The sequence below is a fragment of the Chrysoperla carnea genome, chromosome 5 (assembly GCF_905475395.1).
Source record: "Chrysoperla carnea chromosome 5, inChrCarn1.1, whole genome shotgun sequence".
In the NCBI taxonomy this organism is placed as follows: Eukaryota; Metazoa; Arthropoda; class Insecta; order Neuroptera; family Chrysopidae; genus Chrysoperla; species Chrysoperla carnea.
Genome location: NC_058341.1, coordinates 27,020,380 through 27,161,073, shown reverse-complemented (window position 1 = coordinate 27,161,073; position 140,694 = coordinate 27,020,380). Strand labels below are relative to the sequence as shown.

The following is a 140,694-nucleotide window of genomic DNA, read 5'->3' as shown; positions in this document are numbered from 1 at the left end:
TTTTTGTAGATTTAAAATAAACAGCATGTAATATTTTCTGGTTTCCCTGTATTTTTAATCTTATTAAGAAAACTATACAATTAAATTCGTACATTTTACATATTATGCATAATAAGTGTTATTATTGTTTAAAATGTTGGAAATTACTTTTACTGAATTACTGTAATAAGTATACTTAAGAATATTGCCACAAGATTTAACAAGTATAAATAATTGTTAATAAAATTCTAAACATTTAACTTTTAATGATACAAGATGGAACAAAACAATATTTAGATTTTCGAGTCATGAAAATCGGGTTGGGAATTTTTTTATATTTCAGTATTCGAATCAGCGATCTCAAAAACCACCAAGAAATAGTTTTGAATACATTTTAAAGAAAATTCACAGCTAAGTCACTACAAAAATAATTTTTTAAATTAAGTCATTACAAAAAAAATGATAATAAATTATGAAGTTTTCTTTCTCCTAAGGTTGTCAATGCAAAAACGCCATTTTGATTCGTCTTAATTGCACATTTTCAGAAGTTTCATCGATTTTTGTGTTAAATTGTGTATGCTGGCAGTATGACCGTTTGAAAAACCGAATGAAACAGCATAATTAAACGGCAAAATTCAGCTCCTGTAAACTAATTAAATGTTAAAAAACCCTCTACACGGTAAGAAATGTATGCGTTTCCTACAGTGCCGGCCGGTATAGTATATAGACTACAATATCTATGCCAGTATAAGTAATATTACAGTATTGTCTTATCGCCAACCAGTATGGACCTGACGCCCATACTGCATTGACTCATCTGCCGTAACTAATGCTAATGTTACCATTCCCTTAATGGTCAAATCAGTATGGCGTTCACATCAATACTGACATAGTGATATCCACAAAAAATTTCTTACCAAGTACCTAAATAAACGAGGATTGAAGTAGAAAAATCATACTTAAAATATACCAAGTAGCACTCTTTCGACCATCATGTACTCGTATTTCGTAGACGAGTACAAAAAATACGATACATAACTGTACATGTTAGTATCATCATAGAAGATACCAACATAGAATGTTTTCTATATCTTTCTATAATACCAATATGCATGCATACATGGTTATAGTTTAATCCAACCTCGAACTACTAATTATCCTTAATAGTTTAAATTAACTTAAGCCTAAATACTAACAGTTAGTTATGACTCAAGTTTACTCAAGACTCGATTAAGTGCAATAAGCCAACGAATATTGTTATCTATTATTGTATAATTGGTATAACTATTTTCATTGAACTGTATTTTTATTGAAATAATTATAATTGAAAATTGGAGTAGATATGGTGTGATTTTATAAATTCTTTCTGTTGTGTAATCAAAAGTTCGTAATTTTTTTAAATGTCCGTTTTGGTGGCTGATTAATCCAATTTGTTTAATCCAAGGTTTTCTTTATGAAATTAATATATTGCCCTTCTTCTATAATGATTTCTGCTTCTGATCGTTTACATAATCGAGTTTTTAACATTCATTAGTTTTTATTTTTCCAAGGCTTTGTCACAAGATGGGGTAATATGATCTTTGTCGTTTCGTCTTGATTTGAGATCAAACATCGATAATTTTGCTAGCCTCGTCTCTAAATCTGATTTCTTGAAGCAACACTAAAATTTATAAAGGATTTTACAAGCTTGGTGCACTGTATTCTTTCTCTTAGAAAATCCTGGGATGTATTAGTATCCATAACCTTTTTTTTCACATTTCCAGACTTTATTGGCGAAGTTCAAGAGTTTGTGAACTCTCGAACTTCACTATATGAACTTGTGTAGACTTTTGTGATTTTGGGGAATTTATTTGTGGGGATTGTTTTATGATTTTGAAGAGAATTTTAAATTTCTGTATATCAACACAAAGGATTGAGTGATTAGAAATATATGTTTGACCAACAACCCAATTTAAAATCCATAAAAATATAGTTAAAGTTGGCCTATACATAAATTCCCTTTCACGAGGATAGTAAATAAATACTAGAAAACATAAATCTAGCTACCCTATATACGTTCTTTCTATGCATATGTGAAAATTAAAATTTATTAATAAGTTCAGTGGATCGTTTATATTTTAAAGCCAACATATTATACATGAGTACATACCGAAGTTCAAACACTGAAATATGATTATTGCTCGGTGCGGCAACCAAAAGTATACTTATTGCTATTCCTGTTATATTTATAGTAACAGTTGATTTCACACGAATAGGAAAAATGAAACACCACCTAAAAGATAATAACTAATTAAACGACACAAAAAAAATTTTTTTTTAACATTATTCTACCTTGAAATTTGACTCAAACTTTGATAGTAGAAGATTGCGATTTTCAATAATTTTCCTAAAGTTGTCAGTAACATAATTTCTTGTTTGTTGATTGAACAGTTTGAGAGACAACTGAGTATGCGAAGTGAGTCAAATTGTTCAAAAACTGTTATTATATTTTCATCCAAACTTTCTCTAAATATATGTAATCAACTATATTTGTTAATAAAAAACGACTTGTGATGAGTAAAAGCAAGTTGAGAGGCAAACCATCCTGCATGCTATTTTATCATTACTTGGTGGTGTTCAGTGTTGTCAACTTAGTAGATTTACCACTAAAACGAGTGGTTTTTTTTCTACTATTTTTCTACCTTTAGTGGGAAAATAATTTAAATAATTTAATATTTTAATATCATTTCTGGCAATATTATTGCTCTCTAGTTGTTTTTTAGTGGTTTTCTATCGCCTGTTTAGTGGGCCTTAGAGTTGAAAGTTGGCAACACTGGTGGTGTTACTAAAGCGATATAATGGCATCACTGGCGTCTACAAGATTTAAGAATTTACAATTTAGAAAAACCATTTTCAATTGTAAAAAAATTACAAAGCATACAACCTCTCTATTCGATCCGGTATAGAAATTTCTATAGCTCTGAACACGAACATCCCTTGGCTAATGTTTGTCAAATTAAAATGCTGGTTTTGGCGTAAACTATCACTGTCATTATGGACTATGTGTTTAGATAAGTAATTCTTTTAATGGAACATGAAATTAGGAAATTCGCTGCAGTAAAATATGATTTCTTACTTGATAATTTTGTATTTTATATGTGTCTTGTAAGTATTCAAATTACATCCTGCATCTTTAACAAAAATATGCTAATTTTTTCATTCTTAAGGCATTTCATAAATCCTAGTAGCTCGTTTGGTTTAAGCGTAACCAATTCTGTTCGCGGTATGCCTAAGGTAGCGAGTTCGATTCCTGCAGTCACAACAAAAATTAATTTAATTAGCAGTTGTGATGGGCTGGTGTATTGGATGGTATATGAAAGAAGGAAGTTCACTCTCAGCCTCTCAAAGTAATTGAGGAACTTATAAATGAAATTATAAGCTGAAAAGGTGGTATTGGCTCTATAGCCTAAGTGTGTTCTTTGTGGACAGTCAATATAACCTAACCTTACCCAAGACATTTTGAAAGTTTAATAATTCGAGGAAATTATTCCTATGTACTTCAAAGAGCCCATTATCACTGGATAATTTTCTACATACGTAATATATCATCGCATACTTGCTATATATAATATAATAGTTATTACCACTATAAACGAAGACGGTTTAATGTTTCTCACACCATATTTTCAATTCTCACACCTTACACTTATATCATCTCTCTCTTCATTCCTCATACAATATATAATTTGAAAGTCTGGTGGTGGTAGTTTAAATGCTTTACCACACATATGAAACGACATCGAACGGGCATGAGCATGTTACTAAAGCACCTTTAAAGCTTATATTAATAATATACTAACTCCCATAGATAAATCCATCTAATATATCGATAATAGTTTTAGTAACGCTCGTTATCCTTCGTTGATAGTGCTAACTACATGAGTATGTTGTGATAGATAGATAGGCAAAGCTTTTTCTTCTCTAAATTATTACACGTTTTATTGGGTTGGTGGTAACAATTTAAACCAATTTGACATTATGTAATTCATCAGTTCTCTAATGGACCACACATATAATAGTTATATAATGTTCTTTTGATTATTTACCCATATAAAAGGGTTTTATTTATTCGCAAAAAGCATCATTATTAATTGTATTTTGAAGACATTAATGTTTTTTGCATACCTTTATTTATTTGCACACAAAATAAATGGATATACCTACCAGTCCTTAAAAATGAAATATTGATTCAAGAAAATTATTGATTACATTATCCATATTGTTAACAAATATCTAATGTAATTTTAACCATTTTATTTTACATATATATATCTTCGAAACATCTTTTTAATTACGTATGTTGTATAAACATATTTTGAGACTAAATGTAATTTACATAACAGTCAACAAGTTGAAAATGGTGTAAAAAAAGATAATGCTCTCATAATACAAGTGAAATTTACAAAAATTAAAAAAACCCCGACAAATTTTTCGGGTACCCTAAACTCACACTTGAGACATGTCTATGAAGAAGCTTATTTTTTTCGCACTAAACTTTATGAATAGTGCCTATACATACCTGACTAGCTGATACCCGCCCGCTTTGCTGGGCAATTTCTCCCTTTAAAACAAAGACTTATCACGTTATAGCCCTGACTTATCCTCCCTTTTGTTCACAATTTTATACATTCTAACTTTTTTCAAAATGAAGTTTTTGAAGAAACTCTGCATCCAATCATAAAATTAACCTTATTTTTATACTTTTTGGATCAAAATTACCCCATACACCGAGTTTCATCAAATTCCAAAACAAAATTTTTTTTTGCGATTTTCTTGATTTTTTTAAAGGGGTACCCCTTAAAAAATTGCAAAAAATCGAGAAATTTATTGTATTTCCAATTTCGACAAAACTCGCTATATAAGGTAATTTTGACCCAAAAGTACAAAAATCGGGTGCATGACTGGTCGAAGAGTTTTTGAGATACTGACTAAAATCGATCCAAATATTGCGATATCATTTTTAACAGGCTTCTAGACCCAGTGGTTTCAGCTGTGTGTTGATCGATCAGTCAGCTTCCATTCTTATATATATAGAAACCTCCTCTTAAAGATTGTTTAAAAAATTTTTTTATAAATATATTCTTGTCTTTTTCCTATTTTGATTCTGGTATTTTTTTAAAAATTAAGGCAAAAAAAGTAGGCAAATTTTAAGAATCATTTGACATTAACTTGTGTTTGCATAAAGCATCTAACATAATAAACTAGAACATAAATTAAAACATTTTAAAAAGATAAAAAACTACAGTAAGTTTAATTTTTTTACCAGTTGGAGATAAAGTAACAACAGACAAACATTTCAATTAAAGGTTCTCTGCATAGCATTTATTCCTTAATGAAAACATTTAATTTGATTATAGCGCATAATGTACTATTTTATTACAACCAACTTGCAAAAATATGAACTATAATATACTTTTTTTATCCTGTATTATAAAGTCACTCTGTATTATAAAGTGCATTATATTGAATATCCGGTTTCAGAAATCTTTTATCGAGCATGTATTGATGGCGGCGAAATTGCCATTAGCACATGTAACACAGTGCCGTCCGTAGTGATAGTGGAAAGATGGTTAGGAGAACCAGCCTTTCAAATGTTGAAATATTTACCAAAAATAAATCCATTCGTGTTTTTGTTTCTAAATCTTATTTTTAAGACAATAGTTTTTAAAATATCTTTCGTTGCGTATTTCGCTGTTCAACCCGGCATAAAAAATATTCTGTTAACGTGACGTATATTCTTTATCTTTTATCGTTTCTGTTTTTTTTTTTTTTTTTTTTTTTTTTTTTAACATCATTGAATAGTTTTAAATACCATTACCAAGTGATCAACTATCCCGATGAATGTGCGTTGGTCCATAGAGGAAAAATCCGTTTGGTTAATATAGCTTTTATTTTGGAAATTTCTACTTTATACGTTCTATCTTTTAAACTAATTCACATATAAAAACCAATCGATCCGTTAAAGCATGCACAAATAGTAAATTATCTAAAAATATATATATTTATTAAAAAAACAGTGATGCAGCACAAAATGGTTAAATCTATTACTTTAATTAAAAAAAAAAGTAAAGTTATATAATATAATAGCTCACCATAAATAAATAGCTCCATTATCGACTATTAAATTTTATTAATCATATCTTATATAGTAGGGGAGAGAGTAGTTTCAGAGATCAAAATTAAAATTTTCATTCATGTGCTTTTAAAAGCTATTTTTTAAAGTATTACAATAAAAATTGCCTCTATTTATATAATTATCGATAAAACGTGCGATCCATGGAATGAGATGTGTGATATATGACACAATATCATAATGTACAATACATCATGCTTTATTGTACCAAGAATCACCGCCGGTGATTGTATCTGAAGGTGATATCTTCAAGATATAAACTTAAGAGTTCAATAAATGAAACTCATCATAATCTATATAATGGAGGCATCTATTCCGTGGGTGACTAGCTAAATCTACTACTGGTATTTTTATTGACTCTGATTGGAATGGGTGAGGCCTATTTTGCGCACTACCCTATCCTATTTTTGGCTGCTAATCTATAACAAAAGATAAAATAATTCAAAAATTTTGTATATGCCAATCACATCTTATTCCATGCATCCTCGGTACAGCACGTTGCTTTGTTCGAGGTACATGACAGTTCGATTGTTTAAGCTTTAGCAACATAATAATGGACTTGAAAAAAGGTCAATATTAAAAGAAAAATTTTTTACTTTGAACAAATTTTATTTCTACTATACTTGAACACAAATGCACATTAATATTCATTATACCATTTGCTAACTTTCTATTGTAACCAAAAAATTTTTTTAATATAGTTGCTATCTCAATGTTAGCAATGTGGTCGAAAAACTAGAGAATGAATCAAAGTATTGTATCCAAGTCACTACATCTTACCCTATATGTTATTAGGGATAGTTCCATAAATTTGTCTTAATGAATAATTTATTCCAGAAAATAAATTTCGTATTACTTATATAATAAATAAATATATAAAAATATAAAAACAAATTACTCATAAATATAACTTAAATACAATTTTCTTTTCATGGATTACATTGAAAAGGAACAGAAAATGTATGAAAGTATGAGAAAGAAAGGAATTTATATTAAAAACATTTCTTATTTTTATTAATAAAAGTGATCCCATATTATGATTATGATTATTATTATTATAAATGCAGATCTAACGTCTCCCTAATCAGACTCCTGAATATACATGAAAATCATAGATCTTATAAGAAATAGATAAGTTTAAATAATTATTTTAAATTAAATGAAAAGGCATGACGTATGATTTTAACATATAAATAATTACTATGGAAATGAATGGTCAAATAAAGCTGGCTCAAATCATTTTGAAAAGTGAAATGGTATAATAATTAGGTAATACAAGGTCAAAACAATAATTCAAAAGAACAAACTCAACTCAAATATTTCAATTTCAATTAAAATATTTCCAAAAATTCGTCCCAAAAAATGATAGCTCTCTAAGTATCCTTTTTATCTCATCTGATGTCCTTGACCATCACTTTAACATTGATTTAAGAATTTGAGAAGGAGTGCTAAAGGGTCGAGCCGACTTCATCGAGAATATTTTATAGCTAAATTTCCAAAAGTCGGTTACAAGGAATAAATTTGTCGGAGGTTTTTTAAACTTTGTAAATTTCACTTGTAGTTCAATTAAAATAAACATACACAATTCTACAATTAACTAATTATAGTTTCCATTCTATTCATAATAATTCAATAAAAATATATATGCATTCTCTGTAATAAATACGAGTGTTACGGTGCAGTGGCGTAGAAAATTGGTTATCGTTGATGCGGTAACAATGTCGTAAACATGTTAGTTAAAAGTATCACACAAATACATTGTAATATGTCGTCTCCATATTATACAGTTCATAGGACCTACTCTGTCTAATCGAGACATATAGTGAGTTGGTATGATCTTGGTGGAGTCTGCCTACAACAAACTATACTTAAACTGCTCAACAATTCCTTGTTCCATCTCAACGACGATAATATTTTATTAGTTATCAAAGTTAAAAACATCCATAATAGATAATAATGTTTTCATAAATAATTGAGATCTTAAGAAGTGAGACGAAAAGTTACTGTATAGTTGATCACACTACATTAAACTCATATTCACATCAATACAGATTGATCCAAAAGAAGCGTATCCCATTCCTTTATTGGTTAGTTAACCACCAAACTAAAAAAAAAGGGTGTTATAAGTTTGACCGATACGTGTGTGTCTGTCTGTGGCATCGTAGCGCCTGAACGGATGGACCGATTTTAATTGCTTTGGTTTGATTTAAAAGGTAATTAAGTAATTCAAAAGAACAAAGTAAACTCAAATATTTCAATTTCAATTAAAATATTTCCAAAAATTTGTCCAAAATGATAGTTCTCTAAGTATCCTTTTCATCTCATCTAATGTCCTTGACTATCACTTTGATATTAATTTAAGAAGGAGTGTTATAAGTTTAAAGTGTTTATCTGCACGTCTGTGTGTTTCTCAGTGGTATCGTAGCCCCTAAACGATCGAACCGACTTGATTAAGAACATTTTATAGCTAAGTTTCCAAAAATCAGTTTACAAGGAATAAATCGCATTTTCCGGGATCATTTCAATTTGTAAATTTCACTCGTTTTGTAAGCAAGTAGAAGCTAAAATGAAATTAGGTTTCTTGTTTCACTCAAAACTTCTCAAATTGAAAATTCTGATAGTTTTTGAAGAGGAAACTTCAAAGCACAAAGTTTTAAAAATGCAAATTTTTGAGACATGTATTAATGTGTATTTTTTCATTTTTATATCTGTCTGGCATCGTAGCTCTTAAATGGAGGAACCAATTCTGATTGTTTTTGTTTGACAGGTAATTTGATCGAGAATGTTCTTAGATATGTTTAAATTTCGAGTTTATAAATTCAAATTTCACATCCTTCAAATTTACAACCTTTCCATCCAGATTTCCAAAAATCTTAGTCGAATGAACTCCTCATTGGCGAATTTCGTTAACAAACTCTTATCTCTTTTAAACACATTTTCTGAGATATTCTGTATACCTACCTAATAAAAAAACCGTAAGGAATATTAGTTAGGTAGGTATATATACTAAATTTATTGGCACACGACGATATGCCAGAATGCTGGTGTGGTAAGGATTATGTTTGTTTGTGCTTGCTTATGCTACTCCATCCTGTTCAATGTGCTATTATTAGATATTATTATTATTATTATTATTAGTGGTAGCGGTAGCGGTAGTAATAAGTTCTAACTTTTTTAAAGATCATTTAATATGTCAGAAATTTATTATAACTATTAAAAATATTAAATTTATTACCACATTTTTATACTGAATATTATAGATATTATTATTATGTTCATATTATCCTACTTTGTAATTTTTATATAATAAGTATTTTATATCATGCAAGTCTACGTAATATGATGATATCGTCTTGACCTCATGACGGTCATCTGTGCAAGTTACTAATTTTATTACTTACGGTGTTATTCCTTCTCCAAACGATGCAAACGATCTACACAAAATTTACTTTAAGCTATTTAGACCTTGGGCACCACGGTTTCTTTAAAATGATGAATACATACTTGAATCTTCGTGAGTGGCTTCCTTTTGACGAGTCTACCAAACTTTCCAAAAAGCTACGTTTTGAAAACGTAGGAGAGAATTTGTAGGACACTATAACCACTTGATAACAAATAATTATCAAACAACTTAGCAAAAGTGAACCATGTACGTATTCACAAACAATCACGCAAATTTTCTGCTGCGTTTTTTCAGAAGGATAACTCAAATATGACTTAATCATGCTCATCGTTTATATTTTTAGTTCAAAATTTGTTGTATCTGATAAAGGAGTTTGATACATTTTTTATTTTTTACAAAAAATAAGTAAATTTGCCTAAAGGTTCACTACCTCTTAGTTTATTCGCTGTACATACACAAAAACAAAAAATGAAAAAATTATTAGTAGTTTCGAAGTTGATTTTTGATCGCTTTGATCCTTTTTAACAAAAACCTGAACAAAATTTTCATTCTTATTTTCATAGAAACATGATTTAAGCTCATTTGGTGCACCGTCTCTGACTTCAATTTCTTCAACAGATTCCGGTTTTTGTAATTTTTTTTTAGAAAAAATGATTTCAAAAAAATGTTTTTTCAAAAGAAAAACATTTTTGGCAAAAATTTTCTTCTTTATTTATATTTTTATAATAGATTCAGTACGTTTCACGGTAATAAGAACGTAAATAGCACGACATTGGAGCTTCACTTTTCATAAATGACTACAAAAGAGGGGGAATTGCATATTACATTTATTTGCTACAATGTATTCGATAAAATTTTTATTTTTATATTTTCACTCACACTTTGTGCATTTCAACAGCCTTTTCAAACTTTCATAACGATTACAGTCATTTCGCATCATCGATAGCTGTAATAAAATAATTTTTTATACCTAAATACATTAAAAATATTCTGTATACTTATTTTAAATCTTATTTCTCAACAATCCGTAGGCTATAGGCAACCATGAACTACCAGATTTTCTTTTTTCATTCGATAAAACCTTTCTGAACAATTAACAGCCCAGCTATAAGCAGCTTTTTGACTATTTTCCAAATACAGCTACAAAACTTTGAGCTCTAAACGTCTATGGGATCTTCAACCTGCAGTTTTCAGTCGATCCGGTATTGAAAGTGAAATAACTCCACGGTTTCATCTGCAATACGTTATCGTCCGTCTTTCACAGTACAACCAATCTACTTAAACATTATACTGTGATACATATGAAGTTCTAGAATATAGGTTACCTTTGTAAACGAAAAACCTCCGAATGACATTACATTTATTGCAATTGTTTCTACATTTGATTACCTAGAGATTTTTAGCTTTCTGATTCATGGTAATAATTGATTCAATTATCTTATAAGAAAAGAAAATTTGAGACAATCAAATTAAAGGTATAGTGCAATATCTCTTTGCTTTACTCCTAAAAATAACTCATAAATCGAGCTAATTCAAATTAAAATACTATTTCAACTGAACCACTTTTTTTGTGAATTGATCACTGGTAGAAAAATTGCCCTAACTAAGCGTAGGAACAATAAATACATTTAGTGATGGTATGAGGCATAGACACCAAGAGCCAACCTTTATAATTTTGATCATATAATGGACTTGCAATTTGACTTGTAAACTAATGCACAATATTACCTTACTATGTGCTCATGTATTTATTTGCCCTCCCACCATATTTATCTAGAATTGTAAACCATATTTATCTAGTATTGAGGTAATATATATTATTATTCATGTATTGCGAATAGATATTTACTAGAGCTTAACGAAGGCCTCAGACAAGCGTGTGTGCTTGCGAGTGGGTTTAACGGAATCAGCGGGTGGGTTAACCCATAGAATAGCTATTAATGAATTGGAACTGAAGGTTAATAAAGATTAATAATCGCTGATCAATAGTTAAAATTAAATAAATTGTAAGTAAAAGGAAGTTCACCGAGTTCTTTCGTTATTTATAAAAATTTTCCGAATTCAGCATTAAAAAACTTTCCATTCTAATATCTAACAAAAAATAAGTTTTAGGATGTATATAAATGTAAATTTTTATCCCTTGTTTGTACAATCTCCCTAACTTCCAACGCAAGATGAAAATCTACCAGGTCTAGCGCCTAGCTCTTGGTGTAATAGATGATATGCTTACTATAGGTACTATATATTTTATGCACTAGTTATACATAACGACTACAAAATACGTACACAACACAACATTATTTTATTTATTATATTATGATCAATAAAAAGTACTTTTATTTTATAAATGTTATGAGTGAGAGTAATAGTACTCTCGTACTACACAACTACAGTTGAATAGTTATATAATTTCAGTTGTTGGAAATAATATACGCCATTTATATATCATCCATAAATGTTGGATCATTAAAATTTTGTTACCACTCATGATGTATGAATGTATGCATGATGTATGTGTGTGTGTGTATCTGTATGTATGTTCCTACTTGTTATCTAAATATTATTTTATACAAACAAGATAAGAAGGGTCCATTCATTTATAATATTCATTTATGTACAGATTGGTGTATAAAATAAATCATACATATCGCGATCCAAGATCCAATAACTAACAAACGTCAGTGGATATGATCCCCAGAGTCTACCCTAATCCCTTTCCGATAAAGCAAATTATTGTATTCAGTGATAAATTTATCTATCACATAAATAAATAATGTAAGTTCTGAGCCGGAAGGTTTACAGTGTTTTAACAAATTACTCTCTAATAGATACCTCATATGGGGACTTATTTTGGATGGTACAAATCAAAAATATCACGTTTCGTTTTTAATTCTATCCATGACTAGTGAAAAATAACATTCACAAATAGAAATAGCGACTTCAAGGCAATGGCAGGCTCTTTTAAAAATCTAGTTCAGGGAAACAGACAACACTTACTTCATACTAACACTGACTGACTTCAACACTAACAGAGAAATTCTTAATTTTAGAAAAACTGATAACAATGCATTCAGCTGATATGAAACTAGTAATTACATGGTATGTCATCGAATGTTTTTACTGCTGGAGCCTTCAGCAGTGGAGCTCACTGCACTCGCATATAGATCTAATAATTAACCTATTCACAATACCTGAATAATAATAAATAATATCTCAATACTATTCAATAGCTGTTCACAATTCTAGATAAATATGGTGGGAGCGCAATAAAATACATTTGAATAAGAAGATGTGATGTAATATATTATTTATATGTGTTTCTTCCATATATTTCATGGGTTTTAGTTTTTTGATGCGGAACCATCAAAAACATTTTGTAGTGGACCGAATTGTGAATCTAAACCATCCTCGCATATATTTGAGCACACACAAAAAATTTTAACAAAATCAAAAAGTTATCAGCGTGCCAAAAGAAGTTTTCACTTCAAAAATTAAAATCGAGGGACACGTGAAGCCGGAATATGATACGCAATCTCGGAGACTTACGAAATGCAATCTTCCGGGAGGAAATAGTATATCAGATAATAAATGGCCGGTTTTTTTCGAGTCAATTGAGAGGAAATGAATGAAAATGACCTTCATTTACATTGGGACGGCTGTTGTCAATTAGCTTAAGCAAGTTAAATCTATCACTCACTCGGCCATACAACATACTTGTACTGGAAAGCAAAATTTACTTCTAAATTATTTCATCATTCTCATTTAATTTGTAAAACCTTAAACTGCAAAGATATTTTTGGGCAGAGAAGAATTCGGGAATGATAAGTTTCTATATTCAAATCAACAAATTAACGATTGTGTAAGCCATACAGTATATTACAAAATATATATCTGGTAAATGTACACACAGACGCATAACGCGATGAAAATACGATCGTAAATGGTAAAATATTCATGAATATATAAACAAATTTTACCATACAAAAATATTATCGTACCGATAAATAATGAAATTTCATTTTATTTATTATATCGTATAAGAACGATATATTATAAATAAATATATAGAATGTCAATTAAAAATAGTTTGTAAAATATTAATTGATCTTGGTCAATGAATGATAAAATTGATCTCTACTTGCTCAATCATATTGTACTTTTTGCCAACAGAAAATTTTTGATGCCGCATTGTTTAACTTTCTCCCTGTGCTTGTCTGTAAACTCTCTAGCGGTCGCAATTTAAGTCCGTTTTGAATAAAATTTGGTATCAAGAAGGTTTCTGGTACTTGATAGGTCAAGTTCATTAATAAGAAAAATCGACAGATAGAGAAGAGGTGGGTGGTCACTCTTGTAATGTTTGCTCTAGACGCATAGTTTTCTAAATAAAAATTATTGGATAACTATAGATGCAGTATTCGATTTTAAGGAAAATGTGTTATTTTTTTCAATCTTTCAGCGAATTCGTCTAGCTAACGCAGCTCCTGCGCTACAAATTTTTTTGGGTTGTATATCGTCATCGCGGCTCTCAACTTTTGAGCGAAATAACATAGTTGGTATAGAATGTGCACCTCTTTAGTGATGCAATAAAAACTTAACACCCTATATGCGTTCTATCTAATAGTTTTAAGCATTGCATTTAGTTGGTGAAATAAATATTATATATATGTAGTGGAAAAACTACTGGAAAAATGGGTATTAAATTGTATAATTTTTATATATTCTTTATTCTAGAAAAAATATAGACGTTTTGAATAATTTTAATAATTTTGACTTTTTATTATCAAAGACAGAAATAATAAATTTACATTGCTTAAAATTGGCATTTGGTGAAATATTATTACATATATACATAAATCGGGCGTATGTTTACGTGCAAAATTTATGCAGGCATTAGATTCTGAGGTATCGCAATGTTTGGTTCGATTTTAGTTCATATCTCAAAAACTATTCGACCAGACATCAAATGCATCCGATTTTTGTACTTTTTGGATCAAAATTACCTTATATACTGAGATTTGGGTGGATGGGGTAATTTAATGATTGGACTTATAGAAAGTTACAATGTCAGCGAGATGTGCAAAACTGCATTTTCAAAAAAGTTAGACCCACCAAAAAATTAAAATCCATAAAATTGTGAACAAAAGGGAGGATAAATGAGGGTTATGACGTGATATTCTTTGTTTTTAAAGGAGAAATTGCCCAGCAAATTTGGCGGGTATCTGCTGCTTTATTATAAGAATGTAGAAAATAGACAAGAATTCTTGCTTTATATTTCAACCATAAAAATATGAGTAGACTAGAAATTGATTTCGCGTCGGATTTACTTTTATCTGTATATTCTGAACTGCGCCGCGCATTTACTTTCTCGTACCGTATATTTATGCCATATACGCTAATTTCTAGTTATTTGTTTGTTCAGATTGAACAGGAAAGGGAATGGAATTAAAAATTCACTTGCTAAATTTGAACCGGAAAGACATACAAACTTATAAACACTACAAATTATACAAAATCTTATAATACCACAAAATTTATTCTCTAAATTAAAACAACATGGTTTTTGTAGTATATTTTATTAACAAAACCTCCTTGCATCACAAATATTGATTAATGATAAAATATCACCCCTTATTTTTCTTGTTTTTATTTAATAATTCAAATCACTACCAGTTATAGGAGTAAATGAAAATCCTCTTAAAACAATTACTATAATGATAATAACGACCTTTAAAATACACTTAAACTTTTCACATAAACAAATAAAGTTTTAAAAAATAAAATAAAATAAATATAAAAATCCGTTAAATTTAATCTGAAAAGTAAAACATTAACTTTATTATTGTGTATAGAGAGAATAGAGGAGAGAAATAGTTAAGTTCAATGTTACGTATAAAATATTATAATACAAAAACAGAACCAAACATAACCCAAACCAAACCCAAACAACACACAAACCGCATATTTTAAATATAAAATCTTATTTTAAGCAACTTATATATTTTATGATGAATAACAAAAGGAAACAAGAAACACAAATTTCCACTGTTGAACATATAGAAAGGGTGGGTCATGAAAAACGTTTCATCGGGAAAACTATTTGAGCAAGACAATTTTCCTAGGATTATATGACGACAGTTTACCAACTAGAAGGCAAGCAACCGAAAGAATGGCTAATACATAAGTTTATATTTGTTCTTAATTAAATAGAAACTATCAATTTTAACGTTCTATCTCAATGATTAATTATTTCATGGATATTTTGTTACGCAGTTTTTATTGTAAAATACCATAGAGGTAACGTTTGAAAAGACGATCAGTTTTGTACCTTGAATCAAACAACGCACTGTACCATTAATACTTGATAACAGGTACGCAATTTTACTGAATATTTTCTCCAGTGTTATATTTTATCATGAATAGGTAAAAGTCGAACAGATGGAAAAGCCTATAAAAATATCAGGTGAAGCTTTTACTTCAGAGAAAGTGGCCGTATATACAATATCACACGCATCAAACTATGCTGTTACCTAAAGTCAACTATAAAGATAACACATTGAAGAAAGTGGCTTCAGGAAGAATCGAGGAGGATGATTTGGGGGGAAATCTTCAACCAAATGTTCTGTCGTTGCACAAGTTGGTTTCGTGAAACTTCAAGCTATTATGAATGCTTTTAGTTTGAGCTTTTCATAGTATACTTGTACCACGTGTTCAGGCATTTACTTACCAAGACATCTGCTACCTTATTTCACCTCAACTCCTGTATTCAAAGAAATATATCTTAAGCAACTCTTTATAAAGCCCATCCAATATCCGTATGTACTTACTAGAATACTTAGGTATATATCAGGCTCTCCCCTAACTTACCCTTTTAGTTATTATTATATACAACAAGAAAATTGGGGGAGACAAAAAAATACACATAACTATACACAACAATGACACAAAGTGGTTCAAATTTTTGTTCGTTATTTCATCAAAATCGAATTCATCGTAACAAGTGAAATTTACAAAATTAAAAAAATCCCCGACAAATGCGATTTATTCCTTGTAAACCGATTTTTGGAAACTTAGCTATAAAATGTTCTTAATCAAGTCGGTTCGATCGTTTAGGGGCAACGATACCACTGAGAAACACACAGACGCGCAGATAAACACTTTAAACTTATAACACTCCTTCTTAAATTAATATCAAAGTGATGGTCAAGGGCATCAGATGAGATGAAAAGGATACTTAGTGAGCTATTATTTTTTGAGACCAATTTTTTTAAATATTTTAATTGGAATTGAAATGTTTGAGTTGACTTGAATTATTGTTTTGAATTTCCTTATTATTTTACCATTTCACTTTTCGAAATGAATTGAGGCAGCTTTATTTGACCATTCATTTTCATCATTTTCATGGTTATTATTTATATGTTAAAATTATATGTAAAGTCTTTTCCAAACTGAATCGATTTAGAAAATCATCGCCAATTTTTTAGTTTGTTTGGGTACGGAACTCTAAGCTCGAAATTAAAACATAGCTAAGAACACCCTCCGATAAATTACCTTTCAAATAAAACCAGAAAAATTAAAATCGGTTCATCCTTTTAGGCGTTACGATGCCATAGACAGACACACACACAAAGCGGTCAAATTTATAACACCCCTATTTTTATTTCCAGATGAAATAAAGAATAAAATGTACAATGTCTCAATGACGATTACTAATCAGCAACAGATTTTACTAGATTCCACGTTTTTACCACCCATACTGTTTTTATCCTTCAATAGCTGAAGTCATGCTACCTATTTAACCTACCACCATCTATAAAGAAGGGATGATAATATTCATATATACTGAGACTTACACACATATTTATAACAAGATGCATCAAAATAAAGATGATGCCATTTTCTTTTTATACGTATCGTTACATATAAATATGCACACATGTATTGTATTTTGATATTTTTTTCGGGTTATGTTCCATTCCAAACCATTGACATTGCATTATAAGATGTTATTTTCCAACCCTCTCTAATGTTCGATGAAAAATAAAAATCCGATAAGTTCATGTTCTTATGTCTCTATAGATATGTTTGGGAAGATCACAACGTCATTAGATTATCATTCTGTTGTTATTTTTGCTTATCCATAGAAACAGAAATTTGGTGAAGGGATCTTTCAAAAAATAAAAAATAAATAAAATCTATAAAATATGTTGTTGTTTGTATGATATAAATATGGAAATCATAATATTTATTATACTGCCTATCTTTATTGTTTTTTACTTTAAATATAAATCGCATATTTCCCAGAATATATTGACTAATTCACTGCATCGAAGCGGGATATGCAGAATATTTACACTTACGGGTGTGTTACATAGCATTTGATAATCCCTAAAACAGGATTTATGTTGTTCTGGATATATCAGTCCAGGATCCACATCTCTAGCGACCCCTATTTTTCGAATGTGCTAAAATTTGGTATCCAGAGCTAAATACTAGGTGCATCGTTTTCAAACGAAAAAACCATGGTATGTAGGATGAGGTGTACCAAAGGGGAGCGTCAACTTCCCCGACTTTTCACACTTTCACCACCCTTCCAAACTAATCAGTTGGTTGGAAATTTGTATGTGAGTTAAGTGTCAAAGAAGTACATTTCGTGGGTAACAGCTCTCTAGCAACTCACCTCAATTCAGTTCTCCTTCCTGTGCATATATGTACTTATTTTATGTTTTCGAAAGCATGGAAATATAAAAATTCCTGTTTTAGTTAAAAGCATCTAAAATTAAGAAACATATTGAACAAATGCTTTAAGTGATAAAATTCTGCTGCTCCGGGATCTTTTCTTATCTCTTGTAATTATTTTAAGCCAATTGCATTGTAAATAGTCCATAGGAAAATGCGTTTTTGTAGTGTCGAAAATGAATTAGGTAAAGTTTGGCCAATTGGCGTACGGTTAGAAGCAAAAAATTAGTTAATTGTCTATTATATGACTAAATACCCTGTGTATACAGATTACAGACTATAAATAAGAGAATGTATTCAATATTTTTTAATAGACGAAAAATGTATACGTATAATGTTTTCAGTTCAGTTTTTGTGGGGCTTTTAAGTAAATAACTGTTACTATGTACAAAATTCAATTTTGTACTGAAAATTAATGTAGTGGTCATATTTCTATACAACATACAACAAATATTTTTCACTTAAATGATTTCGACGACTATCCTCAGAAAAGCCCTAAAATTGTTGAAGCTGTCCGTCATTCATTCAAATTAAAGCAAACAAAATCCTATTTTTGGATGTGTAACATTATTATTTATGAATAGCTATGAAATCCAATTTATTTATAAAAAAAACTTTAATACAAAAACAAAAACTTTTTAAAATTACTTTTATTCGGATATTTATTTAAGCCAATGACTTTGGTTTTTAAAATTACTGTAATCATATATTTTCGATCATCCGATTTTAGATATCCTCCAACCAAAAATTTCATTACATACTTGGTAACATTACTGAATATTGGCAGACATTATTTCGAAGTCGTATTGTTAGTACGATATCAATTGGTCTATCTTCTTTTCGCCACACTAAGTTCGTTTACATGAAACCTTAATAAATCGAAAGTTCAATTGCTAAGCAGAGTTAATCCTCTTCAAGGATAATGAGATTTGTTTTTTCTACGGATACGATGATGATCTTTCTCGAGCTGATGGGCAAATTTGGAAAGAATATACACAATTTTTATAAATAGTTATTGAAAGATTTATAAAAAGCGTTTCAAACCACATATTTTATCATAATGTATACATAACAAACATTTCAATAAGAAAAACTTTATTTGAAACTATTTTTTAAAAAGAATAAGCTTGATTTGCGCCGGCCCTACAAGATCAATTATTATTCTTGATTAAAACTGTCACTTAGGCTTTTGGCATTAAAAATTTTCAATCTTGTTTTTCCAATAGGAAGTTATTTGGGAATTTCGGCCATCAAAAAAACTTACAATTTTCAACTGATTTTCTTTTCTTAATAACAATATCTGAAATTGCACATATGTGGGAAAATAAAAACACATACCACACTTTTCAATGCTTCTAAAAATAAAGAGTAACAAAAAATAAAATAATATTTTTACTCACTTTCAGTTTTTCGTCTACCACTTAACTTTTTGTTTTTCCAATTTTTTTATATTAAATTTTGGAAAAAAAAAACAATTTTTTTGTTCAATTATTAAATTGAAAAGTTTTTTGTACCTACCTCTTCATTCAGGTAAAGTATAGTAGAAGATATTTACCCAAACTATTCTTACGCAAACAAACAAAGTAAAAACAAAAGAGCAAAACCAAATAAAGAAGAAAGATAAACATTATATAGAAAAACTTTTATTAGTAAAAAAACAAACTAATTTGCATATAAAAAGAAACTAAATAATAATATCAAAATATGTTCACATATATTTATTCAATTTGAAAATGTTGATAAAATATTGTTTTGATGCACTCATACTGTCTCCGTATACAGATGTAGTAAAATAACCTGTAAATGGACTTTATAATCGAAAGTCAAAAAACTGCTCTGGGATCGTTGTATTGAGAAAGTTTGAGATACAAACTGAATCGAAGATAGTTTTGAAGACCATTATGGAATCTACAATTAATTCATCTTCAGTTATGGAGTAGATGATTTTGATTCAAAGATTTCTTTTAATATCTTAGAAAATAATATTTTAACAGCAAAGTTCCAAAAACTCTCAAAAATAAAATCTCTTTGAGCCTCGAAACTTTCCATTCTTCCCATAAATTTTTCCCCTCTTCCCGATTTTTAGAGGCTCTCGTCCAAAATTTACCCCCTTTTTTGTCTCCCTTGTTTCCTTTTTTTATTGAACGGGATCTATTGTGATATTGTACGTGTCTATCTTTCATCACGCATTCTATATATGTGACCTGCCCAATTCCATTTTAGTTTTTTAGCCACCTTTTCCATATCCTTTAATTTGGTTTGTTTTCGGATATGTGTATTTCTAATCCTATATAGGCAATCGTTCTTCATAATAAATTTTAGGGCCCAGTATTTATTCCAAGTTAGTGCGATCCTTCTGTTTAATTCCTTCTGATTTTTATTCTTGATAGATAATTACAGTCCCAATTAAACAAAGTCTTCAACCCACTCTAAACTTTTTCCGTCCAGATCAGATCATCCTTAATCCATTTGTCATTTTTCTGGTTTTGGAAAGTTTTATGTATAGCTTTGCCTTTGCGCCTTCTCGTTTTATATCCTCAATCATTGTTTTGAGTTGTGGCATCGTTTGCTATTAGGATTGTATCATTGGCGAATCTTCATATATACAATGTAATCGAATAAATTGGGAGACAAGGGATCCTCTTGTCGAAAGTGTGTATATACGGAAGTGCAAATGAAAAATACAAACAACATATGAAAATGTTCTGTCTAACTTTTTTCATATATTTAAACAGTTTATTTTGTATGTCGTTTGGACACAGTCAAATGTCATTTTACACACGGATCGTGACCATAACATAATTTAGTGAAACGATAAGCCAACTAAACCCAACCCAAGAACATAGAACGTCCATTGTATCCCATCATGCATACATGCACCATACCAAAAACAGATATATATTTTTAGAAGACACAAACTCAGACTGTCGCAACTCGAACCACCGAACGAACGCCCTTTCCTTTTACTCTTTCTTAAGGTTTCTGAATAAAATATTATACTTCTTTTCTACATATGGAAAACATTACTGTTTATACATCACGTTACTACATACATATAGTAGGTATATATATTGTATAGCCGGAGACAGGATATCCGGTCGATTGGGCTTTATTCCACGACAAGTTTGTGAAATTGACAAAGTTTTATTTTTCCACTAATACTAAAAATGTTTGTTACAATGAATAAGCAGAAAAAGACAAAATCAAATGAAAAACTTAGGTAATTTTCAATTTGCGTAAATTGAACCAAAAAACTATCTACAGATAATGTATCTTTATTTTGATAGTTTTATCGTAAATAACAATGAGGCTGTGTAGAGATTACTCAATATAACTTTTACATTGAGTTTAACAATATGTTATTTACACATTTGGAGAAAAAAATATACAAGATGATTTTTTTTTTACTCTTCAAAATATTTGTTGGGGATACGTGTATTATGATTAAAACAAAAAGAAATACATTTGAATAGTAACGACTGGCAACCGGAAACGTACTAGAAAGGAGTAAAATTTACAAAAGTTAATAAAATTTATAAGAGTTTCTCGTAGAAAATGCAATTCAAGAGTTACAACTGATAGACTAGGTAATTGGGATGATGACTGATATGGAATTTTCTACATTACATAAAAATATAAAAGAATATTTTTTTAATAATTTTTATAACAAACGTATTAAAAAGTGCTTGACGAAATATTTGGTAAATATGGGTTATTTCTTCAAATTAAACCTTCGCATAAAATTATTTTTATGATGTAATTCGGACAATAATCCATTATATTTTCACGACCATAATTCGTGCAATTTTAATAGAAAATGAGTTTTGAATATTAATTAATATCATATATTGACAGTGTCATAAAATTTTATTGTAAACTAGCTAAAAAATTTACATATAATTTTTACTACAACCATTTGATATGAAATACCTCTATATATAGAGAATATAATAAATTTTCATAGAGGTTTTGTCCACGACTAAAATCAATATCGAATTTTTCAAGTCCCAGTATTTACCTTTTATTAATAATTTAGACTTGTATTTGTCTAAGTAGCATAAACTTACTACCTCAACAAAATCAAACAATTTGTTTCATTGTATGAATAAAAAAAAATTGGTAGCGCAGAGCTGCGTTAGCTAAGCGAATTACCTCAGAGTTTGAAAACATAACACAGTTTTCTTAAAATTGCGACCGCTAGAGAGTTTACAGACACATAAACTTCTATTAATAAATAAATTTCTATTAGGTTGATCGATGAACATTTAAAGAATTTTTTTCAAAATTCCATAAGCAGTACAAAAGCAATTGCTCCATTTCCTTTAGAAATTCGCTAATATCGGTTTTGGTTGTGGCGGGAAGAAAAATTTTATTCTTACTGGTAATTTTTGATCTAGATAGGTAATAATTTCTCTTTCAGAACAGACAATTTGAATTAATATAATTTAGTTAAGTCACAATTACGGGGCGACACTAATTATACCATGTAGTTATGTAATATATATCAGTGTATGTTAAATTTAGTCCCAAGTTTGTTACGCTTAAAAATATTGATGCTTCGAATAAAACTTTTGGTATAGCTGTCATAAAATCACCTAATTTGTTAATTTCCAGTTGTCCGTCTGTCTGTCCGTCCGTCGTCACGATAACTGAAAAACGAAAAGAAGTTGAAATTTTTATAGCGTGCTCAGGACATGGGTTAACATAAATGAGCAACATGGTTCAATTGGAACTTCCGGGTTCGTACTACCCATCTAGTAAACCGTTAGAGATAGATACAAAATGTAAAAAATGTACTTTATAAAAATACACAACTTTTATTTGTAACATCTTTTCGTAAACATCACTGTTTACCCGTGAGGGCACAAATTAGGCGTAAATTTTATAGCATATATTAAATGGAATATCAGTTAAAAATGTGTGACATATATTTATGTGCTATGTGACAGAGTAATCAACACTGTCTATACATGGTATTTCAACAATTAACCCAGTCAATTGTTTGTTTTTACTTGTTTTTAGTCTAAGCTATGCTTCACGAATACTGATGGTAAAATCAAGCAGCATTTTCTAGTAAACATAGATTACTGTTTGGTGGCTTCAACACCAGATTTTATTTTTCATGATATATGATATACATTTATGATATAACAAATAATATATTTAACAACGTATGAAAAATAAAAATATTTCTATTGTATGACGGCAATAAACACTTTTGAAAATAAAAACTTTGGTAAACAAGTTTATCAAAACTTATTGAATTGTAAAACACTAAAACTAAAATTTTTTTGCTGTGCAATATCCTGTTCAAAACAAAATATATGTAGCAAACACTAAACTTAATTGAATGAATTTAACAACAATACATATATTGTCATCCTGAAACATCCTTTAACAATAATAAACTTTCTTCAGAAAAAAAAAACTATAATATAACAATAACAAGCCATACTTATGTATGACTCTAAGAATTAAGGCCAATAGCTTTCAAACTACATTATTCTCCGTAATGGACAAATGGAGTTTACTAGAGCATATCAGGTGATTTGCTTTAATTTTGAGAGAAATAATTCGTAAAAGGCCTTGTGTTTCATCAAAAGGCATGAAAATTACTTGAGCAATTTTTTGTAAATATAACAAAGAAATAAAAATTTAACAAACCGCCTATACAAAATCAGTATACAGATTGTTTGTGGTATCATAGCTCCTAAACGGACGAAATGGTTTTGTTTTTTTTTGTTTTTGTTTGAAAGGCAACTTAGAGTTCTTAGCTCTTATTCAAAAAAAATTTGCTCATACGTAAGACGATCATAACCTCTTTTCTAGTTGTTGTTGGGTGCGAAACCCTTAACTCGAATTTAAAACATAGCTATAAACACTTTTGATCAAATTACTTTTCAAACAAACAAAAAATTAAAATTCGTTCACCCTTTTAGAAGCTACGATGCCACAGACAGGCACACAAAAACACAGATACACTGATACATCTTAGTTCCATTTTCTTTCGGGTTGCAAGCTATAATTTTCTAACAGAAACCTAAAAAAAGGAATACGTATTAAAATGTATTATATGAATTCCTGTTTCGAAAGTTATAAACAAGAAATTCAAAACAAAATTTTTTATGATTAATATATTTATGTTTATTGGATTCTTGTTATCTTATTCTGTTTTTTATTGCCCATTTATTTTTGTTTTTAGATGGTCCATCACCCCTAGTAATAATTTTAAGACTTTCTTACAAATGACTTTCACTTAATATTTTTTTTCTCCGAATCCTCACCGTCAACAATCAAAAATCAAATTATAAAACAAATAAATCAAAGTTATCTCGATATGACAATTTTATAACAAGAACTATTTAGGAAAAAAAATTGAACTTTGACAAATAGTTTTTGCTCAGTATTGGATTAAGCTTTGTCGGAATAAAATTTACTTTTACGTACTTGTAATATTGGTTCTAGTTGATATAATAGTCAATAATACATAATAATCCCTTTAAAATAGTAGTCTACCAGTTGCAAAATAATAATTCCTTGCTAACTGATTTTCTTGAAGTAAATACTGAGATTATTGACTTATTATTATAAAATATTTAGTTCTTTCTATAAGAATAGTAAATGCGATTTTTCTAGTAATTAAATAAGCTTAAAAAATGATTTTCAAGAAGATCATAATCATTAAGAAAAAATTATAGATTGATGAATCTTTTCCAAGGCTTCTATACTTTTAAGAAAACGTTTAAATACCTCCAAATTTTTTAAAGAGTTAAAAAAATTCTTAGGAAATCTTGTGGAAATATATTTTTATCAATGAACATTCGAAAAACAGTTTCCTACACCAAACGGTCCATTGACGTGATAAACCAAACAGAAGCTAACACATCTGTTGTCTGAGTACATCTTCTAAGTTCTAATAGTTTATCCTAATCAAACGAAAATTACTTTACTTTAAGATTATATTCTATTGAGACGGCAAACACAAGCGCTCGATTGTCGTAATCCATCCGTAGCAATTTTAATCGTTGTCTTTGACATAACGGTGAGCATGGCTTCCTTGGTTCTCGCGTACAGTCTGCGTCAATATAATGTAGTTTTAATTCACGTCTGTGAACTATGACGTAAAGTTCTTTATGTATCGATTGAATATTAAAATACATTTTATTTAAATGTTTGATTTTTCAAAAAAGTAAATAATAAATTGTATTTGAAAATAAGGGGTGGCTGAATAGATTTATATACAGTCACTCGTCTTAGTTGTCCGTATGGTCATAACAAGCATTATTTTTTATCTACCGGAAAATCATATTTCAACTTTATCGCCTTGTCAATGCATACACATACAAACTTTCTTCTCAATAAAATATCACTATATAAAGTCTTTAAAGGGTCAAATATGTTGTTTTGAATGTTATTTCTATATGCTTGCTACCCTTCTTACAAAGTCAAAGTCACCCTTCATTTAATATATTAAAATTCTGTTTAACTTTTTTTGTAGTATAGTAAATGTCTTTTGTTTAAAAATATAAATAAAACATAAAAGATTAAGTACTTCCCTATTTGTACAAAGAAAATATTAATTTTTGAATATATCAATGGAGGAAAATTCAATTTGTTATACACCTACCATATTGAATGCATTAACAAATAAGTCTGTGGTAGCTGTGACGCTTGCTGGTCAGATCAAAAGCTTTGACAGCATTTCGACTTTTCTTTTTTTGTAATTTCTATTTTGTAATTTTAAAGACGAAAATTTCAAAAGCGTGTGTTCTAAAATAATTAAATACTTAGGCTAGGTTAGAGTGGCTGTCATGGGGTGGGACACACTTCGACCATAGAGTCCGCTGTCATACCGAAAAATGATTAGCCCATCCCCGGCCACTACTCTATGAACCATTTGGAGCTGTTTAAGAAAAGCAGATGACCTTTGACGACGACGAACTTTAGGTCGGAGAGGTCGTCAAAGAGAGGCTGGCTCAAATAAGTCCATCTCCTCATGACAAGAGCTGGGCATTCCTCCTCACTGTGACAGCTCAACCAGTGTCCTGTAATTGCAGCAACAGAGTTCCTTGGAAGTGATGTAATATCTTCAGAACGCCTACGATTGTACTCAGACCATATCTGTCTTGTAGTACCACAAGTACGTTCCTCCCTCCATCTAAGATTGGCCTTTTTTAAGATATCCTCTTTGAGGAGCAACTTGCAGTTCGCAAATGGAACTATCCCGGATATTTATTGATATTTGTGTCCGGCAGCATTATGCTTCACTAATCTCTTGAATTTTATTTTATATTTTACATTTTTCAACTATGCTGTCTCCCCCTGCAAATACTTCAGAAATACCAAATTTTGTGCATAAATTTGTAGCACTAAAAATTTAATATTTTGACACGTACAAATATGCCATGATATTTGGTAGTTCAACTGCCGGGATGAATGAAATAATTTCCTATCAGATTGAACAAGTAAAAGATGAAAAAATTAATAAGGATTGTTTAAATTGTTTACAAAGTGGAAACCTGAAATAATGATAATTGAATTTCTTAAGTTTAAAGCCGCAATTTAATACAACTTTGTAATTATCGTATACTGGTTCTTGTTTCAGCTAACGTATTTGTAAGACTTATTTTTTTTAGTTCAAATATTTTTGGATCATTCCAGTGGAGCTATCAAGTTTTAGTTTGATACTTAGCTAAAAAATTCTCGATAGCTTACAAAGTTCATTTCACGCGGCTCCAAAAATTTGTGGACCAACCCCCTCCCCACCATTATATTCATATTGAAATATATTGGTTTTTTTGTTATATTATCGAACTTTCAATATAACAAGGTGTTCGTTAGCCAAAACTCAAAAAATTGAAATTCTTTATTTGTCGGTCAATAAACTTTCTGTTTTATTGAAGGCCCGGTAAAATAATTGAATAATTCAATCTCATTTTCCGAGTCCTTAGTTTAAAAAATTATCTTTTCAAATGACTGAAACATGTTTACTGTTTTGTGGCTCAAAAACGAAATGGGAGTTTGGAAGCACCCTTAAAGATAATGAAAAATAAAATGAAAGAAATAGAAACATCAAAGATGATTATTGACTTACAATTTATAACGTGCCACCTGTTTTTTTAATAAAATTTAAAAGATATGTCTCTGAATACTTAAATTAAAAATATTGAAATGTTAGACAAAGATTAAAGCAGCCCATACAATTATGCTTCCTTACGTCATTATAATATCCATGTTATAAATAAGGATAAAATATAATAAATTTTAAACATTAGTCGAGCTATTAAGGATAAAATCAGCTTATATTTTATTATACTACACAAAATAAGAAAGTTCATTTAAAATCAAAATTTATTACAAATATAAAATATACTCAACGCAAAAAAATTTTAACCAAGATAGTTCAGTGACATCTAGATAAAGTAAATATACAGACAAATCGGTTATAAGGATGAAAATGAAAGGTCCCGATCGATTCCCAATGGAACAGTAAGCATATATACCCAAGTATCGGCTATAACAACATCTGCTATATCGACCAAAGCATAAGTATACAACTTTACAAACTTTATTTTGAGCCGTAGTATTTTTATTTTGGGCCTTATTAACTCATATATGCACTATAGCTATCAATTGTTATTGGGATTAGTCAGCAATAGCAACCAACAAGTGTCATACGCCTAGGTGTTGTGTAAGCTACGTTTTTTTAAAGCTATCGTAAAAATCATTTTGAACTTTTTAGCCCATATGTTAATAAAACCTATTTTTATGTGTTTTTATACCATGTATATATGTAATATACAAGGTAAACTAAGTTTAGTCCTAAGTTTGCAACGCTTAAAAATATTGATGCAGCCAACAAAATTTTGGTATAAGTGTTTATAAAATAACCTAATTAGTCCATTTTCGGTTGTCTGTCCGCCCGTCAGTCTCTCAAAAATGAAAAAAGATATCAAGCTGAAATTTTTACAGCGTACTCAGGACGTGAAAAGGAGTTTGTAATTGTTCGGTCAATTGTGTCTTGGGTCTGTAGGACCCATCTTGTAAGCTGTTGGAGATAGAACTGTTGTTCCTTATAGAAAAATGTTCCTTATAAAAAATTAAACAACTATTGTTTGAAACATTTTTTCGTAAACATCACTGTTTACCTGTGAGAGTGCAAACTAGGCGCACATTGTATAGCATGTATTATATGGGAATATCTTTAATTAATTAACAGTGTATGGATGTTACATGAATATTTCTCACCAGAGTTTTAATAACATAATTGATAAATTGAATAACAGATGGAATAAAAAAAAATTTTTTTTGCATTATAAACGATATTCTTATATACAAATATTTCATTTCATATTCAGAAAAATATTTCGTCTAGAATATTTCGACTTTTGTCTGTCGCATTTCACCTCTAACAATAGTAAAAGTGATACTAATAGTGTTATAAGTAAGTATGAGCCAGCCACCACACGGAATATCTCATACAAAACAGATGTATGTATATTGTATGTGTGTATCTGTATCTGTACTTGGAAACTCATATTTCATTTCACTTTCATTTCTGTAACTTTCACGTGAAACTAATATGTTATTCTGTTCTGTTCTGTTCTATGTTGTCTTTTTTCAGCTCACACCAATTGCCGCTCTTTCTTAAAAGAAATCATGGGGTTCCGTTTCATAGGTTTCAAGGTAGTGTTTAGCATAGAAAATCAATTAGACTAGTACCTTAAACTAGGAAAAAAGCGAAGAAGATTAGACTAGGAAAAAAGAGAAGAATGTGTGTATTGCTGTAATACATATTCTGACTCTAAAGCTCTCCCGGAGATTCAATATTAACAACTTAATTACCGCAACGTAAGATTGTGCCTCGGGAGGAGTTGTAGTCGTTTTTTTTTTTTTGAAAAGTTCATACTGTACACCAGTCATTTCGCTGACAACTCCATTTTGATAACTGAAAAATGAATCATTTGAGATAAGGAATGTATTATTCTAAACCACGTTGTATTTGGGCAGTTTAAATTTCTGAAAGTCAAACATCTCAACGATCACAAACCTCAAAATTTCTTAGTGATATTTGACCTAAAAATAGATAACGGTTTTTTATGTTACTATCAATGAACAAAAGTATGCTATGTGCATATGAGCGAACATATACCTAGACAATACATATTCATATTTTAAAACGCTGTATATATCTTCTAAACTTCGAAATATTTCGAAAATTATTATTTTTATTATTATTAGTTTATTATTATTATTATTTATATTATTTATTATTATTATTATTTTTTTCTAATTTCAAGCTAAGCGGAAACTTTTGAAGTATAAGAAAAAAAAAACAATCATATACATTACAGTAGTCGAAATTTTATGGATTTTAATTAATAAGTATTTTTTTCCTATTGCCGATAGTTTGTTGAAAAATAATGATTATGGAAAAATCAGTTTAACGTTCAAATTATAATTTTAAATCAGCTTACTGCAAAGCTACTGTAGGAAAAAATAAATAAAAACTTCAGAATCAACTTTCGGGTTACTCTAAACTTTTTAAATTTATTTTTTATTAAACACCTGGTTTTCAGAGAGAGTTTTCTACATGTCTTGATCGAATATCCTTCATCATTTTTCTTTTCAATATTTTATAAAAGTATTTTTGTTCAAATAAACACTTTTGTATTCAAATCAAATAACGTATTTAGTTTATTTTTCGTGCCTTTGGGTTGGAATTAAAAAGTTTTAAAATCTTTTAAAATTTATAATTTGGTATAAGAAATAAGCAGAGATAGTTCCCCTAAGATCTAATAAAAAATTTTAGCCTCGGAATTCAGCAAAAAAAGATAAAATTCGAAAATAAGATAAACTTATCTAGAATTTGTAACGTCATGTGGAAGACAGAGACGGATCCAAATTAACTTTTTTTTGAAATATTATAGGTAAAACTATCCTTAAGTAGTAACTGAGAAAACAAACACTGAACTCTCTCATGAAAGTTTCATTCAAATCTCGAGAATAATGGCACAGTTTGTACAAAAAAATGTAATAATGGCATTTTTCCTCAAAAAGAAGGTAAACAAAACTTAAAATATCCTGAACCAACTCGTGAAAGTCTCATCGAAGCTTAATTAGCCGTTTCTCAAATAAGGACAAAAATACAGACAGTCACTTTTATTTTATTAAAAAACAAGAATATTTTTGCTCTAGTATTGCAACCAATAGTACTTTTATGTTGCTGACGCGTAGGGAAGTAAACAATTTCATTTTTGGGATACTAGTTTTGAATTCTCCAAGATCTTTGTGGAATTTCCTATTAGGATGCAAGGACTTTATGAACGAATTGTAGTCGTATATTAAGCACAAAAATAATATACACACCTCTTCACAAATAAAAGGAGAATAAAAAAAGGCATTATAAAATTGGTAACAGATCGTTATAAAATGTAAGATATACTGTCTACACAGCGTTAAAATATTATTCATCTTATATTATTGCATACACAATTTCGTTCTCCACTTTTGCCGTATGGGCTGTGTAATAAATTCACTCTGTCTTTTTTTACCATGTCCAAGCAATATATCATACATATCAATTTCCATTTATACATAAAATTCTTAGTTTTATTTCTCTCTGTTTAGTCTGGTCACAAATGTTCTAGCGAATTTCAATTGTATTACTTTCTTTCAAAATTTACTTTTTAGAAGAAAGTACCAATCACTTGAAAAAACTGACTACTTTTTTTCTTTAATATACCTGTTAAAAACGTACTCAAAGATGCCTTACAATAAATTTCGAGGGAATGAAACAACCCGAAGCTAAACTCTTAACATCTCGACAAAACTATCTCCAAATATCGACTCAAAATATTTCACATCGTGCGCGAGCATAGGAAATACTTATACATTTAACCAAAGTCAAATTGAAAAACAATACTCGCATATACATCTTTAACGAGCTCTACCTAAATGCCAAAACAGTTCTTGTTGATTATGATGAAATAAGGTATGAGCAAAATCAAGTTTTGCGAATTTCGGCGACATAACCAATTTCTATTTATTTAATAAACTCCCATACATTTCAACTCCGACAGGTTTTCGAAAAATCGTACATCGTACTCATTGGGTACCTTCTAAGGAACATTTTTTTCAGGCTAAATCTTTCTATTTTAATCGATAGTTTTGTAAGATGAATAAACGTATTGCCAAAAACAATGGGACAAGCTATTTTTCGATTCTACTCAAGCTTCTCCACATACATATAAAAAGTTGCATAATCCTAAAAATACAAAAAATTATTTTGTATAAAGTTTTACTTTTGAAGTTTATTATACAGGACTATGAATTATGTACTTTTTAATGTATTAAAACATACGATATATGAGTAAATGGAAATTCATAGTTTACAGTAGGGGTAGGAAGAGTTAGATGATATTATTTTAGACAACCTTAAGGCTTCGTATAAGGGTTTTAAGACTACTACTTCCTTTAATTCAATACTTTTAAGTATATAAAGCAATTTATACGGATGATTTTTTATTCGGCATTATCATCATACATATCATATCTTGTTCCAATGAAAAAGTTTGTATTGTGATAAAACCAAGATTTATATGTGTTTTTGAATATATCCCCGCTGATTATTACCCGATTTCAATGATTCTGTTTTTATATGCTTTATTTCGAAAATAATCCAATTTTAATTTCAAAGAAAATATACCACTACTTTAAGAAACCAATTACAATTTTCTTCTGATAGGTGGATTTCTATAGAAAATCCGTTTTCGTAAGAAACACAGCAAAATTAGTCAAATTAAAAACCAAATTTTGATTAATTTTCTCTTGAAAACTTTTGGTATTTTTAACACGCTTTTAGTAGCGTCATAGGTATACTAGTATGTTAGTATGTAACGTAAACTTTGAACATGATTTTGACCCCTACAAAACGTCGGATTAACTCGAAATTTGACAAAAACAGACGAAAATATAAGTTTATTTGATTATCCTGATGAGGATTTTTAGGATTAAAGGTTTCCATATCTGAAACTATATACATTTATTTGCACTCCCACCATATTTTAAGAACACAAAATAAATAATAGTTTAAAGTACTAAAAAACACGCTTTTGTAACAAGCTGAACTTGGAAGATCAAAAGTCATTTTATCGTAAAAATCGTGGGTTGCTTTTTTAGATATTTTAAAATGATTTTACTTTCTATCTATAAAATATTAATAATAGAAATTTAGCACCCCACGCTTTAAAGAAATTATTTGCTACCCTTTAGTTCAGATCATACTTTAAAATCATCTGTATAAAGAAATAATTTGCGAATATGTAGAATGCATTTCAATTAAATTCTACACAGTCAAAATATTCCACCATCTGCTATAAATATTATATTCTATATCGGTTTCTACAGTCGTAACTTTACTAAACAGATCGTTAGTTTTATTTTTTTTCTTAGACATATTATTAATAAATTTATTTTATTTATTTACTACCATAAGTTTTTAATATTTTACAGCTTTACAGGACATTTTGTTTTCCAAAAATGTTTATTAATGATATTAATATTTTATTTTGACCGAGAGAAATCTTTGTAACCAACACATTGCAGTCTTGAATTATTATTACCGATCGAACATCGGTAATAATAAAACATTGTTCGATACTGGTCGTTGGTTGAAATAGGCCACCATGCTAACACCGTTGTATGGACTCAATGAGTTTGGGGTCCATATTCTGAAGCGTCATCGATTATTGTGTGTAAAAATTTTGCTGTTAAGTACTTAAATGTATCTTATCCATAAGATTCAAGCGAACCAAAGTTTGAAGAACCAAATGAAAAAAATGCAAATAACATTAATTATCATCTTAATTCAAATAAATGAACACACATTTCAGAGCTGGCATCTCGAATAAATTTTAATCATACGCTTTCCTTAGTTGACTTCATTGGTCTTGTTCTTGGAAAACTGTTTAGAAAAAAAATAAACAAACAAGCAAATGAACATGACAATAAATCTTTAAGAACAGTTAATTTTAAAACACAATTTATGTAAGGAAATCAAACCAAAAAAAAAGGAAGAAAAAAATTTTATTCGAAAGCTTTTCGAATGAAAAACAATACTCTTTTATATACTTATAAATATAAAAACATTAACACACAGGGTCGGACGATACATTCGATGGTTCGACAATGCAACTACTGCTATTATTACTGCAGTAATATGTATGTTATAAGAGGCGGAAAACCTCAAATAGATAAATGACGTTCTTGGCGTTCTGAGACCGGATGTCCGAAACTACCATAGTGTATATATGGTGGTTTTCGTATTATATAAATGTATAATGTATATATTACAAAGAAAACCAAGGGGATGAAATAACCAACGCCTGATCACTCATTCACCACTGTATCTTACTTTGCATTAGAGACAGTAGCCAATCATAACACTATTTTTAGGCGCTTAGTTTTCGAAATAAAAAATCTTGGAAAACTAAAAATGTACTATTCTATTTTAAGAAAAATGTGATATTTTTTCTATCTCTGAGGGAATGCGCTTAGCTTACGCTGCTCCTGCATTACGATTTAAAAAAAATAGTGTATTCCTATATATTATAAATGTGAAAGTAATGTTTTTTTGTTACGCTTTCACGGAAAAACTAATGAATGGATTTGAATGAAACTGAACAATAATGTAGCTCAATCTGACTAAATTCAATCTGACATTTTACTACTCCAACTATAGTCATCATTTTGAACCATAATTTAAGGATTTCACTGGACTTAAAAGTAAAAACCACCGCTTTATAGCCTCCGCCTCTCTTGATCTCACTTATCCTCCTTACTACACAGCTAAAATATATATATATATATATATATATATATATATATATATATATATATATATATATATATATATATTATTATATTATTAATCGCTGATTCGCTATATCATAAACTAAACATAAAATTTTCATGATAATCAAGCTAACAAATCAATATTTTTTAACATCAGCTATATGGATTTGTTACCCATGAAACTTAAGTTGTTCTGCACTTATCGACTGTTATGTAAAATGTTACTCAATTGGATACCCACTAAAATAGTAGAATAGCATAAAATTTAAAAAAATATGGCGCCCAATACATTTTTATATCTTGTAAAACATTTCTTAGTATTCAAACATCAAACGTTTACACAATATACTCAAATAAATAAAACTTATTGTTAGGATTAATGATATAGCAATATTGTTGTATATTCATTCCATTATAATAATTATTATTATGTACAAGGAGTATTCGAGGAAATCAATTTCTTCGAAATATGTAGAAAATGGTTTAAAACTTACAGAAAATATAACAAATACGTACTTCGTGATAAATAGGGACTACAAGTTTCTATGGTTTTATTATCTAGAAGTGGAAAGCTCCACGCAAAGCTGATCTTACTCTTTATTATCACAGGAATAACTTTCATTGATGTTGTAATTTAAACGTGGAAGACTTCGCGCAAGAAAGATCTTACTCTTTGTTATTCTAGGAATATTTTTAAATTCATGTTTATAACAAATTTGTTCTTTATTTCGTTTACTTTAACTCATACTTGTGACAGATATCGTGAGTCAAGCATTTACACCTCTGTCTTTCTTTCCAACCGTTCTATGTATCTTAGCTTCTCTTTTTCCAGCGTTCACCGAACAAATTCAGTACTAGCTTTGATTGATAAAAGGTAATCCATTTTTTTGAACATTTTTGGAATTAATCACCCGAGTTCTTATTTGGAAACAGTAAAGCTTGGAAATTTAAACCAAAGTTTTAAGTTAGAAGGCTTTTCTTTATAAAATAATTAACTGAATTTTGGAATTATCTTTTCAAAAATCTCATCAATTCGATGGAAATTGACTTCACAAAATCACTACCAAATTATACAATCAAAGAATCTGCCTATTCTATGCCTATATCTTAAAACTTTTCAGTCCATTATAATAACAAGAGTACATTAAACATTTTATATTTAAAAAAATAATCATAATTTTATTGTGGTTTTAGAACAATTCGGTAAAAATTTTCAGTATTGTACTCTAAAAGATAAAATATCTGAAACTTATAATAAACAATACGATCAGCCTAAGGTAAACATGCTAAATACGTAATTGCATTTTCATACATTAGGAAAATTGAAAAACCACAAAATACTTAATTATTTATTTATTAATGTACAAATAATTATTCTATGTAAAGAGCCTTCTAACAATGATAATATAATCTCACATTCTACATGTCCATATAATCTAAATGCTATCTATTTTGTGTAATGTTTATTTAGTAGAATGTAAATGTTGTATAAGGATTTTATAACCAAATTATATATGAAAAGAGCAGATATAAGTATCTCCACATATTGTTCACATTCTAATAGACATTGTTGTTTTCAACTCAAAAATCGAAAAATACATCATAATAATACTGTGCCCAAAAAATAAGGTGACATTTGAACTTAAACTGCGCGTGTTGAAGAATCTGGAAAATTATTTTAGGTTGGTAGTACTGTCAGTGACATCTATGCTAAATTTCATGTGAAAATATTCATTAGTGTATGAGATGCGCTGCGTTTTGTGAGCTGCTAAAAGTGAACTTTTGGTTTTTTGCGATGTCGAAATTTGTTGAGCAAAGAATTTGCATTAAATTTTGTTTGCGGAATCAATTTTCTGCTGTGGATACGTTGAAGATGGTGCAGAAAGTCTTTGGTGATGAGGCTATGTCTAAAAAAAATGTTTACAAGTGGTATAGTGACTTCCAAGCCGGTCATGAACAAGTAAAAGACGAAGAGCGACGTGGGTGACCATCAACCTCAACCGACGAAGCTCACGTCCAACAAATCGAAGATTTATTAACTAAAAAATTATAAGTCTAGTCTCTAATGCTTTCATCTACCAAAGCTTGTACATATTTGTTTTAACAATAGAAGATATTACTAGTTGTTTTAACAAATTATTATTGGTGAAAATGTAAAACCACATTGCAATGGTTATTTTCTTCTTCATTAATGTCTGTTGTTTGTATCACATTTTACTTCATGTATACCTACAAAATTACAATGAAACACAAAGTATTTTACTGTTTTATAGGTCAACTAACTTCAGTCAAATAGAACTTTTTAGAATGAATGAATCGTGTGTATTGAATTGTTTTCAATTATTTTGTGATTATGATTTAACTGGAAGAAAACATAAAGTTAAACTAAATGTTTTGTAAAACATTTAATCTTTTGTAATTGACCTTCAAACTTAAGCCATTACACACCTGATGAATATGTAATAAAAATTCTTCACCTTTTTCGGCTTTCAAGATAGAAATACCGTGGGACCGAAAAAGTGCTTTGTAAAATGATTAATATATCTTAAAACTTCGTGAAAGGCTTCCTCTTGAGGAGTCAACCAAATTTCTCTCTTAAACTTTTTCGAAAGTTCTGCGTTCTCTAATGAGCATGATAACTTCATATTTAAGCTACGGGTTTGAAAAAATTCAGCAGGGAAGTTGTCAGACACTATAACGACTGGATAACATAAATAATTATTAAACAATAAAATATTTAGTCCGACAAAAATACTGCACCGATGAGCTTGTCTACGACCTCGAACATATCGTACTTAAGTATTTTTGCCTTCCAATACATACATAGTTCATTTTTGTTGAATTGTTTAATAATTATTAATGTTTTCAAGTGGGCATTATGTCCGACAAATTCACTGCTACGTTTTTCACACTGATAGCTTAAGTAAGACTTTTTCGTGCTCATTTGAGAACGCAGCACTTTCAAAAAAGGCCTTGAGGAGAAGTTTTGTAAACTCGCCTTAAGCAAGCCACTAACGAAGTTTCAAGTATGTATTAATCATTTTATAAAGCACCCTTTCTGTTCCGTGGTCTAACACTTTTATGAGAAAAAGTGAATGTGCTACTTTTGTTTTAAAACTTTCTTCTCTGGCCAAAATACGAATGACAAATGCTTATTGTCTGCAGCAATATGATAATTGATAACTACATACGTCTGCAATTTCTATTTAAGAAAATTTAATATTATATTTTTCATATCGTAAACTTTTTTTAAAAACAAGACAAAAACGCTTCTAGATTTTTGTGACAGTTGGATAGATTAAATGATATGTTTGTTTCTTCATCGTTATTTCTTTTAAAGTATCACCAAAGAAGCAAGCAAGTAACAACAGTAGCACAAGCATTTGTGATTATTTTGATGGGGTTGGTTATTGTACCCGTGATAAGTATACTCCTGCGGTTATATACAAGTAATACTTCTTATACAAATATACTGCACTGATATTATAGTCATAAAGTCAGCGTATTTCTGGGGTGTACAGTCCATATGGGTGGCATATTTGAACTCTTCTTCTCGTTAGAGAAACGATATTTAGATGACGATTAGGGTAGTATGAGCACCAACGCAGTTTTAGATTTAGAGTTAAAATTATTTGTATTTCACAACACAATTTCTTATTTTCACAATTTTTAATGCATTAAGTTTAATTAATTAGTGTTTTTCAATAATTTTAATTTGACATTTTCTATAACATTAACATGTAAAGAATTTCAAATTAGTCATAACAGCCCTCTTTATCGCCAAAATTTTTCACTTTCCTTACCATGACTACGTACACAACGAATAATACACAAATTTAAAGAATTCAAAAAATGTACACTGGCTGTAGAAGTATTACAATTGGTATATTTCGTGTCTGGTTTTATACACAAAATGATTGAAACATTTTTAACAAGATTCTGACATTTTTGTTTTGCATTACCACCCAACACTCGTCTAGAGAACACTTTGACATTTTTCTTTTCAGGTACTTTTTTTCATTTTAATTTTTTTTTTTAATTTTTAATTTTATTCCTCTTTTGTACAGATGTTTCATTTACCATTTTCTGCTTAAATTAATAATTTATTTATATTTTTGTCTAACATTTGCAGATTAACCCTGCATGTCTTAAAGTGCTTTGGTAAAAATGGTAGAAATTTGATTTCAAAGTCTCATCAGTGCAAAATTCAATTTTTTTCGACCACAGTTTGTATTTCATTTACAAATTTTGACCCCTATTTTCAAAGTCAAATCATCGAATCAGAATAACATTTCGGTAAATGACCAACCTAACAAATTTTCTCAGCAAATACAGGAACTTTTTTTTTTAATTTGTAAGTACAATAGTACTTTGGTATGGTACCAAGAAGAAGCAGTTTTTCCCTCAATACGATAGAAAAATTTAAAAAATTTACCTTACTTGTTCAACTACAAAATCATCGTGTTGTTAAAATTAATCAATATATAAGACTAATTTTCAAAGAAATTTTGATGGCTGATCAAATTTCTCTCCTACTAACTTTGCAAAAATTAGAATAGAAACAGTGAGATAAGTGAGAGCAAGGGAGGTGAAAGCTATAAAGCTATGGGGTGGTCTTTATCAGTCTTTACTTTTAAACTCAGCGAAGTAGGTGAGTATCAAGCTAGTATATAATATTAGAGAAATTTGATGTTTATACCAGATGCCTTATACCAAACAAACTTTATTCATTTTCGAATGCATATTGATATTTTTCGAACCAATACAGATATATAATCTTTGTCAATTTTATGTTGTAAAGTTACCTTTACTGTTTACATAAAAAATATCGTGAATTACTTATTATACGAATTTCACGCTAGAGCTTTCCTTCATCCGAATGAAATTGAAAATTATTAACTTAAATTTAATTTACATTATTTTTCTGAAAGTCACCTGAGAATTTGTTTTTGCAAACTTTATACCTTGCTTCAGAATAATAATCAATTACTCTATATATGAAGGTAGTATGAGTGTTTCCTAGATGGATTACTTTCATTCTTTTTATGGTTTATTTAAAAATATCAACAGAGATTTTTATTTTGCGATGTTTTTGTGATATATCTACAGCTACTCCAATAACTAAACCAAACCTTCAATTATTAAATTCTCGAATCAAGACTGATAAACCAAGTCTCGGTAACCTAATGGTGACTCAGACCCGATTCCAGCTAATTCTATATGGGAAAATAATCCTTTCAATACACAATTGAAAAAAGTTTTTTAAATTAAATAAAATGGTAAATTAAATCGACATTGACGTCAACACATCGTTATAAAACGCCACCGCATGGAGAAATGATAAATTAACATACAACAATAATAAATAGTTTGTTTCTAAACTTGCTATGTTTCTAAACTATATTCTAACGTAACTTTCCATAGAAACAAGCTTATAAATGTGAATTTAGCGTGATTTCGATTGGTTCACACCCTCAACTGGTGTAAATGCGTCAAATATTTGAATACAAGTCGTTTTTTTTATTCAAAAATATGACTATTATGTATTAATAATTAAAAAAAAATGAAATAATTAATTTTTTTTTTTAAATTACTTAAATATACTTTAGATGAATTATTCTTTCATTTATATATGAATTAGTGGATGCAAGTTCTCTATTGTGTAACTTAAACTATTAAGAATACAGATACTTATAACAAAAGAATTGAATTTTTGTGTCAGTTTCTCCAAATCTAGTAGATAAATGACCTTATTAAACGTAAGTCGCATGAGTGTTTCGTATAAAATTTATTATTTATATACTTGTATGCGCTTAAAAAGAAAATGAGATGTATATATTGTTTACAATACACAGTTGCTTCGTTGAATATTATATTATACTTTCTGCATATTACAGAGAAATGTTTCCCCTAAATATTATTATCTGTATGTAAGAAAACTGCATTGCATATATATTCACCAATATACAAGTGATAAATAAATTATGATTAAGGAAAATTGAATGAAAGTTGACTATTTTTTATGTCTAATAAAAGCATTAAAAAATATAAGAAGAACAAGCCGTTCATGTGAGTGCGACCTTCACGGTTCACACCATCAACTTCCCAGATAATGAAAATCACTTTCTATAACTGCCTTAAATACTGCAGCAAAGGTTAATTTTTATAATACATAATAACAATAATAAGACCATTTATATCCCAAATGATGGGCAAAGGCCTCTCTCATGGATTTCCATAACTCTCTATCTCTGGCCATTCGCATTCATTTCTCCCAAAGTTTTTAAATTCATCTCTCCATCTCCTTATTTTGCGACCCCTTTTACGCTTGGAATATGTGGTACTCATGTGCTATACACCTGTGTTCCAGCATGGCCAACTCTACCAAATGTTAGGCAGATCTACCAACTTTGAGTATCTTTTTCGAATCTACTACCTCGCAAGGAAAATCTACCAAGTTTTTAAAGAACTAGCAGATACCCGCCCGCTTTGCTGTCAATTTCTCCTTTAAAAACAAAGACCATCACGTTATAGACCTCACTTATCCTCCCTTTTGTTCACAATTTTATGGATTTTAATGATGGGGAACTCTAACTTTTTTGAAATGGAAGTTTTGCCCATGATACTCGCTGACATTGTAACTTTCTATAGGTCCAATTATTCGATGAAACTCAGTATATAAGGTAATTTTGACCCAAAAGGTACAAAAACCGGATACATTTGATGACTGATGGAATAGTTTTTGAAATACGGACTGAAATCGATCCAAATATTGCGATACCTCGAAAACTCGCAATCCAATCATTAAATTAATTCATAAAATTTAATATCCGTAAATATTTTCGTAAATTTAGTTTTACAGAAAAATAGTTCGAGAGACAAATTGATTTTATTGTTTAGTTAAATGATTACAATTTTTAGTTTCTTAATCCGTTATCGGTAGCGCGCTATCACATTTCACTGAGAAATCATGAACGATAAAATGCGTTCGAACGACGGAACGACACAACCAGATATCAATCTTAACGTGGTAATAGCACATTGTCATGACTAACATAATGTTGAAAAAATCAATTTGAATTTTCGGACACATAACAAGAGCTTTCCTATAAGAACTTAAAAAAATATGTTGAATACATCTTTTACCTACCGAGTAGCTAAAGCAAGCTTCTCTTTGTAAAATTAATGGTCCCTAAAGAAATATATGATAATAAAAAAATTATTACAATATATAAATATATAAAAGAATTCGTTGAAAGGAAAAAATATTTTTAAGAAATATTTTTATTTTGTTTGTTTTAATAATTGATTTTGTTGGCGCATTACAATTTTTCCGTATTACAAGTAGTATAACGGCTATTTATTTCATGGTGAACTGTTATTACTTTTGACTTTCTGTCCAAATATCAAACTGAAACAAGAGCAGTTCCCATTTCACATTCATAAAAAACTGTAATCCCAATTCTACAGCTTAGGTAAAACAGCTTTTTTCCACATTACGTATCCAAAACTTGCTTAATTTTGTGAGAAATTCTGGTCTTCGATAAAGATTTTTAACATAAACACCCCACAACTTTAAAAAATTAAATTATTTACTGATATATAAGCAGATATACGTAGAAATTTTTTACCTCGGAGAGCAAAAAGCTGAACGTTTAACTTTCCAATTTCACATTCTGTATAGCGTTGAAAAAAAACAAATTTTTCCATTTCTTTACCTTTACATCATTGGACAGATTTCTAGGATATTTTATTTAGGATTATTCAAAGACTACTTCTCAAGATATTCCGCTGTTTATTCAATCTATATTATACCAACCTGTGTACCAAGAACCAATTCGTAGAGAATATCTCGACCAATGATATCTTAAAATTCAGTGTTCTTGAAACGATCGACGTGATAATTTTAAAAATGCCACATTGTTTAACTAGTAGAGTTAACTTTGTAAAGTTATTGTATAATTGCATAATATAGTTCTCTTTTATTTACGGTATATCAAAAGACTACGACGTCAAAATTAAATTTCACCTGTTTTAATATTCAACAATAGTGGTAAATTTAACATGCTTAGTTTCTTTTCTTAATAGAAAATGCTTTTAAAACAAAGCATATATTCCTTATGTTATTATAAAGCATGTTCTTACTCAATGTAATATATTACAATAAGGGTCGCTTCATATTTTTAATTTCTTATAGCAGGTTATTATGTTCAACATGTAAATTGAAATGAAAAATTAGTGTAAATATGTATTTTTGGGCGTTTTTGTCCGACCAAATGATGGAGCCAAGTGTTAATCACATAACGATCAATAAGATCCTTGAAAAAAGCAACGAATTTACCAGATTCTAAAAGTTTAAATAAATATTAATTAATATAATTTATTTTCACTGCCGTGCAAATTCAAAAGGCTAAATTTAACCGTTTTCCAAATTTCTTAAGCATTACCAAACCTGTCTAACAAGTGAAATTTACCAAAAACCCCCGACAAAATTTTTCGAGTACGAAGTCCTAAATTTGCACTTGAAATATATATATAAGAACACTCTCCATAAAATAACCTTTTTCCTTATAGTATTTTGAAGATCGTCGCCACTTTTTTAGTTTTTTTGCGTACGGAATCATACACTTGCACTTAAAACATAATTAATAACACTCTCCGTCAAATTACCTTTTAAATAAAACCAAAAAAAAATCGGTTCATCCGTTTAGGCGCTACGATGCCACAGACAGACATACACACACACAGACATCCACACATAGCGTTCAAACTTAAAACACCCCTTTTTTTTTAGTTCGTGGGTTAAAAAATACACCTTTTTAAAGTACTGGAAAAATAAAAAACCAATACAGTGATGAGTTGAAATTTATGTTGGCCTTTATTCCATTTTGCGATCGTTTTGGATAGAACTTTCTTAAAAAAGATTAAAAATTAATTTTTTGTTTTGAATATAAAAACAAATTTTAAACACCAAAAGCATTTGAAAAACCATATGAAGAAATTGAACCAAATGAAGAAATTTTCTTCTTTACTCTAAAATTTTGTTTTTGTTATTTTTTAACTTATGCTGCCTGCAGCCGAACCGTATGTTTCACTTTAGATGAGCCACATTCTTATAGGTATACAAGGCTTTTTTTAATTCAAAAACTGATAGCATAATAATTCTGAAACGTCTCTTCGAGTAGTATATTTAACATCAACAAATTATTTAAATCTTTCTCTGTCTCTACCAGAATACGAGAATGTCCATGCTCACTAGAGGCACTCTGTGTTAAACCAAAGTATTCAATCAAATATTTGTTGACCTGGCTTCTAAAGGTCATATCCATTATGAATTGTTATGTTTTCTGTAGTTAGAAAATTAAAATATATTTGTAGCTTTTCTTAAATTAAAAATATTTAGAATTGTTCTATACCCAACATCCATACACCATGTTAATTTCATCCCTATAGACTTTTCAGGATAATATTTGTTTCAATTATATTCCGTGGAAAATGAACCTCATAGTAAATAATTAATTTTAATTTTTTGTTTTTCTACAATTATTATTTTTTTTTTTAAACAGGTTTTATTCATTACATACATAAGCGAACGCATACAAAATACGAACACCAAATGTTATTTCACCCGGTTTTTAATATATCTACAAAATGCCTACACACATGCGTACTTATTATATTTTGAATAAATTAATTTTATCATACTGTTTTTCTTTTATTGTCATGGGATTATATAAAGGAAAATGTATATAAATTTCTGAGGGATTCCGATTGTTTCTATAAATTTTGCTTCGTTAATTTTTTGTTTAAAAAAAAACTTTGACCTTTCATGGAAAGTTCAATTCTGTGTGTCTACTTAATTTTAATGAAATTAAAAATAGCATGCTTGTAGACAAAATGAATTTCAAGTTAAATTTGCGTACAAATTCTCTTTAAATTGTTAAGTAATTACCAGAAAGGTTTAGACGCCCAAGAAAAATTACAATAACAAGTAATCGAGTAAATAAGTCTTCAAGAATATACAAATACCTACAGGATTGCTTGCATCCGGTGTCAACTTACAACGTTTACTGCCCAATGACATAATGCATATGTTTTTCCTATTTCTACACTAATATCTTATCTCCCATTCGCATTCTCTAACAAATCCTTAACATACACCAACGAATCTTCGTTTTAACACCATAATCATCGGATAAAAATGTTTTCGTATTTTTATTTCTTTCACTGACCTTCAGTATCTATCCACTACTTAAACATGATGAGTATTGTTAAATTGAACCCAAAATCAGTCCGTCATTATCCTGTTAATACAATCTTACACTCCTATGCCGATTTTCTTGTGGCGAAGGATGCGCAGTGGATAATCGTTTCGTCCTTCTGACTGCCATAGCCTCTTCAAAGCGCTCATGTCAGCCAGAGTCTAATGATAGATACTACTATATTGCATATAGTTGCCCTGAAAAAGGGCGGCAATAGTTTCCGAACACTTCCAATTATACTCTCCATGCCTGCCTTGTAGTACTACAAGTATTTTCTTTTCTTCATTTAATATTAGGTTTTCTCAGAATGTTTACATTCAAGAGCTTAGCTTACATTCTAATGTGGATAAGGATGCTTAGTGAAGCTTACTATCGTGAGGTATTTATGTGCCTTTATATCAAGCTTGCCTGCCTTAAAATTTCTTGGAATTTTCCTATGATTCAGTGTTCATAATAAGTGTACCTTGCCATCAGCTTATTCAGAAAAGTTTTAATTTCATCCTCTGAGAAGAAGCTTTGAAAGTGCAACGAAATTTTTGATGAAAAATTTCATGTTCACTAATTTGCTGTTTACAACAAAAATAATAAATTTTATTTTACTTTTTGTATGCCAATCTTGAATCTGTCTTTAAACCTTTAATGGTCTACAATAATAGAAAGTAAGTAAGTAATAAATACTTGAAACATTTAAAATATTTACTAATCTTTAGAATATTATAAAAGATTTAATATTAAATTTTCGTCTGGTATTTTCATTAAATAATATTTACCAAATTTTACTTTCATTATAAATATATGAATGAATGATGAATACAAAAAACAATTTTATAATATACATAAATACATATAAAATTGAATTCAATTGAAATTTACAATATATTCAAATATTCATTTTATTTTCAATGATGATTATAGAACAGAGTTGTTTTTATTCCAAACGTATTTAAAATATAATCTTTTAAATAATTTTTACTTCTTCATAATTATTTATGAAATGTTTATTTATTTATTCAGAAGAATCCTTATCTTAAAACATTGTACCAGATTTCAATGGGTAGGCTCTATTAGGTTTTAGTAACACGAGCATTCTTCGTTCGCGCGATATCGATCACGAAAAAAGTGACCACGAACATACATACGTACGTATATAAACACACATACTTCTTCTCCAAATTGATGTTAATTTAATGCCTTAACATAATTTCAAAATAAAAGTGATAATGGTCAGTATTTTACAACTTGAATTTTTTTTCTTGGAAAAAATTTAAAAAGTTGTTTTTGGAGTAGAAACTTCTTTTGGTACGCTGAGCACGTTGTATGAAATAAACAACGGATTTCGCCCGATCACTGAAGTTAGCACACTTAACTCAAGGATGGATGACCGCTTGATTGTGTGTTGTTGCTTTTTTTTATTATTTAAAATAGTTTTTTATACACACGTTAATAATTTCAGCTTAAAAATTATGAAATTTTAATTATTTATACTATAAGTAATTAAAAAACACAGTTATTCCAAAGTTTTAAGTTTTCACTTCTGTCGACAGTCTCCATTTACTCCCCAGGATTTGATTTCTTGAGAGATGAAATAAAAAATTTTTTAGGATTAGCACATCTAAGCTATATGCGATTTTTCAGTCTGTTATGTATGTATGAATTTTCAAAACTGACTTTAGAGATTATAAATCATAAGTATATCTATATAAACTTTACTGAACCCTTTATGTAAATTATTAATAGGTACCGTTGAATCTTAATAATTATTTTAAAAATATTTTATTAATTATTCTTTAGCGTAATATTTAAAATATTTTGATGAATTTTAATTTAACTACGTCTCGTCTAAATTTACTTCAAATATTATAAGTCTATCATTTTTAAAGAGTAAACATGAGCATTTGTAGAATAATTATCAAAAGGTATACGCGATACTCAATTCGTTTTTTTTTAATTCTACAATATGTTTTCGATTACAAAAACCACATAATTTGTTCATAAAGATCTTCTCAAAGGAAAAATTCGGAGAAAGAACGTTTAATATGTAACAGTCAAATACATGCAGTATGTAAACCAATATTACTCAGAAAATCCAGGAAAATAAATAACGAAATTTACAGTTTAACAAACTCTGCATGGGAAACTATTCCAATTATAAAACGAGTGAATACGTTTTCGTCAAAAAATAAATGTGGTAAATGCTTTGAACTGTGTTGCCTCCAATATGAAGACAACTCAATAACCATTACCAGGAAAAAGTTGAAAATCTCAAACGGCTAAACAGATGTTCAAAAATCATAGATACATATAGAAGCATATCGATTAAACCAATTTTAAAATAGCATCCACTATGTTTGGGAGCTTCAACGCTTTGGGAGACCAAGTTTTAATAAACCAGGTAGAATATATGACTTGAAGGAACAATTCAAATGCTTCCAAATTCACAAGCGCTTATATTTGATGAAAACAAAGTAATCAAAAGAATTTTTCCGATAATTATATACTTATATTTTAATAACATTCTTCTACAAAATAAAAAATATAACAAAAATCAATAAAATTTAATAATAGCATCAAACTTATATAAATTTATGTATAATATATAGTGTGTCTACAAAAAGCATTATTTTTCGATACCAGGTAAAAATATATCTGAATATAATAATAATGATAATAATGGGGTTTAACCTCCGTTTCTCGGACATATACGCCTATAACAGAGGACACCCACATCATTATTTGTTAATCTTCATATAAATATAAATAAAATATTAATTCTTTTCAATTATATTATTTCAGTATATATACACCAAAAGTGTCAATTTCGCGTTGGCAGTGAGTAGATATTTGGTCAAAAATCTCGTACAATAATGTTGAAGTTCGCATTTTAGAGAAAAATAACAGTCTTTCGAGGGCTTTTATTGAATATCATGGTTGAAACTCTTGACATAAAATTGTAAATGAATGATAATTTTTAATTATTTTGCTGGAAAATTTCAAAGCCGATGATTTTTTTCCTCTCTTAAATTGTACAGTTGTTGTTGTTACAGTTGGAAAAATACGTTTCGTTTATATTCCTGTTTAGAATGTTAAAGATCACTTTGTCTCACTTTTTCTTGACAATATTTGAGCACCCGGTAAACAAAGCTTATCTGTATATGTATGCACAGAAGTTTTTTGTTTTCTTTTAAACCCCTCGCTTCTTCTAGTGCTCATCTTTTTCTTCGTTAAAGAAGTAAAGATATTTATTTTATTTTAACTTTTCGATTTTATTATACATAACATCATCGTTTATTTCATTATATCAAACAAAACTCAATGAATTGTATAAAATTAAATATTAATTAAAATCAAATATAATAATGTTTTTCCAGTCGTATACCAATCCTCTCCCTTTCTTTTATAAATTTTTTTTTAATATTAAATATTCACAATTTCTTATATCTTTCTTGTATTATTTTCAATTCTTTATTTATCGTTTTAACGATGATAAAATGAACAAAAATGCGATGAAATAATTTTATGGAAATTTTTAAAGATGATTATACCATGTATATATGAAATATACATAGTATATTAAGTTTAGTCCCAAGTTTGTAACGCTTAAAAATATTGATGGTACGAAAAAAATTTTGGTATAGGTTAATCGATTGGAAATCGATCCGAAATATCGTTTTTTTTTTTTAATTACTCGGCCAATCGCCAAATAAAGTCGATTTTTGAATTTCTTGAGTCAAAATTACCTTATAAACTGAGTTTCATCAAATTCCGAAACACATAATTTTTTACGATTTTTTCGAATTTTTCTAAGGGGTACCCCTTGAAAAAATTGCAAAAAATCGATACAAATTTATCGTCTCCAATTTCGATAAAACTCTGTATATAAGGTAATTTTGACCCAAAAAATACAAAAATCGGTTTCATTTAACGATTGGGAGAATAATTCTCGAGATAATACCGGAAATCGATCCGAAATATCGTTTTTTTCGAAAATTACTCGGCCAATCGCCAAATAAACTCAATTTTTGAATTTCTTGAGTCAAAATTACCTTATAAACTGAGTTTCATCAAATTCCGAAACAAATAATTTTTTACGATTTTTTCGAATTTTTCTAAGGGGTACCCCTTGAAAAAATTGCAAAAAATCGATACAAATTTATCGTCTCCAATTTCGATAAAACTCTGTATATAAGGTAATTTTGACCCAAAAAATACAAAAATCGGTTTCATTTAACGATTGGGAGAATAATTCTCGAGATAATACCGGAAATCGATCCGAAATATCGTTTTTTTCGAAAATTACTCGGCCAATCGCCAAATAAACTCAATTTTTGAATTTCTTGAGTCAAAATTACCTTATAAACTGAGTTTCATCAAATTCCGAAACAAATAATTTTTTACGATTTTTTCGAATTTTTCTAAGGGGTACCCCTTGAAAAAATTGCAAAAAATCGATACAAATTTATCGTCTCCAATTTCGATAAAAATCTGTATATAAGGTAATTTTGTGGATAATTGTAGGTGTATAAACAATACGGGGGTTGAAAATACCAGCGGTAAAGCATATTTACCCGAAGAGTAAAATACCAGCTCATAAACTGTAAAAGATATTTGACCATAATTTCAATGAAAGTAATAATTTAATAATAAAGACTTTCAGTGCCCTCGAAGGCATAAACAAGAAAAATCGCGTGAATTCAATCACCATCTGCCCAATCTATCAGTTAAAATTCTTCGATTTCCTTCCTGTATATTACAAAACAAATACTCATTGTAGGTAATAAACATATTCTCTTTTCAATATTTTATATATTCAATATTTCAATATATTATAATAATTTTACAATTGCGGGATGAAAAACCATCACATCTATAAAAAAAAAGAGCAGAATCATACTTTTTTATACCAAATAAATATTGAAATATATTTTATGTGCGTAAATCTTAACATGTTTATATTATCTTTGTTCAAAATTAAATTATAGTAATTGTTTCTGTATTATCTTCTGTCTTTATGTTTCTTTGTATGGAAAATTCGTATGTTTTTAGTTTACTATTTTATTCTAATAATAGACTTTTGTAAATCAGTAAAGAGGCCGAGAAGGCGGCATTCATCGCTTAGCCTTTAATAACTGGGGATTATAGGTTAAAATCACGGCGATCAAAATTAAAATAAATAAGGCAATTAATTGAATAATTTTTGAATGAATTATGTTGCTTTGCTTTCTCCACTTTACCGATCACGGTCAAAAGCCGTGTGGCATTCCAAAAAAAACTCAAAGGGAATAAAAAATAATGTTGGTGGCCTCACAGACGTTTATAACGGAATCGGCAACCTTGTTTTTAAGAATGTATAATCTCCGATCTTTCAGTTTTCTCAAAAAGAATCACTCAATAAAATGTATACCAAATTACCAATTGAAATAGTATATTTATTTGTGCTATTAGATATTAATATTTTTTCACTTAATCCATGAATCCAATCGACGGATGATTTTAAAATGTCGAGGTTTTACTATCACGAAATTTTGAGACCAGATGGAGGCTATATAAAAAATGTCGAGATACTAAACTAGTTTGCTATAACACACCTCTTTCTGCAATTTTTGTTTTGTTTCAGGTTTGTACTATTTTCAGTTTTCAGCCCATAACTTCGAAACTGTACATATTATCGAAAATCTAATTAAATTAGAAAACGCAAATTTTGTCAAAAATTGAATATATTTTTTCACACAAATTCGAGCTTAGAAAATTCAAATGTTTGGCTGTAATACTAAACTCTTGTGCAATCATTATCAACATTTTTTTATAATGTTTTACTGAATAACACCATTATGTGTTACTCTTTATGAATAACCTCTTGACTATATAACGTATGCGAATAATATAATAAATACTTTTGTAGGTATTTCCAAATGGGAAAATCAGTTGAAGAGGAAATTGGAAAGGATTTTCATGATGTGTGTTGTTCTTTACTTGATGAGGTTGGTTCACTCACAAAACATACAAATAACAGAACTGTGTATATAATTTTAATAGAATCACACTCCAAATGGTTCGTAAAAATGTTCCATTAACACATTACTTTGTTTCATATTATTCATTGTCGATAGAAAAACATAACTGAGCCACAATTTTGTTTGAAAAACAAAATTTATGTGTATCAAAAGTAAATTCTTGAAAGGCATGAAAATCAATAGAAACATTCAACCAACTCAAAATAAAGCCTTTGACAAAACTATGGATATTTTTGTACAGACAACGAAGTATATTAAAGAACCGTTTTCTTTTAGAATTATAAAATATATTTCCAGGATTAGTTAGGTTTTCATTAAAGACTTTTCCAAAATAAAGAAAAATAAACTGTCGCTATTAGAGTTAAACATGTAGAATACGTGGCCAATCTTAGTATTAAACAGTTCTAAAAACCACTCTGTATTAAATTATATCTACAAAATGTCTTTACTTATTTTCATATAAAGTATAAGCTACGATTCGACTACAATAAAATGTAATTCAAACAGACTGACATCACAGTACGGCGACAATATACACACCGCCTTCAACAAATGAAGTTTGAGCTTAACATTATTTTCATGTAACATTTAAGACAACAACTTCTTTAACGGATCAATAATCAAACGGTGTCGATGTCTGCTAGATACCTGGATAAAGAAATTTGAAAGAGAACATTAAGACACTTGGACTGGCAAAGCTAGAAACTAAACAGGTGCAAAGCAACTGGTAAATCTTCTATTTCACGTGCGAGGAAAGAGATTTCACTGAAACTGTCTCGAAAAATACAAAGCATACAAAGGATTGCCGCATAATTTTACCATTTTGGCACACTACAACTATTAGAAAAGTTTTTCATCTTAGAATAATTTTTCATACCTAACCACTCTTGTAACGAAAAACTCAGGAATTTTTGCTGATGACGAGGTTTTGTGAGAAATTGACTTCGTTACATTAGTAATTCAATCCTGAAGCAGGAATTACATCTTTACATTGACAGTTTAATCTGGGCGTAACAAAAGACAGTTTTGAGAGAGACCTCAAATTGGGAGCTTCTCGTTTAATATTAGTAAAACATTAATTTTAAAATAAGCAAACAACAATTGAAGAAAATAATTGTGTTTTCTCACTGCCGTGCAGAAAGTAAACTTTCTACCCACTGTGCAAAACAAAGTTGCGCATTTTACCTCCAGGAGATAAATAGTATACACACCACGGGAGCAAGTAAAGAATGTCTCAGATCTCATGTTCGCCCGAAGCGAAGCCAAGGGTGACAAACATCTTTTACATTTGCTCCCTAAATGTGTAATATACTCTTTCTTAGTCATGATACCATTTTATCATGATACCTTTTTTTTAGTAAGATTAAACAAATTGTTTCGAATTTTGTTTCCTTCATTAATAATAATTATTATTACGTCATTGGTAATTTGATGAGAAGCTTTTGTTTGGACACCGAAAGTCGAAATCAAAAAATGAGATGTTCATAATTCTAATACACTGACTGTAAAAATTGATTGTATTAAAATATTTATCAAAGTTTTTAGTTCTCCGCTAAATACTTTATCCACACAGCTTATATATACATATTTTCTGTATCTAAAGATATTTTTACAACATAATACTGAACGTTTATGGATTACTTTAAATAAGTAAGTTAAGTAAATGTTATACTAATTCATTTAAAGGTAAATTAATTTATCATTACACAAATAGAATAATTCACTTTAGTGTCTATTTGTGTACTTATATACTTATACATACCTACCCATTCTATACTATCTAATGTCTGTATTTATTTAATTATGAAAATTGAGTAGAATTTATATTGTAATAAATAAATATATTGAAGATTCTACCTTATTACTGGCTGAATCTTGTTGAAAAATCAATCTCTTCAAGGAGTCTAACGCAACAAGGCGTGACAAGGCGCAGTTTTAAATAAATAGAGATCAGTAGGTATAGTTTTCTGTATAGTCGGGTGACGCAATTTATGCGCCGTGACTACAAAACACTTTCATTCTTAAAGTGAATTGAAAATATTTGTGTCATCCTCAAATATTTTTGACTTGCTTTAATATTTTGAAAAATATGCAATTTTTGAACATTCAGAATGCTGAACTCAAAGAGCCTAATACTTGTATGTGATTAACTACAGTCCAGTTGAGTTAATCACATACAACTGATTTAAAATTGATTGCAAACCATAAAAAACTGTATATATTATTTTACAAATATTTAATTCATGGTACAAGATTGTACTGTACCATGAATCACAGCCTTGTGCATCTTGGGTCACTATTACCGATTGCGCCTGGGTGCTATCTCTTCAACATGTTATATTAACACTTCACGCTTGCGAAAATCATAGGAAGAACAGAATCATAAGAAGTGTGTGATGGAAACTTTGAAAATCGCACCAATTTAGGTAGAACGTAATTTGAAACACATTCAAATGAATAAACTGAAGAACCATAATATTTTGCATTTTTCATCATTAATTTTTTTTACCATACTCAAAAACGAAAGCACTTGTACAATCACATTCTCGTTTTCTTGTAGTCTGGTAAATTAGCTGTGTTTGTCTTAATATCAAGATAGTTGTTGTCTCCTAGATAACAATATCTGCTTATAATCTGAAAGGTGGCGCAAAGGATATTGGCACCTAATTAGCTACACAATAGTCTCGGTGTACCCTACAAATTGCTAAGTGATTGGAATACTTTGGCTTACCCAACTCCTTTTAAAAGGAAATCGGATATTGAAGAAAATTATATGTTTACGATAATTATTTTTATAATTAAACGCTAAATGGCACGTTTATCAATAAATATAGATCCATTCATTAAGATGATTGAAGTAATTAGCAATAAACAGAGAATTCAAACACTTTCTCGCAAGAACGAATATATGCCTATGTAAGGCCTAGTTCTTTTTATATAGGGTGAGGCAATTTTTAGTTTGAATCAAACCTCAGTCGGGTCTAGATTCATTTCGTCCACGAAGAATGTAATTACAACCTTAGATCTCTTAAATACAACCTAATAGTTTTTTATATTTAAGGCTGTTGTCTCGCTATGGGCATATTGATAGAAAATTCGAATTAAATGAATACTAATAATACATTAACCATACAAATTTGAAGTCAATTCGGATAATAAACATGGAGTGCAAATTAAAGTTTGTGTTTTGTTGTGTTTTAACAAGTTTTTTAATTCTAGAAAAAAACTAGATCTAAGAAATTTTCAAAAAACTAAGCACTTAAGCTAAAAACTAAGCGTGTCCACGAAGGACACACTTAGGCTATAAAGCCCATTCAGCTTTAGTAATTGAAGAGAAATTTCTTACTAATATGCACGTCACGCGCTATTTTGCATTAACTATTTGTTAAAGATTCAGTTTTTAATGATTAAGTACTCAACAACAATTTTCATATTTTTATAAAATCTTTATAAAGCTCAAAACATAATTAAATATATACTACTAGACAATTCCAAGTTTCTTTATATTGTGTAGATTTCCCGTTGCCTCTACCATTCATGCTTTGGATGTAGAACCGACCTGGTGTCAAATTATAACATATCAAAAAATTAATTTTAATTTTTCGAGCCATTCATTTCGGGCTTAAGTATTCACATAGTTTTTTTTTAATATCCACCTTACAATATACTTAGTTTCTACACAAAGCACATAAGTAAGGGATCGCGCAAAAAAATCGTTATTATATATTTGACACACTGTATATACATTTTCTTTTCAACTATTTTAAGCTCAAATCGAGACTAAATAAAAAAAAGGGAATGGATTCACTTCACATTTATATCTCATTCATTTTCATCATATTAAGTAAACATGGACACTTGAATTTTCTATAGAGCAATTTTATTTCTCCGTTTTTTTTTTATATAAAAACACAAAACAGTACCTACCATTCATTTATTTTTTTGTTTTGAATAGAATACAAGTTGTGATTGTATGTACAAGGTACACTCAAGTGCGATTTATTTGAGATTATAAGTCACATTCTAGGTGTATGTGTAATGATATACTGCTTATTCAGTAGCTCTTAGAATGCTTTGACTCGGTCAATGTTATGAACAGTACAACATACCTATGATGTTTTTATTAATGTTAGATATTCAAGCAAACATCTTTTATTTTATTTATGATTTATTTGTTTTATATTTTCTTCATTTTTTTTTATATAAAATGAAGGGTTTATTTTTTGAATTAATTATTTAACATGAACTTTTCCCTTCAATTGTCGATACCAAATGAATTTTACTGATTCGTACGTACAGAGTGTTGGTAGGTCGAGTCTCGTAATTTTTTGAAGTTAGAGAACACAACAAAAAAATAATTGTACACACAGATTACTTTCAAGATATTGCAAATTTCGCTAAAAATAAATAGATAAATAGTACAGAAAGTTAAAAATTCGGTTTTGAGTTTTTTATTCTCTATCAGTTTCAAGAAAAAAGTAAATGTGGTGTTATATTAAAAAGTTCGAAGTGCCAGAGAGAAGAAGAAGAAGAAGTTAATTGATTCCCGCTAATTATTGACAAAATTTACGCATGTTGTCCTGGATACAGACCCACAAAAAAATTTTGAAAATACAAGTGATGTCTCTCCTACTTATAATAAATACTTGATTAACTCTTCATTATGTTTTCATCTTTGCACGCCAAAAAAAATCGTAGCTTCAACGAAATGGAAAAAATTCAATGCATAAAATTAATTAACTAATCGATTAGAGTAATGGTGTGTTTTTAGGGAATGAGTATTTGTGATTTCTTAAATGACCTTGCAACTTTCAAAAAACTATTATCTTCTCCAGATGCGGATTTTACGACGGCTTTAACATTTTTCAATCACTTTTTTTAACCCCCGAACTAAAAACAGGGGTGTTATAAGTTTGGCCACTATGTATGTGTGTTTCTGCCTGTATGTCTGTGACATCGTAGTGCCTTAAGGAATGAACCCATTTTGTTTTTTTTTTATTTTGTTTGAAAGGTAATTTAATGAAGAGTGTTCTTAGCCATGTTTCAAGTGCGAATTAAGGGTTCTGTACCCGAAAAAACTAAAAATTGGCGATGATATTTCAAATCGGCTCAATTTGGAAAAGGCTTTAAGAAAAAAGGCAATGTAGGCGTAGCCGAAGAATTTGCCGGGGGTTTTTTTCAATTTTGTAAATTTCACATGTTTAATTTCAAAATTGGAAGTTACATAAGATAGCTGAGTTTCGTATATTTTGCTTCCGTATCAATCGTAGGTGAGATAAAGTTCTTCTCGCACCTTAGGGAAACTGGGTTAACTACCGCTGGATGCAAAGCAATCGAATTTCGGATTGAAAATTTAAAATTACATTCTTTAATTAAAAACTCATATTAAAAAATGTATTTAGAATAACATCTGGGTCATTGTTACCAACAGCAAAACTATTTCGCAATTATAATTTTATATTGTTAAAATGATTTTTAAAAACTTTGATGATTTAAAAATAAGCAATTTTTGCAGTAGTAAACGCGGTTCTTTTATACCAAAAGATTTTTTTTTAAAATTTTTCCACAACTTGCATACTAAAAAGGATGACAGAATTAATTGATTTAATTTATTATTCATTTCTTTGAGAGAATTTCAATAATTGTAAAACTTTATATCAATCTGTTTGAAAATGTGTAGCATACTGTAAATAGAAGAATGAACACTGTCGGTACAATCTATTTTATTTCCATCCACATACGCAGACATAGCCTTTTTTTACAAAGTATAAAAGATTGTAATGTATTTGCATATAAGAAGAATTAATTAAACTATTTTAATATATTAATCAATTGTATTACTAATTATATTTAATTTACATATGATAATATATTATATAACATACAGTATGTTTTATTGAACAGAGTCATCGCCACAAAAAAAGGGTGTTTTATAATTACACAGCTCTGTTTTAGGTATGTGTTCTTTTATACACACACAAAAATCACATAAATTTGTGGGTCTGTTTAATGGTTAGCAAGATCTCCACATTTATGGTCGTTTGATTATTTTATTTGAGGGGCCATTTGTAAAACTCACCACGCAAAAAGGGGGAGGATTTGGTTATTTTGTTTGAGGGGTTATTTGTAAAATATATTACGAGACTTCAAGGAAACGTGACATTCCAGTTCGTTGCCAACTTCTTAATAATTATTGTCTTAACTTATTCGTTTTTTGTAAATTTTTGATTATTTATAGATGACGGATGGAGTAAAAATTTTTCGTTATAGTTGTTGTACAAATTGTAATTGATGGTAGAGACGTCTACAAAGGAACGCGATATTTCATGACTTATATGTATTATGGATTTCCCTTGAGACTGGATGAAACCTACGGCTATTTTACGCCTATCAGCTTGTAGCTACTTACGAATCATAACATGGAACATGCAGCATCTGATTATTTTGAATGTAATGTTGTTATTTATAAGAAGTATTTCGTTTACTTTAATGCTAAAGAACTCACAACTACGAAAGTGCCATACAATTCTCAAACATTCTTTAAACGTATGTTTAATATACAGAAAGTCTTAGTTTTTATTCCGGAAAAATTGAATGGATCATAGATTTACCAAAGATTTATTATATTTGTTGGAGCAGCTTCGTTCGTTTTAGAAAGTTGAAAAGTTTTTCGATTATGTGGGGGTCATTACCTAGAATTTCTTGAATTGAGGGGGTTAGTTTTGATATCTGTCTTTCGTTTTGAAACTGTCTACAGTTTATTATGTTCAATTGTTATTGGTTTATTGCAGTATTGGCAATTTTGTCGGGGTCTTCTTCATTAAATATGTGTGCGTTAACTTGGTATGGCCATTTCTCAAACGAGCAAGGATGACTTCATAATTCCTATTGGTCTAGTTTGATGTTGCCCAGGAGTTAGTGGTACTTTTGATTTTCCTTAGGTTGTTATTGTTTGCATCTATTTTTAACCAACTTTCATTTCTCCTTTATTGAAATTTATTTTTAATATGGAGTATGAGGTCTTCAGCGGTAATTATGTCCACCGATATGGCTGAGAACCCAAATAAAGTCTAAATGTATATTTAATTTTAAGATGATATCGACTATGAATAGTATTTTGTATTTGTTGTATGATAGCCATTGGTGTTTTAGTATTATCGATTGCTTTTAGGACTTTCATTGAATCGCTTACATATTTGTTTTGGATATTTATAATTTTGGCCATTTTCATATTCTAGAAAACACTCATAAAAACTTTTTCTCTTATTTTTAAAAGACCTGCCGACAGTTTAAATTTTGCTAAATGAAAACTTAAAATACCCTGTATATGTATATATGGACATACATGTATTATATGTCACTATTGTATTGTATAATTGTTGGCATATCGTAAATCAAACACAGTCCTTCATCAATTAATAATGTCTTCTATATATAATAATATAATGTAATATGTATGCGAATACATTGCAGATCGATAGGCACTAAGTACTTATACACCCATATTATAAATGTACCGTCTATCAACTTACAGAAAGTATCAAGTACCTAGGAAGAAATTCATCGGAAAATTACGTTGGCTGTTAATTTATATTGTTAAAAAAAACGAGAGGTGTCGTGAGACCTCCGGTAGGAACTAAGTTCCATTCGATAAAAATTATTTATTATTGAATAACTAGGACAATGAAGGAATGGTAAGAAAATTGTATTTACCTTATTAAATTATTTTTATAAGAATATAAAGAAATCAATTTTTAGATCATGTTTTTAAAATTTTATATAGAACGTCATCTATGAACAATAATCAAAAGTTAACAACAATGATCAGAATCAATTAATTGTACAGCTATAATTGTTATTAGATAGGTGTCGTTTTATTTTTGCACTATATTTTGTTACTAAAGAAAAATATATATTTGTTAATCAAAAAATTGTTACGATTTTTTTGGTCTAGTCTCTCAGCCCGCAGACAAATCAGAAACGTGCGATAAGGAACAGTGTTAACGATAATCGAACAATGGAAATATTCATTTTGAACATCAATGAATCCTTTTTGACTAATTTTGATGCAATATGTGTACGTTAGTTTAGAGCTGGAGTGATATTTACTTGTGCTCTTCAGCTTGTGGAATTTTTTTGATTTCAATATAAATTTCCCATTTGAGTACTAATGAATCCATTGAAAATAGCTTAAGTGCGTAAAGAAAAATCCAATGGCCTTCACATCAGAATCTTCGTACATTTTCATATCATTAACAAGCTGAAACTTCGTTCGTAGATTGGTAGACGCGAGTGAGTCAATAGTCTTCACGAGATTGTTTTCCACCTCCAAGTTTTCCCATATGTATCCATAGTTGGAAGCTCAGAGAAGCCTAGCCTTACAATCATTTGCACACCAGATAGCGTTTCTTGTCCACTAATCGCCATCTTGAGCTTATTACCTGAGGCGTTACATTTAATTAGGGAATTTCCAAGTAGTTCAATAAACCACCAGGAATGTTTTGCAGCCAATTATCACTTAATTAGTGTACTCTCCTCCAGTTCTCAACAGATTGTTGGCATTGATGAGAAAAACTATTTCTACTAAACAAATCGTGTTGAATTTTGCTTAAAACACTTTGTAGCAACACATTCTCACAAGTTACGTATAATATACATATAAATAGAAGAAGCAACTATTGTCATTATTATTATTCTAGTTGGGCATAAAAAGGTGGAAAGGTTTCATTCGCATACGTTTTTTGGGTATGGGTTTGTCACGCACTAGTATTTCACTTGTTTATCACATATACTACTATGATGTCACCCTTATATAGTACCTATGCGATATAATATATTATTATCCATATATTTGCTTTTTACTCTTAAAGTGGAGAGATTGCACGTGAACTAGAGTATAATTCATAAGTAATGCTCCCATAAAAAATCTTTAAAAGTTAAAAAACTATCAAGCAAACATTGATATCATTTCTCACTATTGCCTATGAATAAACTACATTATTTTTACCGCGCATGTAGAGACCTCATTTTCCACTAATATGTATAAAGCGACCCTGTCTTTTCGTCTGGAAATTGACAACCCCCATAGTAACTTGTTAGAGACCATCTGAACTTAGAGCTCTCAAAAAATTTCTAGGATCTATCTCAACATGAAGGAGTTTAAAGGTTACACATCTACGAACACTCTCAAACAAGTTAACTTTGTTTAAACACTCTCTATCGAGTCAACAAACATGTTTTTGGGATCTACGAAAGACAGATTACTATCAAATACACAAGTCAAACACATATCATCACTTCTCTTTGGTTGAGCCGGGGATTAAAAAAAGATAATGAATCTCTTAACACACCATATCGTCAGTTGCAGGTTTTGCACAGAGGAATAAGAAATACTTTTCTCACTCAGTATGAGTTGCAAAAATAGTTCATTGCCGCTCTCGTTCGAAAATGAATACATTACCGCACTTGTACCGTAATGAATTCATTAGCACACTTCAAATAACTGGCAAAATGAAAACTAACTAAAAGTTACTATAGTAACTTTTTTAATGTGCAATTTTTTTCTATTAGTCAAGACTTTTAAATAATAATTATCATTTATTTTCACATTTTAGAGACGTAGATAAAGTTTTGTACGACATATGTGAGATAACGTATTATTAACGTACTTCTGCGATTGCCCAACTCGTAGTGCAAATTTCGCACGCGTACGTTAATAATGCTGTTATCCCACTAGTATCTTAAATAAGTGTTATGTATCTTCTAAAGTGGTTTATACTAGATTTACTTTTTAAGATTTATTCAGGTATATCATCTAATAATAATTTATTTTTCCCTTATAAAAAACTTCCATGCAAATATGTGAATTCATAAATAAAATAACAAAAAATAAAAAACATTTCTTTTTAATGATTTTTAATTTTAGGGGATATTTTTTACAATAATATCTTTTCATATTTTAACTTGTTTTATTCTAAAATTTCTTTGTAAAATAATTGTTGCGTTACGTACTGTTTTCTTTCAATGAAAATTAATTTTTTGAGTAAAGCGGAATAATTTTATTTGGTTGCTTAAAGAATTATAGATCACGCCAGAAGAATAATAGATAAGATCAAGAACAAAATTTTGATAAGAAAGCAATAATAATAAAATATTCCACACAATTTCTGGCACCGATAATAAATTTTAGTAAACTTTTTTATTTTAAAAATCGTACTTTATTTATTAAGTCGAGAAATTCTTAAAATTAAACACGATAATTAACGAAACTCTTAATTCCTTAATGGTACTTCAGATCGACATAAATCATAGAACCTCTGGTCTTCGATTTCCAGCTGTTATTCACCAGTTATTGCTGCTGTTTTGTTTCGTTGGACACCTTGTATAGTAACAAATAAGTTTATTGTTCAAATATAGTTATCACATGAGCTATCCAAAAATGCGATAATAAATTAAACAATTAAAATATTATTACAAAATTTAATAATTTTATGTCATACCTTATTTAATAAAGTAATAATTTCCAATCAATAATATGAAATAAACAAACAAATTAACAAACAAAAAAATATCCATTTACAATAATTCAATTCATTTATCTACCAGCATACAAATAAGCATTAAAATACTAGGGCTGAGCAATAAATAAATTTTAGTTAATAACAATAAAAACAAAGTCATGAAAAAACAATTACAAATGGAACAGATTTTAATTATTATCAACATGAGACCTATTTATTACTATCGTAATTTGTGTTTGTCAAAATATACAAAGTGGCTCTTATAAATTTGACACTAAAATTGAGGAAAATACAAATCATTTATTATATATTAGATCAAGTTTGAATGATGAAGACAGTATCACTATAAGGCCTATTACGAACCTCTTTTTTTATAATTATTACACATCATACCTGTTTAAAATATTTTATTAATTGTTGCCACGATGGTTGAAAGTTGATAGCTTGCGATTTGTTAGACTGACCATACTTATAATATTAATTTTCATTTTTTAGTGAAATTCAATTAACGATAGTCCAAGATTTCAAATCAAAAAAAATTTTTTTTTATATTCAGTTTTATAGCAATCTTGACAGGCCATCGCTACGCTGCAGCTGTTTTGCTTGTCTGACTACTCATTTTCTTCATTAGGGGATAGATAGTTAAATAGAACCGCTATCTTACCTCTTCTAAATTTTTCAGAAAATTATTAATTTGCCGACATCATTTGAAAATTTGAAGTGCTTTAACAAGAGTTTTATTGAGTATAAGAAGATAGATTTATTGAAAAATCTAGAAAGTGGAACAGCGTTGACGTTGCAGTGTGTCCAACTCTCTCCTCTAAGTAATTAAATTATATTCCAAAATCTCAACAATATTTTCTGTTTTACGGATTAGTTTTCCTTATTTTTTTAATATTTTAGCCAAGTATTTTCGAACGTAAGGAAGGAAGAACGATTGTCAGTTTTGATACATTTTCTGTAGTTAATAATTATTTAACTGCGCTATACTTTTACGATAAAGCCACACTTCGTAAATATACTTTTTTCGGGTTTTAAAGAGAAAAAATTCGCTTTGGTAGGCACAGGGATATGTCAATATACAGACACTCAAATAAGCTCAGAAAGGCATTGTTTTTTCCTCAAAAGACGGAACATTTAAGTGGAAACTTAAAACATTTTGGTGGAAGCATTCTACAAATACAACACATATAATATATATGTAAGTGTATAATTGAAACATTTTATTTCTAATACAAAAACAGAGCACTCAATCGATTTAGTATAAACTCTAACAAAATATTTACAGTGGTAGATTAAAATGTGACACCCGGTATATATATAAATATATTAGTTTGCTTAATATAACTGAAAACTCCCGATGTTACCCCAAACACATAACCAAATATACTCTCTCATACACATTTAAACGTTGTTTTCACATTGTGTATTATTTCATCGAATTCCATAACACATAAATTTTATTTTACGATGACCAATGCATTGGTTTAATTATAACATCATGTCATAAAAACAAATTCACATTTTCACACCAATAGTGTTAGTGTTGGATTTACTGAGTGTTGCCAATATAATATGTAAGTGAATGATTTCGACAGTCCCCTAATCCCCAAAATATATAATACATATAATATATTATAACAGCTAAACTATTATATTAGTCTATTAAAACCTTTACTTTAGCTACCCAGTTTATTAGTTACTAAATTAACAGTTTTCATGCATATAAGAAATATATACATATTTGTGAGTATATATTTTCAAATTGGTAGCACTGGCTGGATAATTTATTTTGTTGTTTTATTTGACACTTATTAATTAAACTTGAAAACTACTCATTATTAGTTTATAATACACAAAATACATGAGGCAAGTTGTATAAACTACGAGTCAGCTATAATCGAAGAAATAAATCACTATCCTGGAATATACTCTGCGCCTGTAAATTTTTATGGCCAGTGGAAAATGTTTGTCTGAGTGTACTCAACAAAATCCTATTCATGCGAACTTGAGTTTTTTTTTTTATGTAAGCCCATCAAGTGGGACAGAAGTTAACATTTAAAAACACTTTTGGATTTTATATTTGGGACGATTCTAAGCATTAAAATCAATTTTCACTGCGAAAAAATCAATGTTTTGTCTATATAATTATGTTTTCGTAATTGTAACCATTCATTTCTGTTGACATGTAAAATCCAATTCGGTAACAAAAAAGTAATTTTTCTTATAAGGAGAAATAGGTACTTTTCATTCATAAGAAAACCTTTTATTTTCATTTCGCCACTTTTATTTGGTAGATATTTAAGCCCCATGCTTTTTTTCATTCTTATAAGAACTGTATTTGTATACAATGATCGCAAAAAAGAGCAGAAGTCTATATACCAGTCTTAAAAGTAACTTTGTCCTAAAATTTGTTATCGGTTCATAAGCCGTTTGTTTTCGAGTCAAAACATCGTGTGAAATAAATTTTTGGATCACATCAATAACTACGAAAATATGAAGGATTTAAATGTAGAAATAGAAAAAAAGGAAAATAACACTTTGTGACGTCATTTACTACAATTGCCATAGAGACTGCATATTAAAAAGTGGTTTGCAATAAGGTAGACAAAATTATAGAATTGATTTTATCTTTAGTGTTTATCAATCGATTTTAATTTTGATTTCAGTTCTTCTATTCTCGCACATTTTCGAACGAAAGATACATTAATATTAACATCAGAACAATGGGCTATTGTCTATAATTTCTTTTGAAGATATGTGCGAAATAGCAAAAGGGTATGTGTGCGAAAGAGCATGGCCAAAAGGCTCTTAGGTACATGGAATTCATTTTAGTAAAACATTTAACAGGGATGATTTTCGGAATATACATTACACAATTACATATGTAGAAGGAGACACTATCTAATTTCAATGATAATGAGTAGGTATTAAGTGTTTCCGATGAGTACCTTCATAGCAATTATATCGATAAATGCATAAACTATAACTGAACTAACCTTAGTGAACTAAAGTAAAAGCCTGCAGCACAATTTAGAATACCACAGGATAGCCATTATTAAACAAACATGTGTGGTTAGTTTGATACAATTGCTAGAGTTAAATTGAAGTAAGACATCATGTACTCTGATACGTTCAAACATATTAATAATAAAAGAATATCTTGTTATTCGCCCGTTAACGCCCAACCCAAATAAATAATTCAACACTTTTAAAGTAGGTGATATTAAACGCCTCAAAGCTTACTTGAAAATTTCAAATGATTTCAAACGAGGATGTATAATACAAGGTCAGAACCAAGAATTTCTTCTATTCTAATGTTATGCAGGAATCTTATGTTTTTCTGAACCAACTTTTTTTTTTAAAATATCGCGTATTACCGTCTTCAAAATTTTTTTTGAATAAATAAAATATGTAGGTAGATTATTAATTTTTATGTTTTTTAATTAAATTCTAGGCATTAATTAACTAGATTAGATCTGTGTAGGTAATGAATTAGATCAGTGACTCACAAAAAGTTTATATGACGATATCTGTGATTTTTTTCAAAAAAGGCAGTTAACACTCAAATTGGAAAATAAAATTATATTATTCATAAACAGTACACATGTAATACCTTTTTCGAACGTTATTGTCTGTCTTATTACCTAATACTTATAATACTGAACGGAAATATTGACGACGAATATATCGACGAGATGAGAACACAATAATCTAATTTTTGTCTGCAGCTTTCTACAGCGAGCTTTTCCTATTTATACCTCATAAGTTTAGTTTTAGCTAATAATTTCAGGGAAAAGTTTATTTAAGAGCATTTTGCAGTTCTGTTTCTTTACTGCTCTGTCTAATATAGCTTTACTGCTCTGCCAGCTTTTTGAAGGCCTGAATTTGAATTAAATTATTCTTCAATGTTGATTGTTAGGCTATTGAGTATGAATATGCGATAAATTATTCACATAAATTAAAAAAATAGCCCAATGCAAAGAAAATAATAATAAATCTAAAGAAAAGCCCAAATTAGTCCAGAAATTACAAAATAAATATCAAATGGAAGTCTGCTAAAAGGGTCGTGGTTGACATTTTCAAGATTTTTGTTAACAAAAAAAACTTCAATGTCTAAACGTCAAAATAAATCACAATTTACTTGTATACGCTCAAATTCTAAAAAGAATCATTCTTATTAAAAACACGAAGACTATTTGAATTGAAGCAAAACAAGATAATTAAGCATATTCAATCCGGTTTGCATCTACTTATTTACCAATGTGCAACTGGCTATTCAAAATTAGTGGCGATTGCAACTAAGAATTGATTGAGTCTATAGGATGACTTATGGTTTTTCACGACACAGGAAAATTATTGGATTCTATAAATAATGAGATTGTTTTACATAATTTAATTATTTCTCTGATCAATATTTCTAGATATCACAAACTTGTGAAGATAAGAAAAATATCCCTTATATGTGCAAAGAATAAAAAACAATGACTATTATACCTGCATCAATTTTCATTTTTTTTATCGAATTATTTTGTATGATTTACCCCCATAAAATACAATACATAATGCAATTTTCCATAAATCATAAAACGATAATCTTATCATATAAATTTTAGAATAAAAAAGAAACAATACAAAAGATAGCAGCGTTGCAGTAATATAACAGCATTAAATTGTACTTTATCGTTCATGACACGTTTTACAATTGTCTTCATCTAACGTCTTTTATTTTTTTAACTTTCTGATAGAAAGTTCTTCTCTTCATCTCAGTAGTACCGGAGCTGTGTTAGAATAAAAGTTCGCCTATTTCAAGTTTTGCTTTATTTCTTAAGCTAGTATGATTGGTTTGAATTTTGAAAAAAATTGGTTAAAAAGTATTGTGGAAAACAAATGTATTGTGTAAAAAAATAATGAAAATTGTTTCATTTCTATACAAAGAATACGAAATATACAGGAACTCGATAAGTCTAAAAAAATACGGGATAATTTTCATCTGAAAAAGTGACTAAGAATATCCTTTCAACCAATTAATTAACTAAACAAATTTTCATCAGTTTTTGTGGAAAATAAATATTATTATTATTTTTACCAAGTTTCAAAATTGAAACCATTGCATGCGAACCTAGTCTGGGCTAATAAATTCCTTCAATTGAAATTCAATGATATTTGATTTCACAAAAACCAAATTTGTAATTTCTCTTCTGACAAAAACAAGTTGTGGAATAAATTGTTTTAAATTACAAAATCTTTAAAAAAATAGTATAATCCCTTCTTCCAAAATCAAAAAAATTTAGCTTTCATACTTCGCGAATACGTCAATTAATACAGTTTATACTTTAATTAAGATATCAATTTACCTAACATGTGTGGTAAATTTGAAAGGCCGCAGATATTTGGAAATTCTTAATTTAAAAAACAATTCGTATCGCAGGAACTACGTTAGCTAAGCGAATTCCGTCAGAAAAAATGAGATAGATGTATCATCTTCTTGGTCAAAATTATTACTTATTCACGTGGCAACAACTTAATGAACAACACTGTATTTACCAATGATTATCATAACTTAATCACAAAGTTATTATTGGCCTTTCCTCTACAGGTCAAATTATCCACCGCTTATTTATTATAATAATTCACCCTGTATGGTAGAAATTACACATCCTATGAAGGATATCGAATATCACTATCACTAAACAGGGTGCAGAATGCGGCAATAACTAACAACTATATCGAATATAAAACATACATACAAACATCCATACATCCATACATATACACATGCATGCACACAGTGCTTCCTAATAACTCCCTACAGCTATCAAAATCCAATTAATCTATCTTTAGTTGTGTATATAATGCAATGCTTCCAATATATACGTATACAGGGCGGTTCAAGTTATATCAGCAGGACGCGATCAGATATCGTTAAAATAATCACAATTACTTAATACCTTTATTGCTCAGGGAAAGCATTTTTTCCTACCGTCCCGGTTTATAAAAATTAGAAATTTGATAGTATGAGGTTAGGATACTTCATGATTTAAAGCTTATAGTGATAAATTACGAAATCCCGCGATAGAGATATGATTGTGCCTTCACTCCGTATCGAGAATAAATCAGAAGCGCCTCTAACTTTATTGCAAATACATAATAACGTTCTGCAATGTCCCATTTTTAGTTCGGTTAACTTTTAACAAAAAGTATTCCAAAATAAATTAATATGCACTAAAAAGTAAAAAAAATAACGATAATATAATGTAGTTACAATTATTGTTATTTTTTGAGTCGGTGTCCGCCAAGGAAACAACTGTGACAGAACAGTTTGCTACAATAACTTGGCTGACACCGACTCCAAAAATAACAATATTTGTAACTACATTATATTATCGTTATTTTTTTTACTTTTTAGTGCATATTAATTTGTTTTGGAATAGCTTTTTTTTTTAAGTCGGTTTACTATTTCTTAAAAGTTTTTTTATTTTGTTATTTTTAGTCGATCTGACATTAACTAATTTGTCACTAAAAAAAGAATCATCAAAATCGGTTAATGCAAATTTAATAATTTTATGCTTTTCTCATGGATGCCATTGTCAGAACTAGATCAAATTGAAATTTGATCACACGGGAAGCATCATCTATCAAATAAAAAAAGGGTCATGAAAATCGGTTCGCCAGTTTAGTCGAAAGTTCTGAGGTAACAAGCATAAAAAAATACAGTCGAATTGAGAACCTCCTCCTTTTTTGAATTTGAAGTCGGTAAAAAAAGGACACTTTCCCGGCCATGAGTGGATTGAGGAATTTTAACGTTGTCTATCATTTAATGAAGTTCTTCTGCTATAACTTGGAACACCCTGTATATGTTTTATAGTCCTATTGGATATGTCTGGATATCTAAATTTGATGTGTTTACATCGAAAAGTCGATTGTTTGTCTTTGTTTAATACATTAAATATTAGACAGTAAACAATATATTCCATATATAAACAAACATATTGGATAGTGTCGATTTCATTATTGGTAATATTATTATGTTTATTAGAAAAAATCAAATTATATTTTTGTCTGAGAATAAATACAAAATTTTTTTCACTTGTATGCAAAAAGTCATGAGCACAAGAACTCCGTCGCCAAAGTCATATTTTCATAAAGTCATAGAGTTTGATTACAGAAAACTATACACGATTCTTTTCATAGGGGTTTTATCTGTAAAATAGAAAACTCGATATGAACTTGAATAAATTTTTGTTTTTTTGAGTCCAAATTAGTTTGAGAAGAATTAGAATTTTATCTAAAAACATTTTTCTCCCCCTTCTAATCGTTTTCAATCTATCTTGAAGGATTGAAGTGTGATTTTACAATACCTACTTTGCAAATGACAAATTAAATAATTATAAATATTCTTTAATTTTCAATAATTCCCGGTACACGTTTGACAAAAAAAGTAAATTTTGGATAAACATCCTCTTCAAAAGTCTACAATGTGCTCAGATGCATACAAAAAATACAAAATTAACAACAAAAACACACAGATTATAATAGAATTAATAAAAAATTGGACAAATATTCCTGAGGGTATATTTATGTAATAGTTTAATAAATTCTTAAAGTAAAATATAGCATTGGATGCTTGCTTCTCATCGTTGCGTTGTTTCTTTTTTTTATTATTTAATATTTAGACAAAGGATAATAATAATTTACTATATAAAATAATATTCCTTTCTTAAGTTCCCATATTATTATTATTAGGTACCAGTGCCAGTACCATGGTATTTACTGGAACGTAGGAGTAACATAAAAGTTAATTAAAGATATTATTCTAAGTCTCATATTTTATGTCATTTTTTGTGTCCTTATATATTTTAGAATCATTATTACTATAAACATTATATTTACCCTTCAACTTCTTAATAACAATATATTACGAGCTTTAATGCATATGACTTTTACAGGTCAAACCAATAACTTTATGATTAAATTAATTAATTAAGTATTAATTTTATTATTAAAAGATAAATTATACTAAAAAAATATATAAAAGATATTCTAAGTTTAATCCCAAGTTTATAATGCTTAAAAATACTGATGCTACGAACAAAGCTTTAGTATAGATGTTCATAAAATCATCTAATTAGTCCATTTCCGGTTGTCTGTATGTCTGTCCGTCTGCCATCACGATTACTCAATAACGAAAATAGATATCTAGATAAAATTTTTAAAGCGTGCTCAAGGCATAAAAATCGAGGCCGAGTTCGTAAATGAGCAACGTAGGGTTCTGGGTCCGTAGCACCCATCTTGTAAACCGTTTGAGATAAGCAAATAATTTTCTTTTTAAAAAATAAACACCTTTTATTCAAAAAAATTTTTTCGTTAACATCACAGTTTATCCGTGAGGGCGCAAATTAGGCTAAAATCGTATGGTTTGTATTATATGGAAATATCAGTTCTGGGTTACATGTATGTATGTGTAATGTGATAGTGTAATCAACACTGTCTATAAATGGTATTTCAACAATTAGCTCAGTAAATTGTTTATTTTCACTTGTTCAGTAAAAATTCTAGTTTGGTCGTCACCTCTAAAGCGACATGCATACCACGTGATATACATACCACCTTGAAAACACCGATTGCTGAAGTTACGCAAACATTGAGCATAGTCAGTATTTGGATGAGAGTCCGCTTGAGAAAATTGTGCGATGTTGTCTTTCTATTATTAATAATAGTTGTATACCCATTGAAATTTCGACAGCTATAAATGCAATTATAGCTAAGAGTGTTTATACACCTTTAATCGTAAACAATACAATCATTCTTTTACATACTGCGACTCTGACCATGTACTGTGTCATTCATAAACTTTGTACAATTAAATTTTATATAATTTTTGAATCTGATTTTCGGGATGAAAATAAAATATTTCTACCAGAATGGTTAGACGTAAAATATATGAGGAATATGTTTCGTCTGTGTGTTTTTTGTCACCAAAATATTATAAAGGAAAAAGGGTTTACTGTTCAAGTTTTAATACACACAAGTATTTATGTTATTGTTTTTAAGCGTATCATATTCTTTATAATAGTAGGGCAACGTGTAGAGCCAAATGTACCTTGAACCTCTCGTAGTTTGTCGGAAGGTATTGATATTTACTGGACAGCAATTGTGTGAATAAGCGAAAAAATTTTTGCGATAAAGTAAAATTTTTTTATTACAACCCGCCTACTAAATTTTTTTATAAATCATACTTAACGTAACTCAAAGCTCCCCTGCTGTTCTTAAACAGCTCCAAATGATTCATGGAGTAGTGGCCGGGGATGGGCCACTACTACTTTTCGGTATCACAACAAACCCTATGGTCTAAGTAGGTCCCACCCCAGGACAGCCACTCTAACCTAATCATAACGTAACTCACGTAATATGTATGCATTTAGTTTTTTAATTAAAGTCTTGTCTTTTTTAGTATAGATAAGCGCAATATAAGGAGGGACAAGAATTCTTATTCACTTCGAGACTTCAAAAATACCTGTTGAAGCTGGTTTTGAACTTTCAAAGTATTGAATGCCAGTAAGAGAAATATGTAGTGTTTTTAATTTGCCAATTACATTCTATGCTATTCTCTAGATTAAACTATAATGATAGTATTTTGAAGAGAGTTCTTTCAAGTTCAATCGATGAAAGCAATTCTAGTTATATTAGGGTGTGAGTTATGGTACAATATGATGCTGTTCCATGGTTCACACACATATATATACGATAGTTCACACGTTGTAATCTATAGTTGCATTATGGAACAGTGCTATAAACGGACACAATTTCTATCGTGATATTTAACGCATGACTTCAAAAAACGCATAATTATAGATTTTGATTCTAGGTACTTCACTTTCCTCTATTGTTTATAAATATATTTTCAAATATATTCTTCTATTTAATATATTATTTAGCAGATTCGAAGAACAAAGATTTTCTTTGAGCAACAGCTAGAAGATAGACATTCTATATACAAAAAGAAAATTATAACTTTCTTGCTACTATTTATCTTTAAATATAATTAAAAGTTAGAAATATGAATATAAATATCAAGGCACGTGTCATACAATACTTTTCTTCGAATGAGAAGTCGATTGCAAGAACCATGAAAAAAGCTAAGAACCATAGAAAACATACAAAAGTACTAAAAAATGCTAAAATCCTTACAAACTTTTTTTTTTTAACCAAGAAGTCAAATAAGAAGTTTCGAAACGGATACCAGTTAGATTCCCCCTCATTGTAAAATCAATATATTTTATTCTTTGATAATTTTCTTTCTATAAGTAAGTAAATGAATCATTTTCTCAGATGAATAATATTTACAAAAATAGTCAAAGATAATTTGTCGAAAATTGTAAAAGACAAAATTTTATTAGAAACTTATCATCTAATATTTTCTATTTTATTAAAATATTAACAATGAGAGCATACAATTTCGAATATCGAAAATGTACTGTCAAATGGATGAAATCAAAATGGATACAGTATGAAAAATAAATTTTTAAAATTGGTGTTGGTTGTCTATCTATTGCTTTATATGTTTGTTTAGCCAACACAAAAAAATGTGACAAAAAAAACGAATTTTTTACTGATGACCATTAATCAAATATTATCTAAAGCATCAAAATGTAAAAATTTGCAAAACAAGCCCCACCTCTGCATGGGCGTTAAAATTATTATACTTACTTTGAGGCTATTTGTGTTAATGCTTAACTTATCAGTTTTTTAATGGCGTAGTTCTTTTCGATTAAGAGCTATTTAGTAGTGTCGATAGACCCGTTGAAAATTTACAATTGATTTTCCGGGTTAAAAATATTACCTCTATATTATTAGTCCATAGAAATACTTAATAATAATATCTTGGTGTGTTTTTGGTAGGTATGGAATCTACTTTATCAACTAATATTGGTGAGAGCTGTATATGGTTTTATATTGTGTAGAATGTTTGAATAGTGACTTGAAAATTCCTTTCCTAACAGGAATCAAGAATGCATAATGTATAATATTATTATTACATTAATATGAAGACTTACTTTTGTTATAATAATACATATTTCCGGACGTTCATCTGACAGGTTCAACAATGGCTACCATTGTGTCTGCTATGTCAATTAATCTGTTATATTATATATGTATCATGCTTTTGCCATAATAGACATATTGTTATGATGTATAAAATTTTCATCTAAAATAAAAGTAATATTTTCTTCTTTTGTGTTTCTTGAATATATACAGAATGTGTCGAAAGAATTGCAAAATACTTGTTAATTTCATAAATATATTAGCATTTCATGAAAATTGACCATTCTAAAAATACTTACGAGACCCAAAACTTAAAACTACAATCTCCAAAAACCTAGTAAACAGAAATTTTACTAATAGACGTTTTCTCAAAGTGGTTCATGAAGTTTTTTTGAGGTCAAAGTTGTTCATGAAGTTGAATTAGAGCTATCTTCTTTGTTCGAAAGTTCCGAGGTCCATAGTGGTGCGTATTTTCAAACTATTTTAACATTTTAGGCTATGCTTAAAACTAAAATTATTCCACATTTTACAAATCCACAAATCCACTAATAGGCATTGATTTTGACCACAAAATCAATAGTCAACTTGTTATAAATGAATAGTTTGTACTTTGAAACACTTAAAAATGTTATTTCCACTCTACTTGGAAATAAATGAACTAGGATAATCATTCGCTAGATTGCTTGCCTTCTACTAACTAAACAGGTCGTTACAAAATCTTATGAAATTTTGTAATGTCTATCGAGAAATTAGAGAATGAAACAAGGTCCTTTGTATACTCTGGAACTACATCTTACCCTATTATAAAAATTGATTATTTGTACTTACTTTTTTCAAAATGCCTTCGTTCAGTTTATGGTAAATCTTAGTCCCAGGCCTTCCATTGATAAAGCGATGGTAAGTCAAGGAATAAGAGTATAAATAGCTATTGAAATGCTTTGATAGAAAGCAGAACTTCACATTTGATTACTTCCAAACGACTGTGTTTATGGAAGTCTGTATGTGATAAAAACCTTTTCTTGGCTAACAAAATATTCAAAATGTTTCAAAATATTTTATAAAAGAAATGATTCACTATCTTAGATACCGGTGGGTCGTAAAAATTTTGTAAAGTGAGCAAATATTCTAGAGATGTCTTACAGTTTTCAAGAAACTTTTTGAATTGATGTCGAGAGCGACTCAAATAAATACCTGGCAATCTAAATGGAACACTCTGTAACTAGAATATATAAGATATTTTTGTCTTGTTTCTTGTTTCAGAAGAAAATATTTTATTATTGACATTTATTATAAATTCAATGTATTATTAAAAAAGTTTTCCATTCTTGAAAACCATTTTTTTTTTGCTTTAAATAAAAATTAATAAAATATTTAATAAGTGTTTGATTTCCTTTTAAAATATTTTTTATTTTATTTTATAAAAATTAATTACTGTTCATAAGTTATTTGTTGTAGCAATAAAGACTATAGTTTTAAAAATGAAGAACATTTGCCTTTCGATTTACCCAGATATCCTTTTTAAGGTTCGAAAAACAAAAGTTATTAACTAAATAAAATTTTTGCAATACCATTTTTTAATCTCAAAAGTAAAATTAAACTAAAAAAATAGGACAAAATAGCCTACGAATACAGATAACTCAATTCTCTACTCCCGAGTCATTTGAAATAACTGTTAAAATTTAGTTAACCCATGACGTTGTAGATTTAATGTTACGAAAATAGTATTTTCTAGAATTTCTAGTAGGTAAGGCTTTCGGCGCTAGTTCTAAAAAGTTCAGAACAAATTAGTTCACTGTTTTTTATTGTTTTTTGATTATAGTTGTTCCTGAGCAAATTTATAACGATAGCTTCCAAAAATGTTGCTGTTTAGTTCATTCTGTCAAAGTACTTTTGGACTTAGTCTAATCGTGAGCTATTTTTGTCTATTCTTCCTACTTAATCTATGGTTAGTAGACTTTAGCAGATAAAAGTACACATTATTTAGGATGATATGCTAACAAACATTTACCATTTCTCAGTAACGTTTAATAGTTAAAAATGAAACTTACTTCATCTGTCTATACGCATGAATTATTGAACACACGAATAACAAAATTAACTTAATAAATTATACAGAACTTGTAAAGTATATAAATATATTTACATGTATAGATAGATATAAATAAAATGATAATAATATATAACGAAAATTCAATGATGTGTACAAATACCTAATATATTCCTGTGACATGTTTACTAAATCGGAATTTAAACCTAAAGGATTTAAATCTTAAATCTTAACAAAATGATCCATCTATTTTGAATAGAGAAAGGCAATATCACAGTTATATAGGGTACAACATTTTAACCGATTCACGAGAATAGATTAGATTAGACTAGAATACCAGGCATCCGGGCGCCAATAAAAAATAGTTTTATATAAACTATAAAGGGGCAGCAGACTCCAGATCACACGTTTCTCCTTTTTCCTGATATTAGTAGACCTTAAATGAAGAAGATGATCTAACTGCCACAAAAATGTGCTTATATTATGACGATTAAAACTCTTCCAACTTCATAAAAAGTTATATCTCAGAAACGGTGACTCTTAGAGGAAAAAGTATCGAGATATTTTTGATACTTAATTGTTCGTTCTACAATTTTTTAATGAACTAATTTTATGATAAAGCCCCCCCCTTTCGTGACCTTTGATCCTGCGTAAATTTTTTTCCATTCATCGGATCGATGAGGACTTTTTAGATATCATTACGATGGTGTTCTGAACAATCCTATCAAAATTCAGCCGGGTGTTTTGACCGAATAAATTATTCACAAATCTTAATTAACATACCGCCTTAAATCGAATAAATGTCTCACCCTATATTTATGAATACTTATGTTTGTTGTTGCTTACTATATCGTTCATTGAATTAGATTTGAAAATTTAACACTAAATACTTAAATCGACATAATACGGCGTACGTATACACCGACACATAATCGTTAATACGTATAGTAAGTTGCGTGTAACAAAATTTGTGACATAAGGTCAGATATCATCCAGAAGTAATCAATCTTCTCTCGGACGATACTGATGGGTTGTGAAACGCCCCAGGAGGTGGTTGGTTTGGTTGAATTTACCTTCTGTTTTCGTTATCTAATCCTTGGATCGTTAACTTGAATGTACAATATTATATACTTGTAAAACAAGTTGATTGAAATCATCTGTTAGAAAATTTTAAGCAAAAATATTTTTTTAAAGTATTTAGTAAATAAACTAGGCAGTAAATTACACAGAAACTCAAATTAAAAAAAATGAATTTTTCCTCTCAATAGTTTATTATAATTAACTATAAACAAAAGAGAGTGTTTATCAAGTGCGAATTTAGGGTTCCGTACCCAAAACAACTACAAAAGAGGCGATGATCTTCAAAATCGATTCAGTTTGGGGAGAGCTATAAGGAAATAAGTAATTTAATGAAGAGTTTTTTTAACTATGCCGTTCAAGTGCGAGTTTAGGGTTCCGTACATGAAGCATTTGTTGGGAGTTTTAGTGTAATATTGTTGTTGATTTTTTTTAAATATACTTTTTATATTTGTCTTACAAAAATTTAAAAAGTTGAAAAAAAATTATACTAACTACCGAATTTGTTAGTTCTTTCACATAAAAAAGTTAATTTAATTGAAGTCTAGGAAAAAATTATTTCAAAGAAAAAAGTTTCATGTTTTTTATCAAAAACAATAAACCAGCTATAAATTTCCATTTTAAAAAATTCAGTTTATCTGACCCGCCTAAATGACGAAACTTTTGTAAAGAAACATTTTGTTAAATGCACCTCTTAGAAGAAAAATGCCTATCTCGATTAAAATGGATCGCCCGATATATACAAGAGATATAATATAACGATACCTTATTTATTGATTTAAATTAAATTATCTTTTTCTTATTTTACATACATTTGAAACATTTAGATAGATACATGTTTATAAATGATCTTGTGAATTAGCTGCTGTTAGTATCTGTTACTGAAAAAAATATCCAAAACTAGAGTTCTGGATATATGGTTTATTAGTTACAGCTGGGTATTGGTCTATTCAAATCACCAAACCAAGTGTTAACTGTAAAGCTGTTCATTTATCTTTGGTTTTTATTTCCCGTGGCCGGTTTTTTGTACATGCATTGAGTTCAAAATTTGTCTACAATCATCCGTATATAGATAGTGTTTTTTATCCAGAAGTTGGACAACACAGCTTAGCACAATTGATGATGAAAATGAAAAATATTTATATCTAGAAGCTATTCACGATAATTTACAGCTTAACACAATTGCCGTTCTCATAAAATGAAAATTTTAAAAACCAAAATCCAATTTTATAACATTAACTTCTTGCACGACTCAATTTCTGTATTTGAAGGTAAAATCGATTAAGGTATATTTTGCTATCTTTAGACAGAAGTATGCAATTCGAATAAAAATGCGTAGCGCAGGAGTTGCGTTAGCGAATTCCCTCGGAGATTGAAAAAAGAACACATTTTTCTTAAAATCGAATATTGCATTTTTTATTTTTCAAAAACTATATTTCGAAAACTGAGCACCTAGAGAAAAAATCACAAGCGTACTTTTTTTCATAAAACTGATCAAAAGTACAAAAATATTTTTAATTTTGAAAAAATTCAAATTTTCTCACTAACAAACTTGACCTTTCGAATACTTAAATCCTTCTTGATATCAAATTTTATTCAAATCGGCATTAAATAGCTTGTGCTAAAGAGTTTACAGGTACATAAACGTATAGATACATAATTTTAACGATTGTCATTTTTGTCAGCTATTACGTAGGAACGATGAACATTCGAAGAATTTTTTTTTAAATTCCATCATCAGCACAAAAGCAATAGCTAGCTCTATTTCCTTCGGAAATTCGCTAATAATAGAAAAACAAATAATTTGCATAAAAAAACTGTTAAAAAATTATGGTATCTGTTCCAGTTTTATTTTTTGATATAATGTCTTATTATGTATCATTTGTAAAATTTGTGCCACGTTTATGGATTTTTAATTTCTTAAATAAAAATTTTCTATTTAGACCTTGAGCTCATCAAAAAGTGAAATTTCTATGCTTCTTTTTGACTGTCGTTTGGAGGATTGTTAAAGGTTTGAAATAACATGAATGTGGGATTTTAACCATGAATTGGGCGTCGATTTTAGGGAAATACTATACAAAAAAAGCAAAACGTTGCAACTGTTGAAGGATATTGTGTTGGCAATAACTTTTTTTACCATAAATGACAAAAAAGACGTTGAAATACGAAAATTGAAACATGGAAATCGGAAAACTCTATTTCCGTAAACTCGACACTCGATTGATACACGGTTAAAAAACAGAAAATTAAATTTAATTCTTTTACAACTTAAATAGACAAGCAATTCAAATTATGACTTTAATACCATATTTAATAAATCAAAATATTTATAAAATTAACTTGAACGAAATTATAAAATTAGTTTAGCAGATAAATTTTAGAGATAAATAGGATAAATAAATATGAAAACCTATTAAAATATATTACGATAAAAGTTATTATTTCAATTTTCATTTCAAAACTTAAACATGAAAAGTATGGAAATGAAGTATAAAGTGTTTTACTACTGTTTATGTGTTATAATATTTATACAGAGAATTTTAAAATTATTCACGCTTTACATTTTAATTAGTGAGAGTGTGCAGGAAAATGTTTTCTAAGTGAAAATGATTAGAAACAAACTTTTAATGATAATGATAAAAAATAGACTCACGGTCTAAAAATGTACCGCTTACGAATAAACATGCTAGAGAAATATTATTAAGATTTAATTTTGTTCATTTTGTAATTTTTATATCAAATCTGTAATAAACATTGCCTATAAATAAATAGAAAACAAATTATCACTAAAGAGGTCGTTCAAAACTAAATGGAACCAAATAAGAGAGAGTGTAGATTTGTGTGCATATATGTATGTATACTTAATGTCACAAAAAATGCTCGTTTTACATATAATATTATATGAAAAACGAGCATTTTTTGTGACATTAAGTATACACCTACATACATCTACCCTCTCTTTTATTTGGTGCCATTTAGTTTTGAACGTCCTATACATATATTATATCTCTAGAATGTTTTTAGCCACGGGTACGCATTGCGGATTTCCGAACGGATCGAGGTAGTTTATTCATAAAACTGATAAGTTCAGATAGTGCGAACTGTTTAATAATAATGCGATATTAATATCAGAACGCTTCAAGGTTTTATAAGATAAACCAACAAAGAAAAGCTCGCTCAGGGGGAAAAAATTAATTTGTTTACTATTTTTAACCCCCGGAACAAAAAGAAGGCTATTTGTGTGTACGTATGTGCGTGTGTGTCTACCTGTCTCTCTATGGCACCGCAGCTCTTAAACGGATGAACTGATTTTGACTTTTTTGGTTTCTTTTAAAGATAATTTAGAGTGTTAGCTATGTTTCAAAACGGTTCAGTTTGGAAAGAGATTAGGTAAATTTCACTTGCTACTTTGATTTAAAATTTAGCTTAGAGTGTAGTACAAGTGTAACTCATGACTCTATAATAATTCAGGTTAATTATCTTTTTTCAGCTTTGTGTGTCTGCGTCAATATTTTCAAACTCTTTTTATATTATTATATTAATTTTTTTTTTATTATATTTCATGGTTTTCATTGTTTTCTTTAAGGTGTATATACTTATATATTATGTGTCTCATATTCTTTACTATAATTTTATTTATGTTTATAATAATTACAAAATATGTTATGCGAAAACTTTTCAAATGAATCCTAACCATTTAGTCATAAAACTATTTAAATAATTCATGTTTTATTGCACAAAATATTTTGATATCTTTTATATTTATACCTTTAGTATAACCTAGTTCTAAATTTTATGAAATGTTAGAGATATGATTATGCAATGGAAATTTCTTTACTTGGTGTATTATTAGAGAGAGAGGTACTGACTACAAAATTTCTATTCATTTGATGATGGTACTAGTGCTGGTGTCGATGGAGTCTAATCGTGTGTAGAACGTTTAAAAAACTGGTACGGAACCCTCGTACTTAACATTTATAAGAACACTCTCCATTAAATTATATTTTACCGTAAAGCATTTTGAAGATCGTCGCCAATTTTTGTTTTTTCAGGTACGGAGACCTAAACTTGCACTTGAAACATAGCTAAGAACATTCTCCGTTAAATTACCTTTCAAATGAAACCAAATAAATTAAAATTGGTTCATTCGTTTAGGCGGTACGATGCCACAGACAGACAGACACACATAGCGGTCAAACTTATAACACCCCTTTTTTTAGTTCGGGGGTTAAAAATGTTCTTAATCAAGTCAGTTCGGTCGTTTAGGGGCTACGATGCTATTAAGAAACACACTGACGCACAGAAAAACACTTTAAACTTATAAGACTCCTTAAATCAAGATCAAAGTGATGGTCAAGGACATCAGATGAGATGAAAAGTATACTTAGAGAGCTATCATTTTTTGGGACAAATTTTTGGAAATATTTTAATTAAAATTGAAATATTTGAGTTGAGTTCGTTCTTTTGAATTATTGTTTTAAATTACCTTATTATTTTACCATTTCACTTTTCGAAATGAATTGAACCAGGTTTATTTGACCATTCATTTCCATAGTAATTATTTATATGTTAAAATTATTTGTTATGCCTTTTCCAAACTGAATCAATTTTGAAGCTCATCGTCAATTTATTAGTTTTTTCGGGTACGGAAACCTAAGCTCGCACTTACTTTCATACCAAAAAAAAATAAAATCGGTTCATCCGTTCAGGCGCTACGATGCGACAGACAGACAAACACACAGACACACACTCATAGCGGTCACTTATAACACCCTTTTTTTAGTTTGGGAGCTAAAAAAGTATTATTTACTGAAATTTTTATCTTGTCTATATTCTCATGTTTATTTTAAATGCATACGTATGTAAATCTATGATTATTATTTTAATAAATGAATGCATATAATGCAAAATATCCGTAATTAAAGATAAGGACATTCATAATCTTGATGTCCTACATAAATTCTTATAAAAAAGAATTTAATATGCTTAATATACATATTTTTTTCGATAAAAAAAAGTAAAGAGACACACTCAGAAGATGAACCTAATGATAAACTCCAGTAAAATATGTTTAACAACCAGAGCTGCTAATTAAATTTCAAAAGATATCTATGTGTGAATGTGTGTGTGTGTGTGTGTGTATGCAATGTCTATAAATTTATGCTTTCAATTTACGTGATGGTAGAATTAAGAATACTTGTTGTTAGATTTACTATACACACATTTAAGGCAAAACACAGGGAAGTGAAAAAAATAACCCTTTTTTTCTGGTCTCATCATCATCTGTTAAATTATAACAACAGGATATACTGCACACACTATCTGAAGAACAGGGTAAATGTTGATGACGATAGATACACTTTTGTTCTGTAAAATAGAAGCTAGATTAAATAAAAATTTAAGTAAAAAAAGAAAGAAATTTTAAAATATCTTATTGCACCAAAAAAATATAATCGTTTTCCCTCTTTATCATCGTTATCTCTGGGCGCAATTATACGTATATAAAAGTTTAATGCATAGGTATATATCAAAATATGGTGGAAGCTGAGGGAAGTAAAAAACAATTTAATTTTGAAGTGTTTTTTATCATAGTTATACATTTTTTTATTTTTTCTTCATTATACTATATATACCAGCCTGACTCGGTCACGCTTCGCTTTGGCTCAGTCTATTTTAATGATTGAGAAAGTAAATAAAAATATTTAACGAACTTTACTTTTTTATGGCTAGGCTGTGGAATCAAAGGAAAACTCGGCGTTGTTAAAAAACAGCCTATTTTATTAAGCGCAGTGTTAAACAAAACAAAGTCCAGGAGTAATTCATAAAATACATCACGCAAACAGAGAGATGGGTTTTTCAATTTTAGATTAATTATAGGGAGAAGGAAGGTCTATCAATCATGAAATTTCGCGTTGCGCATTTTATGAATTAACAATTCGACTCCCAATAATTTCAATCCAAGTTTAAAATCGATTCAGTTATTAAACCCGGTATAAGCGGTTATTAAGCCCTGTATAAGCTAGAAACTCTGGAAATGAAAACCCAGCAATATTATTTATTATTTTTATCTTTAACCTCGCAAAACACTTGAAATTTTCTGTTTTAGTGAGATTTTTGAATAAAAACATGAAAACACTTTTCCATTATAATGCAACGTTGTGTAAAAACTTTCGAGTCAATCCATCGATTTCTTTTCGAGTTTTGATAAACATATGGAAACTGAATTTTCATATATAAAGATTTTTGTCCCATTTACATCTATCTTACAACTTTCTATCTAGTCGATAATCTTAATTTTCAAATAAAGACACAAAATAATTAATTTTAAAATCGAAACGACTTATAAGAAACTTTAAAATACCACAGAATTTTTTCACAAATAGAAGTGTCTTTTTTCCTATAAACATATCCTTGTGGGAAGTATATAAAAAGTAGCGCAAAAGTAATTATCTTATGTAAAATAAAAACAATTTTTGAATTTCTCGTACAATTATTTATTTACGATTCTTCTTCATGGAAAAAGATTATTCAGAACATTGATTTCCAGATCTTGAGGCATCAACTGAGTCACATTCTGATCAAAATATCTTTGTAGGCTCATTTTTTCGAATATGAATATACAAGAATGAATAGACAGATGAATCAGAAGGGTACTTTGCTGATGATGATGACGATGATGAAGACGGCGACACGAATGATATACACTTTTCTCATACACTACGCCGTACGACGACTAAAACTCCATAATACAACAACACTCGCGTTGAATCTATATCACCATCATATTATAAGAGCTAACTATTTTTTTCCGTTTGTTTTTAGAAAAAAAATAAATGTAAGTAGAAACGACTTTTAAAAATCTTCGAAGCGTGTAATGTAGAAATACAATCAAATTATAGGTTGATTAAAAATTGCATACAATGAAAACTTGACTTAATTAAAAAGAGTATTTTAGCACCACCAATGTAAGCTGTTTCGAATATTAAAATTAGTTAATTCCCAGTTTTCAAAGAGCCCCAGTCGAAGAAATGCTAACTGTTTATTATCTTTTCGAATACTATATTATTATTACTATTCGATTACTTGTACATTTAAAGTCTTCATATTTTCGTAGTTATTGATGTTATCCAAGAATTGATTTCACACGATGTTTTGACTCAATAACGAACGTCTTTTGAAGCAATAAAAAATCTTAAAGACAAGGGCCCATTTTGCACGTATGCACTTTTTGGACGATGTACCTAATAAATGCGAACTTTTAAAAAACATGAAACAATTAACTGCTTAACTTAATAAAAAGTTTTCTAGTTTAAAATTGCAGGTTTATAGGGGCTTTATATATTTATTAGGGTGTATGGGGGCTTGATTTTTGTCTGTACTGGAACGGGATTCTTCCTGATAGACATTCATGTATCTGATTATTTGCTTTTCTAGACGCAGCACGAAATATTATAACAAGTATTATGGAGTCATGTCACCTTCCAGAACCAATAGATGCTATCAACTTCTAATCTAAGCTTCTAGGCATATTTCTCAAGTTAAAGTGTTCGCTTGTCGACTAGACTTCTTCCTCTTCACGACTAGATTTTTACTGTCGTAATGAAATCAAATTCCAATAACACAGAGAATTTTCTAAACTTCTTTGGAAAAACGTGATTAACACAGAAGTGCCTTTGCTCTTTAAATAGCGTCGAAATTTTTTAATCAGAGGAAGATGGGTTTCTATTAGGTACTTACGAACTTGTTTCATGAAGGTAGCTCAGAACTATTTTGCTGAGGGTATATAGGAGCTTAACGTTTTCAAAGTTAAGTGGCTTTTAGAAAGATAATTTTTCGAAATAGAAATACTTTTTCTATTAGCTGCTATCTAAATTTCCACCGCATAAAATGTAAAAAATACAAAAAACATTTATTTTCATCCTGTTTATAATCTTGCAACAGTGCATTTTAATAAACAAAGCAAATATTATTTGATGGCAGTAGTTGAAGAGCATTTTGTATAAACATATCTTATATTGTTAAGGTCTTGTTTATTAACAATTCTAGATGCTTATTTGCGTTCTATCTATCTCCGTTTTTTATTATTATTATGTTCATATATTATTTTTTTCTATACATTTTTTGCAACTAATTTCGTGGATCATTAACAAAACTTAAACTTTATTCAAATAAAAATGTTCTTAGTCGTTAAACAATTTATATAAATAATTGTATCCATTCACATAAATTAAAATTCTTAGTCATTCTAATTTAATATTACTGTTATAATTTTTCTTTAAAAAATTAGAAATATAAAAAAATACCAGTGAAACAGAAAGATTTTAAACATTTTTGGGAAGGTACACTACACTTCCTTGTGTTGAACGGAGAATCTGGTTTTCGTGGCATTTCTTCGGTCTCCGGAAAAAATAAATATACTCCGAATTTAAATGAAAAATAAAGGTCTTCTTTTTGAAAATTGGTTGTTCAGTTATTACGAAAAAATCTTCCAATAGAATGTTTTAAAGTTAACAAGCAAATATAATGTTTGAAGCTCAAAAGTTTCCCTTTTTAAATTTGGTTTTCATTTGGCGTTTTTCAACCATTATAACTACATAAATTTCGGAAATTTTTAAAATCTCTGGGTTAAAAATTGTTTTAGACTTCTTCAAACTTCGGTTTGGAAAATTTTGACAATTGCACCTTAAATGTATTTGAGGAATTATGCAAGTTTGTGAAACGATCACTTCTTTATATTAATACGTACTTAAAGTGAGCGCAGATGTTAAAGAGCAAAGGACCACTCTACTTAAATATTAGAAGGAGCAGTTAGATGAAAAATATGGATTGGAAGATGTAAGAGAGTTAAGGGATAAGGACAATATATGTTACAAATAGAATCAGAGGATCATGACCAGAATCATTTTTGAAGAAAGTTCATCACCCAGCGAAGCGGACTGTTAACGACTATTATTTAATAATTTTGTTGTTATAAAAATAATAAATAATAGTTTTTGAGTAACTGATGCTTGTTTTATAATTTCCTATACTTTAAAAGGAAAATAGCATTTAAATGTTACGATACAAACACATTATTCTAAATTATAACACTATTAATTATTTTCACTGCATTTCCTTCTAAAATTTAATATCTATGCAGTTAAATATTGCATTTAAATTTTAAATGTGTTTAGATTAATTTATTTTGATGTTTATTTATCATATAAAATAATAATTACAAAATATTAGTAGTTGTAAATATTTATCATTTATTCAAATCGTCCTGTAGCCAAGAGACTAAGCCATTTTATCTTACAATCAGAGTTCGCGTAAGAAATCTGAGACAATCTTACGTTCTTTAAATTTAATCTCTATAATTTTTTTTTTTGGATTTGAATCAAAGTTTTTTAAGCTTCGACCGTATCAGCACATCTTAAATTGTAAAAAAAGATCTAATGGTTACATATTTTGAATTTCGTTACGGTCTCTTAAAAGTGCAATTGGCCACTCCTAACCTGTACTGTGGAACAAATTTGTCAAGCTCGTAGGTATTCATGAATTGTGAATCCAAAGGGGGTACATAGGATACAGTGATACCCTTTAACAGAATTAAAAAATAAAGAAAAAACGTGATTTGTTTTCAAATTGAAACACGAATTTTCATGAGTTTTTTGATTCTTAGTCTCCCATGGTGGGCCAAATTTGATGTCTCACCCTCTGCTGCTACTGACGTCTTGCTGATATTCGTGGCACCTTAAGCAGATGTAGAAGGAGTAAAAGGTAGCTTAAAGAGACTTTTTCGCATAAAAAGCTTATTTTCAATATAAATTTTTCAACAAATTCTCATACATAAGATAGGATTAGACCATAATAAAAACAAAATAGAATAGGACATGTACTCGGATCTGGAAAAAATTTTTTCAAATAACAAATTTTAAAGAGACTATTTCAAATAAAGATTCCAGTCTCGTCCTATATTCTGCATGCTTAATTCGTATTTCGAAATAATACGATTTTAATTTTTTTTATAATATCATTTCTTCGTACAAAACGTATCGTTTTGAAAAATAAAACTGAAAGGTCACAAAATAAAGGTATTATTTATCATAAACAAACATATAAACATAATTTTATTATTTGTAAATAATATTTTTTTTTAAATATCAAAATTCAATAAACAATTGATTGATAATTTGCCGATTACTGGAATTGTATGGAAAAAGCAGGGCTATTGATAATGCCTCATTTCCGCTACATTTTTAGAAAAATATCAGTAAAATATCAGCTCAACTGTAAAAATGTTATACATATTTTAACTTTTATTCTATCTTTATTAAGTCCCGGCCAATTATCTGGCAAATTACCGGTTTATTACTATTTTATTTTGTCAATATTGAGGGCGGTAATTTAAATGTTCGCCTAGGGCAGAAAATGCTTAGAAAACTGCAGACAAACTTTTATTTGTAAAAACTTTCAAAATTGAAATCTTTCGAAATTAAAGATTTACTAACATTTAGCAGGTAGTTTCACTTAGTGAAAATTAAACACTTAATTTTTTTTATCAACAGCTTACTTACAACAGTTTCTTATATTACCAATATATTCGACTTTTACCGCAGCGACAAGTTGCTTTGCATTGTTCTCGAACATATTTATCTTTACAGCCATCGGGATACCAACGAAACAAGTCTCCGTCTTCTTTATTGCAATATTTTGGACCATAATTATTATACACGGGGCATCGATTTAAACATAAAGTTTTCTGAAAGCAATGATTTGGGCAATCGGCGCATGCCTTTCCTTTTTTATACGGTTTGTTGATATATTCAGAATCATTGCCACTAAAATGTAAAAGCAGATAGACATTAATCAACATGATTTGGTATTAAAATATAAGGCGTTCCATAAATTAGTTGTAACAACAATTTTATCTACGCCCGTGAGACAAGAAGTACTTTTCTCATTCATTACCGCACTTGTATCGTAATGTATTAATTTCAAATCACTGTCAAAATGTAAACTAACGACAAGTTACTATGTTAACTTTTTTAATTTTCTTCTTTTCTCAATAAGTCATGACAAATTTTTAATAATAATTTTCATATTTTAGAGGCGGAGATAAAGTTTTGTACAGGCGTAAGAAACGTAAGAAACTATTATAGACTTCGCCTTCAATACAAGTAGTTATTTAGCAACTAAATTGCAAAGCTAGATAAGATTATAATAACTGTTTACAACAACTGATTTATGGGTCCCTCTGATTAGAAAAGAGAGTGCTTAGAAATAATTTCAATTTTTCAAAAATGTCTCAAACAAAACAACTTTGATAGAATTTCGATTTTTTGTAATAAGAACTAATATCTTAATTTAAAGTGTTATTCAGTCTTTTATCAGTAACGAGCTCGGGCTCACCATATAACATGTCCCCATTTGAGGCAAATAACTATTGTTTGAATCATTTTTTCTCAATTAAAACATTTTTTGAGCTATAGACTGAGGGATAGGTTTTACTTGACTCTTACATCGGGCAGTAAGCGCAAACAAAATTATGAAATGAAAAATTTCTACGCGTGTTAGTGGTATCATTCGAGCATCTAGCGTAAGCACATCCAACATGAGAAGTTGTTGCCCACATTAAAGTTGTATAGTGTCCAACTCGTAGAAAGTTTTGTTGTAGCCATGTTAAATTACCACCATATTGGAATAATGATTTTTCGTCATACCATAATTTAATTGCATTTAACCTGTAACATGAATATTACATTAAATCATCGATTACCCAAAACTTGATAAGTATAGGTACTAAAAACATCCACACATATTATATCGTTACACGTTGTTAAGGAATAATTTAAGCATTTTCCGTAAGTAGCTCAATAGATAACAAGAAAAACTTTCTTCTCTCAACACTTTACGAAAGCTCAATAAATATTTTACAAAACCTTATTCAAGTAAAAATATGATCCATTAACCCCCCTTAAGTGATATCCATTATAAGGTAAAACTCCATTCCATTGAAGCAGTTATCCGCAAGCGATTGAGCTGAAATTTTGAGTACCCGTTTAGTTCAGATGACAATGCATGGTATGATAAGTGGCGTTCTGATATTTGATATAATTTTTCCCATCGCTTCCACCATATTTGATATAATTAAAATAAAAAAACTTTTTTGATCGCAAGCTTTTATTCTACTAAAAAGTAGAAAATAAATTTTGCTATGAGTCACTCATACATGATTCGTAAAACCTTGATTCCACCATTACAAACATAGTAATATACAAACATTGAGGTGCTCTGTATCATTGTTGATATTTTATATTGAGTGCCTCAAGCTTTTACGAATATTCATGTATGAGTGACTCATAAAAAAATTATTTTCTACTTTTTAGTACAATGACAACAAGCTTGTGCTCTAACAAGTACTTTTTATTTAAATTTCTTTTCAACTCAAATTCGGATCCAGCACGTTAAAGACATTTTGCAGGGTACAATCCCATTATTTTAACAAAATTTTCAATCAACCAGTATTATTATTTAAAACGTGACGTTATTTTTTGCCTTCTTGTTCAATAAACATCATTTAAATTAATTCATCGAAATGTTAATTATTTCAATTCGTTTTTAACCGATCTCAACAAAGGAGGAGAGTATGTGAAAAGATACAACGATTAAATTTTGAACTGTGGACATCAAAGAAAGAAAATTCGCAGCAATATGTCGTTAAGAGTAACTTGTGGGGACACTATCAACTCAAAAAATCGATGAAATATTTCAGATATCGCCATTTTGTTAAAGAAAAAATGGTGTCTATTTTGGCATCTCAAAAATCAAATTTAGATTATATTCTTTTATTGTCATTTCCAACGGTGATTGTGATAGGCTTCATAGAGTGTTGGACTTCTAATCCATAGGCTTAAGGTTCAAAGCTCATGCAAGTCGGTCACTTTCAATTGTTCAATCAATACACATTATATGATCTGGAAGTGGAAGACAAGAAAAAAAATTTGGTCTCTGAGAAAGGAATATATTTGATTTATAACTATTCTTGTCTAATGATATTCAAAATATTACGCAAAATCCGAAAAATTTGACCAAAATTCATTGGAATTACATGAAAAATTTTTGGGGACATTGGTTATGACATCTACTAAACGTTTAGATGTCATAACCAATTCAAAATATTAATTTTTTTGAATGTGGTAGTCGAAATAGTTCAGATATTGAAAATCAAACAAAAAATATTTCTCAAATTACGCAAAAAATATTCCTTGTTTCAAACAATTTTGATTTTTACTTTTCATAATTAAAAAAAAAAAAAAAAAAAAAAAAAACAACAACAAAATTTTCAGCTAAAAACCAATTGACTTTATATTTTTCTTTTGTCATTTCCAACGGTAGTTGTAGCAGGCTTGGTAGAGTTTTGGACTTCTAATCCATAGGTTTAGGGTTCAAAGCTCATGCAAGTCGGTCACTTTCAATTGTTCAATTATTACATATTATATGATCTGGAAGTGGTTATCTGAGGAACGCATTACTATGGGCACTGATGGCACAGTTCCGATTCGTCTCGACGGTAATACAAGTACGCTAAGAATAACCCGCATCAGATCATTCTGTGGCCAGATTGAACAGCTGAATTGAAGAACAATTGACGAGCCGTTTAAGCGACTGTCTGATGTTGATATTCTCACCATCACATACAGTTTTTTTTTTTTTGAAAAAATTTAACAAATGAGCCAGATAGGTTTCAGTTATATATGACTATAATGTTGGAACTCTGCTGCTTGCGGCTATTTTTAAGTCGGTTATATTTTTTATAAATATTATTTTATGCACAAGAGCAATTTTTATGCTCATTGAACTAATTTATCAAAATAATTAATTAAACAATATTAGATTTTAAATAATAAATAATTTATGAATAAAAGTTGTATTGTATCTAAAACGCTGCGCTATTTTGGAAGTTAATAATGTACTTTGATTTATTTCATTGCATGAACTCCATAAGTATAGCGATTTATAAGGCCAAATAAAAAATTGTGTTAATTTCAGTTACATAAGGTCATTTTAATTAATTTAACATTACTTTTAGCAAAAATTATAAATCATTTTAATAGTACAAGATCCGAATTAAGTTATCTTCATCCATCTGTTTACCGAATGAAAGTTATTTTTTATGAAATGTAAAATATTTACAAATATCCCTGTTGTGGGTTGCCCTAAAAAATATGGTCCAGACAACTTTTAATAAAAACATCAAAACTTGGAAAGCTTGTAAACTTTATTTTTTGACTGATATTTTGTGGACAATCATATCACCGTATTTGCAATAAAATTATCTTTATTTATATATGTGAGGCAATGAATTAACAGATGAACGTAATTACTATTCACAACTTGTATAAATGCGAAAATAGTGAACGAAAAGAGACAGATAGCATAGCTGCTGCATATTCTTTATGGCTTTTACTTTCGAGTAGATCAATATTCGTTAGATATGTAAGTCAGTGAAAAATTTCAAAAAATTTTACTCTTGATATTTTCACTAAAAGTAGTCTGGACCACATTTTTTTAGGCAACCCATTGCACGGATATTTGTTAACATTTTGTATTTCATAAAAAATAACTTTCATTCGGTAAAGAGATGGGTGAAGGTCGATCCTAATTGGGATCTTAGACTATAAGTAATTATTATTTGTCATATTTTATTAGTGCAATTAATAAATCATGTGATAAATAACGAATTAGATTAGATCCGAAAGGTATTTAAACTCTACAGATTAATATAAACTGCTTACAAAGTGAAGTGGACTACTTGAAATTTTTATCCAATTTCAAACAGCTATTTCTATTCTAATATAATCGAATATGAATTAACCTTAGCATTTTCGAAAGCTTATATTCTCCAGTTTATGGCTTAAAAGCTCAAAAATTTATATAATCCCACCGTTTCTACCGTTTAGTTTTATACGAAATAATTTTTAAAGTGGGATTATGGAAATATACATCGAAATTTCTCACATAATCGAATAAGATATCGACTGTCTGTGCTAGAAAGTTGAACCATAATAAATACAATTTTTTCACCCCCTGAAGCTCAAAAGACCTGTACTACGAAAAACTTTTTGGTCTTGTGCGCTATGGCCAGCCAGCTATGGCCTAAATAACCAAAATTTTAGGCTGCACTAACATTTTTTTGTTACATTCATTTTTGTCAATTTTATTTCCTATACTAAAAATTAATTTTGGTAAAATTTGTTTTGAATTTATGAATTTGATCTTACTATTTTAAGTTAATAGAAACATAATTTTAATCGATATTAATGTTGCACACTCAATCAATTTCTCACAAATTAAATGAAAACTTTAATATTTACCAATCAGCGCGTGGATCGCGTACATCATAAATAGACAAACTCTCACCACATTGTTTAAACTTATTCGATTTTCGCAATTCTATCGTACTATGCCTCCCAAATTCACAAGCATCTGCATGCTTTTGTGCCATATTTGCGGCTTCAACACTCCAACTCTATAAAAACAAAAAAACACAAAATATTTTTACTCGCATACCATTTTTATCACAAATTGCACAAAATATTCGCACCAATGCTAACATATTACTTGCGGTTGGTTGAACTTTTGATCGAAAATAATTATGAATTCCAACGATTCTATTTTGTATTCTTTTATTTTTTCGGGTATCAAAGTTTCGTTTATCATTATTAGTTTTTGTATCTATAAAGTATAAAATATAATTTTTTTTTTTAATTTTAAATGTTTTTGTTAAATTTATATAAATATTTTAATTTGAACATACAAACACTTGATAAGCTTATTAAAACTATAAGTACTCTGCTCAAATACATATTATTGGTAGGACAGAATATTTCAAAATGTAGTTTAAATAGAAGTTTCAAAGTAAGAAGCTATACGAATCTGTATTAGAAATAATTTATTCAGCTGTTTAATAAAAAATATTATGCTTTGTGATTGCAAATGTGAAATGAATTTTATTAGAATACTCACTTAAATTTGGGTTCCATTGAAAAAAACAATACCCATTTTAATATTTTTTCCTAATATTAATTTAAGAACTTTTGATTTTTTCAACACTTTTCTGCCAAATTTGTTGTTTGTTTTTTTTAGCCCCAAGTACAGGGTAGCCACGGGTTACGATAACTGCGGGAGTGGAATTCCGCACGGATCGAGCTAGATTTCTTTATTACAATTTTACTACTGACGCCTGTAGGATGTGGTGGATGTGGTTCAATGAAATTTTAATACTCAAAATGAATTTGTATGTGTTATTAACGAATAATAATTGATTTATTGGAATGTGACTGGAGTTCATTACACATTCATTTAAGACCAATAACATTTTATCATTACATATATGTAAATTATTATTTATTTTTATGCAGTTTTATACTACAATAATAGTAAAATCTTATTATTAACTCTATGATAGAAAGCTATTGCTTTCACCCCGAAAAACAAAATTGTATTATTTTACAATGTATGAAGATAGTATAGTAGTTTCGAGACGGAAAACAGTTTAGTAAAACAGCAATCATTTTATAGTCCCAAGTTTGTAACGCTTAAAAATACTGATGCTACCAACAAAATTTTGGTATAGGTGTTTATAAAATCATGTAATTAGTCCATTTCCGGTTATCTGTGTGTCCGTCTGACAACACGATAACTAAAAAACAAAAAAAAATATCAAGTTGAAATTTTTACAGCGTGCTCAGGACCTAAAAGTGAGATCGAGTTCGTAAATGAGCAACATAGGTGAATTGGGTCTTGTAAACCGTTAGAAATAGAAGTTTAAATGTAAGAAATGTTCTTTATAAAAAAATAAACAACTTTTGTTTGAAACTTCTTTTCGAAAACATCACTGTTTACCCGTGAGGGCGCAAATTAAGTTCGAAGATTGTATATAAATTAATACATAATAATAAAATCAAAATATTTATCATATTGTCAAATTAATACTTTAATAGATCACTAAAAACAATAATTTATGGAATCATAACGCCAATGGTCCAAAGATATGGTCCATATACACTACGGTTTATTTATATTCATGTTGGAGAAAAAGTCGTAATGTTAAGTACATTTTAAAGGTATGAGTCAAATTGCATCGAACGATGATCACAATTTCGAAGGTGCGGTTCATTTTTAGTTATAAATAATGGAATAATGCTTGTTATGGGCGCAACGTTTAGGATAAGTGATTTCGGTGCTATTACAAATATTTATTTCTGGATGAATAAACAAAATTCTGCACAAATAAGCGCAAGCCCACCCAAATTTACACAAATTTTGCTACTTTCTCAAATCTTACTACTAGGCCTTCGGTCTTCGACTTCTACCTGCCTAAAGCCTTCGGCAGTAGAGCTCGCTGCGCTCGTATATAGCTTTAATAAATACCTATTCACAATATCTGAATAATAATTAAAAAAAATCTCAATACTATTCAAATATCTGTTCAAAATTCTTGATAAATATGGTGGAATCGCAAATAAATGCAGAAGTATATAGTGAGGTAATATAAATGCATTATTTATATGCGTTTCCACCATTTATTGCATTTAATAATTTTTCTTAAATTTTCTAATGTTCCGCTCAACTTTCTTAATTTTTTCTTTCATACAAACTTTCTTCTGACAATAATATCTTTTCTGCTAGCGTATTCGTTTTTCTATTTTGTATAAGTAAAAATTTAATTAAATAACATAATATTTGACAACCAACATAATTAATTTTAAATAATATCAATTTTGAATTTCTTATTTATTAAATTTGCGTAATCCATCATGTATCACTGATTTTTATGCTTTTTTTTATCAAAAAATGGTTAGAGCGTTAATGAATTTTATAAATAATTATACTTATGTAATTTTTAATTATAGGACCATTATCAGTTTCTTAAGCCACACGAGTATGATTATTTATAAATGGTTAAAGCCATCGTCTAGATAAAAAAGTCATAAATTAAAAATTTATATTATTTAATATAAATTATACTGGATGTCAAATATTATATTATTTAATTAAATTTTTTTTAATTGCAAATCGATCTATAATTAAAAACATACAGAAGGATGATTTATATTGTTTTTAATTATAGGTAGATCCATTTTCAGTGGCTCGAGTATGAATACCCTAATATTATTCTGTAAAAGAAAATCAGTGATACATGACGAATTACGCAAATTTTTTCTCTTTTAAAAGAAATATGAAAGACTTAAAATGAAAATCTTTTTTTGGAATCATGTTCAGCGACCCAAAAAACCCCGGGATACCAAATTTCGTAATATTTGGTTGAATAACAGCTAGGATATTAAATTTTTAATTTTGTGAGTTTCTAAAGTGTATATATGGGTTGTGTATAACATATATGTAATACAAATTGCCTATTATTAAATTGTCTACAAATATAAACATTTGCACCACTATATGGGCTGTGTATAACATATGTGTAATACAAATTGCCTATTTATTAAATTGTCTACAAATATAAACATTTGCACCACTAATTCATGCCCTACTTATTTGACACCTAAGAAACACATTCCATGAGGTTTTAGCAAAATGCAAGCGGTTTATTTCATTTTCCTTTATTTGTAAAATCTTTAACTTTACTACATACAGACTGTATCTGAACAAATGGACAATAATCAAAGGTGTGGAAAAGTATATACACTGAGACCAAAATTCAGAATGATCCCTTTCAGAGCTACAAACATCAGAAACCTTAAATATATGTTTAAGATCAGCACAAATTTGTTGAGTTTCTGGTAAAAGATTGTGGTAGTGGGACCCTCATTAGGGACGAAGTTCCTTACGAAGCAGTACAGAAACAAATGTTAACGTTAAATAAATAAATACATATTGGTAATCTGTTCAATCTTTAGTGTCAAGTAGGCAGGATTCCAAGACGCACATAATTATATCATACAAGAAAATCTAATAATGTAAAATGCTAATTGCTAAGAAAGGCATATTGTTCGGTCGCTAATGACTTAGTTGTTAAAAAACCGACCTTATATAAAATAAATAAATAAAAAGAGCATTTTCTTATAAAAATTTTGTAAAAGAAATTTTTCTTATAGTGTGAACTTTCCTAAAACATTGCATTTTCCTCTATATTCTTACTTCTATGAATAAGATAAAAAGCACATGTCTATGAAATGTCAAACCAATTGATTTTGAAACCTAACCTATAAAAACCACAGAAAAAACATAACAATGAGAAGAAATAAAATTGAAAACTTATTTAATAATTGAAAATTATTTTACATTACATATAAAAAAAAATGATGAAAAAATTTAAAAATGTAGTTGTTGGAATATCTGGTGGCGTAGATAGTGCTGTAACCGCTTACTTATTAAAAAAAAAAGGTTACTTATATTTTCTTTACATTATTACATAATTAATACAAATAATGGAATATTAATTCAACATTTTTTTTTTTAGGTTTCAATGTAACAGGTGTGTTTATGAAAAATTGGGATATTCCCGACGAGTTGGGGCATTGTACAGCTGATACAGATTTCGAAGATGCACAAAAAGTATGCAATAAATTGGATGTTCCACTAACTCAAGTAAATTTTGTGAAGGAGTATTGGAATTTTGTTTTTAGGTATTTTATTATCTATTTAAGTAAAAACTTAATAGGTCGGTGGTCCTATGACCAAAAACGTTTAATGGTGAACTCACATCGTACACGATATGAGTAACAAGCAACACATAATTTCATAGGAATTTCAAATTTTCAATCAAAATTTCATAGATTTCAGTGACAAATCGTGTGCGATGTGAAATCACTATCATGAAGAAAATTGGGGTTAAGAAAGTACGAATGCTTATTTGGAGAGATTGGAAATCCGAAAAAAGTGTACCTTTTATGTTTAGAAGAAAAAAAATTACCCTCTTTCTAAAAGTGATGGAATCCTTTTGAAAATGGGAAAAATCAATCTAAAAAATTACTCTCTAAACCCAGATCCCCGAAATTTTTTTAAATTCTATATTATTTTATAATTTTAAAATAAAAGTGTATTTTTTATTAGTGATCTAATTTCAGATTATGAATCAGGTTATACCCCTAATCCAGACATACTGTGTAATCGGTACATAAAATTTAACCATTTCTTTCGACATGCCATCCATGAATTGGGTGCCGATGCAATTGCCACAGGACATTATGCAAACACTTCATTTGGACCTTACCTAGAAAACTATAATAAAGATGCAAGTAAGAATACTATTTATTGATAAAATAATGATACAACGTTAATTTTTTTAAATTAATTCATTTATTTAGATGTTCAATTGCTTCAATCGAAAGATAAACGGAAGGATCAAACTTTTTTTCTATCTCAAATAGATCAATTGGCTTTAAAGAAAACAATGTTTCCAATAGGAAACTTTACTAAAATGGAAGTTAGAGATATTGCTAAAAATATTGGTTTAAATGTTGCATCGAAACCAGATAGTACAGGAATTTGTTTTATTGGAAAACGTAGTTTTCATAAATTTATTTCAGAGGTTAGTATTAAAAGTCTGTAGATTCTAGATTGATTTTACAAATCTTGTGCTGCAAATTTATCGGTCACCAAATAAATATTGTGTCGCCCTATTAGCTCAGTTGGTTAAGCAGTTTCATTAAAATTGACAACTCATAACTTTTCTCAAAAATTATCGAATTTAAAATGTGTTCGTTTAAATTATGGTATGATACCAGAAACAGAATTTTAACTGACCAAAAATGATTCTTTTTAACTATTTTAGTACATTCCTGATAAGCCTGGCCCATTTATTGACATTGAAACGGGGAGGAAAGTTGGTGTACACCAAGGTTTACATCATTGGACTCTTGGTCAAGGTGCAAGATTAGGAGGAAATTTAAAACCGTATTTTATTGCACGTAAAGAGCCAAAAACTGGTATCATTTATGTGGTTAGTATACAATAATTTCCAAACATTGTAACCTGATTAAAAATTCTACATTCTATTAAATTTTTAGGCGGCCGAACATGATAATCCATTTTTTTATACACAAATTTTTTTCACAAACGAACCGCATTGGATTGATCCAAGCCAATCGTTTTTGAAAAAAGGAAATCTCCTACAATGTCAATTTCGATTTCAACATGGAAAACCTTTAATTAATTGTAGTGCGTATATAGATACAAAATATAATCATTTGATGGTTAATTTGGAGAAACCGTTGCGTGCAATTACTCCTGGACAATATGCGGTATTTTATTTGAACGATCAATGTTTAGGGAGTGCTCGAATACTTAATTTAGGTCCAAATATGTATCATTTAAATGAATTCAATGAATTCGAACAGGAATCTATTGCTGTATAATTCTATTGCAATTATTATGTAACAAATTAAATTAATTTTAGATATCATGACCTTCAATTTTATATGATTTCATGTTTTACGAAACAAGTTCTCTGTAGGTGTTAAAAATTAACTTCATTAAAATTTGTATATCAAGTCTCATTGTAATCTACCACCAAAAATTGTCTGTTAGAGAAGCTTCAAATAAAACAAAATTGACCTCTATGAAAATTCGTTTAAGTTTAGGAATAACTTTCCAAAAGTGCTCTTCTGTATATTATTGTCAGTTAGAAAAGAGATAAGCCAGGGAATTTTATTAGATTCTTAACAAAACAATAGGGATTTTTAAATTATTAAATAGGGAATATTCATGAAATTTAAATTTGGTTCAAATATTTTTCTTCCGTAACTTTAATGACGGGACATTTCAACTAAACCATTATTTTAGCAATTAATATCTTTTTAATTACTTTAAATTAATTAATAAAAGTACAAATTCAGCGAGGGCATTTAAAAATTTCTAAAACGGAAATGCAAATTTTTATACGGACGTGACATCAAAGTACGGGCTTGTCAAATTTGTTGACATACTGTATGATATTAATTAATTACATTTTATATAGTATTTCATTAAATTATACTATTCTACGGCTTTTTATTAGAAAACTTAATAATAACGAGTGTAAATTCTGTAGTGTTAATTCATTTTTTTTTAAATGTAAATTACACATTGAACTGTCAAAAATTGACAGATCACGTACTTATATGTCATCAACAGAGAGCGCCAAAAAACTGCGTTTAAATATCTCAAAATTATAATGCATTTTAAATATGTTTTTACACTTAAATACAGCATTTTTAAGCAGTATTTAAATTTTTTACTTTGTTATAACGGTGTAAACAATTAATTGAAAATATAAAAAAAATACATGAATATTCCCTATTGGAAAATTTGTAAAAGTCAGGGATTTCATTTTAGAAAAACATTGGCTACCTTCAATGTAAAATTATAATTCCAAAACATCCATAAAATTAAAAACGTTTAACTAAGTCTAAAGTGAATATTTAAAGTTTATTGGGAAACTTTTTCAATGTAAATTAAAAACTCAAATTTATTAATTAAATAAAAATTTTATTTATTTACAAATACAACTTAATTTTTATACCGATCCTGTCTATTATATTTTGAATTAGAACGATTGCCATCTTCTCTTTGACGTTCATTTCGTTGACCTTTTTGATATCGACCTGAAGTTGATGGATACTCATCTCTATTACGTCGTTGATAATCATCATTTTTTGAAAAATCATTTGATCGTTTCCTGTCATTTGAACCCTCTCGATACTTATCTCTATTTTGATTATAATTCTTATTCGAATTTTCCCATGGTCGTGAATTTCGAGATCTTTCGTTATAGCTATTATTCGTTTTATTATATCGATTATAAAATTCGTCACTATTTCGACCCATTTCATTTCGATCTCTATTTTCTTGTTTAATTTCACGTAATTCTTCTTTTACCCTAGAATGGTTGTCAAAGCGTTCATAACTATTATTCTTCTTTTTATACCTATCATGAATTTCATCACGATCTCGATTTTCTTGCTTAATTTCATGTGGTTCTTCTTTTATTCTTGAGTGATTATCATAGCGTTCTTGATTACTATTCTTCCTTTTTTCATATCTAGAATCATTACTTTCTATGTCTTCATTTTTTGATCTCGAATCATCTTTCTTCTTTTTTTTTATTTTGGGATTATCTTCATTTTCGGATTCACTACTTGATGATGAACTCGATGATCTTTCACGTTTTTTCTTTTTTGATTTTCTTATTTTCGATCTCGAATCGTCACTTTTCTTCTTTGCCTCTGTTGAATTATCAGAGTTATCTTTATTTTCTGATTCACTACTTAAACTAGACGAACTTTCACGCTTTTTCTTTTTCGATCTTTTCGTTTTCGATCTTGAATTATGGTTTTCTTCATTTTCTGATTCACTACCCGACGAACTGGAACTTTCACGTTTTTTCTTTTTCGATTTTTTTGATTTCGGTCTTGAATCATAGTTTTCTTCATTTTCTGATTCACTACCCGACGAACTAGAACTTTCACGTTTTTTCTTTTTTGACTTCTTTTTTGTTTTCGATTTTTTCTTATCCTTTTTCTTTTTATCCTTGCGTTTTTTCTTCACTTCATCTTCTTTTTCTTTTTTTATATTATCATAAATTGGTAATCGTTCAGGCAATTTAATATCGCCATATTCATCCACTTTTGGTTTCGAAGTTTGAGGAACTTGTGGTGGTTGTTGTGCTAAAATTGCTGATCCTGGACCACAACCTTCATTTTGGATTAATCTCGTAACTTCATCAAGTTTGGGAGTATCTTTAGGAACTTTATAGTCTTGGACGTGATCTACTCGAATAATTCGCTTTAAAATTTTAATACCATTAAAGTTATCTACGGCTAAAACAGTGGAACGTTGATCTTCATAACAAATAAAACAAAAACCTTTTGGTTTACCGCTTTCCTTGTCGCGAACTAAATTTAAATTAACAATTTCTCCAAATTGTGAGAATATGCAAATTATATCTCCTTCGCTCAAATCGTACGGCAATCCACCAACAAATATCCATGCAGAATTTTTATACTGATCGTGCCAGGAAGTTTTATTTGTTGTATGTAATTCTTGTTCGCTTAGTTTTTTTACATTTTTCATATTCCTGTAATACAAATTTTATTAAAATGTATTATATTTTCCAACATTTTTAGTGTACTACACCGGTTGCTTAATATTAATTTTGGGGTTGGGGCCAAATAGAAAGAGGCCTAATTTCAAAATATCGGTACTAAAGCCATCTTTTTAAATTTTAACAAGTTTAGATTTCGAAGTACCTAATTGTAATTTTTTTGAATAATTCAGAAGTTCAAACAAAAAATGGCCCTCCTCCCCTTTAAAGACTCGAAAAAAAAAATATAACCAAATGTAACAGTAATTTATTGTTTGATTTATAATCCCTCCCGAAACGTCACACTTTCTCGCGACGCCATTGAATAGTGCCCATTTTTGAAGGCCATTTCTATCAAAATCTTAAATAAACGGGTGAAAGCAAGATAGGCTTCGAATAAGTATTTAACGGAGGCTTTATTCATACCGTCGAAAATTCATCAAAAGTTGCTCAGAAAAGCATTATCGTTGCCTATATTACGATTTCTTTGGCGATAAAATTTCCCCGCATTGAATGCGTATTGAACTCGACAAGATAAGGTAAAAAAAAGGTTTCGAGATCTCGATTCGACTTCAAAAAATGATCATTTGCCATGGTTTCTTCAGCGATAAAATTGGACAATAAATGCGTACAGAACTAGGCGAGATAAAACGAAGATGAAATATAAAATGTTCGAAATATCTATTAGTTTCTCGAGATATCGACGAATGAAATGAGGAGGTTCACATATAGCGTTACATGTGATGTAGTTCACACTAAAATACTAAGCAATATCTCAAAATATTTAATTATTGATTTTCGCCTCACTCATCGAGTTCTATAAGGATCCATCTTCAAACTTTATCACCAAAAATTGCAATTATTCTGTACCATAAAAGATTTCTCAATTTGGTGATTCTATTCGTACACAAGCGTGTATTTACGAATTTCGTAACAGGGCTAACGCAAAGGGCCAGAAACCTGCAGGCCATTCACTCTAATTAATATATTAAATAACTTACGTTAACGGATTCATCTTGAAATATTTTTCTGTATTATCTTCCTTAACAAACTTTTTTATTTTCGAAAATATCTGTCAACAAATGGATCTTCTATTGACAAGACGAAAATTAACATAACCTCAAAAGTAAAATATCAACAAACAAATATTCCTAACAAACTTCAACGTCGATTTGTAATCAGAAAATTGTATTTTTTTCCTAAATTTAACATGAGTAAAGAAAAGGTAAGCAAATAAATTCTCTGTATACTTAATCTATTTTTATACCATGTTAATGAATTATACATAGTATATTAAGTTTAGTCCCAAGTTTGTAACGCTTAAAAATATTGATGCTACAAAAAAAATTTTGGTTTAGGTGTTCATAGAATCACCGAATTAGTCCATTTCCGTATGTCTGTCTGTCTGTCGTCTGTCCGTCTGTCATCACGATATTACTCAAAAACGAAAAGAGATATCAAGCTGAAATTTTTATAGTGTGCTTAATGGGTCTTGCCGTTAAAACCGTTAGAGATAGAACAAATGTTTAAATATAAAAAATGTTCCTCATAAAAAACTAAACAACTTTTGATTGAAACATTTTCTTGTAAACATCACTGTTTACCCACGAGGGCGCTAATTAGGTGAAAATTTTGTAGTATGTATTAATATGGGAATATCAGTTATGTGTGTGTGGCTATTTAAGAGTGGAAATCTTTCTTTATTTACGTGACATCAAAAAACAAACGATTGCGTCATCAAAACTGTTTATACATGGTATTTCAACAATTAACTCAGTCAATTGTTTGTTTTGCTTGTTTATTATATATTAATTGTTTGTGTATTTATTAGGAGAAAAAAATTGAAAAGGATTTTCTTAAAAATTGGTCACCATACGCAAAAGTATACGACCCATTAAAAATTGGATCAATTGATGGAACTGATACAGAGCCACATGATCGAGCAATTGTTCGAGCTATTAATTCAGAATATTACCCAAACAGACACGTTAAAGGTCGCCCAGAAAATACAATATTTGTAGCGCGTTTAAGTCCAAAAACTACAAAGGATACAATTAAAGTATTATTTTCTGAGTATGGTAAAATTCATCGGTTTCGTTTAGTTCGAGATATTGTAACTGGAACTCCTAAAGGCTATGCATTTATTGAATACGAACAAGAAAGTTCAGCTGAAGAAGCTTATAAGAAATTAAATAAATTTAATTTGGATGGTAATGAAATATTTGTAGATTTTGAATGTGAACGATTATTAAAAGGATGGAAACCTCGTCGCCTTGGTGGTGGTTTTGGTGGACGCAAGGAATCGGGACAGTTACGATTTGGTGGACGAGATCGACCGTTTAGAAAACCAATTATTATTGATTCTATTAAGAAAGAATCAAGAAGTGATTCTAGAGATAGACATCGTGCTGAAAAATTAAAACGAGTTTGAAATAAATTATTTAAATAAATTTATGACTTTATTTACTTCTAAGCTTTTATTTCGTTAAAAGCAATTAAAGAAAGAATCAAAGACATTTAGTAAATTAGCTGCTAGCTTAGATTTTCCCCAAGATAAGAAGCCTAAATTCATTTTCTATATTACTCTTATCAAATTCCATAGCGTTTCAGTCGACTCAGTGATTATCTTGATTAAAAGTGACGATCTCTTCTTCACGCGCACTTTAATTTTTTTTCAATAATTTTTTCCCCTAAAATATTGTTTTTGAAAATCTCTAGTTCAATCCATTCTTAAAATCAATAAATATACAAATAGAAGAAATTTTAACGATTTATTGAACTTGCTCGCTTACTAATGTGGGCTGCAGTGCCTTATTGATATTATGTGAATAATACTAATATACAAATTTCCTCTAAAAAACGCTCTTTGGCAAATTAAAGTATTTGCATAAATCTATCAATATTCCCCTATAGTTCATCGCTTTGATATGAATTTACAAACTAAACGATGGGTACAGCGCGAGGAGGTTTGAGCTACAACGCGACAAGAGCGACTCGAGATGTTAGGTATACTCTGCATTGAGTCAGATTTATTGAACAAAATCGATATTGATGATATAATTTGCCGAAAACAAATGTAGAAAACGACATGTTTAAAATGTAGATAGTAATTTTATTGATATTATTACATTGTGACAATGAAATTTTTATGAAAGATATAAGTTTGAATTTTTTTAATCGAAAAAAGAAGGGAACGGATGTGAAAAAAGGGCCCCCAAATTGATGGTTGTCTAGGGCTCCGTTGAGGGTTAATTCGGCCCTGTAATTACGAGGTCTGCCTAAGCAACAATCTAAAATGGTTGATAGTAGACAGTAGAGGCCAAGTTTTTCTAAAAATGAAAATTCTACTAAAAGCTCGATGCATAATACTTGTAATGGCAACTTCTATAAATGGTTGCGTTTTAACTCTTCTCTATTACTTGATTGATTGGATCACAGTACTTGTAAGGTATTAACGCAGCTATAGCCACAAAAAAAAAACAACAATTTTATAGGCAAATAATAAAACAATTTTTTCAAATATACACATTTAAAAACATATTATTGTCTAAAAAAGAAAACAACATAACAATCAATTTATCTTATTTTTATACGGTAGTTTTTTTTGGTCTATAGCCAAAAATGGAGCTACCAACTCGTATAATTGTACTTCCTAATTCAACAGCTTGTTCAAAATCATCAGACATTCCCATTGATAAATGTATTTTCTTCCAATCAATATTCAGTTCTTTACTAAGTGCTTTTCTACATTCAATTAAGCATAAAAAATCTGGATTTGGCCCTAGCGTGATATCGTAGCCATAAGCACCTATTGTCATTAAACCACACAATTCTAGATTTGGACATTTTTCAAGTACATTTTTAGCAACTTCGACAACTTCTGATGGATGCATTCCATTTTTTTCTTCTTCTTGACTGGTGTTAACTTGTAACATTATTTTTAGCTTTTGATCAGATGGAGAATGCTTAGCCCAAGCTGTATTAACTGCAATTGCTAATTTTTCACTATCAATTGTTTGTATCATATGTAATCCAGGTACAGCAATCACTTTATTTATTTTGTTCCGCTGTAAATGTCCAATAAAATGCCATTTTATATCTTTACAATGTTCTAATATCTTTGAATCGTTGCCTTTTTCGAACAATTCTTTAACATAATTTTCACCGAAATGTCTCTGATCTGCATCGTAGGCATTAATTAACATTTCGACTGGTTTGGTCTTGCTTACCGCAACCAAGGTCGGTTCGATACATTGTAATTCAGGTTCTCTTAGTAAACAAGCTTTTTGTATTCGCTCTCGGATGATTTGAAGGCCCAATTTCACGTCCACGTCAGTCATTGCTCGTCGCAACATTGAACATAACCTTAAGACTTTGACATGAAAAATTTCCAGACAAAATAAAAAAAACTTTTAACAAAAAGAAAACCGACTTCAAAAGACAGACTTTTCCAAAACAAATTAATATGCAGTAAAAAGTAAAAAAATAATTTATAATATAATGTAGTTAAAATTATTCTTATTTTTGGAGTCAGTGTCAACCAAGCTAATGTAGCAACTGTTCTGTCAGAGTAGTTTCTTTGGCTGACACCGACTCCAAAAATAACAATAGTTCACTATAGTTGTAACTACATTATATAATAAATTATTTTTTTACTTTTTAGTGTATATTAATTTGTTTTGCAAAAGTTTTTATTTTGAAGTCGGTTTTCTTTTTGTTAAAAGTTTTTTTATTTTGCGGTTTTTAGTGAATCTGAAGTACACTAACTAATTTGTCACTAAAAAAAGAATCATCGAAATCGGTTGACGTGATATTGAGTTATTCGTCTTCCTGTCGTGCATACTTAATGCAAATTTAAGATTTTTATGGGTTTCTCATGGATGCCGTTGTCAGAACTGGACCAAAATGAAATGAAACTACATGGGAAGCACTAGCTTTCACATAGATAGCTTTGACGATGGCTTTGGCTGTTATGTATTAATTGACGCTGGACATAGTTCTATTTTCTTCTGCTAAATGGATTCCTAATTTGACTCAAAGCCAGCGTCAAACGTAATCATGAACTTACATCTTAACTCTTAAGTTTAAATTCGTTTACCATAAATAATATATTACGGTATATATTCTTTATGAATTAATCTATTTATTACAAAAACAAATGTTTATTACCCATAATTCTATTAAAAAACAAATGAAAATACTTAGCGTTGGGTTTTCATCAAAACAACATAGTTAGGCGAAAACTCAAGTTAAGTGAAGTAATAACTTTTAAAAGATAAAATATCAAAAAGAAAAACTACCTAATGATGAAAAAAATTAATACTAGCAGACTAAACCAATTAAAAGTTCGATTAAAATTAATCAAATATGCGGTTTATAAACATTCTTTTGTATCTCCTTTTATTTCCTTACCTGCTGTTCAAGAATTGATTCGAAATATTTCATATTTTAAAACTCATACCAATGACATTGAAATTAATCAAGTATGTGATAAGTTATTATCTCAATTAAATATCATTAGTAAACAATTAAAGAAAGGTACAACGTCTTTAGAATCTAAACATATTGATAAAGTAGATTCAGAAAATAGTTCACAAGAAACATTTTATGAACCACCTCAATTGAATATTAATTTAAATGATGCCGAAACATCAGAACTTAGTGATATTCATTCATCTGGTGAACAAGAAATGGTGGACAAGGATGCAGTAAGTATTTATTTTAAAGAGTAAGATTGTTTAAAAAAGTATAGTATGTATTTCATTTTGTTTCAATGTTTATGTGAAATTCAATGCGTATTATATCGTCGAGTTTCAGTAAAACATGCAGCGAAGAAACGGAACTTATTTTTTAGCTATTTTACTAATTAATAATCCAAGAAAAAAGTTTATTGCTTCAGCTATTTTCGAGAAATAAGGAACATGATAGTTTAACGACGTTGCCTGTCTACAATATTGTTAAAAAAAGGATTGTAGTGAAATGAGGGATAATTTTTGTCTTATAATGAAACGATCAATAATTTTTCTTTTTTCTTTAACTCAAAACAAATACATCAATAATCAGTTAGGGAGTTAGTTTTTTGAAAATTTCCGATCGTTTTTTTCTATAATAAAAAAATTTTACGTTATTTATTGGAGCCGTTTATGCAGCGTTCGAAAAAATGAGAACAGAAGGTAATTTTGAGAAATATAACTCTCAAATGGGAATCTTTTGAAGAAATTATTGCAAACAGAAGCTTGTACCCTCCTTTTGGTTCTGAGTTGTTACGGGCCTGCTCGGAAGCTTTCTCGGAAACGGCTGTATTATAAAAATTGTTTTCTTGGGTTAAAATAGCAATATAATATCAAAAAATATGAACTAGGACGCATTTGTGCGTTATGACGTTGTTGTGAGTGGTAAGTATTATAAGGGGTCATTTATTTATCCCAGCCTAAGTTAGGAAAAATTCTGGAAGAGTTGGATTTTTTTATTTTGAACTAACGCTAACAGTGTCTTTCTTTTTTTAAAAATGACAGAGCCCAGTTCTAAAAGTGGTTCCAGATAATTTCCAAACAACGTTCTTTTTTATTTATTTTACGGGTACTTCTTTTTACATCACTTCCTATAGATAGAGTATATGATGCATTTTTATTCTCAATAGACATAATAATAAATTGAGAAGCACTTTTGGCTCATTTTAAAACTAAAACCTACCTTTAGTCATTTAAATTTTGCTAAATAAAAATACAAAATGAAAGATGGGAATTCCTCTTGTTTTATAATTTGTAAAACTTGATTTTCTTGTTATATTAACCATGGCTTGGAATAATATAATATGAGATCGATATAAGGGAACCTTCGGTAATTTATTAATTTTAACCGCCCTTCATTTACACCACTAGAATTTATATCATTTACATTCTATTTTAGGCTAAACTAGAACTAGTACAATCAAACAAACAAAAAGACTATTCCATTTATAATCAAGCCAAGGCAAAGTATGAATTTAACAAGAAATCGCGTTTCAATTTCGCAAAAGCAAATGTATTACGTTTTCCCAAGCACAAAACTAAACGACATACAAGTCAATTAAATGCAAATAAATTTCGGAGCTATATTAATTATAATAAAATTTCATTCAAAAGAAAATCACGAAAAATCATAAAACCGGCAAAATCAGTGGTAGAAAATATACAATGTACAAATAACGATAATAGCCATAAAATTGGGGAAGAATTATCACAACCGGAGACGAATATTTCAAAAAATGATTGTAATAATAAAATTACTGCCGAAGAATTTAAATCAAAATCTCCATTTAGATCATCGAATATAAACGATACTAAACTTTCAATTAGAGAATTTTATTCTCAGTTCTTTGAACTATTACATAATTCCATTCATTTAGATGAAAATGTTACACAGAATATTAATTCTAAAAAAATTCACAATCAAAATGATGCAATTCTAAATGATAATTTTGCTATAACAGATAAAGCCAAACGATCAATATTTATAAAAAAAACCGACGATGATGAACAAAGTACAAAAACTCAAAATAATGCACATGCATTATCAATACAAAAAATTTCTTTAAAACCATCTGCACTAAATCTTTTGGAATCGACTCGGAAATTTTCTCAACTATCAACAAATGAGTGCTCTCAAAAACTCGAGAACATCATTTCAACATCATCCGAACAATGGCTAGCTAGTAATTCGGAACCAAATTCATTTGATTTGTTTACAACTTCTCAAAATAATGAATCCAATCTTACACAATTTAATATTGAATCAACCAAAAATCGTAATTCAACTGACGGATTGTTAATAAAAAATATTAAGAATGGAAGGACTGTATCACAACTACAGCAGAAACTAAGCACAGGGAAAAAAAGTATTAGCGATTGCGTATCATTAAATGCTACCCAATCGAGGCTGGAAGACAATTACTTTTTAAATACTTGTAACCCTTTTAAATTTCCCTCAAACATTAATCAATCACCTACTATGAAATCTGTTCATAAAACAAACCCATTTTTTTCGCCCTCACAATTAAAACCAGCGAAACAATCAACTTTTAAAGAGAATCCATTTAGTGAACAATTGGTTAACGTGACAGAAAATGTGAACTCGTTTTCAAAGTCACATGTTTTTGCATCAGAATCACAAACAATGAATCAAACAAACTTAAAAATACCCTTTTCAATGCAGTGTGTTAGTGAGACACAGAATTCCAATCCGTTTTCTCAATCACAAATGTTATCTCAATTAAAACCTTTAAATAAATCATCAAAAATGAAAATAAAACCATCTTCTTTGCAATCTGCTGTTAATGCACAGAATTCTAACTCAGGCAATAAATTCAAAAATACAGATGAATCATCTTCTGGGTTATTTATTGATAAAACACAAGATGTTTTTAATAATCACGTATTTTCATCTCAATCACAAGTGTTTCCAATACAACCAAAAGTAAAATCCAATAAGAAATCAGCTACCGTACAATCTATGAAACAAACACTAGATGGTAAAGAGAAATCATCTTCTCCATTAATTATCAATGAAACACAAAATATTTTTAATAACAACCCATTTTTATCTCAATCACAAGTGTTTCCGCTGCACTCTGGGGTAAACTATAATAAGAATTCAGCTTCCGTGCAATATGTTAAAACACAAGATGGTTTTAATAATAACAATTTATTTTTATCTCAATCACAAGATTTATCATCCAAAGTCAACTCAGTGGTAGAACAACCAAAAACTAGAAAGAAACGTGTTACAAAAACGAATAATAATAATTTAATTAATAAAGATATTATTCAACAATCTATCGATGATGTTAAAAAAGCGACATTTAATGCACAATGTCGAAAAAAGCTTATGTAATAGTAATTGTTTAATACTTTTTTAGGAGTTTATGAGCATGGGCGATAAAGAAGCGTCAACTTTAATGAAATCTGATCTAAATTAATCGCGTCATATCTATTATTTTACATTTGACGAAAATGTATTTTATTCTTGATATTTGTTTAAAATTATTTAATTATGGTATTAGTTTAAAATTAGTCCGTATATTGAAACGATTACCATGTTCAAATACTCCTAAAACGTTAAGTGAGAGCTAACTTTTAGTAATGCCAATCGCAACCTGAAGAGCAAAGCTCTCGTAAGCTGAAGGTACCTACCCTATAACGTTTCTTCTAAGAAGTGTTATCGAGTGCTGTTGAAAGTTTAAAACACAAATAGAAATTTTGCATTGAAATGAAATAATAATTCATCTCAAGTATATTTAAGTAATTTTTTTGAAATTAATAAATCCATTTTTTTATTAATTAGTAATAAAAAAAATTAATTTATATTTTTGAATAAATAAAACGGTAGTGACGTATTTTAATCTCCGTTGAGGCTGAGAAACAAACCATTTATCATTATTCATGTTATATAGTCACTTCTCCGTGCGATGGCATTACGAAAGCGAGGTGTTGATGTCACTGTCGTTTGTATTTATTATCTATTATTTTATCTATGGTATTTATAGTTTAGAAAAACCATTTTCAATTGTAAAACATTAAAAATCAATTAAAAAAAATTTTTTTTTTAATTCTTAACAATTTTTATCTTTCGAAAAAAAATAAATAAGAAGCAAAAAAATATGCAACTTCTCTATTGTATCTGGAATTATTAGATATTTTATAGAAATAAATATAATTGATTGAAAATTTGAACTATAAATTAAACTTTTACAATGATTGTATCCATAATATATCCATAAATGTATTAGATATTTTCATATAAATTTCAAATAAAAATTGAATTTATGAAATTTATATAAATTTCAAATAAACATTGAAAAGGAAGAATCTCTGTTAATTTGTTTCATGAATTTTATACATATATAAATAAAAATCATTATAAATTTTAAATTTTGTTTTATTTTATAAATTTTCTATCCTATTTTTTTTTTTTTTTTTCAGAAAAAAAAATAACAATTAATTAATTATTTAAGGTAAGTATTGAGTTAATTATATGTTATCAATAATTCGATTGGCTCTGTGGCTATAGTACTTGCTTATGAAAACAAGGTACGCTGGTTCGTACCCTGATGTGGGTAACAATTTTTACTTTTAATTTAAATGAATTTTTCCTAATGTTAAGCATTTTCTACTCTTTTTATAGTTTAAACTATCCATATAGCCCGCCCTCTTGTCATAAATAACGTCAGTTATAAGTTATGTCATAAATCACTATTCTGTCAGGGGGTGGGAATTTAAATAATCAAAAATATATCATTCTCACTCTTAAAAATCATGTAAATTTTCTATTCTATTTTTTTTTTCAGAAAAAAATTATCAATTAATTAATTATTTAAGGTAAGTATCAAGTTAATTATTAAATTATCAATAAGCAAATTGGCTCTGTGGGTATAGCACTTGTTTATTATATATATTTATTTATAGGTACTATACTTGATTATCAGTTATGTATGTGTCACATGTTTGTATGTGTAATGTGATAAATAAATCAACACTGACTATGCATGGTATTTCAACAATTAACTCAGTCAATTGTTTGTTTTCACTTGTATTATATATATTTGTACATATGTCACCTATAAAAAATTTGAATGAATAATAATAATGGTTATTTTATATAGTAAAAAATCAATTTTCGGGATAACGTTTTCAAATTAATATAAATAAATAAATATCGTTATATATTTTAAATTTTGTTTTATTTTATTCTATCCCATTCTTCCTTTCAGAACAAAATTATTAATTAACTAATTAATTTTTTTTTTAGTAAAGGTACAAACAAATTCTTATAAAATATAGGTGAGATAAAGAAGTTGGATTGTAAATACGTAATATTCTTTTTGGATTTTCATTTTATTTTTGTGTGGTATTTGGTTTGTAAAAAAAAAGTTGATGCAAAAAAAATTTTTTAAGATGAAATTAATTATATGGAATTATGTGCAAGTAATTCGTAAATAGTTTTTATGTATTTTGATTTCATTTAAATAAAGTTGAAAACTCAAACCCTGTTTTTATTTTATTTTTCCCCATCTCTCTGTAGCTATACAATATTATTTCAGTTAAAAATAGGTAAGTATTTCGAACTTCACGATAGGTGAGTATTTCAAACTTCGTTTGCCATTTTTTTTTTTGTAATAATACTACTCAAAATTTTCCGAAAATGAGATTTACTTTTTGTTATAATTTAAGAAAGTCGAATATATGAATATAATTATTTATTAATAAGAATCACAGAGCCCTTATGGTATAATGATTAGCGTATCCGACTTCGAATAAATAATCCCCTGGTTCGAAACTGGGAGAAGACATATAATAAAAAAAAAAGTTCAATAATCTCTTAAGCAAATTCGGATTTTTATTTTCATTTTTTTTTAAATTTCCACCACAACATGTTTGCCTAGTACAAATGATGAAAAATTTTAGTTTTTTTTTCGTTCAAAAACTTCAATTTTTTTCACATTTCTACTAGGAGAACATCATGGACGGACGGAATTAGTAGTACCTGATAGCAAGGTAATTGTTGTCACCTCGTAAGTCAGAAAGTTAGTGGTCTGCACACCCGTGTTTGGTGAGTATGACTTCTGGGCAGACCAATAACTTTCTGCCAAAATAAAATTTTAGACTTTCGGGGTGAAAACACTTACTCACCTTTCTCCTTATCAGGAACTACTAATTCCCACTTATGTTCTCCTAGTACAAATGTTGAAAAAATTGAAAATTTTTTCGAAATTATATTATTTTTTTAATATATGCCTTTTGGTTCTCATAACAATTATCTAAAAAAAATTACATTCTTTCGGCTTAATAACTTAATTAAAAAAAGATCGCGACATTGAGTGATACGAGCCCAGGTAATCTATAACCGTACGCGACTATGCTAACCACTACACCACCATTGACATGCTATAGCAATCAATAATGTAATATACATACCCTGTTCCTCATTAAAAGTATGAAAACAAGAAAACATTTTCATCTGAAATTGTAATGATAAGTAAAATCGTCATTACAGTCGGGGGACCCCGAAGAGTAACTAGCCAGTTATATAATATAATAATATACTAACCTTTTATGAGCACGATTCTGTAATTGTCGGGGTTTTAGTTTTTGAACGTGAATCTTTTAATAAATATTTTGTACAAGAAAACATGATTTTAAAGAGTGAGATATATATTTATGATTATTTAAATTCCCACCCCCTGACAGAATAGTGATTTATGACATAACTTATAACTGACGTTATTTATGACAAGAGGGCGGGCTATATGGATAGTTTAAACTATAAAAAGAGTAGAAAATGCTTAACATTAGGAAAAATTCATTTAAATTAAAAGTAAAAATTGTTACCCACATCAGGGTACGAACCAGCGTACCTTGTTTTCATAAGCAAGTACTATAGCCACAGAGCCAATCGAATTATTGATAACATATAATTAACTCAATACTTACCTTAAATAATTAATTAATTGTTATTTTTTTTTCTGAAAAAAAAAAAAAAAATAGGATAGAAAATTTATAAAATAAAACAAAATTTAAAATTTATAATGATTTTTATTTATATATGTATAAAATTCATGAAACAAATTAACAGAGATTCTTCCTTTTCAATGTTTATTTGAAATTTATATAAATTTCATAAATTCAATTTTTATTTGAAATTTATATGAAAATATCTAATACATTTATGGATATAATATGGATACAAACCGTTGAATAAGTCTTCTTTTTAAACTCATTGTAAAAGTTTAATTTATAGTTCAAATTTTCAATCAATTATATCTAATACATTTATGGATAGAAATTACAATTTCAGATGAAAATGTTTTCTTGTTTTCATAGTTTTAAGAGCACGAGGTTTTAGTTTTTGAACTTTATTTTATTTAAACTATTTTAGGGTTACAGTCATTCATTAAATCGAGATTTGTTTTTCGATCATAACTTTACGTCCTCTAGAGAGCGCCATATTCAATTTAATGTGACGCCACATAGCCTATAACCATGGACCAATCAAAATGCTTCTAACGATACCTCATTTGTAAAATTATGGTAAGTAGTTTAGAAGCTAGATGGGAACAGACGAAAATACATACACTTTAAACTGTTTTACGATTATAATTTCGTAATTATGTTTAACAATGTATATATATTTGAAAAGTGCTAATTAATCCCTTTAATTTGATATCAAACACGCTATCATTAAATCGAAATTTGTTTTTCGATCATAACTTTATGTCCTGTAGAGAGCGCCATATTCAATTTAATGTGACGCCACATTATACAGCTTATAACCATCGGGCAATCAAAATGCTTCTAACGATATTTCATTTGTAAAATTATGGTTAGTAGTTTAGAAGCTAGATGGGAACAGATGAACATACATACATATGTACCAAACACATAACCCTCGCCATTGTATAGTCGAGGTAAAAAATAAACATATTTCAAAAAAATAAATTAAATTTTAGTCGAGAACTAGTCCACTTAGTGACAAACATTTTTAAGAATTCACAAACGATTTTCAATCGATTAATTAATTACCTGGAAGTTTGTCCATCTTCGGATCAATTTTGAATAATTTTCACTATTAATAAGTTCATAATTAAAATCATTAATTACTAATTGACTAATTATTCACAAACAGTCAAAACAATGACAAACGATTGGCATCAATAAAATATTAAAAAATTAACATTTTAAATTTTAAATTTTGTGACGCCAACCACATTACGAGTGTGAGTCTAATCACATACAAAAAGAAAATTCATAAAGAAAGTTTTTTTGTTTCCGATACCTAAACTATGTTTATAAAAAAGTTAATAAACAACATTTACTTGGTAAAATCATTTGACAGCTGCATGAACCTTCTTCTCATGCCGTCTCATGATTTTTAAGTCTTTAAATTTCTTATGACAAATCGAGCACGCATATGGTGTTTCTCCCGTATGTTGTACTCGAATATGAGCATTCAAACGATCTCTAACTATAAAATGTTTATCACAAATTGTACAAGCAAAAGGTTTTTCTCCCGTATGTGACCTTTTATGCCGATACAAATGTCCCGATTGTCGGAAACATTTCCCACACAAATCACATTTTAGGGGTTTTTCTCCAGTGTGAATTAATTCATGACGCCTACATAATTTTTTCATGCGAAAATGTTTATCACAGTAAGAGCATTTAAATGGTTTTTCTTCGTCGTGAGTTTTCCGGTGTAAACATAACAGCGAAGATGTGGAAAACATTTTTCCACATACTGGACAAGAAAAAGGTTTTTCGCCAGAATGAGCACGTAAATGGCCTTCAAATACATGTTTTCTTAAATAACTTTTTCCACAAAGATCACAAAGAAAATTTCGCTGCGTATCAATGCTGGCAAGAATTTCCGAACATTGTTCGCTGTCTTGATGTGTAATTGTCGTATGTAATTTCAGTTGAGATAAATGTTTGAATGATTTTTCACACAATTCGCATTTAAATGGCGTTTCCGTAGAATGTGTTTTCATATGAGTTTTTAATTTATGACGAATTGTAAACGCACGATTACAGATTTCACATACATGAGGTCTATCGTTTAAGTGAATTTTAATATGTCGTGAGCGATTACTACGTGAAGAAAATTCCATATCACATAGTTCACATTTGAACGGCTTTTCTTTGGTATGGGAACGCATATGTTCTTTTAAATGTTGTGTTTTTTTCGAACATACTGGGCATTCATGCAGAGTTCGTTTATACATTTTTTTCTTCGGTTTTTTTTCATTTTCGGATTCACTAGCTTCATTTTTCGTACCATCATTCCAGTCTAGTTCACTGTCTACATGTAAAACAAATTCTTGTTTAATTTCATTATCGTTAATAATACCTTTTCCTGTCGATGCATCAACGGTAGAAGAAAACGAATCATCAAGAGAATTACTTAAATGTTCTTCGAATTCTGCACGAACTTTGTAGCATTGCTTGATAAAATCGTAGGCATTTTTTAATTTATCCAAACAAAACGTACAAATACTCTGTGGAAATTGATCTCCTTCCATAATTTTTAAATCGGTTATTTCGGTTAACATATCAGCAATGCGGATTTGATCTTCAACGAAAAGGGATTGTAGATCCCCTTCACAAGAACATGTTCGACATAGATTTTCAAAATTATATTTTTTTGTTTTTAAATTCTTTAATAATTTTACTTCCTCATTTTTATCCTCAGAATTCCAATTTCTCTTCTTATTACTTAAAGAGGGCAAAATTGACTCAGCATTTTGTTCTTCAGAGTTCCTTTTTCTCTGTCGGGGTAATAAGGAAAATTCTTCTTTATCGTTGGTGTGATTATGATTTTCATTGAGTGATGTAATTTTTAAATGTTCACCGTCTGGTGTTAATTTTACTTTAATTTCCATGGGACAGTCATCTTTAAATGTTGCTTTATTTCTTAGACCGCATCCTTTTGTCTTAAATTGCCTCCCACCTCTTATACAAGCAAAGGTAACGCTGTAAAACAAAACAAAAATGATTTTTAAATTTCAAGGTTGATTTTCAAAATTAAGTAGAGAAAACTCTTTCCCAGAAACACTTCCGTATTGATATAGCGCTATCGATTTGGTTTTGTTAAAATATTGCGAATATGAGTGATTCCATTAAATAAATTGCAGAGTAATTTAATAAACTGCAGTAAATTTTATTTTTTACACCTTTGATTACCATAAAAATTACAAATTGACTAATATAAATGGAGGAATTTTAAAACTACAAACTACAATTAACAAAGCCGTTAATGATAATGTGCAATCCGTCTAAAATAATTATTTCATTAAAATTGCTTTTTATTTAGAAAATAGGCAGCGTTAACTGCATCTAAATGTTTAATCGAGCACTAATGGAATCACCCTAAAGTTTTTCAAAAGTATTTTTGCCGTTTATGTCGATTCAATTTCAAATTTGAAACTTGTATAAGCATAACTTGAGAAAATACTTTATGTTATCGGAATACAAAAATCAGTAACTCTATTTACCTATAATATTTTAGTTCAGTTTTGCAATTGTTTAGTCTATTTGGACAAATTTTTTTCATGCTTTCAATGGTGCGAGAGTCTCTCTTCCATAATTGGACGAAATTCTGACTTTGATATTCTTCAATGTGTGCGTTTAAATCTTCTAAGGAAGAAAATTCCATACTTTATAATAACACAAACTTAAGATGAAATTTTTGACGTTTTGTAATGAACTAGATTTAATGTCTAACCTCACTTTCTTACCGTCTGTCAAACTTTGTAACCTGCATGTTTACAGTACCACGAAGTCTTACGGTAACTTTACCGCATACCACTTTTGGCACTCTCTATACTTTGTATTTTTTTAATTTTATTTTGATACAAATTTTTTTTAGGTTTAGGTCTGCGGAGTTTTACGTTAGAGAGAATACCAAAAACATTTTGTATTTTTGAAAAATTTATTCATGTAAAACAATTTTTTACAGTATATTGTAAATGTACTCCAACACTCACACGACGTCAATACACAAATGCAAAAACATTAGACTTAGAGCCCATTACACAAAAAGGCACCCCATCGAACAACCTCAAAATTTTAAAGTAAAAATGGTTGAAAAACATATTATACCTTTAAATTTATCACGAAAACTTCTGCAACCTGGACTTGTTGTATAACAAATAAGCATGTCTGATCTATTCGATATTGTTGTCACTTGGTGTTTGGCTTCTAGATCCTGATTCTATATAGTCTGATTCGGTTGAATTCGTTGGTTCCTCCATTTTAGGTTGTGCGTTAATAGCGAGATCTTGCAAATCACCTCTACATGCTTGAAAAATAATAACTTTCGGTTTTCCTCGAAGTAATTTACAATTCGAATTGCTAAATCTACTTATAATACTGGATGCTTTCAATTCTCTATTGTCTCTAGTAATAATATGCGTGTCCCCTGGAACGCTACGCTCATTTCCATGGGACATAAAAATAACAACATTGTACATTATTTAGAAGTTTTAAATATTCCTACATACTTTTCATAATAAGCAAAACTTCTTATAAAGAATGACTTTTTTCTTAAAATGCAAAATTAGGAAATTTACAAGTATATTTACCTCTATCCGGGGACACACTATATATTACATTGGTCAATATATATATTTAGCTATTTATTAAATGAAACAGCCAGCGTGCATCAAGTTAGTATTTATCAAGTAAGAATGATGAATAACTTACAAAAATGAAAATAATTCATATATTTTATATTAAAAATTTATTTTGAAATAAAAAAATTAACAAATATTCAAATTATTTTTTATTTAATACATTTAAGGTAATCTTTACAATCATTTTTTTTTTAAATTTCTGTAATAATAGCAAAATAAACCTTCAGCTCTATCATTTTTGACAAAAACGGAAATGGTAGTCTTATTCTATGAATGATCTACTTAATAATGATGCTATTGTTCAAAAAAATAAAACTGATTTGTAAATAAAATTATTCGAAGGGGGTTGCACATATGCATGCATACGAAAACTTTCAGCAGACAAATATTAAACAATCACAATGACCAAGAAAAACTACTTTTTCTTGAAAACCACGTATGTTGTAAATAAAGCATTGTCGTATCCTAATTTCCATTGACTTTTAGTTCATAGTGAAAAGCAAAAACCAAGATGATTTCATATAGTTTGTTTTAAACGGAGCCTACAATCATTTTTATTTAGAAAAATCTTCCAAAATACGGAGTTTCCTTTCACGGTAGTTGGAAAAGAGTTTGACAACGAAAACTAATGAATGTACGATTGTTATTCGAATATCCGTTATGTTATTCCGTAATTCGTAAAAAAAATCACATTTTTCAGAATAAAAATGTCTTGTCATAATGAACTTACAGCTGAATTTTAAACAATTTTTTAAAATAACTATAAATAGGGCCAAATGACTACACCAAAATATAATTTATATATCTTTCGAAGTACGAACAAATTAAATAAATAAAACAAGTAATCTAAAAAATACATTTTCTCACTCAAATAGTAGTAACATCACCTCCCTCAACCCTTTAAGAAGTAACCAACCCCCTCGGCCATTAGAGAAAATATTTGCTATTAATTTCGAATTAAAATACTAAGGAGAATATTCAAATATTCAACTTTTGAGAAAAAGCAAATAAACAAAATAAAAAATAAACGCAGAAAAAAATTAAACGAAGAATTATAATTTTTAGGCTATCGAGATGACTTAGGATTCAGCTCCATAAAAATCACATTTGCTTAACGTAGTGTCGTATATGATTAACATTTAATTTCCATGACCAAAGCATGTTTTCCAAATCGACAAACAAAAATTTTGACGAACCTCAAATTATTTTAAATTAAGATTTTATTCTATTGATCTGACACGATCGTAAACAAAAATGATTTCGTTTGGTTAGCGCTTATAACGTCTGCTGTCGGTTAACGTCGATTTACGTCGTCCCAATGGAACTGAGTGCTAACTTAGCAATTATAACAATAGAAATAAAAATTAAAAACAAAAATGATTAAACAAAATACATTCAAATTCATCATGACAAATACAAGTATTAAAATAATTAAATAAAAAAATTACGGATAAATTATGTTTTGCCAAAACTTATGTCTGTCCATTTTAATTTTCTGTGAATAATTAAAATATTAAGGTTTTTTTTTAAACATATATCAACTAAGACCACCATATTGAAACAGAGATCGAATTACATTAAATCACATAAAATAATTAGTTTTTTTTTTTTTTAAATTTTTGGAATAATTGCTTGAATATAATTATAATAAAAAGTAAAGTTCCATTTTTTATGTGGTAGATATTCTCAGATTATTTAATCTTTGTTTGTTTTTCCATTACATATCAGAAGTTGCTGCAGCTTCTTTTTCCGTAGCATTTGGAATTTCATTTCGTAGTGGCTAAAAATTTAATATAATATGTGTTAACTCAAATGTTTGTTATAACGACTTGTTCTGAAACCATTATACAAAGGCTTTTTCGATATAGCTACATCGTAAAACATGGACAGATTGGTAGCGATAAACCTACTTGCCACTTTACACCAAATTTCGGTTTGGATGCGTATATCACCCCTCCGGTTAAAGGCAGGTGATCGAAATTTGGTGAAGCGGCAAATATGTCTATTGTTACTTAATCTGTTACGCGATAGAGCCATGTCGAAAAATTATTCCCGGAATTACTTCATTTTTAGTGATTGTATATGTCATCTTGGGTGTAGCAAGAGTCTTTTCGAAAAAGGCAAAGTAGGACAGTATCCAAAATAAATCGAACTGGTTTTCGTAAATGTGCACAAATAACCTGTGAAATTTCTATTTATGATGGTTTCAGAGCTATTTATCCAAGAGCCTCCCTCAAGGTAACAAATCAAAAGTTAAAATTTTGTAATTATCGGAAACTATACAATTTTCGATGAAATTACGACTTTTCTTTACTATTCTGGCACATCTAGGACGTATAAAGCTATAATAAAATTAAGCATACACGACAGGGGGCGATTTAGAGATGAACAATTTATATTTAAACAGATAAGTATAATATTCTTAATGATGATGAACCATTGGAATATTAAATGTATGAAACCTGTTGAAATTGTGTATAAAATCAGCGAATAATAGTTCCATTTTTATTTATGATTATATACTGCACAGCTTATCAAAGCTCAACTTAAAACAGATCAGTGTTATCCTTTAATTTCTAAACATTTAAGGGGAAAATTAACATCTTATAAATTCTCAAATTGGATATTTGAAAGCTTAAATAAAGAAAATTATACGCGAAAATTATGTATCTCATGAAATGCGTTTTTAAAAATCTTTTATATAAAAGTTAGCATATTAAAATTTTTTTCATGTTTGGATTTGATTTTTTACACAATTTTCGACTAAATTAAAAATGTTTTTCTGATAGTGTATTCCAACAGTCCAATCAAAATATACCAGAATATATTAATTATTGATTATTTGATTCAGAATTAAAGGAGAAAAATTGTGTAAATAAAAAAAAATTATTAAACAATTTTGAATTTTGATAAAAACTTACAGAAAAATATTTATATGAAATCATCTGTCAAATGTTACGAATTTTCCGGATTTACATCAGAATTTGTATCTGAAAGTATGGAATCAGGATTTACCTTTTTATTTTCTAATTCATTTTTTAATTTGATAGCTTCAATTTCTAATTGATCATCCATCTGGTCCATTTCAAATTGTCGAGTACCTAAAATTATACAAAAAATTTAAAATACTTCCGAAATAATTATCACGAATTTCAATGAGGTAAAAAATTGTTTTTTGATTTTAATTGAAATCATAACAATAAAAAAAAGAGGGGTACCGTAAGTCCTAGCATCAAGACCAAGAGTCCTCTGTGCCCTAATTGAAATTATAATATTGCGTGATTTTTCACCACATGTCTTTATATGAAAATGTTAAAATTAATTACATACCAGGTTTGGCACAAACAGCAAATCGTTGCGCCTCCTTCATATTTTTAGTTTTCATGTTAAACTCCTTCACATGGTTATTATAAATATCAGAGAAACTTTTGTCATGTTCTGTTTCATATAAAGTCTGTAATAAAAATGTAAATTATTAGTTTCTTGAAAAAAAACTACGGTTTTACAGGAAACCCTTCGTATAAGAAATTTTGATTTCTTCAAAGCAACTGCGTAAGTTCAATTGGCTATATAACAGGACCCTTCTCCAAGTTTTTGATTTCGTATTCAGACATTACAAAATGAGTAATAGCTATCAGACAAAGATGTAAGACGTAATCAAATTGACCAATAAGTCATATTTCTTACGTTTTATATGTATGATAGGCATTACAAAAATTTTTCAAGCTGTCTCAAATACATTCCCTAAAATGTTAACAGTTATTGTGACTATTAACTCCTGAACTGGAACAATTTGTTCATTTAACACGTTGACTCAGGGCAAAAATAATATAAAAACCTAATCCATACCCCGATTTATCATTGTTTACCAACATACAAAGATGTATGTATGCGTAGAAACAGATTAATTTTAAATATAGATAAATTGGTTTAGAATGCAACAGAAAATATATTTGTATACTAATCTTCTCGCAGCCCTCGAGAGAAAACCTGTTAATTTTTAAACAGAGATCCTCATTCTATCTTTCTATAGAAATTCCAGCAATATTTCAGAAACTAAAATCGCCGAACCCTTTTATGAATTTTTGTATTTATTTGTGTGACTTTTCTAATTTTTAAAGGGGTTATACCCTTATCTCTCCACTTAAAACACACACAAAAAAAGAAACATCTAATCATTTTTATTTTCAACTGCGATAAAAATCAAAACTTAAGTTAATTTTGTAAAATTTATTATCTCAAAAATTCTCGATAACCAGAAAACTTAATTCAGCCGTCAAATAAGTCAAACTTTTTAGAGTAATTCAAAAATAGATATATATTTTTTTAATTTTATAAATTTTAACTTGAACTTACATAATTTTCAACTTACTTTGAATTTTTGATAAACTTCGTCTGCCTTTTGTCGTATTTGCTCGGCACCTCGGCTAAATTCAATTGCTTGTTCATCCGATAAATCCCATGCTTTAATATTACCTATGTAACGTCTTAAACGGCGTACCATATCAACAACATGGGGATGTTTAGTTAACATTAATTGTTCAATGGGCAAAGCTAATATTTCCTCCAAACAATGTAACGCTTTCTCAGTGTCAGCTCTTTCTAAACCTAAATAAGATTTTATTTCAGAATCATATTCAACTAATTTCGATTCTAACTGTAGCCAATGTAAACGTTCTTGTTTCCGTCGTACAACACATTTTTCAATCGCTAATATTCGTTCTTCAATTGTTAGTTGTGGATTTGTAACAATATTGGTTGATTGATTTGGTGATATTTCTCCATGTTCAATTTGTGATTTAAATTTTAATATATTTCGTATTGAACCATCAGTCCAATGTAAACGGGCCATTTCATTTTCAAATGTTTTCGGTCGATCTGTGTCATATTTAATACCAATAAATTCACCTTCTGGTGTTCGGGCAATTAATAATAAATCTTTTTCTCTACTTTTTTCTGTTACAGGAGTATCTAAAAAAAAATCGAATTGTTAATATAAAAAAATCCTTGCGAATTTACACTGTAAGAATTTATTGAAAATCTGTTAAAAGCTTTTTTTATTTATTTCAAAAGGCATTATATACAAATTTATTTACTAAACTGGCCTACTCTGGGAACCAAATTATACTCCGCTAAAAATGGAACGAAATCTATTACTGCACAATGAAACGACTATGACCTTACCAATATAAAATTAGCCACTTGTTGTAATGAATTAATTACGGTATAAGTGCGATAATGAATTCATTACCACACTAGGGCGGTAATGAGTTATTTTTCCCATGCATTAAAACACTCCAAATTACTGTCAAAATAACTAATAACAAGTTACTATAGTAACATTTTCTATTTTTCTCAATAAGCCATGACAAATTCTGATTGGTTGCCTTTTTTAATTTTAACTATCCCTGCATCGGTTCAAAAAATGGAAGATGATTTTTCATCTTAGAATTTTATTTTCTACCTGATGCAACAAAAACGTGCGTTACTTCTGGGGCACTCTGTATAAAAAGAAATATTTAAAAAAAAAAAATCATCAAAATTGGAACTGTTATTGAGGACTCCCTAAGAATAGATATTTTATGTATTCCTTTATGCGTTTGGTCTTTAGTGTACCACAAAGAAACAAACACACACACATACATATTATATAGACTGATAAACACATTATCATTCGCAAGCGTCGCGCAGCCGAGTACAAAAGAAATAATAATACAATGAATACAATGATAAACCTTTTGAATACTCCAAATAGAGATAGTTCTTAAGTTCGAAATTCTAAAAAATAGCTCATTTTCCATAATCGAGTTGATTCTGGTAAGGGATACAAAAAAATTTATATTAAAACCTTTTTCTTTATAAAATACAAACGACTTTTGTCCGAAACACTTTTTCCGTACATCTAATAAATTCGGAGGAAAAATGTTCCAAATTAGAAGATGTTTGTTATTTTATAAAGCATAACGCTGCAATGTAAATGATCTTTTATTTAAGAACATGAGCTATTTTTTAGCCCCCTCTTACATTACGTAGCACCTATGACCTATCTATTTTTTTCTTATTAAAATCGCCCGATCTATAAAGGCAGAAACATTGTTCGACCTTTGAAAATGTGTTGACGAATTTTTTGTTATAGTTCTCGTCCCACCCAAGAACGAGAACGTACAGATTGTGTCCTATTCACGAATATCAAACAAACAAAATAAAAACAAACCGAAAATTTTCAATATATGACTCACCAAAATTATTTGCTTCTTGCATTTCACGTATAACATTTTCAATTTCCTTTTTATGTTTATTATACGCGAATAATGTCAAGTCATTACGACAGAATTCTCTCACATAACTTTTGATTTTAAATTTTTTTGGATTTTCACAATAATTTTGATACTTCAAAAAAGTATCATCATTTTCCGACGCCATTGACATATATAAGTGCAATTGAGTATCTTCAAACGATTCATGTTCCTTTAACAATTTATTATCAATAATTTGTATCGAAGGAAAACCAATAAAATCGGTATCCGGATTATTATAGAGCCATTTATTACTATGATTGTGTAAACAAATTTCGGATATTCTTTGCACAATTTCGTTATAAACGTTAAGTGCAATCTGTGATTCATATTCTTCTGTAATTGGTTCTAAATTTAATAATTTTCTAGTAGAAGTCTCATTTATAAACATATTAAATCGAATGAATATATCACTTTTTTTATTCGGTCCCGAACAATCTAAATTTTGCATACACATTGTTAACTCATTTATACATAAATCATTTGACTTATTAATTTGTTCGCGTTTTGATTGAACCTGTTTGTTTAAAACACGTATGTAATTCTCATCAACACTCGAATCTGAATCTGAATCATAAGATTTCGTTTTCCGATGAGTTGTAAAATTTCCACCTGAAGTTGATGGCGTATCGAAATCTTGCTTCACATCAATGTAACGAAATTTAATCGCTTTACTGTTTTTGGTAATATGATCTTTCACTAAATGTAATTTACGTTTGCGTAAATTATTTTTCCAAGTACAATTGATGTTTTTCATCAACCATTGAAAATCTTCACTTTTCCAATTTGTTGAATTAATACGTTTAATATTTTCGTTGTCCAGAATTGGGCGTAGCTCAATCTTTAAATCATGTTGTTTCTTGGTACACTCCACGGGAATTTCCTGTTTACTTTTAATGTAGTCTCGAAAAGTTAAAAATGATATTAAATCGACTTCTCGTAACGAATTAATTTCATCATATGACATTTGGTTTAGCGGTTTCATAACATGAGCTCGCAGTTCTTTCGAATCATGCTTACATCGTTTTCGCAAAACTCGCTCATTTAATCGCGTAAAACGATTTTGTGAGGATATTCTCGAATCAGAATCAAATTTTTCTTGTTTATTTTCCCCAACTTTTTGTCCACCTTTCATAATTTTATATTTTTTTATTAATTCCTCATCGGTTGGTGGTATTTTCTTTGATTGACAAAAACTTTGCATTTTGTAGTATTTAAGATAATTTGTAAGTGTTAAATCTGCTGAGTATATAAAATCCTCATCACTGCTTGTATCAGAAATACCATAGTCACTCTCATCCAACATTACATTTGCATCAATATACTCATATTTGGGTTCGTTGCAAGGTTTTATCTTTAATTCGGGTATATCTTGATCACGTGAATGAATTTGAGCAATATAAACATCGTAATCATGATTTTTCGTAAATTGATCTACTTGTGGAATTGTCAGATAATTCATAAGATCTTTTAATTGTTTTGATTTCGTATTTGATTCCGTTGTACATAGTTCTAGACTAGATGGAAAACGTCTTTGATATGCCATATTTTTTTTTGAATTCGATATCGTCTTTAAATTATTTGGACTTTTTAAAGAATTTTTTTGTATACTCACTATTTGATCAGTTATTGAGTTTGATGATGATAATGCATTGTTGTTTAAATTTTCACTAGGATTCTCAAGATTTTTTACACTTCTCAAATTATATCTGTTTACATTGTTAGTAATATTGTTTTCATTTGTTGCCATGTTACCACTGTTTTTTATATTACCATTTGACCTTTTAAATTTTGTTGTTGTGCATTTTTTAATAGTTTCTAAATTTGAATGTTTATTTTGCGAATGTTCTGTATTATTTTGAATTGAAAGAATTTGATCACGATGTAATGGTTTTTCTTTATCAAACCAGGAATTTTGAATGTCAGTATCTCGATTTTGATTTCTATTTGAATTTTTATATGATTTAAAAACACGTGAACGCCGCGATTTTTCTATGGATATTGTAGAAGTCGACACTTGATTTGAAGATAAGAATTTTTTTTGTCGTTTTATTGGTAATGCAGTATTTTTTGTTGGATATATAAATTTTCTTTTTTCTTTTCTAGTTTGAACATCATTCGAAAATTCAGAAAATATATTATTTTCATTAAATTTACGTTTATTATCATTAACAATCGGAAACCTGTCGGATTTTCTTTTTAATATATTACTCCTTTGTTCTAATGGATTTCTTGTATTATAACTGACAGTCAAAATGCTATCAGATTTTCTTTTTAATTTATTATGCTTTGGAGTTTCTAATTGATTAATTTTATTATCACAAATCGGCGACTTCAAGATTACGGATTCCGTTTTTAATATATCATCACTTAGTTCTAATTTTCTTCTTGTATTATAACAAACAGTCGGAAAACTATCAGATTTCCTTTTTCTAGGAGTTTCTAGTTTTTTTGCAGTATATTCATTAACGCTTGTGAAGCTATCAGATTTTCTTTTTAATATATTTTGTTTTGGTTCAAGATTATGTAAACGATTTCTTGTAATTCGTATATTACTTGGTGAAGTTACAATTTCATTTATCATTAATCGATTACTGGATTCGATAGGGATTGACTCTGCATCTTCTGATATATGATTTAAAAGTTTATCTAATTCATTTGGTCGTTTTTTTGCTGAAGGTGAATCAATTTCGATTAATTCAACACGCTCCTTCATAAAATTATACGTTATTTCAGTTCGATGTGCAGGAGAAATAATTCGTATTTCATTTTCATGTTCTATACGAATTATACTATCAGATTTCACGTTCGAAATTAAATTTTTTGTATCACATGTTGCAGGTAAATTATCAATCGGACTCGGAGATATTTTAGTATTTAAAGTTTGAATCATTTCAGTAAAATTTGTGGTTTTTATTACTTCAGAATGATGTGTTTCATTGAATTTATTAATCGAATAGTTACTTTTTTCTGAAGTAGTATTTTCGGTAAAAAGTACGACATCAGATGATCCTTTCGTATTTGGCAATTGATTCAACTGATTAGAATTCGTAGAAGAATATTTTACTGCCAAAGATTTCTTCTCAGTTTGTGTTTGATGAAGTAAGTTATCAATCGCACAATTATTTGAATTAAAACATGTTTTCTTATTTGAAATTTGATTCGAATCCATGGGAAAAGATTTCATTGGTAAGGATTGCTCCCTAATTTGTACTTCAGTCGATGATTGATAAGGTAAATTGGTAGTTGCAAAATTATTAGCGTTGAAAAAGGTTTTTATATTTGAAATTTGCGTAGAATTCTTTGACGAAGATTTTATTGCTTTAAATTGTTCTTTAATTTGTGTTTCGACCAAAAATTGATTAAAAGAGGTTTTCACATTTGAAATTTGATAAGAATCCATGGCCCAAGATTTCATTACTGCAGATTGCTCTTCATTTTCAGTTGAAGATTGATAAGGTAAATTAACAGTCGCGTAATTTGCGTTAAAAGGCATTATAACATCCAAAAATTGAGCAGAATCCATGAAAGAATATTTTGTTACTTGCTTTTCAGTTTTTGTTTCAACAGATATTTGATAAGGTAAGTTATCAATCGCATTTTTATTTGCATTAAAAGATTTTATCTCATTTGAAAATTGATTAAAATCGGTAGAAGATTTTATTACTTCAAATTCCTCTCCAATTTGTGTTTCCGACAATAATAGATGAGGTAAGTTATCCATCGCACGATTAATTGTATTAAAAGATGTTTTATTAGAATCCGCAAACGAAGATTGTATTGATTGTAGTTTATATTGCTCCCCAGGATTTGTAGCAATCGAGAATTGATAAGATGAGTTATCAGTTGTAAGATTATTTGAGTATGATATTTTCATGTCTAAAAATTGATTCGATTCTATAGACGAAGATTTTATTAATTGAGATTGTTCCTCTATTTTCGCCTCAATTGATAATTGACATGGTAAGCTAAGAGCCTCCGAATTATTTGAATTAAAATATGTTGTTACATCTGTTTGGTTAGAATCCGTTGTAGATTTTGTTGTTTCAGATTGCTCCCTCATTAGTGTTTTAGTGTTAATTTGATTTAATTTATTTAGATCTTCAATCGCAAAAGATTCGTTTTTAGTCGAAAATTTAACCAAGTTTTTTATATCAGATAAATCAATTAATTCAATAGATGCATCAGTTTTATCTGAGTTTAAATCACTTTGACATTGATACTCATGAAATTCAAATCCACCCTCATGTCCTATTTTTTCATTTAATTCAAAATTTTGCAAAAGCATTTTAGGCTGATTTAGAAAAGTTTCAGGTCGTAGAAAATTATTGGAAGGTATTATTGCTAAATCTAAGCAATTTGAGGGTAATGTAAAACGTTCAGAATCCAAATAAAGTAAATTACTAAAATTTAAGAACTTATTAGATGTAATGAAATCTTGAACCCATTTTGTTTTTAATAAACGATTACAAACAGAAGCCAAAGATAATCTTTTACTATCATTAATATTAAAATCATTAAAAAAGCCTTGAAGTTTTTTCTGTAGTTTTTCATTTAAATTCATTTTAATTAAAGGTATTAATTGATTCGAAGTTTTTATGTCGAAATCTTTAAAATTTTCAATTAATTGGAAAGCTGGTAAATTTTCTTCTTCTAAATTTTCACCTTCATCTATAACTAATTCATCAGAATCATAATTGTCCTCCCATGATGAGTTTAATTTAATTTTATTCTTATCATTTTCTAAATCGTTTTTTTCTTTAATTACAACTTCCTCATTTTCCACATCATCTAAGGTGGACGGTTTTTCATTTGTAATAGATTCTAATATTATTTGAGTATCAGAAACAATTAAACGCTTTTTAATTTGAACAGTTTCTGCATCTTGTTTTTGATCTAAGATTAAAACTTTATTTGATGATAAATTATCTTCAATTACACTAATTTCTTTAGTTAGAACATCGTAAAACGCCAAACTTAAATTTGAATCGAAATTATCAGGATCAAAAATTTCATTTTTAATCAAAATATAATTTTCATGATTAATTTGGATAATTATATCGCTTTTGGAATGTAACAATCGGTCTTGAATCGAAAAGACGAAATCTTTAACATTTGAACATATTGTGGGTTTTTCTTCAGGATTCTTTATTCCATAATAAAAATCCTCGTATTCATTACGATTATTTACTAAAGTGTCCGTATTTTGGATTTCCAATGTTTCAAAATCGTCTTCTGGAAGAATTTCATTGTTATCCCCGAAAACATAATCGTATATGAAATTATTTTCTTCAATTCTTGGTTCACATAAATTTTTATCAAGAAAATCGTCAACTGAAATTTCATCTTTAAGATTTATTTCAATAGATTCGGCATTATCGACCATTTCTTTTTTATTATGTAAAATTTCCACATATAAAACTTGACAGAAATTAGATTCGGTATTTTCTTTCCCCTCAAAACTTTCAGTATTGGAACCTTCTCTAATTTTAGATCCAGTGTTTTCTTTTCCTTCAAACCATTCAGCATTAGAATCTTCTTTAATTTCAAATCCAGTATTTTCGTTTCCCTCAAACCATTCAGTATTGGAACCATCTTTAATTTCAAGTACTTGTTTACGTTTATTAAAATTTTTAAGTCGACTTTCCCACCCATTGACCTTTTCCTCGTATGAAAAATCATTGATTTTTTTAGCCATTTGACGTTCAATTACTTTTGGAACATATTTTGAATAGAGTGGATCATTTTTCATATCTTGAATTTCATAATCAGTAAAATCATCATAATCCGTAAAATCATCAAAACCTTCAATCATAACAAGTTTTGATTCACCATATCGATTTACATATACAATCCAATTTGAGAATAATTCTTTATGTACGTTCCAAAATTGATTAATTTCATTTGAAGTTGATCTCTTTTTAACAACAATTGGCTTCCGCGATCTTTTCCTGATTATTTTTTTATGAAATAATTGATTAAATAAATGTTCACGATGTTTTTCATCTTTTTGATAACCAAGTAAAACTTGTTCGTGCAAACTATTCGACGTAGTTTCTTCGTGATCGATAGTGTTATCACTTGAAATATATGTATTAAAAGATTCCTTTTCCAATGGAAAATTGTTAATAATTATTCTTTCAGGGACAAAAGATTCAGTAGTTACCGAATTCCTTCTAAAAGGATTTGATTTTGAGTTACCATAATCACTGTTATTTAAATTTTGTTCGATAACACCAGCTCGATAATTTGCACCACTAGGTCCACTTGAAATTGATAATTTTTCCCCTTTCAGTGATGGTAAATTTGTAGTATTTATTTCATAATTATTTGTTAATAAATTACCGCCATTATTATAACTTTTTGTAGTTGTTAAATTAGTCCAATTCTCCTTAAATAATTTCTAATAATTAATTTTTTTATCTCTCAAAAGAAAATAAAATCAAAAGTTACCTTATTTTCATTTTTTTCCATTGTATTTTAGTAGAAAATAACTAATATGAATGTAAAAAAACTTTGTTAACTAGACAAATATCATAAACCATTTCGTTAAAAACCGACAATTAGAAGAAGTTTTAAACTATACACATAAGTCATAACTCGTTCAAATGTGTTTGTGTGTTGTAAAGCTCCATAAAGTTAGCACTTCTTTTGGAGATTTTTTGAAATTTTGTTTTTACAATCATTTGGTCACCTTATTGTTTGAAATTTTTTTTTTTTTTTGTATAATAGGGAATATTCATGTATTTTTTATATATTTTTAATTCATTGTTTACACCGTTATAACAAAGTAAAAAATATAAATACTGCTTAAAAATGTTGTACTTAAGTGTAAAAAAATATTTAAATTACATTATAATTTTGAGATATTTAAACGCAGTCGTGATCTGTCAATTTCGACAGTTCAATGTCGAAATTGTTATGTTACCCACTTCAATATTATATTTCGAGTGTTCTGCATGAAGAGGGGGGGGGTTGATAAGTAAATCGTTCATCGGAGCGGACTTGCTATTCTTTTATATATTTTAAACTTTGTTTAGCTTTTCTAATACAAAATCGTTTATTGGTTTTTTCTTTTTAGTAATGAGCAGCATACATTATACTTGCCTTATAGTATTATTATTAGGGTAAGGCAAGGCTATGCAATTATAATTTTTGCAGTTGAAAATTGTACACATCGAAGAACTGAAGTGATATTAGCAGTGCTTAACACGAGTTGTGGTATCGAGTCACTTTAGCGTGAAGTGGGGGGCATAGCAGCTTACTAGCAGGTGTAGACAGGCTAAGATGTGCATAACCATAAACAGCCCATTTAGCTATTAGCTAACTAAAATTTTCACTCCCCCTTCTTCGGAGAAATCACGGTAATGACACTTAAGCTGTGACACTTTTCATCAGGAGATGTCTCTGACTACAATTTTATGTACTGTAGGTGTGAATTATTATGCAAAAATTTTTAAAGTGGTTGTAAACATTATAAAAAAATTCCATGAATGATCGTTGAAAATTAGGAAATTATGATGATCAAAAAATTGGGATTAGAAAAGTTTAAAAAGAATTTTTCGAACATAATGATGCTAAATTTAATAAAAATTATTCAATTTCATTTTTGATGTGCTATCTTTACAGAGTGAACAAAGGATATAGTTTAATTTAATACTAAAAAATTTGAAGTACCTAGTATTTTTTGATTATTTTTTTAACATTTATCTATAAAAAGCTTACAAAAATTTAAAAGTTTAAAGAAACACTTTCAAGTTTACAAGAAGAAAACTACAGTTGGTGAGACATGGCGGCAGATCATGATATTTTAGAACGGGAACGTTCCTAAATAATAAATACACAAACCGTCATGCCAATTGGTACAATATGATAACATCCATTTATATTATTCGTACGTTTATAAATACAAACGGCCATGTACCGGCATCGGCATGATCGTTTGTATCAAAGAGGTTCTATAACATAGAGACTTAAAAGAATAGGAAACGCAATAAGTGAATTATTTACCGTTAGAAAGGGACCGAAAAAATTGATCGTCTCTCCTCTTTGTCTCGCAGCCTGACGAAGCGCGAATATTAATATTTTGAATTATTGTATAAACACGTGCATGTTTATTTATCTCATAAAGGCAGGGGCGGATTTATGCGTAGGCAAAGTAGGCCTGTGCCTACGGCGGCAAAAAATTCGTTTCAATTATTAAAAGTTTGTTTGTTTTTTTCAATTTTAGTCAATTTTGCGTGAAACAATCATTTGAAAAAGTCACCACTTCACTTAAACTATACCTAGTCACTATATTCGCGAATGTCACAATCCTGGAAGTTTTAGAACGTTTCTCAGACTTACTATCTAACCTTCCGTCAATATTACTACCTAACCTTCCGTCTTGTTTTGGTCAACTGTACCATGTCAGAGACTGAAGTATTTGAATCGTTTAAAATGAGTGATGGTATCAGTACTCTAAATTAAGAAGAGAGAAAGAAGAGAAGTTAAAAAATGATGTTGATTCATCGAGAAAAATCAACGACTTTTTCAAATCATCAACAAAAAAGGTTCAATTATCGGATGAATTCAACATCCCCGTTCAAGGTTGCATCAGGTGTATCCGATGATTGATATTGCTGTTAGAATGTTTACTTGCACTGCAGTAGCAAATTGTACTGCGGAACGTTCATTTTCATGCTTGAAACGTATCAAAACTTATTCCCGTTCCACGATGAAAGAGAACAGACTAAATTCTTTGGCTATAATGTGTATTGAAGTTGAAACTTTGCTACAAGTTTATCTGAACAAAATCATCGATACATTTGCTGTTGAAAAAGTCCGGCGTAAAAATGTACATTGAAATAATTGAAAAATGAATTGTTTTTTGTTTTGTAAACCTTACTTATGATTAAAAAGTTATTTCATTTATTATATTAAATATTTTTCAATTTCCAAATAAATAAAACAAATTTTTGTTTATGAAAAAAGGCGACACTTTGATGCCTGCCTATGGGCGGCAAATTCGTAAATCCGCCCATGCATAAAGGTAATATAATACAGACGAACACATCTATACGTGTACTTTTTTATAAAACTGATATAATACGCTTTGGAGTTGCTGAAAAAATTTATTCTCGAAGTAGGAAGACAAAATAAGTTTAAGAACCTCTGAACTAAAATAAATAATTTATCCCCTAATCATTTTTAGATAGATCCTATGGCCTAAGTGTGTCCCTCGTGGATAGCCAAAATAACCTAACCTAACCTATGGCAAATGAGCATTGATATTTAAATAAATTATATATGAATATCACACTTAAACTAGATTTATTTTGATTAATTGTAAAAATTCTTTTAACGACTTACCTCCTGCAGACTTCGCCTTTTCAATTAATTCAAAAATCTGAAATTTAAAAAAAAAGGAGCTATTACTTCGCTGCATTTAGCTTTTAAATCACGATTTTAAGGCTGTTTGATCTAAATTAAATTTATGAAAAACAAAAATGAATGGTTTATCAATTTATATTCATCGAACAAATGTAAGAAATAATCGCAGAAGACTTCAAGGCTGGCAGAAGTTCTCTCGGCAATGTCTTTTTCTATTTGGCATCTTCATAAGGCTACTTTCAATGACTTACTGATAGCAACAAAACTATGAAAGTGCCATGTGTTTATTAATTATAAAGTATAAAAGTTTTCTTTTTGTACGAATTAATGAGACTGTTTCGAGATTTTCACAGAAATAATAATTTCGAATATCCTCGAATCCATTTTGACATGAAATGGAAAATTCGGATTTTTTAACACATTCTTCTCTCGCTTTTAATTTATAGTTAAGAGAGTTTTTTGGTTTTATACCAGGGGTTTCAACAATTTTAAAAGTAAGGGATTAATGCATTTCTATTTATGAATTTCATTCAGTTATAAAATAAAAACTGAAATATTTGTATTATAAGTGTTACAAGGCGGGCATATTTAAATGAATATAAAAACTAACTTACATTGTTTGTTTTCTCGTATAATTCATCTGCAAATATTATTTCATAGTCACGCTCAGATCTAAAAGAGAAATTAATAATTTTAGACTTCGTGATGACGCTCTTATTTTGAATGAGACAGAGGCGGAAAAAGAAACAAACGGAAGTAAGCTATATAAATGTAAATGATTTCGTATTATGCAGTTTTCTCATACTTAGTTTCTCAACTTTTTTTCAATTTTTTATTTTTCACGACACATTTTCACTATTACCAACACATAGTTTTCTATATTTACAACATTCTCGATACGAAGGCCGGTTAAAAAACTATCTCGTCAACGTGCGCAAATAGATTTAGAAACAAATAAAATATCGATTCAAATCAAACTTACACAGTCTTATTTACATTAGTTTCTGATGATGAGATTCGATCATTTCCAACATGATCTTCGTCAATTTTTAATGATGAATCGAAATATTGAGATTGATTTTCGGGTGAATCCATTCTCTTTCGACTTGAAGCGTTACTGGCTGTGGATGATTTACGGCTATCAATTAACTGCCGTTTGGCAGCTGGTAAATCTTCTCCGGATTGTACAGACAATGATCGCTTTTTCCTTTTTTGTGAACCTGCTACTGGTGTTTCATCGTTTTGACTCTCCCCGTCATCGTTAAATGATTCAGAAACATCATCTGAATTTACTCTACCATTATCCTATAAGAAAAAAAAATTATCCTAACAACTTTTGATAAAAATAAACAAAAAATTAATTAATTAATAATAAAAAATAAGAGAGGTATCGCAAGTAAGTTCCTAGCACCTAGACCAAGGAGCCCTCTGTTCCTTCTTTTAGAAAAACTTGTCACATTAAGAAGAGATGCTTTCGTGTAAGAGATGCTTTTAAAATTAAATGTAGCTATAGGATTCCAGACGCCACGTAGAAAGCCCACAGCTTTTTCGCTAGGATCCTACCCAGGATTGATGGATTCTAGATTTCGGACGGTAACATTTTGAACCCGGCGCCCTGCTTGGAGGTGCAAATAAAATGAATGGAGATTGCATCATCCTCCACGCAGGCTCTACAAGTGGGATCATCAGAGATCCCCATGTTATGAAGGTGATAGATAATTCAATTTTGATTTTTTAATTTTTAAATTATAATTTTATTAATGTACGAATTGTTTATAAATGGTTCTAAGACCCCGCACAATTATTATGTTCCTTTGTGAAACCAGACTTTATAGGTTGATTTATATCAACCGCTTTTTATTCAATTTTGATGGATTTATTTCCAAAGCCTCTAAAACTAGTTCAAGGAATTAATTTTGAAAGAAAACATGGGATTGTTTAATAAATAAAATATGATGTACTAGTATTTCTGTATTAGTCATAATCATACGATTTCTTATCATCGTATGAACATAAATCTAAAAAATAATGAATTTCAAAACAATTCTATTAAATTTTGAAATAATATCTAATTACTAGAAATCTCTCTGTTCTTCTAGAATTTAAATTTAATACATGATTTGCCCAATAGTTATAACATACACACTATCAGAATCCAAAAATTGGTTTTCATGGTTTGCATCAAAAGCTTCGCACCCACAGCGTGTTATTACAAGATATCTAATTTTGGCTCAAAAACTTTTACGCATAGATGCTAGTTTCACTTGTATTTGAGAATTTCAAATAATACTCCTGAACCCTTAAGATGACACTACCAATTGTTAATATAAAATAATAATAATTTCATGGATATAGGAATATTTTAAAAGGGGTGGAGTATAACCGAGTGGGTTGGTCTCACTCAGGGGGGAAGAGGCAGGGTATCATTGTGCCTACTTTCTATTGGTTGTTAACTAGGCTCATGCTGAAAGTATGCTCAAAGCCTTCTTTAAGTGTTTTAGATTCGTTTGTAAGCATGGAAACATGTTTGAAATATGGTTGACGTGTGTGGACAACATAAATAATCTTATATTCAAAAGAAAAATAAATACGTGAAGTATTTATGCTTGTTTTAAAACAATTTTTTCAACGATATAAGTCACCAAAACGCAACAATATTCTATTCAATTTAGTGAATATTCAATCTTCAATCCTAATGTTACAACTATAAATTAATTAATGAAATTCAAAAGAAGGCTTAAGAATGTCTCGAAAATACGTCGATTAATTTTCAATACTAAATTTCAACGTATTATAGAATTTTATAAATATGAAATTAATGCAAAAATTTATTTGGGGAAATTATTACTTATTTATATATTGAATTATGTACTCGTGAACCTAATCTTAATTTAAAAAATAAGTGAAGTTTTATTTTTATTATTTTACGAATCATTTACGATATATTCTTTAGGTAATTAGTCGGTCATAGGAATATTAAAGGTATATTCCTTCATCCAAGGGTAATTAGTTATATTATATTTGTAATTAATTTCTAAATTGTATATAAAAAAAATACATTTTTTTCTTTAAGGTAAAAGATTTTACTTTAAATAGAAAGATTTTTTTGCTCGGACCAATCTACAACACACGCAAAATTCGCTACCCATTTAAAGTTTCCCGCAATTGAGAGTGCGAACAGTCGCAGCCAATCAAAAGCAGGCATATTGCTTGAGGCAATCTAAAACCATGTATATAGAAATAATAAAATCTAAAATAGACGAAATATTATCGTTCTATTTGAATTTCCCGCAAATGAGAGCCGCAGCCAATCAAAAGTAGGCACATTTCTTCCCTCCTGAGTGATACACCCCCCTCGTCTAAAGTAGGACTTTATACTACATCCCTACTATAATTACTAGATCCGTGAATAATTTACAATCGGTTAATCATATTCATTTCTATGGGAATAAATTTTAAAATTATAATGTCATTCGTTTCTGATTAACATGTTGATCAATTTACCTGATAAATGTCCTCATCAATTGTTGTATTAGTACCAGATAATTCTTCTTCCAATTCTCGAATTGATTCTAAAAAACCTTTCTTTTTAGAATACTTCCCAGTGATTTTATCTCTATTGTCTATGTAGTCACATAAATCTTCTAATTTTAATTTTGATCTAAAATTATCAAAAAGATATGTATTGATACATCGATTTATATTCATCGAAAAACTGTAAGAAATAATCGCAGAAGACTTCAAGGCTGATAGAAGTTCTCTCGGCAATGTCTTTTTTACTTTTTGGCATCTTCATTAGGGCTACTTTCAACGGCTTTATTGACAGCAACGCAATTATTATAAAATGCCATTAGTGTTTTGTTTACTTAGGTAACAACAAATATCACTTACGTTTCTTTAGTACCGTAAAATGTAACACTGTAACGTTTTCCTTTAATTTCATCAATCTATAAAAATTTGTAAAACACAAATAAGGTTATGTGTCATTAAATATAAACACATTTAAAAAATAATACTTACGATAGCTGGCCACGGTGGGTAGCCTTTAACTTTTGCAAAAACTTTATCACCGACGCAAAAATTTTTTTTGGATTTCATTTCCAAGCCAATTTTCAATTAAGCTGACGCAGAGTTGTAATAAGTAGTTTAGGTAACCACAAGAATGTTTCGAAAAAATGATTTAGTACATAAATAAACAAATCGAGCTTATGTGCATTTCCATTCGTACTATTTTATCTATTTCTAGAATTCACGTGAATTGTATTTTTTCTATGCTTTTCTTTCAAATAACCACCTTATAATGGCATTTAATGATGAATGTTATGGAATCATTAAAATGGCGCATTCTAATATAAATAAAGTGGTGACTTTCGGTACTAATGTGAATTGTCGATAATAAAGGAAACAACATTATATACAAAAGCGAATATTTTTATTTTTTTCCTTTTTTGAGCAATTTTGTAACAAAACATAAATTAGACATAAATTTAACCATTAATAAAGCAATTTTTTCTTTTTTTTTTTTTGCACAATTTTATTAAAACACCCTGATATGCACATACATGAACTGTTTTAAGCTATAGCTAAGCTGTGTATATTACAATTTTTCTTGATTCAATTATCGTTTAAACCAGAACTTTTTGAAATCATGTACAATCTTTTAAACAATTATCATTTTGAAATGAAAATGCTTTGAATTCTGTTTAGTACATGAATAATTTATTTATTTTTATAAGAATGATTTTGTCATGTTGGCCTTATTTTTTCGAATTTGAACATTTTTACCGTCGATAAGCAGTACAACAGATTTTAAACATACAGTGGAATAAAAATTGAATCGTACCTATTAACGACGTTGGAAGGTTGATTTACAAAATACTGTCGCAATTTGTACGATTAAAATAATTGAGTTTTTCTCATATGTAAAAAAAAAAAAGCGAAAACAAACAATTGACTGAGTTAACTGTTGAAATACCATGTATAGACAGTGTTGATTACTCTGTCATATTACACATACATACATGTCACATATAAATAACATACTTACTATACAATTTGCGCAAAATTTGCGCTCTCACGGGTAAACAATGATGTTTACGAAAAAATGTTTCAAACAAAAGTTGTTTATTTTTTTACAAGGAACGGTTTACAAGATGGGTCTTACGGATCCAAGACCCAATTGACCTATGTTGCTCATTTACGAACTCGACCTCCCTTTTTACGTCCTCAGCACGCCATAAAATTTTCAGTTTGATATCTCTTTTCGTTTTTGAGTAATCGTGATGACAGACGGACAGGCGACAGACAGACAGACAACCAGAAATGGACTAATTAGGTGATTTTATGAACACCTATACCAAAATTTTGTTCATAGCATCATTATTTTTAAGCGTTACAAACTTGGGACTAAACTTAATATACCTTGGTATATTTCATATACATGGTATAAAAATTGTAGTGGGTTTCAATATCAAACAATACATACATAAATCAATCGTTTTCGAAAATTATCAGGTCAATACGGCTTTTTGCCTTCAATCTCAAACCTCGCCTTGTTTTCAATTTCAAACTGTACTGTAAAGTTTCAACTCAATGGGATGAACGAAGCGCCGTGAAAACATTGAGTATGGTAACACACAATTATTTAAGCGAGTTCTAAGTATAAGGTTCCTGTAAAAAGACTTTTTCGATAAGAATGCTTTGTAATTTTTCATACTAAGTAGTAAATTATTTGTAAGTTACAAAAGAAAAGAAAGTGGTAATAATATTTTGTTTTACAGATCCAATTAGCTAAACAAAAGTAGGTAGTTAAATAGGTTAATAAAATTCTATTTTCACCGACAAAATTCTACAACAAACATTTCGAATCTTCAAGTTTTTTGTTTTGTTTAATAAATTGTTACATTATTTAAGGAAACCTATTTTAAAATTTTCGACTGACTGAATGTTATAACTCGAATAACTGCTTAATTAAATTTGATGTAATCTTGAATGCACATAATTTTGTTGTACATATAATAGGTAAGCAATCTGGTTTCAACGATTTGTTTTCGATATTTTCCATAATAATATTATATCGAAATGAGATTCCTTTCTTAACTAGGAAAAGATCGATTTATTTCTTCTATGATTGATAAGTATGTTCAGCTATAGGCTAAAATTGTATAAAAAATTTATATAAATCCATTTTTGTATAAATTGATTTCTTATAAAAGTATTTTTTAAATATAAATATATATTTACAATGAAACTATAAATAAGTACAATAATCTCGTCTAAATAATTATCAATATTTTTTTTGAATTTTTTTTTCTTTTTAATATAAAAATACTTGGTCATATTTTTTTGAGCCAATATATTTTGTTTTTTTTTTTTTTTTTTTAGAAACAAATAATAAATATTTTACAAAGTATGTATATGCCAACGTAATATTGTAACTTCCGCCAGATTGTCAACACATTACAAAAAATCATTCCAACTAGCGCTAATTCAGCACCTATTAACGAAAATTAACTCATTCGGGTATATTAGTTGGTCTGGATCGATTTAGCACGGATTGGTATAGTTTTTGACCTTTTTTACTAGTTAGTTTACAAACTGACGGAAATCACAATATTACGATATCATATATAACAAAAAATAATATAATTAACAATTTTCTTTTGAGATGCCGTTTCAATATTATAAGAAAATTATCATGAAACATTATAAATCAGTCATTTTCACGAAATTTCGTAATTAAGATGATTGGTGGTAGGGTGCATTAAAAGAACTTAAAAATTCAAAAATGATTTTTAGATATGTATTATATTTTAGTATTTATCACAAAATATGAAAAGTATTAATTCTGATGGTTCGTTTACAAATTTACCACCTTGTTGGTTGTATAATAAATTTATACTTATAATTTAGGAAAATTTCGATTTGTTTATTAGATGTGTTCAAGTATAATTTATAAAGTGGTGATAAAATGTATTAATAGACCAGAAGGTTCGAAAGCTTAATTCTAGAAACTACACTTTAACATTTTTTATCAATACCCGATGGAATGTTTTCTTCAAATCAAAAAAAAAATTATTTATTTAAACGACAACTCAAATATAGTTAATAAAATTTTTACTTTTTACACATGATTTTTAGTAACGCAATAAACTATTACGTTTTAATCAGGCCTTTAAAATATATAATACAAAAATTTTTAGAAACAATTTGATTGAGGGAATGTAATTTAAAATTAATACAAATTATATTTCATAAAAATAAAACTATTATTATTTATAATTTTTTAAGGCAAATTAAGTATCAAACATAATAAATAAATATAGCAAAGTGATAAAACAATAGCAAATTAGTGATAAAATAATTTCTCACATAAAATTTTTTTTTTTATAAAATGAAACAGAAGAGGCTATGAAAGATACAATAGTGTAATTATTGGTCATATTTTTATTCTTTACAGTCAAGTTGCTATTAGGTATATTATATCGATTGTAAGTGGAAAAAGACAGTATTATTACACTGTAGATAGACTATCCTTTTCTACAGAATTGTTCACGTTATTCGACACGAAAGATTCTGAAAAGGGAGTTTTCCGTGAAAACGTAAATAGTTAGCTATAGGAAAGTTGATGATATTCGATTAAAAAAAACCATTTTACATCCGCTGTTTACAGGAAAATACAGGATGTTCTATTTAAGTTGAACAGAGTTATTACCGTTTAAAATTTGTAATTCTTTAGTCATAATTTTGGGACAACCTGTGTACATAATTCAATTATTCACGATTGCGACAAAAAACTCAATCGATTGATTCAATTGGTTTGAAAAATGCTCATAAGCTTTGGGAATTTATACAAAATTGCTACTACATCTTCAGAAAATATAGAATATTTCGAAAACCATATGGTATCATGATTTGAATTTCATATTTTAGCCCATATTTCATCCACTCATTAGATTATTATTTTTGGCTAGCTTACACCACTGATTCTTTCAAAGCCTCTTATGTTTGAAATAAATGCACGTTTTATTGTCATTTTTAACATTTTTTAAAACCATTTATGCAAAAGTTCGATATCTCATTTATTTTTTTTGGTGATTTTTATTTAAAATTAATCTTAAAAATTTCTAAAGATGGGAATATTCGTAGGCATTTCTAGTACTATGATATAATCTTAAAAAATATTTAGTACAGCTATGAGCTATAACAAAGTTTTAATATATTTAAAAATGTGGGTGTGTGTTTTATTCTAGGAACATGTCACACTAATCACAGTAGACTATAAAAGCACAACAAACGTCACATTATCCAAGAGATATATATTTTTATCACAAATTCATCTTTGCTCTATACTTCTAAATGGTAAATATCTTTTTATTCCAAGGAGCCATCTGACATATTTTACTTTTGTGACGTAATGTATAGAAATGAAACTTGAATTACTTTTTTAAAATTATTTTTACCCAAAATAGTAGATCACATGAAAGTCGAGTGGAGAATTTTTGGAGAGCCTTTAAGAGGAGAAAAGTTTAGCTGCGAACACCATTCTGTATTTAGAGTTCTTTTTCTAAAGAGAGCTCTAAATATATTCAATACTTATTCGACTCTTTTCTGAATTCAAGTTTCATTTCAAAGATGTTAAAATATGATTTTGAATGTTCGTTATAAAAATAATAAATAATTTCTAT

The 140,694-nt window shown here is 28.9% G+C and overlaps 8 protein-coding genes across 9 annotated transcripts; 3 read left to right on the top strand and 5 right to left on the bottom strand.

Annotated features, from left to right (window-relative positions):
• Positions 1-85,376: 85,376 nt before the first annotated feature.
• LOC123300818 (cysteine-rich venom protein ENH1-like) lies at positions 85,377-90,957 on the bottom strand. The gene is made up of 5 exons (XM_044883463.1): positions 90,908-90,957; positions 90,695-90,825; positions 90,465-90,619; positions 86,610-86,831; positions 85,377-85,928 (listed from the first exon to the last, which is right to left on the bottom strand). Exons 1-5 carry the CDS (start codon positions 90,954-90,956, stop codon positions 85,679-85,681), a joined length of 807 nt encoding a protein of 268 aa, XP_044739398.1. The 5' UTR covers position 90,957; the 3' UTR covers positions 85,377-85,678.
• A 3,358-nt stretch (positions 90,958-94,315) lies between these two features.
• On the top strand, positions 94,316-96,780 carry LOC123300534 (mitochondrial tRNA-specific 2-thiouridylase 1). The gene is made up of 6 exons (XM_044883119.1): positions 94,316-94,497; positions 94,574-94,739; positions 95,167-95,351; positions 95,421-95,644; positions 95,888-96,055; positions 96,123-96,780. The coding sequence occupies exons 1-6, from the start codon at positions 94,413-94,415 to the stop codon at positions 96,468-96,470; spliced, it is 1,176 nt and encodes a 391-aa protein (XP_044739054.1). The 5' UTR covers positions 94,316-94,412; the 3' UTR covers positions 96,471-96,780.
• Positions 96,781-97,560: 780 nt separating this feature from the next.
• On the bottom strand, positions 97,561-100,307 carry LOC123299669 (RNA-binding motif protein, X-linked 2-like). Its single transcript, XM_044881960.1, has 2 exons — positions 100,177-100,307; positions 97,561-99,169 (listed from the first exon to the last, which is right to left on the bottom strand). Exons 1-2 carry the CDS (start codon positions 100,188-100,190, stop codon positions 97,603-97,605), a joined length of 1,581 nt encoding a protein of 526 aa, XP_044737895.1. The 5' UTR covers positions 100,191-100,307; the 3' UTR covers positions 97,561-97,602.
• LOC123299670 (U11/U12 small nuclear ribonucleoprotein 35 kDa protein-like) lies at positions 100,265-101,623 on the top strand. The gene is made up of 2 exons (XM_044881962.1): positions 100,265-100,400; positions 101,007-101,623. Exons 1-2 carry the CDS (start codon positions 100,386-100,388, stop codon positions 101,604-101,606), a joined length of 615 nt encoding a protein of 204 aa, XP_044737897.1. The 5' UTR covers positions 100,265-100,385; the 3' UTR covers positions 101,607-101,623.
• Positions 101,624-102,742: 1,119 nt separating this feature from the next.
• Positions 102,743-103,670, bottom strand: LOC123300579 (pyridoxal phosphate homeostasis protein). Its single transcript, XM_044883171.1, has one exon. It carries the CDS (start codon positions 103,528-103,530, stop codon positions 102,763-102,765), a length of 768 nt encoding a protein of 255 aa, XP_044739106.1. The 5' UTR covers positions 103,531-103,670; the 3' UTR covers positions 102,743-102,762.
• Positions 103,671-104,481: 811 nt separating this feature from the next.
• Positions 104,482-108,046, top strand: LOC123301085 (putative uncharacterized protein DDB_G0267716). Its single transcript, XM_044883815.1, has 3 exons — positions 104,482-104,883; positions 106,085-106,427; positions 106,563-108,046. Exons 1-3 carry the CDS (start codon positions 104,482-104,484, stop codon positions 108,044-108,046), a joined length of 2,229 nt encoding a protein of 742 aa, XP_044739750.1.
• A 4,883-nt stretch (positions 108,047-112,929) lies between these two features.
• Positions 112,930-115,398, bottom strand: LOC123301084 (zinc finger protein 2 homolog). The gene is made up of 2 exons (XM_044883814.1): positions 115,200-115,398; positions 112,930-114,678 (listed from the first exon to the last, which is right to left on the bottom strand). Exons 1-2 carry the CDS (start codon positions 115,358-115,360, stop codon positions 113,034-113,036), a joined length of 1,806 nt encoding a protein of 601 aa, XP_044739749.1. The 5' UTR covers positions 115,361-115,398; the 3' UTR covers positions 112,930-113,033.
• Positions 115,399-116,546: 1,148 nt separating this feature from the next.
• On the bottom strand, positions 116,547-136,313 carry LOC123301496 (PC4 and SFRS1-interacting protein). Of its 2 annotated transcripts, none has more exons than XM_044884258.1 (10): positions 136,028-136,313; positions 135,899-135,954; positions 135,512-135,668; positions 132,990-133,312; positions 132,622-132,679; positions 131,987-132,023; positions 120,712-121,310; positions 119,670-119,793; positions 119,261-119,440; positions 116,547-118,119 (listed from the first exon to the last, which is right to left on the bottom strand). In XM_044884258.1, exons 1-9 carry the CDS (start codon positions 136,103-136,105, stop codon positions 119,295-119,297), a joined length of 1,578 nt encoding a protein of 525 aa, XP_044740193.1. In that variant the 5' UTR covers positions 136,106-136,313; the 3' UTR covers positions 116,547-118,119; positions 119,261-119,294. The 2 variants fall into 2 exon arrangements, with proteins under 2 accessions (XP_044740193.1, XP_044740192.1); XM_044884257.1 differs by having other exon boundaries at positions 119,355-119,440.
• Between the last annotated feature and the right edge of the window lie 4,381 nt (positions 136,314-140,694).

Coding starts and splice junctions, on each gene's coding strand:
- LOC123301496 (XM_044884257.1), bottom strand. CDS start 136,105: ATGAAATCCAAAAAAAATTTTTGCGTCGGTGATAAAGTTTTTGCAAAA. Junction 132,680..132,989: donor ACTAATGTAAATAAGACTGT/GTAAGTTTGATT, acceptor TTTCTCTTTTAG/ATCTGAGCGTGACTATGAAA. Junction 118,120..119,354: donor ATGAATTAGAAAATAAAAAG/GTAAATCCTGAT, acceptor TTAAATTTTTAG/CCACTACGAAATGAAATTCC.
- LOC123300534 (XM_044883119.1), top strand. CDS start 94,413: ATGATGAAAAAATTTAAAAATGTAGTTGTTGGAATATCTGGTGGCGTA. Junction 94,740..95,166: donor TATTGGAATTTTGTTTTTAG/GTATTTTATTAT, acceptor ATTTTTTATTAG/TGATCTAATTTCAGATTATG. Junction 96,056..96,122: donor AAACTGGTATCATTTATGTG/GTTAGTATACAA, acceptor TTAAATTTTTAG/GCGGCCGAACATGATAATCC.
- LOC123301085 (XM_044883815.1), top strand. CDS start 104,482: ATGAAAAAAATTAATACTAGCAGACTAAACCAATTAAAAGTTCGATTA. Junction 104,884..106,084: donor AAATGGTGGACAAGGATGCA/GTAAGTATTTAT, acceptor ATTCTATTTTAG/GCTAAACTAGAACTAGTACA. Junction 106,428..106,562: donor GAATATTTCAAAAAATGATT/GTAATAATAAAA, acceptor CCATTCATTTAG/ATGAAAATGTTACACAGAAT.
- LOC123301084 (XM_044883814.1), bottom strand. CDS start 115,360: ATGGAATTTTCTTCCTTAGAAGATTTAAACGCACACATTGAAGAATAT. Junction 114,679..115,199: donor ACTGAACTAAAATATTATAG/GTAAATAGAGTT, acceptor TTTGTTTTACAG/CGTTACCTTTGCTTGTATAA.
- LOC123300579 (XM_044883171.1), bottom strand. CDS start 103,530: ATGTTGCGACGAGCAATGACTGACGTGGACGTGAAATTGGGCCTTCAA.
- LOC123300818 (XM_044883463.1), bottom strand. CDS start 90,956: ATGTATTTGAGCAGAGTACTTATAGTTTTAATAAGCTTATCAAGTGTT. Junction 86,832..90,464: donor CGCGATCCACGCGCTGATTG/GTAAATATTAAA, acceptor TTCATGTTACAG/GTTAAATGCAATTAAATTAT. Junction 85,929..86,609: donor GTTTGCGCTTACTGCCCGAT/GTAAGAGTCAAG, acceptor TTTACATTTTAG/TGGCAATGATTCTGAATATA.